Genomic DNA, 118,486 nt, shown 5'->3' on the forward strand with positions numbered 1-118,486 from the left:
AAAATCATTATCACTGCGGGAAAAGAGATAGGAAAGTGCAAAATCATAGGATGTATATTTTAAAAATGAACCATTAATTACACAGTTGGAAGCGGTGGAGTCATGGTCAAGTCAGGTGAACAATTTTGTTTCGGGTTTCTTTAACGATTGTACGTGTCTTGAGCGTAATTTATTTTTCACTCTTCGTGGCGGTCAATGGGTATGTACTTTAGACATACTGGAGTAAAGGATAAGTTTTAAAGTACACGATATTGGAATTTTACAAGACGAGGTAAAATTGGGTTGCGTTACAGGCCTCGAACGCAAAGGGTTGTTTTTTTTGTAAAAATATGACAAATATACGGTCAATGGTCAATTGTGAATTCATGTTGCTGATCGATCCATTCTGCAACCGTGCTTAGAAACCTGCATGATCGATCATTCACTGTGTTTAGCTACTAAGAAACTGATAACAGATATTATTATAGTGATCGGCCCTGTAATGTGCAATGTATGGCTACCGAGGATGCGTTTTGTGTTAGAGATACATGTATCAATGTGAAGTGTGCGCTTATCTGTGTATATGCAACATATTACACAGGAAACGATGTAAGGGAAACAGTTTATAAGGTGCGGGACTGAGTGTGGTGGGTTATGATTTGAAACGCGATCAGAAAGGAATCTCACGTAGAAAATAGAGGAACAGAAGAAGGATGAAAAGGAAACCATGTATTTGATTCTGAGGGCCCGTTGTGGAAAAGCGTGCAAGGCGCGTAATTGCAGATACAAAACAAAACTGAAAAACGTAAAGCATTCTGCACCACTTTCCTTGTCTCATGCTACAGACTGAAACAAATTTACTCGTAGATTCTAGCACAGTAACAGTGGTCTAGCGGAAAGGCAGAATATTTAACGTGTGCACTATTTACACAATACAATTCGACGAGACAAAACAGCGAAATAATAGTACGGTAGGGGAAGTTTCATAAATAAAAACAAAAACCAAACGTAACACGCATACACGAAACACGAAAGATATCGAACAAAAAAGATAGAGGAAATATTTTTCGCTATTTTTATACAACCACTTTGGGCGAGGCGTCAGTTTATTATAGAACTATTTGCATTCAAAAATGAGTACATTGAATACTATATATACAAAAAACTTTACACATATATATACAATCACGTGTCCAAAGTCTAGAGAGCGATACTTATTGTCCTGTTTGCCGCGTAGCAGATAGCGAAGTCCTAAAACCGGAAAAAGGGAAATAATTTGTATGTAATCAGAATTGTCAAAATTTTGATAAACTTTTAACCTCTTGAAAACGGGCTGATAGAAATTGAACAATGAACAAAAATCAAGTAACAAAAACATATTGCGTGCCTTTGAAGAAAAAGAAAACAAAACAAACAAACAAACAAACAAACATACAAACTACCTACACTGACGACAAACAGAGCTACTGAAACCGACATGAAAATAATATGTATCAATCGATTAAGAAACAAAAAGCTGCATTCAGTCCTTTGAACTAACGAATTGACCAATGTAACCGATCGAAACAAAACTGAAGCTGATGAAGACAACCGAGAGTTAAATCAAAGTACAAGAGAACCTAATACTTTTTGGTTTTGTTTCCACAAAATACGCATGCAGGCACACACCATATGTCATTAAGAGTTGGTTAATGAATGAATAGAATCGATCATGATGGGAAGTGAACATTTCAACTAATTTCATCAATTTGCAAGTAGTTTCGAAAGCAAATAGAGCTTTTACTAGAGCCATCCGTTCTTCATCAGTACTTGGTAGTGTTTTAGCATTCTTTATTTTGATTTATTTTCTCTCTCTCTAAATATTACAAAGCACCCTTATGTCAGACACTTGTTTTATCGTTGTTATTATTGTATTTGACATGATTTTGCTTTGCCATTTATTAAACGTTGTACAACTTCAGTTTGCTCTAAAGATAATCATATGGGTGACTTACCTAGTTGATTATGTTTAGACCAAGTTGAAGAGTACAGCGCTCGTTCTAGCTAATTTCGGAAAAAAACTGATCAAAAGGATTTTACCACGTTTTGGAGACTCGACTAGCAAATACATTCAACTAGAGTCAAAGTTACAAATTTACTTTCAGTGTGTCAAAACGATTGTATTGTTGATTTGATTTACGCTGAGACTAAATTTGAGCGGAAAGGTGAATAAGGTCGAACATCATTTAACCTTTTTATGAGCAAATAGAAATAAAGAGAAGAATATATGATCATTAGTGAGGTGGTATGCATCGAAATCAAAATGCGAATGAAAATTGATGGCAGTTGTTTTGAAATATGGAACCTAACTTCCATTAGTCGATCCTCTTCATTCATTAACATTAGAAGGCAGATAATGATAAACGTAAGAACCATTGCCATTGCGAATGGAAATGCTGGTGCCAAAGGTTGGACATATGGAAAGAGATTAGATGAAACTAGTACGTCCGGTAGCACGGGGTGATCTCAACGTCGTTAACATTCTTACACACGGTTTTACGAACGAGATCGCGGTCTCACACTAGCGTGAACTCGTTTGCATGTGAATTTATCAGCGACAACTAGCGAAGATATTGATTAGGAGAGAGGTAGCACTACGTACGGCTGTTGGCAGCAAACACACCAGCAAAAGGTTTCGGAAAAAGAAAATTATAGATTTCATCTTCACTCAGTCAGCTATATAGATTTAATTAAGACTCATCGAGAAAAAAAAACTACGGGATTTTTTTTAACTAAACGCGAATGTTTAAAAATATCGTTTCACGTCACATCAGATGCTATGGGACACACTTTGGAAAACATCAAGCACAGGACACCAGCAGCACATTCCAATAGAATTGTTTTCCAAAATGTTGTCATCATACAAAAGGACCATCATTTTTCGAATGAAGAAGCGTGGAAATGAGAGGGAAGGCAAACAATAGACACGTTTGGAATAATTTTCGTGGCATGTAAGTGTGCTTCTTTTTGTCGCTTTTAAGGATCTCCCATCCCTTGAAACTTTCTCTCAGCTATGTGTGCATAGATGTACCACGCTTATACTCGGGTTTGAAATAATTGGTCAGCATTAGCAACAGCAGTATGAGCGGTAAATATTGAACAAAGTGGCGCTTAACGCATCGTGTGGTCAGCAAACGACAAACAGCAATTATTTAACGATGTAAGAACAGCTGGTAGCAAGTTTCGGTTTTGCTTTGAACACGGTTGAGCAGACTGAGCATTTGTTAATTTATCTTATTTATTTAGACATTAATCTATATAGACTGCATACGAATCAAATACAAACGAAAAGTATATGCCCAACAAGAAAAACAAGTACTGCAAAATTAAAACCACAAAAAGATAGTGCAAACAAAGTGGAAAAAAAAGAAAGTAAACAAAAATGAGGAAAAAAAACAGAAAAATGCAAATTGGCATATTTGCTTAGTTCTTCGATCACGACAAAAACAAAAACCGACCGACCCCAGGTCAAGCTCGGCAAATGGTTTCATAAATGGTTTTATTCGTTGGCAGTATGTTGTTTGTATCGTGGGCTTTTTTAGTGTAGACTATTAAGTCGGTGTGTGAGACCGACGCGAAACTGCTGAAAAGTGGCCTGCGCCAGTGTGGTGCAAAAGCAAAGCTTAAACTTTGGTGTAAGAAAAACAAGTAAAACAAACTGAAACACGAAGAACGTATGTAGAATGTATAAACAAACGATGAAACAAAACAAAAAAAAACAGCTGGAACATGGAAAAAGGGTAAGAAACAAAAAAAACATATTTAACGACACTGCGTCAGAAGCGGTGTGAACTGGTGAAAGATGGTAATTAAGTGGTTTAGAAGCAAGGCGAAAACACAGTGAGCAGAACGTGAGCAACAAAACAAACCAACAAAACATGAAAACTGAAGGATTTCCTTTTTTTGTATAAATTTATACTTATGACATGGCTAGGTATTAAGTAACACACTATACAGATTTGGTAGTAGATTGTCATATATTATTACTATTTCTATATGAGTATACATATTATTGCTAATATATTCTTTAATTTGATGGATAAGAATGCATGTAAATGTATGTATCCGTATGAAATAAGTGACAGAACATAAAAGACGCAACAAATGAAGGGTGAATGTAAGCAGTAGAATAATGCGTTCAGAGCCGGAACGAAATTTCATCAACATTCACGGTAACTTTCGATTATGAGCGAGTGTATTCGAACGTTGAGTTCATTGGAAATTCACTGTATAACATCGCTTCACTTAACCAACAAAATCATGGACGCCAACAACAAAAAACAAAACGTATTCTTCCGCAACTTGAACAAAACGACATAAGCTAACTGCAAGAACACATTTGAAGTAGTTTTCGTAAAAGAACTGTAGCATAATGTTATTGGTTTTTCGCTTGCTCTGGAGCAATGCTTGAACCGATTATTTGTACGTTCCATTCCACGCAATTGCGGATTGCGGAAATAGATATTCAGTTCCTGATCATTTTTTTCCTGCTTTGTTTTCTATTCTTCAAGATCCGGGCTTTTTTTTCTTAGACCACATTTTGTTACAGTACAACATTTGAAGCGTTGCAAAGTAATATGTTGCCGTGAGCCATATGAGTTTCATGTGGATGGATTTTAGCTACACTTATGTACCCTTGCGTACAGCGTGGAAGCGTAACATGTAAATTCAATTGATTGACCCTGAACGGAAACTGTAAGATTTCATTAGGATTTTGTTTGATTGATATTTCGGTAGGAGTTTGCTCTTCGCTCTTAAGTTATTTGACGCCTAAATTAGGAGGTAAGATCACGTCCTGGGAGAATTCCTTCCAATTGTTCTTGGGGTGTCATGGGTCCTCCTCCTAATGTCTTCGGGATTTCGTTGTTCGTTCACCCTGGGCGATCACAGGCATACTACTCAGCACAACTACACAGAAGCAGGAAAGGACAGTGAAACCATACCGGGTGTATATGAGTTTCGGTGAAACAGGAGAATTAATCCTTACGGTGAGCAGCACGTCGTGTTTGGAAACGGAAACGAACAGTTTTGTTTCTTTAGACAAAGCAGCAGTAGTTGTACAGTATTTCATTTTTCCTCACATTTTACATAGTATCGATATAAGTGAGCTACAATTATTATTATCAAGCGATTATAAATAAAAACAGAAAAGCATACAAAATAAAAAAGTGAAATGAAAAGCATGACGGGTGTTTGTGATTAATCGTAAAATGGGTTTATGGGATGGTATCCAATAAAATTCGAAAGAACCTTGGTTCACAAAAACTTGTTTGTAAACCAAAACTAAATATATTTTTTTTTATAAGCCAACAATCTGATATTTTGGAGAAGGGGGTTACCTCAAGTGTCCGAAGGCTCCAGCAGGACAGTGCACCAGCCTTACGTTAATTTAGTCCAAACCCTGGTAAACAATCTAACCGACGCCTTGGACAATACTTTGTGAATTCTTAGCTTTCCGAATTTGAATTTCAACATTTTGTCTGGTTCTATATAATGTCGATCATCAATGAATGTGAGATCATCACTACAAACCAATTTAAGATGGCGGTTCTTAAAATCACGGCAAACGATTACGAAAACATTCGCAGCACATTAAATCTATCTATGGATCGTAGTTGATCGCGTTCCAGAAACCTTTATCGACTTGAGGCAAAACCAATCGTATTCTATTGCTCTATTCTAGGAGCATTACTGCATTTTTGGTATTTTCATATGTACAACCGTATATGGCGTACTAAGAAGTTTTGAGGTAATAATTCCTGTCGCTATTTGGCAAGACACCATTGCAAGTGATAAGATTATTAATATCATCTCCGATCGTTCCCGAGCCGGTTAACGAAGGACTGAGAGATTCTTATCAACTAATTAAGAGTGATTTGGAACACCGCACCAGTCGAATTTAAACAGTACCGAATTTATATTTACCGGAGACTAAATTTAGTATGTGGTTCTCGACGTCTATCTCTAGGAGATAAAGTCCTGTTGGATACACTTAGAAGTTTGTGTACAGCCCATAGTTCTGTTGCGTAACCATATAACCGAACCGAAATAGCTGAAATAGACCAATAAAATACAGGCTCATTTGAAACCAACAGAGTACGTTTCCTATATTTAATTAACCTAAAAAGTACTGTTAACTTAATGTAAAGTATTGTAGAATATTTTCTGGATTAGGTTTTCCACAACACAACTGAAGAGAAATTACGAAGTGTGCGTCGATAGTAAATTCAAAATATGTGCGTCATTTTCTATGAATCGAATGTCGATGTTCGAAAGTGTCGGAACAAAACTGACGGCATCGATTCTGTTGCTTGGGGAGCGGCGAACAGTCGTGTTCGAAAACGTCATGTCAAAGCAAATTTTGCTGGTTGGGCCAGTTTCACCTTACCCGTGAATCAAAATGGCGGAGCTTGGAAAAAGCGAACGACGCGTCCTGCCGTGCGTGCTGCAGAAAAACAATTAAAAAAAGTACGCGGGGTTTCGCTGGACAAGTGCTGTGCGGTGGAATATACTGTGGGCCGACTGGTTGGCGTTGGTGATCAGCAACCGGGTCCAGTTGCGTTGAGTGGTGGAGCCGTGCGTGCGTGAACAAATTCATGCCCGGTATTTTTCCTGCCCTGAGGTAGCACTTCCATCATACCGTTGTTCCGTGGTTCATTCCTGTAGATTTTTGTTTAAGTTGTGACTTTTTCCCGATCGAAAAAATGACGTTGCTTGCGTGCGAATCAACCGGCTACGTTGATATCGGTGCCACAGTGTGTGTGCGTGTGTGTGTTTACCGGAAGTGTGTCCGGAATTCGAGAATACCATCGTTTCGTTCGATTGGTTGTTAGGAGGAAGAATTGCAGAAGGGTGCAGGACGGAACGGTGGACGCTTTCGCCACGGTTGAAATGGATTCGTATTATCATAAAGAACGGTAATGTGTGGTGGGTGGCGGAGGCTTGTTCTACCTACCTAGCTGGGCTTCGTGTTCGTAGCATGTGAATTCGACAAAGAAATAACGCGTTAAGGAACCGTGTGAATTCCGATGACAATTGTGGTACCTTTCCTCGAATCGAATAAAATAGTATCAATCGTTCATCCCTCGGTCGATGGTCGCTCGATGTGCATAGTGTTTGCGTGTGTGTGTGTGTGTGCGCCAATTGCGATAGCGCATTAATGGGTTGAATCGAAAAGCCAAAAGCGACGGATTTTCTTAGTAGCATAATCAATGCTCATAAATTCACAGTACGCTTACAAGCCAATACGGAAGGGAACACATGGAGAAATATGTCCCGCGCAAGTGTGAAGGGTTTGGTGTAGGCAGGGAAGGGGAAGGGGAGAGTTGAGTAACCGGATGCGAAGAGGAAAGTCGAAGGTTCTATGTTCGCGTTTCGGTTGGCTGATTCTCGACACATTCGGCGGCGGGACCGTCGATTAATTCAGTGCGATTTTTTGTGTAGCTCTCAGTAGCCATAGCCATCAACAACGAAGGGGCAATGAGAAGACGACGAATTGCTCTGAAAAAGAGAGCATCGCGACATAGCAAGCAAGTGCGTGCGTACGCGTTGTTTCAAGTGTAGCCATGGCGTTTTTTTTTTAGTGAGTTCCCTCCCTCCTCCGGTGTCGGTACGGCAAAGGCGTAAAGCGCGAGAAAGCGAAGCAGAGTGAGAAGGCAGATCGGTGAAAGCAGGAAGCGAGGAAGCGGATGATTAGCAGATGCGAAGACTAGACAAGGGCAGCGAAAGGAGCAGCAAAACGTAACCTTAAAAATCCCTTATCGCGCAACTGTCGAGGCCGGTCTTCTTCGGATGAGGTGGGGTGTTGCTGGCATACATGATGTATGCCTTTTTTTTGTTGTTTGGTGTGCTTTCCTGAAACAGCGCGCTAGGGCTCCATTTCGAGCACACGTTGTGCACAGGCACAGACACACACGCGCACACACGGTAGTTATGCACGCATGAAGAGCAAGGTTCAATAATAGTGCACAGTGTCGCTCTTCGTGTGTGCGAAAATGTCGCGAGAAATTGATCGGTGGATATACACACATGCATGCACAGAGGGCGAAAGAGCGCAGGGGTGTGAAAGCAGCCAGTGAAGCAGCATATGCAGAATAAGTAGAAGAAGCGAGTTGATAAGCAAAACTTCATGCACCGAAGGGGACGATGCTGTGGGGCAAAATGTGCAAAATTGTTTCAGCTGCTGCTGCTCCCCGCGATGTAACGGAAGAATGTGCGTTTGTGAGCATGTGTGCATGCTGAAGAACTTGGAACTCTGTGGTAAAATGTCACCATTGAAGACAATTCCAGTTATCACCGTTATCCGGCGTTTCATTTTGTTTCGTTTGCTTTCGAAACGCACCTTTAGCGTTGCGTAGCGTGTATGGGTCGTGTGCGTGTGTGCAACACGCACGGTCTGTCACTTCATGCGCGTCCATCGGGTCGCGCGATTCGCTCCTTGTGCGAGATGGATGCGCTGGAGGCAGAGAGAAAAGAGGAGGAAGAAAACGTGCCGCTACTGAGATGGAAGTTTGTTTTTTTTTCTCGATGCGGTGTCCGACCGGGGTTTGAAGAGAGGTGTGATAGCATCCTGGATACACGGCCACAGGGGGCGAAGTAGCAAGGAAGAGTAGTACTGAGTAAGAGTACGGAATGCGAAAGACGGCAACGGAGAAGAGTTAAGATAGCCTTACATTCACCATCGTCGTTCCGCGGGTTGGTGGTCGTCGTCGCGCGTGGAGTGAAGGGATATGGATATTGATGATGAAGAGTTGTCGCCGGGTGTGATGTAACGGAGCGTGGCACATTGCTTCCATCAATTAGATCAACATCGAGATGCTGTTTGGAAATGTAAAAATGAATTGAGAAGGAATTATTTTAATTCAAGCCCCATGCTAGTCTGAGACTTGGACTTACAACGGTCATTTTGCTACCAAGACGACTAGGTAGTGCTGTTCAGTCATACATTGCGCACTGATACAGGTAATCCTCTCATAAAGAATTTTGAAGAGATGCTGTGAATTAATCGTTGCGCTGTTGGATTCTTATAAAGCAATTGGAAACTGCAATGGACGGAATCATACCCTAAGCCAGTTTTTTTTGTATGCGTTTTGACGTTTCCAATCTTATCCTCCTTCAGTTATCCATACAAATGGCAAGTCAAATTCAACCTAGAAAGAAAGGATTAAATTGTTTTCCTGGCCATTTAAATTTCTGAACTTCAATCCATTTTTCCCAAATTGTGGTTCCGGAAAAATGATCCCTATTCCCAAAATCGGGAATTCAGGGATCAGGATTGGTGATGTCAAACCAATCCTCAAACTTCTTCAGGCATTCAGGTTGCAAGCCTAGGCTGTTGTTATCAAACATTCTGAAGATACGGCGATTCTGCGAATGAATGAATGTTTATTCATCAATATTAGATTACCTACATTAATTAATTGATCATTAGGCCATGTCGAACATAATTTTATTGCAACGATCAAGACTCAATGTAGAGAGTATCTGATGAAACGAAGAACAAATTATATGCACTTAAGCATCGTTTCTTTGTAGAGCGGTTTACTTATCTTTGCATAGAAATTTTATGGACTTGAACCACCCGCATATCGAGCGAATTGAAATGAACTAAACTCGTTATGAGCGTTTTGCCCTGTATTTGACGACCTGTACAGTCTGCAAAAGTCCTACGGAGGAACAACCGGTCCTGGTGAGATTCGATATAAGATCTTTGGTGTACTGAATCTCACCCTTCTTGTGGTGGTGGTGTTCATTAACCTTTTTTCTGCTCACATCTTGTAGCGTGGGTTCTGAAACTGATTGGCATAGCTAGTTCGCTTTACCTTCGCTCGTCTCCACTGCTTTCTTTCGTCTCTTATGTTCTTCTTGATCTTAAGCCTTCTTGGCTTAGTGCTTAATTTGTTCTACTCTTATTTCCCCGGGGTTGCGATCATTTAGTCCTATCACCGATCGACAGGGGTGTCGCAACGCCAGGGACGATGAACGCTTCGTCGCAACACCTTTAATGAACTTTGCTCGGTCGGACTTGATCTGCTTATGCCTGACGGTTCGGCATCTATAACTTGAAGTATCCAAACTCCAAATAGTCTCTGCCCTGCTATAGGGTGGTTCTGAGCATTCGATATATAATCAGCTATGTTGTAGATTATCGACTGTACTGTCTTAATGGATTGGATAATTAGTTTAGCTAGTGAGGTGTTTATGCAGAATTTAGTATTAAGAATTTTTGTTAATGGAAAGTATACCACCGTTTAGTAATTAAATTTTGTAGAGTATGGAGGTAGAACCCAAGATGGAGGTTTTTTCTAAAATAATTTCTATTTAGAAAATACATTTGAGATATTTGTAACGTGTTTTGTTCCTCATTGCAGAAGCAGTGCACGCAAAGGACAACGGGACGGAAACGTATATGTGTGTGATAGTGTGTGCCGTTTGGGATAACTCTGTTGAGGAGCATTGTTCGTCGGAAAACTGTTCCCAAGACCACCAACCGGTCACAATACCATTGATGCCCAGTAGTGTACAGTCAATGCCAGCGGATCAAATTATTTTAGCTTCTTGCACATGCCTGTGCTAATGCGTGAGTGTGTGTGTAGGAAGAGGAATAACTGATCACACTATCGATGTTATCTGAAGAAACGTCACAGTGGCCAAAAACAGCAGCAGCAAGAAGAGAGCGAACACGTGAAGAGTAAACAACTGCGACGGACGCGGCGGAAGCAGTGAGAGTGCGTGCGTGTGTTTGACTGGTGCTACGATACGTGCGCGTGCGTGTGTATGTGTGAATTTCTTATTTGAATACCCCGGCGTATCGTTTGCGCGTGGTTCTGCGGTCTCAATTGTTTCTTATGCCGCCGAAGAAAGAAGGGATCGCCAGGCGGCGCCAGTTTATTTTGGATCACTAGAAATTAAGCGTAAATTAAGTACACAGCCGGTCATAGCAGCAAAAGATCTAGTACACACCTTTCGCGTAGGGTGTCTCGTGTGCGCGGGAGTGTGTCGGCACCAGCGTGTATGCGCTCGTGCTTGTTTACGCGTGAGTGAGAGTGTGTATGTGCGTTTGCCGCTGTCAGCAGTGCGTTGTGTGGAAGCAGCAAAGTAAAAGGTGCATTGTTTATGTTCACGGGATAAAGAGAGAGTGTGAGAGAGAGAGAGATAGAGAGGGAGAGCAAGTGAGCAAGAGGGTAATGATGTGAAAAAGCTGCACGATTTTTGTCGTTTGAGTCACCTTTCTCGTTAGCGGCGTTGTGTGAATGTGTGAAAGAATTTCCCATTCCTGTAAAGGTGTACATAGAAGGACGCATAACCCGCAAAAGTACGGCAGTCGGCAAAAAAGCAGAGGTGATATCAGGGTTTAAGGGACGTGATATGGTATATGGTGTATGCAGCTATGCAGTAAGAAGAGCATAAATTGTACCGAAGAAAGTACCCAAGGAAGCTGCCGCAGCTCTGTTGTGCGGAAAAAGTGATAACGTCAAAAGAACTAATCTCATTCGACAGGAAGACTTAGCATCGCGGTGTTCGTGTAGGATCTTCCTTGACAAGCGCCTTTTTTTAAGGCGCCAGTGTGCGTGTGTGAGTGTGGTTTTGCAAAAAGGTATCGCTAAACAACCATCAGCAACTATGACAACCAACATGTATCGTGTCGGAGGTAAGCAAATTCAAATGCTTTAAATTGGGTACCGATTTGACGATTGTTTTTGTTTGCAGTATAAAGTATTTAGTGAACTTGATTTTTTTTGTATTGCATACCGTTTATCTGAAGTATTTTCTGCCTCACTTATTATCCTGATTCACTGATCGCTTTAGAGATCAATCACTGCTGCCAATTACAGACAGACAAGAACGGAAAGGGAGTATAAATAGAAGCAATTTCGTATGCTGTCTGATGCATATATGTGTCTTGTTTCACGCAATGTGCAATCGCTTCAGCGATTTGTCTCAAAATCTCGATACAATTTCATCTTTTTTTTTTGGTCCGTTCAATGCCCCGTCTAAGAGCAATCGCAAACACGGGTAAGTGGACTTGGAGAAACTAGAGCCCCGGTGCACGATTGTGTTATAAAATTAGAGTACTCGATCGTTTAAATGTCGGAGTGGAAGAGATGCTAAACTCTGGCTTCACACGGTTATTAATGAAAAGTGATTATTTTAGCCAACAATATTATAACCTTCTCATCGTAAAGGGATTCGTTTTTCAACGGTAACATTTTAAGCTAAATAATGATTTTTCGATGCCAATTGTCGGACAAAAAAGGGTTCCATTTTCATTTTGCGACCCAACCTTTGCTTAGCAGTAGCTGTAGAGAACTGTCTGAATGGGATTTGATAGATAGTTCTATCGAGAGAAGAATAGGAACTACGTAAAACTATTCGGTGGTACCTCGACATATTAGTGTCCATAGATGTCAAAATTAGTAGATGCGAATCGCAGAACGAGCTACATTTTGCCTTAAGATACGACCAAAATGAGGTATCAAATGAGGTGCTTGAGGTACAAGCAGTCGATTACGTATGACTGCCACCTAAAAGCTTTTCCCACTTCAGTCTATACTTCAGTCTGTCTGCTTGCCATCCTTGTTTTGATACAACGGGACGGAATTAGGAATCTCCTTGCTTCAAAAATTTTAGAATGATCTCTTTTACATCTTGGTTTGCACACGAATTAGTGATATGACTCTGCGTGGAAGAAGGTGTGGACTGAATTTGCCTTTGAAAGGTCCTTCGAAAGACTGGAAATGGAATGCATCAAAGTTATAGGAGATAGCAGAGTCCCTCTCCGATAAATAATTACGTTGGTTTTCACACGACAGAACCGATTCAAAATCCCATCTGGACCAATTCCCTTGGACGTAACACTCACTATCCTGCTAGAGGTAAAACATGTCAAGCAAGCCACAAATGGCAGAACAAGAGCTCAGGAGGTTGTTGTGCCTGTGGAGTAAGAGAAAAAGGTGGAATAGAGGAATGTGAACAAACTCACCGAGGAACAGCCAATAGAGTTGACAACTGAAAAGTTAAGCGATTTATTTTCCGATCTATTAAACAATTGAACGTTTGACAGGAAACTAAGAGAGCATATTTGCGTAACTTGGGCATTGTATCAGGTTCATGAAACATTTCCCTCGTAGCAAGGACTTTTCGGGGCTACTAGCGATCGACCGTACAGATCGTTTGTGGCACTACTATTGTTACATACGAAATTTACAAATTAGTTGAACTTCACATTCTGCCCGCCAAATTTAAATTTCTTATCTGGGAATTGGTGGTTGTCCACTTAATCTCTCTGATCATCGAATGGGCGATGAGGAAGATTGCTCGCTTCCCAATTGGTGGGAGCTCTAATTTGTAATATTTCCTATAAACTGGTTGGAGTGTGTGTGTGTACCATTGTAATTGATTCAAGTTTTTTCAAAATGATTCCGTAATCCATCTAAATAATTCCTTAAAATGGTTTATACAAAAGCCCTTATTGTCTTTCTTTAAATTCTACCCTATACAAGGTTCATTGTATAACTTCAGAACTGATCATATCAGAGGATATCAGAACTGGATTATTACGTTGTATTGTTTCTTTAGTCAGTGTCGTTTCCTTTCTGGGTTTCATTGAATTCGTGATAGTGGTAGGTACATAATTAAATATTCGCGAGACTGGAGAGAACTTTAGCTACAGTACATGGTGTATTTCTATAAAACTATTAATTTTGTTTGTTAATGGTAGATGTGTTACATTCTAATCAATCATGATTTTTTCATAACTTCCTTTGCTGTTCTGGAAGCTCTCTCACGCAAAACCGACTAATCATTCTCCTCTTTGAGGTGATACGGAGGGGTTTTTGATACCTTCATTCCTCTCACTTTTGAAAGCGGTTCAAAAACTTCGGAAATAAATGGTAGGCCATTGTCTGTCACGATCTCCTGAGGCGCAATCCAAAATAAGAAAAAAACAGTTTTCCTGGTCTAAAATAATTACATCTGAAGCCCTCTGAAGAATATATCTGAAATTTTAGTAATTTTATGCCTATATATGTTGAGAAAGCATTTGCAGCTAGTCCAAAACAAGTTTTGCGTTAAACGAATGGTTCTAAACTAGGGTCCGATACTTTAGACCATTTCCCTTTTACTCTTTCATACACTCAACTAACCGAGCGGTGCTCTTCCTGCTTTTGTTAACGTAAATTTCCTTCTTTTGGTAATCTATTTTCTAGAACCATCTTTAACCCTGGATATCTTTTACATTAGGTGCCTCCAACAACGGCAACCTTGACATGGGGTTTTTATTGCTCATCACGATCCCCTTGGTGGTTTGCCTGATTATGCCTGCTGAATAATACAATCGTTATTTGACAATGTCAAGGCCCAACGTTGCAAACCGTTATTGGCTGTAATCGTGCTCTAAATCTGTTTTTTTTTTATTAAAATAGATTGAATTTAAAGTAAAATCTGTAAACTTTAATCGATTTTTCTCAAGTTGTGGTTTCGGAAAAATGATCCCTTATGTCATTCGTTATGGCAAACTGCTATGTCCTTGGCGAATCTGTACACAATGGTACAGTCCGGCACCTGAATAATTTGACAGATACTGACTGAAAACTAAAGCTAGCAACCAAATAAGAATAAGGAGCTTTTCAACTCTGCCCCCTATGACCTGCCCCGTTATCGATAAAATTGTTAAGCGAAGGAGTCGATCTTAAATCGAAGATCATTTCCATTTGGAATCTAAAAGTATTAAGGATACAGCTCATCAGAAGATATGGTGAGAACTCATCGATGTTGTCTGGTTGTAATAGTAGTCGATCGATGTTAGTTTTTTTTAATGATCTTCAAACCCATTTAATGATCTTCAAAAGGAGAGTGCTATACAGCAAAGAGTGAACCTAATAGTACCTTCTTCGCGTTACGTGATATATCTACGCTCGAATGCTCGCACACCTGAAATAGGCAGAGTTTATCCACATTATCGTATCTTTGCTTTGCTCTCTGTCTGTCATGACCGCTCGGTCAATGGTAATGCTCAAGAATGGCCACGGTGGTGTTGCACGGGTACGGCAAAGGGCTCCGGCTTAGAGATGCCGTAACCACCACCGATGGCCGCCTGAAAGTAGGAAAAAGCAGGCCGTTTTATTCCGTCGCGTTTGCCTTTCCATCTTCGTTTGGGGTTTGGTTGTTTTTTTTTTTTGCACTTCGTTGCCTGTTTCGATTTTTTGGAACTACCGCATGTTCTTTTCCTGCGTGACTTGCTTACTGTGCTTCCCATTCGGTTCAGGGTCAACAACTTTCCTGCAACAGGGGTTTCTCTGATATGGGCAAAAGGAAGGAAGGAACATCGGTAAAGCAAGATAGCGAGACATACAACAGCACGAAGAGACGAATCGGTAAAGAAGACTGCAGGAAGAAAGCAACGATTTGAGACCGAATGGGATGTAGGAGTTGGGAAAATGCTAATATTGCAGTCATTTCGAAACACACAGCATACTTCCAATTCCGCTTAATATATATATATCGTTCACATCGTTACTTTTGGGGCCAACTTTTGTGTTTGGAAATTTTTCCGATAAATTGTCTCCTTTATGCATTTAGTTTCTAGTTTACCGTCGAAGATTCCTTCCTCTCCGTACTTACAATGATGAAGCTCATTATGGTGGGTAGAAGATCATTCTTGCTGGAGATGGTGCGTAATTTACGGCGGCATTCACACGGCTAGTATACAAATAATGTACATCTATCTATCTTTCATAGTGTAAAGATTTGAGCTGCTTTGCCGTAATCATCACGGCCGGATGGCCGGACGCGGCGAACAGAGAGCGGCTTAGTCAAACAGACGAATCCCGCAGATAAGATAGATAGAATGTAATTCCGAATGGTTGAAGGATGATCATTAGCGTAGAGCACAGTTCGGCTGAGTTCATCGTCCCGGCTGGGAAATTGGGTTCGTTTTCACGTTTGTTTTATCGTCTTCTTGGCGCGCATCCCCGCGATTGAATTCCCAAATCTTGCCAACATACCAGCAGCCCCACTGCCGGTGTGGAAGAAAGTCGTTGGAAAACTAGCAGAAGGTTTCGTTTTCCTCTTTCCTGTTGTGACCCCCCACCCTGGTGGACGCCCAAAATGTGTGTTCCGCGTGTGACGAATAGAAGTTCGCACACAACACAACGTGTGAAATGATCGCGAACGAAGAAGAAATTGAACCGTTTTTGCATTGATTTTAATTTTCTAAGTGTGCTTTACTGTCCGTTCGGGGTAACATTTTAATAATGGAAAAATATTGTTTGAATCTTTTTATGTTTTAGTGCGTTTAAATTGTATTTTTTCGATTCGCAGCATGATTTTTGTTAGCCCCCATTAAGGCTTTTTAATATTTTTTATGGTCTTTGGTCGCTATAATTTGGGTGCTGGAAGAGCGCGCGGGGTAGTAGTCAATGTGTGGTGCGTGCTGAGGGATTGTTTGTTTCTGTGTTCGTTGGCCAGGTTGGCCAGGTGGGGGAACAACGTAACACTCGCACGGTACAGTTACGGCAGTTACAAAATAAAGTGACCGTGTATATCGTAGGTCTAATAGAGGAACCCAACCAAAAGAGACAAGTGTGGTTGGGTTGCGGCGTTGATGGTTGGTTATTACGCAAGCACATTCTCGTACACGTTGCGGCTTTTTTCGTTGTTTGACTTTCGCGAATAAAAACAAAAGAAAAAAACCCCAACAAAATCATACCTTGATTTGCACTTTCTAACGTGCGCCATCGGTCGTGTATTGGTTGATTTTTAGGCTTGTGCGCCATCAGCTTAAAAGCGAATGCGAATGGGCAAGGAAAGGGAGAGTGTCCCGGGTCGGACAAATGCTGCATGGATGGAAATGGTGGAAAGCCACCAGGCATGTTGTGATAGGCGGTGGCTGTTTAATGGTTGCTCCAGTTCTGTTCGATGGAGTTCGATGTTCTATTTTCTGCTTGTCGCGGCACCAGTCAGTTATGCTGTCTGTGCAGAAAGTTTCATATTGTACTAACGTTTGCCGCTTTTGGCAGTTGATTCTTTAATGCTACCGCTACGCTGTTCCAAGCGCGCCCAAACGCGTGAACAATATCAGCACCTTTTGGGTGAGATGTTTTAGCATTATTATTGTGCGCACACAACGTGAGCATTCGGTTTCAGTATGAGTAATGAGTTTTATCAAATTCACAACCTTGTGAAAAGATCCTGCAAACAGTTTTTCATCGGTTTTTTTTCCCCCCGACTCTAGAATGGTTATTTATTGTTCTGTAATGGCAGAAATATGCAAAAATGGAATCAACCTTGGTTCTTTGTCTATATGTGAGGCGAAAACGGCGTGAATTATCATAATTTAACAATTATAAGAACGTTACCCCTGTGGTCGCAATATGCAAGAATTTGTTTCACATTTCTATTATTACGTGAATGCATCGTGATCGTGATGTAAATGTAACATTATTGTCGTCGACCCTTTTTTAAAGTTATATAAAAAAGCACAAATAGAAAAATGTGCAATTTGTAGTACTATTCGAATATTATAATAAATAAATTCATTGACGTCAGAATATCATCTAAACTATGAGAACCTCAAAAAAGGAAAAAAATCAATACAATGTATCTTTAAACCGATTAGTGTTGTTTAGAAAATAGTGATGATGATTTCAGGCTATTTTAAGGAGACGGCAAGTTTCACCTTGTACTAGAAGTTAAGGAATTAGTATTTCGAATTTAGTATTGGATGCGCTTCACTCGAAAAGAGGATAAATTTGGAGCTGTGTTCATTATCATAAGCTCTCTAGCAGCGGCCCTTTTATAAAGCTAATATATCTGAATAATATTGGTTCAATACTTTCCACCATGTAAAGACTCTTTGTTTGTTTAGAGAAGCTATTTGGGGTCTGTGCTATTTCTGTGTAAATTTACTAAAGACTATCAAACAAGAACTCGCTAAGGTCGGTTATAGCTTGGGTCGTGAATTTGGTCGGCGGTGGTACTGTACAATCGAAAATAAGCATTATCGTGAGATTGTCACATTAAAAGCACCCAGTTTTGTCGCCATGTTTATGAATAATTATGATACACCAACAACGGTGCTAGCATCATCCATGTGGGGGTAGGCGTAGATTTGTTGGATGGTGATGAATAAATAAACAACGCCATTTTACCTGCGCTAGCTCGTTCTGCGTAACAGTTGGACAATAAGTTTAATTATAACTCTTATTTAATTGCGAGGGTAAATTTTGTCTAAGAACCTCGAGAATTGTGAATAAATAGGATAACAATATCATATCGATGTACAAAAATTGACATTTCTGAAGCTTGTTATGTAAATAATTTTAAAATAGAATTTTCTGATTAATGTAAGGTAGAAGCACAGGTAATGATTTATTCCCTACGTATTATTTTTGTCATTGAATATCTTTTAAAGATTCATTTAGATGATATCGCTAGGAAACAATTTGTGAGAGATTCTTTGAACTCAGAGCAAGAAAAAAGCAGATGAATAAATGTTAAGGTTCATGATTTGAACTCCAGAACTCGTTATGGGCGTACCTTTCGATTCTTTCTTCATTCTACCGAGAGGTTATTTGACAACGCAGATGAAAGGGTTTTCTATTACATTAATGCCAAAAGGATAACTAAATATTGACATAAACGAGCATACATCTGCTGCGTAGCGTTCTACGTTGTATGCGACCGAGAAATTTGACGCTTTGTATCGTTTGAAATGAAGTGAAATGTGTTTGTAATGTTGATCTTTTTCCCTTTCTATTATTGGCAGACTATGTCTACGTGGAGACATCATCTACGACACCGTTCCAGATTCGGCGCATCGATGAGTTGAACAAAACACCGAACGGCAACGTTGAAGCGAAAGTGATGTGCTTCTACAGGCGAAGGGATCTTCCGACACCGCTCGTGCAATTAGCCGATAAGCACCAGAGTAAGTAATAGTAGTTTTGTGTTTTCAATACCCACTTTGCCCTAAACAAAGTCAATTATTGATCTGGAAGAAGAATTAAGTAACTAGTTCAACGGGTTTGAATGAATGTTTGTGAAAAAATGTGAGTATCGACATCGTGAGCTTGGTCACGTTCCATGCTCTGTGATGCAAAACATCGTCAATCGATCGATGAAGCGGCTGGTGGCAAGTTTTTTGCGGCATCGGCAACAATATGTGGCATCGAATACAATTATTTAATATTTAATTTAATTAGCAAATGTCTTTTTCTTTGTGGTGCTAGGGTACGGAAATCTGAAATCGCTTAACGAATTGCGTGGATATCTTAATTTATATGGTCTTTCTTTAAGATAAATTCTTCAAAAAATAAAGTTTTTAAGCTTCGGCGCCCTGGGAAGTAGTGAACTTCTACTGAGCACTGCTGGGTGTACCGTTATGGGTTGATGTGAAATGAAACGAATGTGTAATTTGTTGATCTTTCTTGTACACTTCGACATCAAACATATAACATATATAAAAGCATTCCAGTTCCATAATATCGCTAGGGTAATATATACCGGAGACTCATTATGATGATGTTCGTTTATCGGTTATATCGGTTAAAATGTTGTTATAAAAGGTAAACCTACAGTACAGGAAATCTGATTTGAACATTAATTTCTAATATCAGCATTGCATATGTCAGCATAATCGAGAGTTCAGAACGCCGGAAAAGAAACCGTAATAATCTGCACATAATGAGCCTTTTACTGTACGGTCTCATGTTCGGTATTATAACCTGCATTGCGACAACAACGTTGCACGTTGTTCTCAGTGCTTATTTGCTAACGATGATGATATCGATAGTATAAAGGGAAAGGATAGATAAATCCAATCAATTGAAAGATAAACAAAAATGAATAGCGAAATATTGATTGTTAGATTCGTTAATGAGCGCTACTTTTGATGAGTGAAAATTCCAAACGAAAATATCCATCATTCAACTTATTCATGTTCTTTGAATACGAATTACTTGTGAAACCAGCCGAAAAAAAAACTCGAAATATGTTGGTATGTCATGCTATTAAATATCATCATCTATCTCCTCCAAGAAATATTTTTAAAGGTTGTAATATAGATTTAATGAAAAAGTTCCAAAATATTTTACAAATTGTCATTATCGGGATTAACGTTATACTTGATCAGTTTTTTATCCATTTGACGCAATCTATTTATGTGGATCAATCCTATTAGTCTTTAATTCTATTACTAATAAAAGTTGCGACCCGCTGCACGACGAATGTCTATTTGTCAAAGTATTTTCCTGAATTGGGAGGCTCATATTTCGTATACTCTAGAACTGTTAACAAATTTCAATGGAAAAGGTTTGGTTCATTAATTTATGATCTCTTATTTCAAGTTAATTTAAAAATAATTGAGATTATACATGATATTTTCATTACAATTTCTCAAGAAATTCGGTTGATTTGCTCATTTGAAGTATGTACAGCATTTTCTCGAGTTACGCGACACTCGAGAGTGAAATTCAATTTTTCATTTGTCAAATTTGAAATTTTTTTTGTTACATTTTGGTATTATAAATACAGCATTTTGGTAAATATATACTCTAGTTGTGGAAATGAACGAAAAAATAACAATGATCAATGTGCTTCGTAGCGTAGAAAGAATTAATCGATCCTTGAATTTTAAATATAAACGATATTATAAAGGAAATTCAAGTTCGCGAATTTCGCTGGCACGGATTATTTGCGTAGCTCGGGAAAAGACTGCTCAATTATATTGCCACTGTACTGTACCGAATAGAACATGAGGCGGGTATAAAATCGTTACTGAAATTAACTTCTCCGAAATCTCTTAATCTCTGGTGTTTTGAAAAGTTTCATTCATTTTATAATGCGCCTTGGTTGGTTTACGATATGAACAGCATATGCAATATTAAGCATTAAACTTCTCCACAAACATTCCTTTTTGTGTATTGTGTATTATGCAACGGACTTAAGTCTAATTGAACATTTTAAACATACTATTTTTGTGATTAATACGCATATAACACAAAAGTGCATAACTAAACAATACTTATAATATTTCTAATATTAAACAAAGTAAATATTGTACTATAGACAGCGCGTCCTTAGCAAGACTGTATTAAGGTATAGTGCGTTTAGAGGAGTACATAGAGCAAATAAAAAGGTTCACAATGTCTCTCACTAAAACTGCTTCTTTAAAGTTCAAAGAATAGTGGTGAAACATGCGTAAAAATGGAACAAACATTGTGCAACACCGTAGAATAACATTTATAATTTGCTATGCAACTTTGTAACGAAATGTTATTGATGATTTGACTAACAGCACTTCTTCATCGTTCATCCACTGTTCGGATTTAAATTCGGATTTTATAAGTAGATTTTTAACAGCCTCGTTATAATTAGAGACGTTCAAAATTTATTACTCTTCTTTATGGATTGCAACAGAAAACGGGCCCGATCCTTGGAATGCAGCCCTTTTTATTGCCTTGCTGGTGGCGCCCTCTCCCGTCATTTGTTTCAAGCTCCGATCCTCCAGATGAGCAGGTTGTGTCAAAAACTTTGACATCCACTATACACAAAACTGCGCGCTTCCTCAATACCTTATCTACTCATTGAAGCTTCTCCATCCTGAAGGTCTCACTCCTCACTGTAATTGAAATTGTTCAAACCTCACGGTTGGCGTAGGTAATCACTAGAAACAAAAATGAAGTTTAGAGGTAAACGTGGAATTTTTCCTTCTTTCTCGTGCATTGGTTGGTGGCAATTGATTCCGTGCAAAGTTTTGTCCAATTGCAATGACTTTCTAGCAACGAGCAAACTTCTATCACACTTCATCTGAAAATATTCAATAAGGAAATTGCAAATTGTATCGAGAACAGTTAAGTGAATGTAATTACCATGCATGGGTTTAACTGCATGGCCGAACTCCATTTTGAGAGTCAACGCAGCGTTCGTTGCCTGCCTACCAACTGTGTTTGCTGTCGTTTTCGACTTTTTTTTCGACAAAATCTCGTCATACACTCTTGGGTTAGCTGTTGCTATGGTGATGATGGGTTGAAAAGCAGCTACACGTTAGCTGGGCCGTGTGCTCCTCCTGCCCGTTTCATAGTGCTAATGCGGATCGGACGACCAATGGTATGCTGTCTCCGTGCGCGTCCTGCACGCTACTCTTCCTGGCCAAAATGGCTGCACTTCCCGGTGGAGGATCCCAAGCACCCCCCATGTGGGGCATTGTTGTGGGCTGTGCTGCTGCTTCCGTTGGTTTGTTTTAATTAATTATTAGCCTTGTACCATGCTTCCGGTCCGCCACCGCCCGTGTTCCGTTCGCGTCCATTCGCACCGAGTGCTGGTTTGCCGAGCGTCGTTGTTACATGCTCCACATCCACTGCTGCATCATCATCCGATTTCGGATCTTTAATGATGCTGGAAGGATGCACCAACCGTACGCGTGGTGGATGGCACGATGCATCATCTCCTGGGCCAACGGTGGCAGTACAAAAACTGCACGCTGCTGCTTTCCGCTTAGTCAGAAATGCCTTTCTAGGTGAAGCGGCCACCATCGACCGACCCGAACCAGGTGTATCGTGCATTTGCTTAGGTTGATTTGCTGCCCGGGAAAACTACACCACGTGTATGTGTGTGTGTGTATGGGGTTGGTGATGGATGCAACATTCCGGATGCACGGTGCAGGTGCTTATTCGTCGATCCTCCAGCCCGATCTTCTTCTCCCCGCTTCCCCCCCAATGGGTGTCTTGTTCATGCGACAAGGACTTAATTTTCAGTATGGATCTAAGGATTTTATTCACAGGACGCGCATGAATGTATGTGTGTGTGTGTGTGTGGGTGGGAGAGAGAGAAAGAGTGGGAGCAAGAGTGGGACCCGAACCAGACGGGATATATAACTATAGCTGTAAACCCCGGTCCCCCGGATCGAATTTGCATCGAAAAGTGCGTGCGTTGCGGGCGAACTTGGTGGCCATTAGCAAAAGGGTTATGCGAGAACGTGTTTGTGTTTTGCCTAGATTTTGGAGCCTCTTCCTATCGGCCATTGCCTGAATGGACAAATACATGCACATGTGCACATTTGCATTCGTCCTATCGTTTCACCTTGCGGTTGTCAGCACCCCGCGCACAAAGTTTTGGGAGCAGCGTGAAAGGCAAGCTCCGCTCCGAACCGGCCGGTTCGGAACTAACCACGGCGAAGAATGAAAAAGAAGGGCGAGCTGGCGAACCGGAAGAAGCAAACGGACCCTGTGGGCACACGTTATATTATACGAGATTTAGTGCAAATATGTGTTTCAAATATTACTTCCTGCTTTTTCCTGCCTTTTCCCCCCGGTGTACCTCTGATGCCCTGCCGTTTGCCGTAGTTTACGTCTTTGGGTGGCATGCATGTCAAAGCCAGCCAACCAGCCAGCCGGGAAACCCTTTTGTGTGACTCCTTAACGGCTTCGATAACCGCAAACGGTCGAAAATTCTCGTTAACTCTCGTCTCCCGGTTTACACACGGGCACTGTGCGGAGTATTGGTGTTCCATCGTGCTTTGATCGATCGCGTCCCGGCCACAGGATTGCATTTTCGCGTTCACGTACTGGTCTCGTCGGTCGTCATACCGTTTGCAGAGCTGGTTGCCAGTGTTCATTCCGGTGTCATCAACGTGTATGGTACGCGAGACACTGCATTGAAGAGTTTTTAGAACTTTCGATAGTAATAGTATCATTTTTTGATTGCATTGTCATTTTTTGTAAGTCTCGTAGAGTTCGGTGAATCTGATTCAGATTTTGTATATTGAATTAATGAATAAATCTGTATCTGTATTTAAAAGATTGTTGAATGTTGGTAGACTGAATGTGAAGAGTGATGTCTTCTAAGATTCATGAGTCATTCAAGATTTATGGCTTCCCCCCCGCACCATCTAGGTCTTCAAAGGGCATAACCAGCAACTGCTCAAAGGATTCATGGATCTTTTGGGAGTCAAGTTCTGATTTGAATGACTCCTCACTAAAGCTTCATTTGAATGACTTTTTTCGAAAGAGTCATTTCAATGATACATCTCAAAAGATTCATTTGAATGACCCTTCTCAAAAGAATCATTTGTTCCATCTAAAAATATTCATTTGAATGATTTTTTCTCAAAAGATTATTTTGAATGAGTCATATCAAAAGATTCTTTTGATTGAATCATATCAAAAGATTCATTTGAATGACTCTTCTCAAAAGATTCATTCAAATGACTTCTCAAAAGGTTCATTTGAATTATTCCCCACTAAAGATTCATTTACATGACTTTTCTCAAAAGGTTCGTTTGAATGATTCTTCTAAAAAGATTAATCTGATTGCCTCTTCTAAAAAGATTAATCTGAATGACTCTTCTAAAAAGATTAATCTGAATGACTCTTCTAAAAAGATTAATCTAAATGACTCTTCTCAAAAGGTTCATTTGAATGATTCTTCTAAAAAGATTCATTTGAATGACCCTTCTCAAAATTTTCATTTGAACGACTCAATGAAAAAATCATTAAGTACAACACTAATGACATCATTTTGTCTAAATTAATTACGATATCTACAAGGTATTCGAGTTGGAGCTACAAAGCTATGTCCTACATTATGTGCAAAATTGCACATTAAAGTGGAACATTTAGAGACAGGTTCTATCTTTCATGATTTTGATTTTCCTCCTTTCTCGAGCTTATGTTTGAATTAGAAGCGAATCCATGTCAAGTTTTCTCAGTTCACACATTGTCAAAGCTAATCGTCTTTTTCTTTTCTCACATGGCGCGTGTGTCAATGAAAATGTTCTGCATTCTATAGACAAGGAGTCTCCAGATTTCGTCAGCATATCAATATATAACGCTCTAAATTAAAAATGGCAAGAATAGTGTTCAGCAAATTTCCGCTACAATTCGGTCTTTAAATATATTTTTAATCCGGCATTGGTTTATTCTCCACACGTACCAATCAATCCTTCAAGGTGAGGCGGCCCCCCAGTGAATTCGTTGTCCCCCGTTTTTTAGAGCAGAAGGATGCAACAAATTGAACTGTTCTGTTCTCTTTTGCTCGAGCACAGCCGCACAATGAATCGGTCGTTCGGTTGGTTGGTTGGTTGGTTCTGACGTTGGAGCACTCCAAAAGTAAAATATCCTTTCTTTTGCGCTGGTTGGTGCCACCGTCATCATCATCCGCGCGAACGTTGCGCGATTTTCATGTTGCTTCAATTGCATCCGTCCTTCCGTAGCATCCGGTGGCGGTGGGTGGGTTGGGTGAGATGTGCACCGGACGCCCTTCCATTGTACTCCCGTGTGTGGGGGGGGGGTACCGTCACACCGACAAACCGTTGTACCAAGTGCTGTGGAACCTTTCTCCGAGTTTTCCCGGGGCTCGCGTCGTCAACACGGCCTGGCTGGTGACTGGTGATACACCTCATGGTGAAATGGTAGTAGGACGCGGAACCTTAACATCCCGTTCCCGACAAAATGCGCCATCCACTGGGCGAGCTCCAGTGGGCTGCTGTACGTAACGCACGCGTGTGTGTGTGTGTGTGTGCGAGCGTTCTCGCGGGCGTCGTACGTCGTATGTGCATCGTTCTGGCATTCTCTGTACCGTCCTAGCTCAAGTTGCACCGCCGCATCGAACAGAACACCGACCGTTTGTACATATAATTCGGAAGTTTTCCACACAAAATATGTTTATATAAAAGCGCAATCTTCCGCCCGTCTGCTCTTCGGGTGGGATGAGTGTGTGTGTGTGTGGGTGGAGGCCTGTGAAACTAACTAAACTTTCCTCCGTGTGGGCCGATTGGACACACACCGGCCGGGGTTCGGTGTTTGTGGATGGAGGATGGAGTTCTTCTTTCCGCTGTGCCATGTGCATGTCCGCTGTGATGCTGCACCGAGCCTGCTGCACATCACCAATGGATGCACTGGTGTGCAATAAAGATACGCACGGCACGTGTACATATATGTATAGAAAATCGCTAAAAGTATGAGGATGAGGTGAGTGAGATTCGGTGCACATAAGCTCTTGCCCTTGTTACGCACCCCCCCCGGGTACGCACCGTGTGATGGTGGAAGCGTTGGGTGGGTCACTCATTCTCCTCCCGCAAACCGGAAGCTTGGGTTTGATTTAGAATTGATTTCGCGGAAGCGTACGGGCATCACCCTACGCTGATGCAGAGAAAGCTGCTGATGCATCTCGCAACTCAGAGAGCAGCTGGTTTTCAGTGCCGCCGAGTGTGTTGCTCGGACTCGGCCGAATGGAGGAGCGACTCGTTTTGGGAAATGCGGTGACCCGGGGAGAAGTTTAGACCCCATTGTGCGTGCGTATGAAATGCAATCCGCGTACACATACACACATGCTTATGCAGCATCGACATAGAAGTTGCACGTTAAAGCACTACATTCAATGCTATCTAGGCACGAACGGTGGTGGTGCATCGTTGCGAGAGCTTTTCTTTTGGAACGAGAAATCGCTTTGAGCCGGTGTATGTCTGTGTATGCGTGTTTGAGCTGGCTAGCGGTGCCCGGATGCATTTATTTCTCCAATACCATCCGAATTGCACTCTCCCCCCCTTGTGGTTGTTCTGTGAGGCAAATGAAACGAAGGTCCGGTCACCTGTGCGCCGCCCGCGCTTGCGGTAGAGGTCCTCTACCGTAGCGAAACGATCTTTGAACACGCACGGCGGGTACGCACCGTCGTCTGAATCGAATGGGGACGATTTTCGGTTAGTTTCGTTAAATGTAGCACCTTCCCTTTCGGTCCCTTTTTGGGCGCAAGCATCTATTTGATTCTAGTTTCTGTGCGTTGAGATTATTGATTTTGCAATAACGGAGTAGGAAAGTGGGCGCTAACTTTGGGGACAGGGACGGGTGCACGGGATTAAACTGCACCAATATGGGTTCCGCTATCTGCATCACGCGTTAAGTCGTAGTTGTCTCTATTTGAAATATTGTTTAAAATTTCGGACAAAGGTGTACGAATGATGGCCTAATATGCACAAACACACACACTACGGACTGTACTGTCAGTAAGTGCAGGTGCAGTATATCATTATGTGGGATAGTATAGCAGCAAAAGCTATTCGAATCTTAAAATTAAATGATAATACATTCATAATTGATCTTCAATATATTCAAAACAAATTATTTGACGATTGTACCTTACATAGTGCAAATTTCATCAATCCACTTGTGGTAATAGTATGAAAATTGAATAGAGGAAATAATTCTTACAATACATTACTATTTTTTAAAATTTCTGTCCTACATCCTTGTCACTCATGCGTCCATGAGACGATCCATGTCACACAGGTGTAAATGATTATTGCAATTATTGAAGTGCTGTAAAATAACATTATCGATCATATTTAGGAGAAGTTCTCCAGGAGTCCTCCAAACTGCTCAAGGTTGTGCGGCGTCGTCAGCCAATCGCCCTTACTCCATCCTAATTTAGGCGTCCTGCGACTCCTCTGCCCATTTGGAAGACCTAAAAGGACTATACGAGCTGGGTCGTCCGGTGTCATTCTCATGACGTGACCAACCCACCGGAGCCTAAAGAGTCTAATCCTAGCTCATATAGCTCGTCATTGTTGCGGCTCCTCCATTGTCCTTCCACATATACGGGGCCAAAAATCCTTTGGAGAATCTTCCCCCGCGAACGTGGCTAAGAGGGTGTCGTCAGTTTGGACAAAGTAAATGCCTCAGAGGGGTATGTAAGTACTGGAACTATATCAGTACTGTATAGACCTACCGCAGCTTCGTTCGTCGCGACAGGTGTTTTTAGTAGAGAAGTTTCCTCACGGCTGGCTGGTGTGTCTCATCACCAGTGTTGGTGTCGACACTAACTTTTAACCCAAGATAGGTGAAATTTTGGACGACTTCAAAAGCTCTCCTGTACGCCCATCCTGTAAAATGCGTAAATTATTAGCAGATTTGTTAGCAGGGCTGTTGATGGTGTCACCATCAACTTGGTTTTTGCCTTGTTTATCTTCAACCCGAGGGTTTACGCCACCTGCTCAATACTTTGGTAAGCATCCGTTACGTAGGCGAGTCGTTAAAGGCTAGTTTGTGATCATTAGCAGGTTTTGAATAGTCTGAATTTGAATAATTAAACCAAATAAAGAAGCTTCAACTGCGATTTGAATTCTGCTTGGGATATTTGTTGAGTAGTAAAGGGTGTCCCCGAAAGTATAAGCACGATTTCTAAATGACGTATCTAGTAAACGGATGGCGTAAAGCAGCTGATTCTTGATATGCTTGATTGTTTGCATTCAGAGCTACTAGCTAGTGCATTAAAACTATTTTTTCAATAGCGTCTGTTGAAATGTGAGGCATTTCCGTCGAAAAGCGCAAAAGCATTCTGCACAAATGGTGCTCGACTTCTAACATTTCGCTCAAGTCAATTAGCGAAATCGGAAGGTGTAAGTATCGGATCCGTACGAAACGCCATCTAAAAGTATCGGGAGGAGTCGAGCTTTGAGGATGCGCCGAAAAGTGGCCGAAATCCTGGGACATAGCAAAAGCGTTCAAGTAAAGAAAGGAAAACTCCATTCGCGATGTGGCTCAAAAACTGGGTACATCAAACAGTAACACCCAACGTGCCAAGGCAAGATTGAATTTAAAGACAGACCACATGCGTTAAATATCGGGCTCGGAAGCTGTAAGACAAGCTGCTGTGTCGCCAATCCTCATGCATCGTGATGGACGATGAGTCGTACGTAAATTTTGACTACAAAATTCCTCCGGGGTGTCGATATTACACTGTGCCTGAAAGCCAGGACGTCGAAGAAGCCGACAAATCTATATTTCCCGCAAAAATCGGAAAAAAGGCAATGTTGTGGCAAGCCATTTGCGAATGCGGTATGATGTACGAACCGTTTGTGACAACGGAGACGATGAGGACCGATCCCGACATCCGGAAGTGTTTGAATCGACGTTAATCGACCCATAATACATGTTTAGCCCAGTTTTGTGTTTTTTAATCCGAGTACAGTTTATTTGAGTAGTTTACAACTTGTGTGTTTATTGTTCTCCACGTGTTATCCAGAAACCAACGCTTGCTTCTTTTTTCACTGACGTTTCTCACTGACTGATGTCATTCCAAACGTCAGACGGTGGTGACGTCTGGATACTTTTAAGAAATTCGTTATGCCCTTTAAGAAGGCATAACGAACAATACAAACACATATTGGTCCAGTGTTGTTTTGGCCAGATTTGGCCTCTGTCCACTATGCCAAAGGCACGATCGCATGGTATGAAGAACATCAGGTACGGTACGTGCTGAAGGAAATGAATCCCCCGAACTGCCCTGAAGCCAGACCGATTGAGTTATTTTGGACACTACCCATGGCACACTTGAGAAAGCATTTTAAAGCTGCGGAGAACATCGAAAAGTTTTTAAAAAGACTGGAAGAAATTGTCGAAAATCGTTCGGGACAAGTCTGTGCTGAGCCTGATGGGAGGCGTCAGATCAAAAGTGATCATTGGCATACGATCGATTTTTTTCATTTTTTTTTTTTGGGAAATAGTACAGAACACTCCACAAATTCTATTTATCAAATAAACATTCAGTTTCTGGAACAGGTTTTATTTTTTGTTTCACTTTTAAATCGTGCTTACTTTCGGGGGCACCCTTTAGTGCATTACTGATTATGGCAGAAAAAGTAAGATATGGACTATAATCGAACATCCGCTAAGGTTATCGAAAGATCAATGTTGAACGGTATATCTGCAAAACAAGCTAGTAATTTCCGAGCAGTCAGGGTCATATCGGAGTATGTGACTTTGAAGTTCCACCTTCTGGTATGTCGTTCGAACCTAATAGAACCTGTTTTTTTTGTTAAATTGTGTAATTACAAACGATATTTTAATTAATTCCCCAATAATGATCCCAATTAATTTTACCATAATTAAGTCAAGTGCAATAATACAGATAAAATACATCATTGTTTGGAATCGTTTTCCTAAATCGTTTAATAATTAGTTATTTTCATGTTTGTTCTTGAATTAAATGATTCAAAGTTCAAATGGGAATAGGAGCTAATTTTGTCGAACTTCTTTAATAGATCATATGTTGAGGGTTTTGTTTTCGGACAAATGTTCGAAACCAACCTAATAGATCGATCTTTCATTTCACAGGTTTGCCTTTGTTTTTCAACGGTAAAACCTGTTCAAAATAAATGAATAAACTCATCGCAGCCCCCCACTATATTGGTTTGGTCGTATTGCTTGATGGACCTTTATGTTAGTTGTATAACTATTTTTACTGTTATTATTTATAATAAAGCGCCAAACATAATCTTTAAATAAGATGTTTGTTGTCGTTGTAAATTTTTTACAAACGCGCTAATCATATACAATATCACCCAATTCTCAAGAAAGCGAAAAAGAGTTACTAAAACGACATTGGAACCACGGTGGGTTATTTTCAATTAAACTTTTCCTATGTATATCCTCAAAATTCCATAAGCTAATAAATGCGTTGGGAGAGTAAAAAAATGTTGCAACTGCGAAATCGTAACGATGCACTAGTGTTATCTGCCGTTGGAAACTTTGAAGCACCCTGACGTAGATGGCGGAAAAGATGGCAACGGGAAAGAATGGTGAATGTGAATCTTCCCACGAAAAGGTTATGCAGTGCAGTACGGGTAAAAGTCTAGATAGAACTGTTAGGACGCGTTCCTTCATGCAAAGGCATGTGCCGGCGTGTTCGTAAAACGAACAAACGAACAAATCCTTCATCTCTCAGCGCTGTGTGTTCATGTTTCACTTTTTTTTCTTTCTTTCCTTTCCAGTGGCCACATCCGAGGACTCCCCGGCGGCAATGAAGCTGAAGAAGATGTGGCTCAAGACACCCGTCAGTGAAGAGCAGGCCGCCCAGGCGGTGCTAGATCCTGCCCTAGGTTAGTGTTCTCGTTTTTCCCATTTTTTTTTTCGCTTCCCCCTCCAACCCCCCCAATTTGATATCTTTGTTTTACGCCCTCGCGTTTCGTTGGAGTCAAGTATGGCATGCTAAATTTTCAATTTCGAATCTTAAACAAGGAACACACACACACCACCGAACTGAGCTGCTTTTTGCGCCAACTCCACCGGGTGCGGGCGCGCGGACTGGTTCTCCATTTTGAGCATCAAGATCAAGTGTAACGTAAAGATGCTAAGAAATGCGGCAGACGATGAGCCAGCCTGGTGGCCACTCGGTACGTGATAGCACCCTGTTTGTGTGTGTGTGTGCATGTTGGTACACGCGCACCAAGAGAGATATTGCTGCAGGATATTCAAAGTTTTTAGGATGCTTCGAAACACTCCTTATCGGTGGCGCACCTCCCACCCCCCCTCTAACCATCAGTGGGAAGAAGATAGTCTCGTTATTTTAAGGCTACTTGTGTTAACCAAGCGACGACGACGACGACGACGACGATGCCGATGGGTGTCTTCGGAACTGCAGCGGAATGGACCCTGCACGAGAAAAGTTTTCTGTTTGATTGAAGCCTTCCAGTAGTGGTCCGGTCATCGCCGTTACCAGAATACCGTTTCCCCCCCACCCATCGAAAATACCGTCGGCCGCAAGTTGTCCCTCAATCGAGAAGATAATTACAGTTAGTGGAGAAGGTAAGGGTCGCGAAACGGAACGTTTGGCGTATATCGAACCTCTGCTGCGTTTGCCTTTGCGTCTTCCGAGTGTTCCCACTGGCCCAACGCATTTCGCGCGGGGCTTCTATGATAGTCTACGGGGAACACACATTTTCGTTCGATGCTGTCGTAAGCGATGCCACTCGTTCGCGCCGCATTCGGTGGGAATGAATTCTGGTTTTTCAGTTTGGGCGTGGTTGGAATGTTCATTTCTGTGTGCGTTTGTGTGTGTTCCGTTTTTTTTTGTGCCTCTTGTTTAGTTAATTTGCATGCGAACAGCTCTCAAGTTCATCGCGAAGGTAGTAATTAGGGAATTATCGTGCCTTATTTTCTTTCCCTTCCCTGTATCGAGCTTACTATCTTGGGGATTGATTATCGTGATCAATGCGTAATTTGAGCAATAATATCTAGCGTTTAACAAACTAAACAAAATACCTGTTTCTGTTTCGTGCTTTCGGTGTCTGCCAGCTCTGCTCTCTCTCCGTATGATGCGAATGTAATAAGAGTTATATTGATTAAAACTGAAGTAGTACTTAGCTGCAGTAAGCTTTGTTTGATTCTTTTTCGCCACCGGCACAACAACCTCAAGACATACAGGGCCTGCCATTTCTGGATTGCTTTGACAAGCCTTAGTCAGCTTTGTGTATGGGAGTTTGGTTTGGATGGGATTTTGGACCGGTCCTGTCGTGTGAAAACCGGGGATCGCTTTGAAATACCCCACCGGAACGTAGCAATCAAAAGTTTGGGCAAAGTATAATCGAGCCCAGTTTTGATAACGACAGCGCTCTGTATTGCAACATGGATGGGAGCGAAAAGGAGCTGAAAAAAAGGTCGCGCGCAACAGGAATTGAATTTTAAAGCATGCGCCAGGGTTCGTGGAGAAATAAAAATTAAACAAACAAAAAAGAAATCCTTCCTTATCTGCACATTTCGTCCCGCACGCTTTCCCTCAAAGGGGAACGGAGTGAAAAACTTAGGAGACGAAATGATGCGAAAACTCCGGCGTCGGAGAAAAGTGTTGCGGAGTTTTATCAGCATCAGGATATGATGTTCTCTGGTGGTAAATGAAAACAGGGCGGCAAAGGGTAATCTCCACTTGTGACCATCCCTTAGATTCCTTGGGAGAAACATGTTTTTGCAGGTATACGTGTAATGAGGAAGAGATTCTGCCTCCACAGTCCAAGCGCACCAGGGCATTTTTTTTTTTGGTACAAGCTTTTAAAAATGTAACTGAGACTTCGTTTTAGAATTTTAGTTAGTTGCATTTTTTCTTTTGTTGTATAATTATGTATGCAAGTTGTTTGCCATACACATTTTATAACTTTTTTTTTGTTTCGTTAGAACGGCCTGGCCGTATCGACTTATTATTGTAACCACGTAGCCGTAGAGTCAGCCCTACGCTACGGAGGTTTGGTCCGGATGGGATTTTGGTCCGGTCCGTTCGTGTCAAGATCGGCTCCGCTACGATCATGGCATCGGGCCGCCCCGTATTTTATGACTTATAAACATTCCAAAGGTATTAATTACTTAAGTATTTAAGTTTTATAACTTATAAAAATTCCAAAAGTATGGGCTTATGATGCTGATTACGGCGATGGTACGATGATTGCAGCGGGGGTTTGTTTTTTTTTCTCTTGGCAGAGTAGAGCCAAAAGTATTCCAAACTCAAGTTTATTTCTTTATGTTTTATATCTGCTTTTCCTTAAGCGATGTAAAAAATGCATCTCGAAAATATCCTCATTATTGCATACCTCAGAATCTTTCTTCTCCATTTTCTCGTCCTGCAATTTTTTTGGTTGTATCTTCGCTTTGAAGGTAGAATAAACTTTAAAATTATAGTAAATAGAGAACTCTTGGACGATTAGATTACAATATTTATTTATTTTTTTTTTTTTTTTTTTTTCGTTAGAACGGCCTGGCCGTATCGACTTATTTTACCACGTAGCCGGATAGTCAGTCCTTGCTACGGGGGATTGGTCCGGATGGGATTTTGGTCCGGGCCGTTCGTGTGAAGACCGGCTCCGCTACCATCATGCCACCGGGCCGCCCCACAATATTTATTTAAATAATTAAGAAATATTTATTTAAATAATTAAGAAATTTAATTAATAGAAAACAATGGCTAACAATACATTAATTCCCATCTCCAGGGTGGTATAAATCGCTAGTTTACACTCATATTTCAAGATTGAACCTTACATTAAGCTTCACAACTTCACTGATGCTTACTGTGCATGGAAGCTTTCGAGTTCGACTGTCAAAGTGGAGGGCTGTTTTTAATTCTGTTTTTTTGGCACTTTAAACATTTTATTCAAAGGGATTCATTGATTTTCCACAATGCTTTGTCGCATTCGATGTACGAAAAACTGCATTCACATCCACTGCTCGAATGATTGAGATTATGCTAATGTTCGTGGATTCGTATTTGATGTATGCAGTGCCGCCAAGTGACCAATGTTCTAATGATATCCTCCCACCGGGTCGTGCTCTTGTGAACCGGAATACATGTTTGTATATATATATGTATACCATATATACATAATCAATCTGCGGTACTGTTAATAGAAAGTGCTGGCAGCAGAGACGCGCGGACGCTGGTTCCTTTCATCTGAGCTCGAAATTAAAGGTACACACATGCGCACCCACCCTCTGCGGCTGGGTGGTGGCGCAAATTTGTTAGCGCAAAAGCGGCTATATTGCCCACATTCATTCATCTCGGCTTTTTCCCCTGTCCCCCTTCCCCATGAACGCCCATGTGCACCGGTGGTGGAGCAGAAAGTGTTGGGAAAGCCGCCCTTTTGCTGAAGGGTGGACGGGCGACTGTTTCGTTCGAATGTTTGCATTTGGTGGCAACAGGATAAGGAGAAAGGAAATATGCAAACAAGTGATATCGTGGGATAGCCGTTGTAGGCTAGCAAGAAAGTTTTTCTGACTGCCAAACTAATCGTATCCAGGTGGTACTCCGTCTGTTTTTATATTCCTTAATTTCAATACGCGTTGGATTCGATCGGCTTAATTCTGTGGTCGTTCGTTAGTGACGAGTGCAGTTCCGGAAATCGTGAAGTATTTCTACCGTGTGCGAATGTCCCTCCACACCTCACATCTCTTGACTCGGTGTGATGCTGTCAATGTTGACGCAAAACCAGTTTCGGCTTACAATCACAATCATTGAAACAAGGTTCACGATCTCTTACCTAGGGCCAAAGGGACATGCGACGCTCTTTACGTCTGGTTTTTGTGTGGAGCTGGCTCAACGAGTACGAACTACTGCACAAATACCAACGGACCAACATCATCACCATCATCATCGTTCTCCAAAAAGGACGACGGTGGTTTCGAAACTTTCGTTTCATTTCGTCCTTCGTTTAGCCGCGTGCAATTGTGGTAGCTGAACTGATAAGTTCATGGAGCAAGCAAGTCGTCAACTGTCACAACGTATTTTTTTTGTTGGCCAACTAAATTGATTGTATCCAGTGATGTACCAATAAGTAAGGTATTATCAAATTTGGGGAAAATTCCCAACGAAAAAAAAAAATAGAAAACACGAGTTTTTCCCGGGCTCATGAATCTATCGAAGCATAAAAATCCTAATTAATCCTAACAGAAACTAAATCGCTAAACGCTAAATGTTAAAGCGTTTTTTCGAACATTCAATGCAAAGAACAATTATATAATGTTATATAATTGCAATACAAGAATGAACATAAAGTCTACTTGTTATATACTATCAATAACTTAAAACTTACCAAACGAATCGCATATAGTTCGATCGTGAAAACTTGAGCAGTCCATCAAACTTAGTGCCTTAGTGACTTAGTGACTTAGTGATTTGATTAAGTCAACAAAGTCTTGTTTTGCTAAATCTTTTTGAGCCTCTTTCATCCTTTATTTCCAAGCGAATAATTAAGTGATTAGAAATTATTTTTTTTTTTAAATTTCAGTGCTATTTTTTCCCCTGGTAAAAGCGAAATTCTTTAAAGTCAAAAAATAATTACCGGATTAATAGGTATGGTACCCAATAGTACACCACTGATTGTATCTAATAGGCACTCGTACGTCATGTGGACCCTTATATAGCCTTCCCTGTTCTCAAAAACTTTAACAGTCAACTAACGAAGAATCTCTACTGCTGTTTCGACTTTTAGAAACCTTAAATTGAAGATCATGGATTCAACTTCATCTGAGTTGACCCCTCGTTGCGTTATCTATCCTGGATTAGTTGTATCGTAATTCCGTGGTCAAAATACCTATAACAAATTATTATTTTCCCGGAAATGGGCTAAGAAGCAGCCATGAAACAATGAGGATGTCCTTTTAGCTTACTGACTTAGTAGGCCTCAGCTACTATCTCCTAAGTATAAGCCGTTTGAACGTGTCATGATCGTTTGCCATTCCATTCTCAATTATTCTGCTTCAATTTGGTCCTACCTCGACTGTGTTCGGTCGGTCGTCCGGTGTCATTCTAATCACCACCGTCCACCGCAGTTACACCGGAGTCTAATTAGCTCAGTGCTGCCTATTGCAATTAGTAGTATCCATCGGTTGTGCTGACGCAAAACTTTTCAATCCGGCCAAGTTGTCGCACGCGTAGTGTGTATATGTTTTGCACAGGTTAACGCACCGATCGCGCACCGGGCACACATACATACACCCGGCCACAGCATCGATTCGCATCGTCGTCGTCGTCGGTTGATGGGTTGGTGCTTCAAACATTGACCCCCCCCATCCTTCCTTTCCGCGTCAACCCCTCCCCCCCCAAAACCAACATCGTGGTCGTCGTGTCATCCCTTCCCCCCTTCAACACAAACCCCCCCCCCCCCCTCCCCCACGAGCCCATCCTTACAGTTTGTGTCTATGTGTGAGCGAGCATGTCCCGGAAAGAGAACAGGAAGGAGAAAATGCGACGAAATATATATTGCCGGCGATGGCTTTTCCTGATGGTCTACTACAGTCCCCGCTCCTCCCCTATCCGCGTCTGCCTCGGTCCGTTCGGTCCGTTTGGATCTGTCCGCATCCTTCGTGTATTCTTCTTTTGCGCGATCGAATCCTGGCCGTCGCCGATGGTTGCTTAGCGTTTTCTCACCGGAACTATCGTTGTTGTTCTTGAAGCATTCAGTTTTACGTTGTGTCCTCTTGCACACATACAGCTCTCACAGACACTCACTCTTACAACGCACGCAAACATACACGTTCATCAGGTGCAGTGCAATAGAGTTAACCGGTACTCGCAGCAGCAGCAGCAGCTCCAGCTCCAGCTCGCCATGTTGTGTTCCTTTGCATCGCGCGCCCGATTCTTCCCACGCCACCATCAGCGCCAGCTAGTGTTTCTTCTGGGTGCACAGCTTCTGCTGCTCCCTGGCCGCCCTATCATCATCAGCATCGCAATACAAATTTTACCAATTTCTCGATTCCTTTTATGGGTCCGGTCAAGGGAGGAGGCTCCAACGGGATGGATAAGCCTGGAAACCCAGAATGAGGTGTGGGTAGTTCCGTTTTCCAAGACCTCTCGTGTATTTTCCGCCTGCTTCATCTTACGGCTGGACTATGGGGAATGGTGGGGAGGGGGGGGGGGGGGGGGGGATCGGGAGACTGCCATTGAGCCCCTTTGGGTTTTGTGTTCGATGTATGCGGAAAATAATGTAAACCTGAACTCGCTCTCTCGCTCTCTCTCTCGCTCTCATTCACTACTCATTCTTTCTCTTTCGCGCATTTCGCGTACACTTGCCGCTTGCTACCAGTCCCACTTGTAGTCGTTCTGTCGTCCCCTAGTATCCCATTTGTGTTTCTTCCGAACCGCCCTCTCCCATCGACCGGCTCCCCCATATTGGCTCATTGGTGGTGGGTTTTTGGCTTTAACAATTTCACTTTTGCGGCAACGCGCGCGCCCCCATTTCTCTCAATGTACTTTCCACTTCCTCCGTTCATCCATCCGACACTCCGTTCTCGCCACAGCCTCCATTCTCTAGATCCCTTTTTCGACGCTCCCTTCAGAACGATTCCTTCTTCCTGCCTGCTGCTCACTCTCGTCGTGGCCTTACGAAAGGATCGGCAATGAATTTTCCGCACTGTATTCACCTACTTTACCTACCGCTTGGTCCAACCACCGTTGGTCCACCGTGCACCGTCCAAAAACTCCATCAGCAAACTTTATTCAGCGCTCTCCTCCGGATGGTTGCAAAACTTGGCCCAATACATTCGAGAACCAACGGGGCGAAGTGTGGTGTGTGTCGTGTGCCAAGGGATCGAAGGGTGGTGGGGGTTGTAGTACCACCACCCGGACGGAACCTTCCCTTACACCACTGTTCATCCAATAATTCTTTCCTTCGTTCCTCACCAACCACCGAAAGCTTCAATGCGCTTTCTCTGCCTCCACGCACGCCGGGTATAGTTGTATTTTCGTCGGTGGCTTTCGTTAGCGGAAATGCTTCCGTATCGCGTCTTTTTTTTTTTTTTGTTGGTACGTTCCATTTCGAGGGCAGGGGTGAGAAGAAAAGCAAGGGGGATGGACAGGGATATGTATACGTGTTTGTGTGAGTACGGGCGGTACGGTTGTGTAAAGGAGAAAGGGCTTGTGATTTGTGGGGCGTCGTTCACAAAATGAAAAACTTCCGAGCAACAGCAACGACAAGAAAATGAACAAACACAGACAAATATGAATATAAAAAAGAAGTGAACAAAAAAAAAAATACGCCAAGCATTGATAAAAAAAAACAAGCAAAAAGGAAAATGAAATTACGCACTCAGTTCGTTTTTGTTCTTTGCTCCTTATCATACAGACTTTTTTGTTTGCACTAAAATGTGGTGATGATGTAGAAACATCAAGAAACATTAAGAAACAAGTTAGAGGTGTATTGAGATAACAATTTACATGTTCACACGCACCTTTTATAAATTGGGCAAGGAAAACAAAAGCTTAATAACATTGCAAAACTTGTTAATCTTTATGTACTTCATTTCAATACTCGTAAATTGTTTTTTTTTTAATTGAAAAAACGCAGAATGGAAAATTGTAAAACATGTTAATCTTTATGTATTTCATTTCAAAACTCGTAAATTGTTTGTTTTAAGTTGAAAAACACAGAATGAACACATGATGATGAAACATGATGAATGTGTGTTAAAACTTTAATTAAATCCGTGTTAATATAATTTAAAAATTAGCCTGAGCTGAATTATCGTTTTCTGTCCCATTTGTTGTTCTTATTCATTTCAAATTTTCACTTCCAGCGCGATTATATTTACATGGAGAATATTTATTTTTTAAATTGTGTATAAGAGTCATGTATTTTGGATTTATTCTCCAATATGATCCAATTATGATTACTTGTCTTTTTACCAATTTTTTTCGCTACTTTCCTCATTGAAAAACATTGAAATATCTGTGGATAAAAGCTTGAAAGTAAATAAAGGTTTTAAAGTGCGCTAGTTCTCAAAATAAGGAATCAGCTGCTGTAATATGTTTGGTTACAATCGAAGCCTCACCGAAGCAGGGGGACATAAACCAATTCCAAATAGCCACTTTTTAAAGAGTTCCACAACGGACGTATCGATCGATTCGCACTTCAGACATGACCAAACCACACACACGCTGTGGGTGAGCTTCAGGGGAAATATATCCGTCATTTGATCGGTTATTAAAAATCACCCAAAAGCACACATTAAAGTGAGGAAAATTTGTGGCAATAATAATGCAGATAGGCACGGGAAAACTCGCATGCATGGTGCGGCTGCTGCTGTGGTGTCACTGACATTGGAAATCAGATGCTGCATTTTACGACGAGCAATCTGTCCCCCCCGCCGGGTGTCAATTCCGTGTTTTCAATGTTGCACCTGAATGCGAATGAAACGAGATTCGATTGAAACACAAGAGAACGCGCGATGATGAATAAATCACACTATCCAGGTGTGTGTGTGTGAAGAGACTGGAGAGGCCCCAGTGCGGCGTGTAGTGATGGTTGGAAATGGAGCATAATAATTATGTTTTGGAGCACACCGGGATGATGGTATTATGGTGCCACCGGGATGATGTTTTTATTTCATCTTTTTAATATCGCTTTTATCATCATCACTTGTTGAACCGGCGAATTGTCCGGTTCCACGCCAGTGTGGAAATTGCGGTTTTGTGGTTGACCATCATCATCGGGCGGTTAGTTTTCTTTTTCGCCAGAAGTATTTGGTTCACCGTCGTGTGTGTTGCTGAGGTATGCTGTGCAACGCTGGTGCGAATGGATGTGATTATTGATATTGAACTTTAACGATGCTGCTTTAAAATGCTACACGACACAACCATTGCCACCCATTGCCCGTCGATGGGGGGGGGGTTAAATGTGGGTCATTCATTTATTTATTTGAATGGTTCAGGATTTTCTATCCAGGTGTCTGTGCCTTATCGGACGTGTTTAACCCCCCGTAGCTGTCAAATATGGGTTGCATATTGAATTCGGACAAATGATCCGAACAGGATTAAAATCCAGCTTCGGATCTCGTCGAAGACATCTGCAACTACCACTGAGGAGCCGTAAGATAGTTTCATGCATTTTTTTCATGTTTTGTTAAATGATCTAATATTTACAATCGGATTCGAAGATGGGTATTCTTTGCAATAGAACGTCAAAGTTTTTAATCCCATTGCTACACATGTATATTATTCTCTTATTCTTTTAAAGCAGATTTCTCACCTAAGCTTATTTCATTGCCAATTTATTTGTTCATTGTGACTTTACTGAAATTGTACTATTTTATTGTAAAAATGATATAAAATTAGGCATATTTTCTTAAAAATTTATTGTTTTCTTGAGAAGATCTGACCGTAACGATCTTTCTAGGTCATGTCTGCCATTTCTGGATTTCTAAACTTGTATTACCTCGTAGCCGGATAGTCACTCTTTGTTACGGGAGATTGGTACGGATGGGATTTTGAATCGGTTCTGTCATGTGAAGACCGGCACCGCTACCAATACACTAACGGTCGCTCTACTAATTAGTTCCATATTTAAGATTACTCTATTTTGCAAAAAAAAAATCACATGTATTTCGATACATGTCCTTCTCCGAGCTGTAAAACAGTTCATCGATTCCCGGGTGTGCTTGGGTTAATTTTAGCAAAACCTAATGTAATAATAATAAAAATTATTTTAGCCTTTTTTTCAGGTATGAATTTTAGTTAATTTACATGTCTGTCATTCGTACTAGAGATGTGCGCGCTGAGTAAGAGTGAGTGAGTGAGTTGAAACCTTCGAGACAGTGAATGAGTATGAATCATCACGAAGAGTTTTTTTATGACTCCTTTAACCACTCTTTTGCATTTTTACTCCCTCACTCACGATTGATTAAAACTGTTGTATCACTCTTTAGATAATAATCACTCTGTAAGAGTGAGTAGAAGAGTATTATCACTCTTTTGAGATTGTAAACACTGATGATGAGTAAGCGAACTTTCACTCTCTTTGTCACTCTCTTCAGATGTTACTGCCCATCAGAGGATTTAGGGTTAGTAAAAGTGAGTAAAATGTGTTGTTTCTCTTTTTGAATTGTATACAGAGTGAGTAAAAGTGTTTTATCACCTCTCTTGGATTCAAATAATTCTGTAAGAGTGATTATATATGAAAAATTTATAAAGAATATTTAATCGCACGTACAAAAATTATTTCAATCCTAAAGGAGTCATAAAACAGTTTTACTCAGTGTTATAGAGTGATTATAATCTAATGAGTGATAAAACAGTTGAGCTCACTCTTGAGTGAGTTTCTAGTCGGTACAGAGAGTGAGAGTGAGTATAAACGCAAAAGAGTGATTAAAAACATTGATGCAGTGTAATACTTTTTAATGAATCTCAAAAGAGTGAGTAAAGGTTTCAAATCTTTAAACCCACTCTTTGACTCTGATTCAAATCATTGAAAAGAGTGATTATTCTCATCTCTAATTCGTACATTGGATAATATGAAAATTAATTTACTTGTTGAAACACTGTTGGAAAATTTTAAAATTTAAAAAAAAATCAAAATTTAAATACACGATAGTTCGATGATACAATGTTGAAAACATATGTAAGTAGCCGTGTCCAAACTATCCGTTCAATATTTCAAAATCAATATCCTTCTGGTTCGACTTCTTCTGGTTTGGTTTGATCATTAATTGTACATTAATATCTTCAGCTGCAATAAAAACATGTTTAGATTTGTAAAACATTGTGGTCAACATAACCTGGCTAAATCTAGCTAAAAAATGTCATTTGGCAAGGAGCTAATCGAAAATTTTATTTCGAACATACTCCATTCAAATTTTAATTGAATTCAATGCTATAACCAATACATTACGGAACGTTTTGTTAATAAATTAGTTAATTGTTAACTATTGTAGTCAAATTTTGTGTTCGTTCCAAGACTAGTTAACAACTATTACCACCCTACTATTGCCGATGCAACGGTAGAACAAATTTCACATTCCAAGTAAAAAGTTAAGCAATAAGCATGTAACCGTGCAACAACACATTTAAGGTTAGCTTTGAGCATTGGAAGGACGTGATTTGTGGACTGTGCCATATCATTTCACCGAACACACATTCGCACCATTCTCGAGAGAGAGATTGCAAAGCGCCATCTATAACCGTTTCACGGTACTGCTTCCCTTTCTCCGACTGGACGCTTGATCGGTTGCGTTTGCCGCTTATGCTTCGGTTGCTTGGATGGATACCTCACCACAAGTCATCTCGCTTGGTTTGTTGGTGTACACATGTGTGTGGGATGTATCGCGTGTTGCTGTGTGCGTTTGTGCGGGTATGTAAATCCTCCAAACCAAAAAGGGCGACCGACCGGATACAGCCACAACCGAAAGCAGAACAGCAGCAGCAGCAGCAGCAGGCAGGGCCCGGATCCTTTTTTCATCTCCACTCGCGAAAATGTTTTCCCGCTACCCGCCCATCCCATCCCCATCACCTGCCATGTACTCTTCCCCCCAATCACAACTTCAGTGCTCGGTATTCCGGAATCGGTTGTGTTTTTGATGCTTTTTTTTCTTGTTGGTGAAGAAAGGGCACCCCAGTCACAAAAGGGGGTGGTGTTTGGGGGTGGAATTGAAGGGGGAAGATTATACGAAAATTTTCGATACACAAAAACCCTCCTTCACGGTTCGTTCTCCTCATCCACGTACCTTTCCCGACCGCCGTGCACTGTTGGCTTTCCATTCTAGTAGCAGCTTGTGATATAGATGAGGTTTTCCCGGGGCCCGGTCTCTACTAGTGGTCGGGTAATAGTAGAAGAGTCCGTCATCGGGCACAGGATGGTTTGTTCTCCTGTGCAATTAGAAAAGTGGGAGAAATTTCATTAAATATTGAGCACCCATTTTCTCGCACCGTCGGTACCATCACCCTTCCACCACCACCGGTGAAAGTTTCACCGTGCCTCCGGCCCTTGCTCCTCTAAATTTGGTACCCCGCTTTCCCGCTTACCATTTCCCTTGCTTTATTCGCCACCGTCGATGTCAAGCACCGCCACCGCCATCGAGCTGGTACTTGCGAAAACGCAAACGCAACTGTAGAAAACATCCTCCACCTCACGGCGGTGCGGTACACCTCGGCATTATCCTTTCCCGTTCGTGTGCGGTCCGTGCAGTACAGATGCAAAAAAAGGAAGAAAAAAAATAGACTTATCTCCAGGGACGGATGAAAAAGGTGGTTTGCTGTCGTCGATACGCGATGGCAGCGACACTTCGACCCGAAATGAAAGATGAAAGTGTGCGTCCATGTTGTGTTGTGGCTTGCATGCAGGTTTGAAAAGCGCCGAAAAGACGCCCATGGAATGCGCTGACGTGTGGAGTTTTGCTACGGTCTGTCAAATCGTCCCGCGTTACCATGGGGAAGAAGCTATGAATACTTTCATGTGCTTATTAAATTCTTTTCTACCTTTTCATAATAAAATGTGGTGATGTGATGTTTTATAGCCACAAAATAAGCATTACATTTTCATGTTTCACTTTTTTTTTTGTTTACTCGCGTTTATCATACTGGTAGCACTAATGCGAACGGTTATAATTGGTCTCTGTTTGCTTGGATTTGATTGAACTATTTTACATACCAACGTGTCGTCATGATGCTAGTCACGCTGGAGTGTAGTACACAAACAACAACGATGCATATTCAATTTCAATTTCCAATAGGGGGACTTCAAATGCACCTTTCGTTCGATATTAGAACACCGCTTCGGATACGGTTCTGTTGCGATCTTGCGCGATTAACGCACCGCGCGTTGCCCCACTGCAGCGCAGTGCTCGTCGCCATGTTACCATGGAAGTCTGTCAAACTTTTCCACGCTTCGACGGTTTCACCGGTTCATGGACAGAAGGGGGAAGGCAATTGATGTAAAGAGAGAAAGAGAGAGGAAGAATGGAGAAGGACGACGAGCGACGGTGAACCGAAAATCGAATTTCGCCAAAAACTGAAGTGGGCACTAGCGCACTCCAATACAATACTCCCGACCTGCTCCGTGTGACTGACGCAAAGGGATGTTAGCTAAAAAAAGCCTCATCAATTCTAACCTCAACACACAACACCACCACCTGCGGAACCTCCGTGCATTGCTTTTGCGTTACCAACAAATAAAAAAAATAACGTCGAAAAACCAGACCCAGATACACGTACGGACGCGCTCGAATACGAATATACCCGCGTATATTAAATTTCTGCTTGAAAGTCCTTTACACCGAGACAGGACAGAGAAGAGAGAGAGAAAGTGTGTGGTGTGTGAGTGTATATGTGTGTGTGTGCGCGGCCGGAACAACATCCCTTTCCAATCCCTTTCGCTCTTGTCTAGCAGCAGACATGTAGCACACAGGCTTGGAGAAAATGCGGCAAAGGTTTTCCATGCCGTCCACGCGTTTCCTTGCTCCTCCTTCCCTCTCCCCCCGCATCACCGTACTATGGAACTGTACGTATGTTTGTATGTATGCGAGCAAGCAGCATGGGCCTATTTGTTTGCGTACATTGCGCCCTGCTTGCGCTTAAATTGCACACGGGGAAAATAGGAGTAAAAGCTAACCAGTTTGAACCACCCCGCAGCAGGGAAGGGATCGGAACCCCCCAAAGAATCGTTTTCGAAGGGACGCGCGGGATTGTTGTTGGTGCAGGTGAAGAGAAGATGATGGTGATGATGGTGTGCCGGAAGAGCAGAATAGGACACCGTTGATTTGTGTTGTTGTGTTGTGGAATCCTGAAATCGGGCAAACAGAAAACGGACTTGCATGCGTAATGGTGTGCGTAAACAAAGCGCAAATACAACGTCATTATGTGCGTGATGTGCGGTAGGGTGGGACCCTACATTATACTACCAGCCGTCGCTGAACATTCCATAGGAGAGAAGCGTTGTGGGAAAATTGAACGTTTGCTTATATCGAACGCCACTAATGGGAGGGGGGGCGATGAAGGGGGAGAATCAGGGAGAAGGGTATTTGATGGAAAATCCTTCACAGTGCGCCGTGCTGCAAATTCGGCCAGTATATTTCCGGTCACAATGCCATTTACCGGGAGGTTTTTTGGAAAAATAAATGCATCAAAGAACTGAAAGCTTAGTTGTCCGTTGTATATAAAATTGTATTTCAAACAAGTATTACCAATTTAACGTCCGTTGACGTCATTAAATTAAATACAAGTTTTAAAAAGGAATACACAGGTACTAATGAAAAATATGAAGCTGTTTCTACATGGCATAGCTGTTTTCCATAGCAGCGCCGGGAATATAAGGTTTTATACAGTTTGGGATACATGGCTACATCTTTGCCGGTTGCAATGACACGCGCTTAGATTGGTGCATTGAATGCACGTAGACGATGCATCTCATATCAACCAAACGCTAAAACGACGATGACGCGGACATGCATGAAATTGATTGCATGCATGCTTAATTAATACGGTCGCCTTCCGGTTGTTGTTTCGCACGATGTGTTGATGGTCACTAACGAAAGAGTCGAGTGAGGAGCACTGATGAAGGCGCGCGGGTGAGATGCTACAGTGTTTCCTCCTTACTGCTCGGACCGGGATTGTGTCCCTGGAGTCTGCACCTATACATGATCTGCGTTGGTCTTCCTGTCTACGCTATAGAAGCACGCAACTGCGCGTGATGTTGTGGATTGATTTATGAAAAGTCTCACCGACGGACGGAACAAATGATAACGGCGATTGAAAATATGTTTTAGAGAATAAAGCGATAGACCTCAGCAAACCAGTATTATGAAACGTTTCGTTTTGTGGGAACAACAATGAGCGCCGATATCGACAATGCAGTAGGTTAAATACGGTTAAAAGTATTCGAGTTTTTATAAAGTCAACTTTTTATTCCCCTCTCTCTGAAAATGATGTTCACTTTTACTGATTATTTCATCTTTTTTCTGTTACTATCTTACAGTTGCTTTGGAGGAGGAGCGTAACAACAGTCCCAACAGTGGTACAGGCGGGGGCGAACGTGGGGAGCATCTGAACCCGAAGCAACGGCACCAGATGAAGCAGCGGGAACTGTTCCTGTCGCGCCAAGTCGAAACACTTCCTGCCACTCAGATACGGGGCAAATGCTCCGTAACGCTGCTAAACGAAGAGGAATCATTGCTCAGTTACTTGAACAAAGACGTGAGTAGTAGTAAAGGATCGATTTCCAAATCGGCGACATTGAATCCGGTTACCGTCTTTACAGTCCGTGCTCGTACTGTGTTAATTAATCCAAATCCAACCCACCCATATTCGCTCGTTCCGCGGCACCAATGAACACGCCAATGGCTTTTCTCTTTGCAGGATACCTTTTTTTACTGTCTCGTGTTCGACCCAACGCAGAAAACGTTGCTCGCGGACAAGGGCGAGATTCGTGTCGGTGCACGCTATCAGACGGATCTGCAGCAAATGCTGAAACCGGGCGAAAAGGACGATCGCAACATAGAGGAGCTTGAGACGCTTGTGTGGACGCCGCAACATTCGCTTACGGACAAGAAGATCGATCAGTTTTTGGTAGTGTCCCGATCGGTTGGCACCTTTGCGAGGGCACTAGACTGTACTAGCTCTGTCAAGCAACCGTCCCTACATATGTCTGCAGCAGCTGCAAGCCGTGATATTACCTTAGTAAGTAATATATTGCCCAACTGTGGACTGTACCGGATTCACGTTAAACCCGCAATCGTTTCTTTGACATATTTTTCCACAGTTTCATGCAATGGACACGCTCCATAAACACAACTATTCGATAGAGACTGCAATGTGTTCGCTGGTTCCATCGAGCGGGCCAGTTCTTTGCCGGGACGAGATGGAGGAATGGAGCGCCTCGGAAGCGAATCTGTTTGAAGATGCGCTCGATAAGTACGGCAAGGACTTTAACGACATTAGAAACGACTTTGTGAGTAAACGGCAGTAAAGTACCTTTCGAGGATTTTTTATCTCTCTCTCTCACACTTCATTTGTCTCTCGGAGCCGGGGGGAAAGCGGCAGGCAGTTTAGTCTTTGTTCTGTATGTTGTTGGTTACCGAGGAAAGGGAGCCGAAGGAAAATTAGTTTCAGCTTTAAATGCAGTACTGTTGGGAAATTTCATGACCGTTTGCACTTGTCTTTTCAGCTTCCGTGGAAAACTCTGAAAAGCATAGTTGAATACTACTATATGTGGAAAACGACGGATCGCTACGTGCAGCAGAAGCGTGTAAAAGCGGTCGAGGCGGAATCCAAGTTGAAACAGGTCTACATTCCGAACTACACCAAACCGAGCCCGGCATTGATAACAAACAACAACAAGGGTATATTGAACGGAAATTCAAACGGCGGCAGCGTGGACATGCTGATGTATAGCAGCACCAAGGCATGTGAATCTTGTGCTACTATGGCTTCGCAGCAGGTACGATAAACTAGTGATATGTGTTAGGCGTTTGCTTTAATTACGACGATTCGGATTTGATATCCTTCTTCTATTCCTAGTGGTACTCTTGGGGTCCAGCGCACCTTAACAATCGGCTGTGTCAGAACTGTTGGAACTATTGGAAGCGTTACGGAGGCCTTAAAGTTGCATCTAGGCTAGCGGACAACGGGGAGGTCGATCCGGTGGCCACGATCAACACCAGTAGCAGCAACGCGTCACCGGTTTCGCTGAAGAAGCGAAACCCCGGCAGCGATATCGATGATGATCTTACAATTGTGGCTAGTACCGGGCCAATCGGAGGTCTCAGTGGGGTAACTCCCGCTGCTGCGTCTCCTGGTGGTTTAAGTAATCACCGACCTCACAGGTATGCAGGCTCTGCGTATGCCATTGGAAGTAGATTAATCTCTGTTGTCCTTCGTACTATTTTAGCCCTTCGTTTAAATGTTCCATTGTGAACTGCGGTAAGGAATTCAAGCTGAAGGCTCACCTGGCAAGGCACTACGCACAAGCCCATGGCATACAGATACGATCCGGTTCGCCTCGACCCATTATGAAGACGCGAACGGCATTCTATCTACACACGACCCTTACGACCCGACTGTCCCGCCGGTTATGTCGACACATCATACGATCGAAAAAGGCCGCTCGTCAACCCTCTTACGCGATTAACATTGCCAGTGTTAAGCAAGAGTGTAAGTGTGCGCATCATGTGTGTTAGAGCAAAACGTTCAACATTTGTTAAATATATATTTTTGCGTTTATCTTGTTCGCAGTTGCAAACGCGGAATCTGGAAAAAGTATAACAGAGATCCGACGGTTGCTTACGTTCCGGAAGAAAGATCGTGGCAGCGTTACACAAATCGCAAATCGGCTCGGCAATCCGGGTGTCAGTGTTAACGAATGGTTGATACTAACGCCGAAGGAGAACATGCCGAAACCGGACGTGGTAGCGTTTCCAAAACCACCGAAAGCCCCCGACGGTACGCTGTTATACGATCGGATACCAAATAAAGGTGAAGAGGCAGGTAAACCGCCAAATGCGGTCACCACGTCGGCGCCAGGGGTGCTTGGTGGAGCAGCGACGCTTCCTGGAACGGTCGGTGGGGCTCTCAGTGGTAAATTAGCACCGTTGGTCGGTTCTGGCGGTTTGGCTGTAACACCGATTGTCGTGGGAGGCAGCAACAACACTTCTGCATCAGCATCAGCCTGTTCTGCATCAGTCGGTGGTGGAAGTACCGGCAGTTCCGGTTCTACGTCTGGTGGTGTTGCCGGCAGTGGTATGCCAGCGATCAATCTACATGCGAGTGCTTTGACATCTAATAGTTCACCGAGTGGCGCGGGTGTTTCCGCTGGTAGCAGCTTAGGATCCTCTGGGGCGACGTCATTGAAGCGTCGAACGTACGAAGATGCGAATGGAATCGACGGTAAGAGGATAGGCAAACCTTATTTCTTATATTTAACCTTATCCCATTCCTGGCACTAAATATGTATTCGCGATGTTTACTTACTACTTTACTTGTTACTTACTCTTTACAGCCACCATAGCACCACCGGCCAAGCGACCGAATAAGGATCCAAGGCCATCGCATCGGCCTACTCCAGAGCAATATGCGGCAATGATTGCAGCCGCGCAATCTGCTGGACAGCCTCTTCCCCGACACCATGTAAGCGAAAATGAATTGTGTAACAATCGATAAGGGGCTTAAACTATTGAAGTATATTTAAACATTCCAGATGAATGGAAAACCAAAAATTGCCCAAATGGCTCGAACTGGTTCCGGACGAAAACAGGTGATCAGCTGGAACGATGCGCCGGATGATGTCTTTTACCGTTCCACCAAAGCTGGCCGGTAAGTTAGCAAACGATCACACATAAGGGGAATATAAACCGATAATGTTTATTCCTATTCATTAGCAAATTGCGGCGGGAAATTCCAATAGTAGAGTTGCGTCGAGCTGCGCGGAAACCTTGGCGAAATCTGCATCCTAAGTACTCGGCGATCGTGGCTGCCCTCTTGCCAGTGGCATCTACGGCACCTAGTCTACCAGCACAGCTTACAGCCCAGTTGGGACATGCAGCGCAACTAGCGGCGGCCAATGCGGGGCAACATCCCAATTCGGCTAACCTAAACCTAAATCTCAATTCAGCGGCCGTTGCTGCTGCGGCGGCGGCCCTGGCTGGTGTTCATCCACTATCAGCGGCTTCAACGCTTGCCCTGAGCGGAACGTTAGGAGGTGCAGGAGGTTCTGTTATATCGCCAGTCGGAGGGGTACCTTCGTTGTCTGGAGGATCCACCGGAGCATCGTTAATGTCTTCCGGGGCAGCTGGTTTGACGAACAGCAGCAGTACTAACAACAGTGGCAGTAGCAGCAGCGTCGTCAGCAACAGCAGCAGTAGCGGTGGTGGTGGTGGTGGTGTGGTCGCTACCGATAGCAATAAAAGTGATCTACAGGTTGTAATCCTAGACTGACCCGAACCGCCGAAGAACATGCACTTTTCCCAACAACAGCACCACCATCAACAACATCATCAGCAGCAACAGCACCACCGCCAGCAACAATCCAATATGACGAATTCCCATAGACATCAGCATCAGCAATACCATTCCCATCTCCATTTATCCCATCACCACACCACTCAGCAAGGTATTCACCATCAGCAACAGCAGCAGCAGCAGCAGCAGCAACAGCAGCAACAACATAACTTGCGTCACTACAACAATTCACAATTGCAGCAACATCAGCTACATCAACAACAACAACAGCAGCAGCAGCAACAACATTTGTTGCTTCAGCAACAATACCAGCAGCATCACCCTACGCAACTGGCGCCACCATTAACACACCACAACAGCTATCACCAACACAGTCACCATCTGCATCGCCAACATAACCAATCTCAGCAACAACCACCACATCCCTACACCATGGAAGCACTGCTCAATTAATATGCTAATAAAACACATGCAAAAATAAGCTAACAAACAAATAGCACGATGGCAATGAATGCTGTTAACAGGGAAGCAAATTTAGCTCGTTTGGATCCTTAGAATCCTTTCGCATGTGATCCAAAGTTTGTGGAGCTAGCAGATAATCGTTCTGCAGCTCCGTAAGTTTTGAAAGATTCAGTTGTATTGTACAAACAGAAAATAATCACCCACTGGTTGGATAATATAGTGACTGATCGTCGATTTTCTTTCCATAGCACCGAGACTAAAGCCGCATCTTTGAGAAGTAGGTATAGTTTTTAAAACCTAAAAAGATTAAGGATACGGACAGCTACAAATTAGCGACTTCAAACAAGCAAACACACACACACACACATACATACAAAAACAAACGTAATGGAAGGGATCATACAAGTAAGCGTAGTAGCAAAGCGAATAGAAGCCACGACAGAAGCGTATGCATTAGTTAGAACAAAAAAAAATGATGGCGCTAAAAGAATCCCCCGGTCACGACGGAATGAATGAATGGATTGTGAAAGTGAAGATGTGCGAAGCGAGGGCATTACGGCGATGCTCTGAATTTTAGTTGATAACGTAATGATCTAAATTAGATGGACGATCTTAGCAGTAAATAAAATGGTTAAAAGGCGTAAGAAAGAATTGCAAAAGTGAGAGAGCGAGAGAGAAGCAGGAAGTGTGCGTGTGAGATAAAGAAAGAAAGAGAGAGAGAGAGAGAGAGAGAGAGAGAGAGAGAGACAGAGAAAGAGATAAATGAATTAAAATGGACCATGGAACACGAGTCCTCATACTACCAGGAGATCCATTTACATTTTCTAGTAGATGTGTGTAGATCAAGTAGTTTGGAAAGAAGGACTGAAGACAAATGAAAAATATGGAACGAGGTGTGGTCTAGAATTGTAATAGCATACTCATGCGCATGGATGATAGAAGAGACAAAGCGGTAACAAAATATGAAACACAATATTATTACAACTAGTGACGAACATGAACATAACGCAAATTGAAAAGTACGTAACATACAATTGGGTTAATGTCTCGAAATACACACACACACACACACAACACACCATTGCACAGTAGTACACTATCTTACGGTGGCGAAATAATGGTCAATGTATGAACGAAAGAAACGCTATAGAGAGAGCTGAGCTATATAGATATATATATATATATGACCTATCCCCTTCGTTAAGAGGCGAATGTGTATATGGAAGATTGATGGAGATATAAGTGAGTGAGAGAAGACACCGCATATTGTCGAAAAGATAGATTGATAAGGTAAACAATGGGATATAGAGTGTAAAGAAAACAAATAAACGCTGCGTTCGCAGATTGCGTAACTAAACGTGTAAGTTGACCTACCACTTTCGATAGAGCAAGCAGTGCACCATTATCGGTGGTGAAGATCGTCATCATTAAACCTTTTTTGACGTTCTTTGGCTTTGAAACACCAAAAAAGTTGCAACTCGCAACATGGAATGTTGATGCAGCTAGGAAGGAATGTTGATTTTGTAGTACATCCTTGCACAACTTCGATGAGCTACTCAGAATGAACAAACAGCTTCTGGTCCTGTGAATCTTCCCGCTATCACTCACCATCCGGTGGTCAGAATAAGGACGCATTACAACGTTTAATGTACACTTTCTATACTTAAATTAACCTTTACATCAATAACGCGAGAAACTATCATATAATGTTTGTTCCTGTCATTTTCTGAATGAGGATGAATGGTTCGCAATAATAGACGGATCGCAGCGTCCTAGAACTATACTACAGGCAGGAAACTCATCAACTTTTACAGCTGTGCATGAGATTGTTAGCAACCTGATCGTGGTATGTGCTGTCACGATCATTCACAACCTGGTGGTGTTTTAAAAGAAGTGCTCGCCTTTAGTTAAGCGAATGTGGTTCATATTTTTGTCCTGTTTTTATTTCCAGTACTCGAATAACCATGCCGAACAAAGACTGAGTAGCAAAACGAGAAGACAAAAGAATAAAAGTAGAGAGAAGCGTGTAAGAAGCATGTGTGAACCGGAGGAAGATGTGTTCAATAGTTTCGTTTGATGGTTTTGTGGCTGTTTCTATTCGATCCGTGTGCTAATCTTGCGCCGTTGGTTAATCTATGCTTTAGAACCAATCTTAGTAACTAATTTGATTGTTGTCCGTGTATAGGTAGCATAACGAAACAACATCCAACTGTGGAGCATTTCTTTCTCTTCATGCGCTCAATCGCCTCCAAAATGCAATGCAATAAAGCGACCCAGCAAAATCAGGCAAAAGGATTACAAGAACCTTTTGAAAGATTAATATAGCTCAATGAACTTGAATTTCGTCTGATGACTTGTATCAGGCCATGGTGTCAACTTGTTCGATTTTTACTTTTATGGCGTTTTACTACACAACATTTGTAAGCAAGCACTTTCAAAGCGATTTCCCTAGTTATAGCGTTGTAAAGGCAAAAGAGTAAATGAAACGGAAAATTAATAGCAACCAGCATGGGAAAGCGCATTGAATGCGTTCAGGAAAATAATTTAATAAACCCCCAGTACCATAGAAGAGTTTTGTTTTTATTTGTACAAAAGTGAAATAACACTCGCAACTGAGCAGAAGCATAACCGATCCAACCGGGTTTAGCGTGAAATGATGAGTAAGTCTTGTGGAAAGATGAAACACAAAATTGGTATAGGTTTTAGAGCAAATGCGAATCGCACTAAGAGCAGAAGGATATGCGCAAACGTGATGGTTTGTTCCTACCGTGGCGAACAGAATGTAAAGAAAGATAAACACTAATGAAGATAAAATTGGAGGACGGTTTAAGTCACGGACTCTGTAGTAGAAGGTAATGTATAAAAGAAAGCATACTTTGGGCAAAGGGCAACAAACACGAAGGATCCGCAATTCTTTCTGGCATCTGTTGTAATGCTCGGGATAAACTGTCGATCGTCGAATTGTTCAAAGGTGCAAACTCTTTTTCCCTACACGATAAAAAGAAAATATAACATGCAATTATTTCCTTGTACCTTTTTTGGCTGAGGACACTATTGAGAAAATTACATTAGCGTAAAGTAGAATGGTTATACACTGGAAGTAGTAATATACTGAAAATAGAAGGCATATACACCCAGACGGTTGGGCAGGCATGGCATGAAAAGAAGGACAATGGACTACACGCGGAACAAGCTGTTGGGCAGACCTTTCTTACTGACGATAACCAATGGGATTTCCAGGGAGTTGGTCGTGCCCCACGGGGAAGGCATTCGTCAACACTCAACTGTTGAGGTACGTAGCGAACGCTGAAAGTGCAGAGATATTGGATGCTTATGAGCACAAGTAGCACAACTTGAACTGCTCCGAATGCAGAAGGATGGTAATCAAAATTCGACATTCAAAAAACGGTTGCAGCAACCTTGGTATTGTCGGAGCATTAAGTATTGAGTTTTGAACGAAACACTATAGATAGATTCGGTGACAGTGAATCATACAAAACAAATCGCATATTGGTACCAGCAGGAGAACAAAATATTCGGAATATGTTAGCATTATTTGCGAGCTGTGGACCGCATTTACTGCTAGCACGATATTAGTAGAAAGGCGGAAGGATTCGCTGTAAAATTGGCCCTCGCACACGAAGCAGATTCAGCTATAGCTGATGTTTACGTTTTCCTTATCAAGCAACCACCGTTCGTTTGTCATTTGTAGCTGACGTTCAGAAACGAAATTCTAGGTGAATAACAACAACGCGTTTGGGTGCGTGGCTCTATTTGGAAGATTTCTACGGTACGTGAAACGACCTTGCCTTTCGTGTAACAACGCATAACAATACGTGGTTACGTGGTGCTTGTGCCTGTGTTGGCCTCTGTGATACCCTGAAAAGGACGAAATGTCTTCTCCGATCAGTTCGTCTTCGGAATACAACAGCGCGCTGGATCAAACATTCAATTCCTCGCTCGGTTCGGATAGGATGAACAATTCCGATTTGAGCAACAGTGGTAAGTAGGTCGAATGCTGCTTTGTTGCGACCCGACATATCCTTTCCGTTTGTGAACCGTTCGCAGATATTGAAAACGTTAACCTTGCTGGCGATTGGAATGAAACGCTTCGTGCAAAGCAGAAGAAAAATGCAAAGGATTCCACTCAGCAGCTTCTGGATAGTTTGCGGAACAACAACTTCGACCAGACAGGTGATACGATAGGAGATGCGAGCGCACTTAACAGCACGGCCAGCACGCTCAGCTTGGATCTGAGCGCTGCCGGTGAGTTGTCCGATACGATCAACAATGTGACACTTTCGTTCGTGAGTTCATCGGAGGAGGACGGCGAGGTGCTGACTGCCAGCACGCCTCGCGCTCCGGATGTAAGTGTTAATATGTCGCAGTCCGACACGTCCACCACCACCACCCAGGGTGAGAAGGATTCGCATGACACCACGGCTAATGTGTCTCAGCTGCCAGCCGAAAGTGGTAGTGATTCGGCCATCCCGCTCTATGCAACACTCGAAGAGTTTGATCGAAATCTACCGGAGACGGTGACGCTGCTAACAAAGCCGGACGGTACGAAGGTGTATTTGGTCGGTACGGCTCACTTCAGTGAGAGTTCCCAGCGGGACGTATCGCTTGTGATGAGAAACGTGCGCCCGCAGGTAGTCATGCTGGAACTGTGCACATCGCGTGTGCATATACTAAAGTACGACGAAAAAACGCTGCTAGAGGAAGCGAAAGAGATGAACCTGGCCAAAATGCGTGCCATCATACGGACAAATGGATCGATCAATGGGCTGTTCTACATACTGCTGCTAAGTATGAATGCAAAGTTCACGAAGAAGCTCGGCATGGCACCGGGCGGTGAGTTTCGGTGCGCGGTCAAGGAGGCGCAACAGATTCCAAACTGCGTGATACATCTCGGCGATCGGCAGATCAAGGTAACGCTTCACCGTGCCCTGCGTGGACTTTCTCTGTGGCAAACGATCAAGTTGATACCGAAGCTGCTGTTCATCGACGATGATATCAGCATCGAGGAGGTGGAACAGTGCAAGCGGAAGGATTTGCTGGAAGAAATAATGCTTGAAATGGCCGACGAGTTTCCAGCTTTCGGGCGTGTGTTTATCGACGAGCGGGATCTCTACCTGTGCCATTCGTTGCAGATGGCGGCGTTGCCACAGATGAACCCCGTCGATGGTCGTCCCGAACCGGTCCGAGTAGTGGGCGTGGTAGGAATTGGGCATGCGTCCGGTATCGCTAAGCACTGGGGGAAGGTCGATAAGAGCCAAATCGAATCGATCATTACGATTCCACCGGCCAGCTTTGGTCATCGTATGGTGAAGTACACCTTTAAGTATGGTTTGCTTGGGCTCGCTGCTTACGGTGTGTTCCGATTCGCCCGGCCACGATTGGGGCGAATTTTCCTCTGATTCTGCATCGCACAGAAGGCATAAAATCGTCCGCTATTGCGCGTTTAGAACGTTGCTAAATGCATGAGACTAATCGTGATCGTTATCGTGAGTTGCCTACCGATCGAGCGTACTAGAAATGGCCGTCGTAGAGAATCAAAACATATACATACATATTAATCAAAGCAAGCGTTGGCACGAATGTGGTGTGGGAAATGGATGAAAGCGTGAATGTTTGTTCTAGCTAAAATGCACCAAATTGTACGGTACTGTTTTTGCCAGCATTCCAGGGAAAGTAACCAGAACGAAGCACAATCTAACACGGGTGTCCGTGACGTCTGTATCGGGAAATAAAACTAAAATTCTCCGCGTAAGTTGCGAAAATCCAGCTTGATTTTTTCGGAATCATATACTGTGATCAGTTCAGTAAAGAAAGAGCGCATCTTTGTGATAACGGTTTGGATTACATGTATTGAAAGCTAAATTTTAAGCAGCCAGGAAATATCATCCTCCATCCCCACTTCTTTTTTCTCATCTGCTGTTTGTACTTCATCATCATTTTTACGCTTTTTTCTCTTCGCTGACACTGGTTCCTGCTTAACTGTTACCGCAACGCCCTCATCGGAAGGCTGTTTCCGTTTTTTCGTTTTAGTTGGAGTGGATATGTCTTCCGTAGTTGCATTTGACTTCTGATTTGACACTGCCATACTTTTGCCAGCATTTTGATACATAAATGCAGCATTCTGCTGGGCAAACGATAGCCGCTTCCGCACACGCTTTGGTAATGTCATATGCTCGTTAAAATCGTACCCGAGCAGAGGATGGCGTTCGCGTATTTCGTCCGGATAGGGTACAGTGACGTGATTTGAACTGTCCGTGTTTGATGGTACCGGTACGGCCAGTGAAGGTAGCGCTTGATTAATGCGCACAAATCCGGCCGGAACGAAGGATTTTACGCGTGATCCAGAAAGCAACCCAACAACACGCTCCTCGCTATTGATCTTCACGTGAGCTTCGAGCGGTACGGAACAATGCTTGATCGTTGAATGTCCAGCAGCTAGGTTAATTTTCTTCCCCTTCAATTCGGCTTTGACATCAATGGTGGAGGGACATTGGATAATCCAAGTTTCTTCCTCCGAATCGGCAAGATCTATATCGACGGTGTCCGATTCGATTGTTGGCAAGGGTTGGATGCGCGGATGTTGCTGAAAGTACTCTTGAAGTCGCAGTTCCAAAACACTGGGAATGGCTCGTTGTTTGCACAGGTTCGCTACAATGTCTTTCGTTTGGGTAGATGACTCTCGCCCAACATTATGCTCCGTCTCATCCTCTTCATCGTCGTTTACGGTTGGTGGAACGATAACATCAGGTTCCCAGTTTTCATCTGAAATTAAACGATGGACAATCATACGCTGTCGAGCAAGTGTGCGATTTTCAGAGGAGCTCCTTGTCGTGTAAATTACCTATCGTCACTGAATTATTCGCATTTTTGCTTTTCTTCTCGGACGCAGAAACCATTGTGTGATGCGATCACGCCAAACTTGCAGCACGTTTTCGTGAATAGCAGCACGACATTGTGTACGTCAAAGTTTGTGTTGTTGGTGCGTTCGCTAGTTTGACATTTGCGGGGCAGTGTTGCCATCACGTTCCAAGCAAGAGTGTTTTTAGCGCGAATTTAGCACGATGCACTTGGAAATGGGTTCGGCTCGTTGCACTCCTAAACTTATGCATTGTTATTTATTTCAATGCAAATAAATCCAGGAACTCCCATGTGGTCTTGCTTTGCTGATCTATAGTGATTGGTTATCTGTAGTTAATCGTTCTTCTACCGACTTCCGGGTTTTCCAATGATGAAATCGTATTGTTTTCTTTTTGAAAAACGCTACACAACACAAACACGTATTAATTGAAACAAGAACTTTCATTGAAAAAGTATTGGTAAAAGTTCAATTTGATAATACCACTTGCACTTTCTTTACCAAACACAATTCCGGGCCGTTCGCATCGGAATGAAAAATGTAGCTCTTTTTTCGTCGTTCTAATGATATGTTAAACTTTCTCCATCCAATGTGCTGAACTGCTGCAAAACCTAGAAGGCAAACGTTTACTTACGAAAATGTGATTAGAAAAGCACATTTCGGACAGAATGATAAGTAAATAACCAACGTCCGAAAACATTGCGTCACGAAGCATGAAATAAGGGCTGGTTCAGCAAACCGCGGCGCAGAACGTAAACTACCGGTTGATGGTTCCCGTTGGTTGTGTGTTTTTTTAATCCTGCAAAGCTCGTGTGTATGCGCGAGTGAGAGTTTTTTTTTGTGGTTGGTACACTGCCCGGCAGTCGTCATTTGTCGCGCGAAACCGGTGTGATCGCGCTGGATCGTTCATTCGTCGTTTAACCGACAAACCGGACAGAAGTGATCGTCCGATCGTCGCAGCTGCTCGCGGAAGAGAAGCGTTTGTTCCTGTAGGGAGGAAACGGTAGTGATCTGGCGTGTGTAGTGTGCAGAATTCCACAGCTGCCCATCCCTTTCCGTGAGTGTCAGTGATCAGTGACTCGCGTTTCGGTTCGATTATTGTTGTTTTAGTAACAGCAGCAATCTCGTCTATCGCTTGTTTAGTATGGTGCATCAATAATACGACGTCACATAATTCTTCTCAACAGCATCCGCTTTTGGCGAACAAGTCGGTAGAATTCCGTAATCCTATCCGCTTCGACAGTCGCTGAAGGTGAAGTCAATAGGGTAAGTTTGTCTAGCCACTGGCGCGGATAATTGTATAGATATGGGGTGTGGGCCAAGCGGGAAGTAGTTTAATCGTACATCATACACCGCTTGTGGTCACAGTTCTTGAACTTCCCAGAAAGCTGTACCAATGGCGCCGCAGAGGGCTAGAGGTGCTGCTTAATGATAATAACCATTATCCAAACACGTCTTGTAGTTTGCCTCTACCTCGTCAAGGATAGATGGTGTTTCTATGAATCCGATGCCATAGATGATTTATGGCTAAGGTCTTTGTTATTTCCAAAGAGGTGTTATTTTTGTTAATATTGTAAAATATTGTTCAAAAACACATAATTTAATGCATTGAAGCAGCATTTTCTCCAGCACTATTTCAGAATTTCCATAACAGTTGCACTTTGTTTGCCAAATAGAGCTTGCCAATTTCAGTATTGATGATTTGGGGTGAAAAGAAGAACAATAAACAAAAAGAAATTTTTTCTCAATACTATATTGTTAGCTTATTCTTGAATAATGACATAAGGGGAAAATCAATTGCGAGCATATTATAATGTTCTGAGCAATTATTTACTGCTTGAGGTGTTTTTTTTTTGTCCTGTGAGCAACCCTTAAACACTTATTGATGGATGATTACCCAGGAAAAAGCTTCCTTCGTGAGCAATTAAGTTTTTTTTGTGCTGTTTTTCTACATAAACCTGACCGAACACCGCACCGTGCATGATGCCGAAGAGAACAACAAGAAATATAAGATCGTTTTTTTTTTTCTGCGCCATCAACCGAACGGCAGTATGAACACTTGCGGTTATGATACAAAGGCCGGTAATAGACCAGCATCCCTACCCACTCGCGGTGCGCTGAAAGACTTCTCGCGCTATCACTATTAGAGATTAGAGCTGAACCTCGCTTTGTTTCTCCCACACGTATCAGGCACGGTGCACACTCCAAGGACTGGTTTCTCTTGGCCCGGAACACATTTCATTCTAATGCATGTCGGGTGGCGTTGATTACAGCCTGCGCAAGGGTAATTCCTAACCTGTTGGCCGTACGCAGGGATGATGATGATGATGAGGGCTGGTTCAAGGGGGACTGGTGGTGTGCTGCGTTCGTAAATGCAGGCCAAGCAATACTTGCGCTTTCATATGCTTGGCGTGCAACGGGAAGGTGCGGCGAAGGGATTGCGCAAGCTGCACGTATCAACAACGGTTATTTGCCCTTTGGACATGCTCTGGACAGGAGCAGCAGTAACCTTGAAACGAGCGCAAAAGTGCGAATCCTCGAATGGCTGCAATGGGGAAAGAAGGTGAAAGAGGCACACAAAGAGTGCAGCGTTGCATCGGATAGGTCAGGTTTTGTTTTTTTTTTTTTAAAGGAAGGTTGCGGGACGATGAATGCCGCACGGTGCGCATTATTGAGCAATGTTGCTTCACGGGGAAGATGGTGGCAATGTGTTACCAGTCAAACCACTACAAGCGCATACATTGATGCATCCGGCTGGATGGCGTTGCTTATTTGCCAAACCGTCTGGGGCTTGATTGTAATGTGCATTCGCACCCGCGCTGCATCGGATTGCCTTTAAGGGTCACCACAGCAGTCTCACCATGTCACTTACGATGACGCATCGCGAAGTAAGATCGTCCACCAAGCAGCATTTTCTGCATTTTCTGCTCGTTTAAGGAAAAAGCCCCCCCAATTGACATCAGTTGGATCATATTTCTGCAAGCAAAAGCTGCTTAACGCACTTGCATGCGCTATCAGGAGAAAGCAATTTTTGTGCATATTCGGTTGGAAAGCACGGGAAGCCAAACCGTTACAGCCATTTACAGCCAATCCCCTATTTTGTTGAAGATTTTTTAACAGCTTGAAATAAAATATTCATTATTATTAATAACGATTATTAATAAATTGAGCATCCGGAACATTCCTTCAATTCGTTTGCTTCCTGACAAAGCATCGTCTTAGAACCGGTTCATGGAACATTGGTACCACAACGGAGTGGTTTTGGGAAGATATGAATGTGAACAGTATAAGTAGTTGCAGCTACAACGAGTATGATGTTCACCGAAATACATCAAACACCGCGTGAAATCTGGCAGTGATCCTTGGGCTGCGGGGCCTCACGTGTTTTTAGTTATGCAAATTAGAGGCGACACATTTCATTCACCCCGGAAGTGGGGGATTGCGTTCTCGAATCTGTACTGCTTGATAGGTTTTACTTTATCTATTTTACAACGGTAAACTTGTTTCGATAAAGCCGTAATCGTCATATCGGTTGCCATCGCAGAATGGTAAAGCGTGAGCGGCGGGTTCGTTTCCTACCATTGAAGTCTTTCGTTTTTCCTAAGCGAAGAATACCACGCGCACTGTTCTAAATCGCTTTCTTATCGCTAGGATGATGGCCTCAAGAGCGGACAGTATCTATTACACATAGTCAAGGATTGGGTAAGCCAAGCAGCTACAGAACCGAATAAGAAGAACAAAATGATCCTCGCCTTATGTGACACAATTGTTATTTTTTAGTTGCAAAACTCCGTTTCTAAATTCTGTTCATTATTGAAGTTATTGAAAGTTGGTAGACACTTCTCGCACAGGTTGGAATGCTCCCTGGGAAGTAGGGCCTGTGGTTTCGTTGGCCGGACCGCAGTGCAGCCACCACTAAACCGTGATTAAATCTGCCAGGCTCAGTTGTGCAATTCCAAGGGGAGCTTTTGTTTGTGTACGGTTGTTGAGCAACAAGGTGCACTCCATGCAAGAAGTGGTCACCGAGAAGAGTTCTTCTGGCGCTCATAAACCTGCCGGACGGATCAGCCGGCATTGCAAAAGTGCATCAAATGGGCTAGCCACACCAATGTATTGCTACAAAACCACCACGGTGCCGCAAGTTTTGTATGCAAGTGTTTGACAAATAGGAAAAGAAACAATAAGTGGTGTATCGAATCGAATCCTACGCCGATCGCCGAAGCGAACCGACTTGCCACAGATTGATTCGTGCTACTCAAAACACACACGCTGGCGGAGTTACGCAATCGACCATTCGCGTCAATCAGTGTGATTGTGGGAGAGAATAATGTCCGGGCGGGCATTGCCAATCTTGACAAACGATCAGCAGCACTGAGGCCGAGTGACCTAAATGCAGTGCACCGAGCATGACAGAAGGATACGAACCCCCCGAGGTGATGATCGTGACCGTGTACCGTACGAATTCTGCTGTTGGCATCCGTTTTTTGATCTTCTCCGGTGGAACGACGACGTGTGGCAGCAGTGGTTCGCATCGCCAGGTTTAAACCCGTTTTAAGCTCAAGTCCTTTATCAGCCAGACACGTGTCATCGTCCCGCTTCGTCTTTGCTTCGCACATTCGCTTTCGTTCGGCGAGCGGGAACATCGCGCTCGACAAAAGCGGGAGGGCTCCAGGTTGTATAAGTTTGTTCGAGCGCTGGTAGGGGTTAGGCCAAACGAAGCTAGTCTCCCGGTGACATTGAACCGGTGCGCACATTGGCGAACGTGCGATGAAATCTGGAGGTGGGATTCGTCTGGCTGATCAAACACCAGCATGATCGTTTAGATCAGTCGGTTAGCTTCGGTCGGTTGAGATGGACTGGGTCGAAATGTGCGTAAATAGCGTTGTCGTTTTATAAATAGATCTATTTTAATAAATTTAAAACTTAAGAAATGTGAAAAATCAGATAGTTCTGCATTAACCACGGGTACATGAAGGAACAGTTATCCGTTTGTATAATAAATCATCCACAGAAAAAGCATTTAGTGAGCTTAGAAAAAAAACAGAAAGGAAAGTTTGTGGTAAAGGTACCTAGCACTAGCTTTGATTGAGGTTGGCAGTTCCAAGCATCGGCTCGAAGACACAATGAACCGATTATACAACGGTGTCGGCCAATACGCTGGCTAATAGCTCGCCCACAGAGGGAAAAAAACGAAACTAGATCTCGTTTTCTATCGTCCAAAAGCGTCGAGCTTAAGTTGGCCTACTGTTCGGTGCCAATTCCTTATTGTTTCTACCGTATTGACCCCGAAGTGATTTCATAATCCAAGCGCGGCGCATTTACGAACGTTACATTAGTGTTTGAGTGGTAAAATAATTTACAGCGGCTGCAAACTTTTACAAATATCGGTTCAAATTTCGCTTACAGTACATTGCTTGTGATGTGTAATTGAAATCCATTGTCGTTCGCCTTACAGCACACACAGAATGAAGAACACGAAAGCCATCACGAAGGCGGACGAGTATCGGTTCAAGCTATCGGACGAGCTGCTACTGATCGCCAAGGAGGAACTCCGCGAAACGCAAGCGGCACGGGACCATGCGTTGCAGATGTTGCGCGAATGGGCTGAAAAGAATCCTCGCATCGTTAAGATCCGGATGGGTAGGTTGTAGTGTGGCGCTTAATAAATCCTTGGAGAAGCGAGGAATCGACTCTCAAAAGATTCAAGAACCCTCGGAGCAGTGAAATGGACGATGGGTTCATTAGTTAAATCTGTGAGGATTCATGAAACTTTGGAATAGAGATCCAGACTCATTCAGTTCCAAGATTCACTCAGATTCATCGCACACTCTCAATCTTGGAGGTTGATGTGGCGTCCACTTTCAAGTTCCACGCTCAGCAGCAGTGCGCTAACTTCGATGCTTCTCTTTTTTTATTCCAACAGACGCAAACTTTTTCCTAAAGTTTCTGCGCGCCAAAAAGTTTCAGATTCCGGTGGTACAGGAAAACATCGAGCGGTACGTGCTGCTGAAGAATGCGTTCGAGGGTGCGTTTAAAAAGCTTGACTGCCGGCTGCCCAAAATGGCCAAGTTAATCGATGACGGGTACGTATGCCAGAGAGCACATCAGGGTTTCGTATAGAAAGGCGTATGGCGAATGAATGTCTCTTGCTTTGCATCTTACCAGGTACATGTTTGCACTACCGGAACGTGACCGTGAAGGTCGGCGTGTGATTTTCTACCGTCCGGGTGTGTTCGATCTGCGCGAGTACACCAACGCGGACATGCTGAAGATTCACGGCATCTGTTACGAAACACTGATGGCTGATGAGGAGAATCAGATCCGGGGGTTCATACATGCGGGCGTTGGTACCGGTATCGGATTGCCGTACCTAACGCTGTTCACAATCAAGGAAGCGGTAAGGATCGCTAAAAATGGCGAAAAGATCCTGCCGATGCGGCACCGTGAGATGTACGGGTGCAACATCAGCCCGGCGATGAAGATGGCGGTCGACTTCGGGATGTCGTTGATATCGCAGAAGCTGCGCGACCGCATTCGGCTGTACACGGACATCAAGGACATCGAGCTGGAGAAGCGGCTGCTGCCGAAGGAGTACGGCGGTGAGATGCCGATGGCGGAGATGATCCGGCTGTGGAAGCTGGAACTCGAAGCGTACCGTACCCGGCTGCTGGCGGATGATGAGATGTCGGTAAACCTGAGCATGTACTCGGACGCGGCAAAGGAAGGTTCGGTCGGTGCGCTAAAGCAGCCACTGAACGGGTGCACGGGAGCAAGCGACAACTCGACGTACGGGTTGGCCGGTAGTTTCCGAAAGCTGGAAGTGGATTGAGCGAAGGATATATAACGCATACAAACCAAGGTGTTTACGGGAGATCAGACAGGCAGGAGGATTTAGCGTGTAGTGTTATAATTAAGGCGCAACTCTACGGAGAGGAACCGTGATTGCTTTCTTTGTATAGGATTTCTTCTTTCTACTGTTTTGTCTTAAACTCTCTCACAACAAAGCTACGTTAGTTTTATACTGCTGTTGTGTTGACTTTGTTTTAAAAAATCATGCTGACATGCCGACATGAACGATAATTGTACTGTCGCTGGTGGTCTTGACTGGCTGACCTAGTCATTGTGGATCAATTCCATGGCTCTACCAAAAATGTACAAGTCTTCTTCCTCTTTTTGGCCCAATCACAGTCGATTAGATTGTGTCAGGTTATCAATCTGCTTCCAGAAAACTTGGTCCAACGTTGTTGTCTAACACATTTAGTAAATTAGGTGCTGTACTCGACCTTCAACAAGTTGAGCGTTAGCAGATCTAGCCAAAGTGCTCGTTGCGCCCTGCTATTCGCTCTGCCTTGGGATGAACTATTCGCTGGCAATATGTGACTACTGGGGGACGACAAGTAATCCTGGTCATCGGCCAATCCCGGTCTAAACTGGGACGGATATTGTATGAAGAAAATATAAAGTGCCGATAGGCATCCTTAATCCGGAGTATGTAAGGAGCCTCAGCAGTTAATCGGTAAACATAACGAGGAAAAATGTTACGAACATAATATACATAAAGTGTGTGTTTTTTTTATTATTTTCGCTTACAACATACGTGAATTGATTTACTTCAATTATTCCCGATGACCTCGTAACTTGGAGTTGAGTGGAGTATAAAGATTCAAAAAATTCTTGTGCACAAAGTCTTGTAGATCAGTTCAAGGTTGCGTCGCAAGTGTGGTTCGCAATGTAATTATGAGCAAATTGGTTCTCAATCAGGTAAAAGGCCGACGGTGGGGAATCTCTACAACATTCAGCCGCTTGCTGTTTTGCGGACGAAATGTGAGTATGGGATCATCATCATCGTACGAGTTATCGGTCGCCGTAACGTCCGCGTCATTTTCCTCCTCGGATGATTCGCTCGGATAGAAGCAAACGGTGGAGTTTGGGTGGATGCGACAGGCAAACTCGCGAAACTTGTCCAAATGGCGCTGCTTCGTGACGCCCGTCAGGGTGAGGTCTTCCATACGCAGAACAATCCGGTCGGTGGTGGGCACATCGGGGTGAATCATTTTCGGCTGATAGATTACCAACCCTTGCTCATGGTAGCAACCGTCCCAATGTATGTTGACCCGTTTCTTCGCCGGTTCCGATAGACAGGGCGCTGCAGCAACCGGACCTGCTGGTTGTGCACGCTGTCGTTTGGAAACGCTAAGCGTGATCGACTCTAACGGTTCCACAAGCTCGCGTTCTGTTGGAGACGTTTTGCTAGGAGTAAGATTTTTTTCCGGTGGTGTCACAGCCATTGGCTGCTCTGTGCTGATGCCATTGGCTGTTTGAGCAATAGGTTTGACGCGCGAACTGATCGGTGGTCGTTCGCGGGCTGGCACAAAGAATACTTCATCAGTGTCACTTTCTGAGCTGCATGAGGAGGATGAAGAGTTTTTCATCCGGTTGGCGAATCGTTTCGACACCTTCCGTTGGGAGATTGGTTTGGTTTTCTTCATCCGTGCGCACTGCTCTAACGCTTTTGCGTACACTTGTTCCGGATCGTACCGGTGCTGCTTTGCCGTGGTTGGACTAGAGCCAAGTGGACGGTCCGTCGACGTTATCTGTTTCTTACGGGGATTAGTTTTCTTAAACACCTTTCGTCTGTTGCGACGGTCCGTTGTTGGTTCGCAGGACGGCGCAATCGCTCGACGGTGGTGTTTATCAGCAGCGATCGTTTGCCTTGGAGCATAGTCATACAGCGGTAAAGCCTTCTTAAGATCGCACGCACTGTCCGATTTGGTAAGGGCTCGGGGCAGTGGAAGTGATAAACGTGTGGTTTCCTCATTGGCGTTTTGCGCATCATGTATGTGGTTTAGGCTGGTATAACGACGCACGGAACTCGTTACCGAGTACTGTTTGATCATGGTTGTCACTTTGAGCTTATTGCTAATCTGTTTGTTCGAACGTATATATTGGGCAGTGTCAACGGAATAGAGTGAATCTGCGTCAGCATCCATTTGCGTTTCCGTTACCGTTGTAACCTGCTCTGTTTGGTAGTGAACGTTATAGTGGCCGGTGATGCTGTGCATATGATTTCGCAACCAGTTCTCTACCTTCTCATGGCTTAGCATACGGAATTCGTTATCGTCCAGAATTTCTTTCAATCCGTTCGCTTCCCACCCTTGCTTGCGCAATGGAATCGTCGCCTTGAGCTGCCGCTTAATCTCTTCTGGGTTCTCCTCCGTGCTTTGCTCCTCGGACGAAGCCTCAACAACATCGCTGACCGAGCTTTCATCACTCATTTCCTGATCGAGCATGACCATGGCCGTTTCGATGTCCATGCTGTGATCTGATTGGCTTTGAGTAGTATCTTCAAATTTCTACGAAAGAGAACAATTGCACAATTAATCGAAAATTCGTCACGGTACATTGTTTCGCCTAACGTACATGTACTAGCTCTCTCCAACGGCAGTTACGCCGCCCCAACTCTTCATCGTTCGGAAGAACTTCTCCGACGTTGGTCGTCTTTACACCGGTAAACATTTTACAGATAGGACACAGTATGCGATTATCATTTCTAAAGCCACACAAAGCGTATTAGAACCTTTACTTTCCAATAAACCAGTTAACTAACGACGCCACAAAACAAAAAGAACGATCCTTCTACTTCGTTTGTCGAGGTTTTACAAGATACGACACTAGAATGCAGTGCCCGCCTTCCTGCTTTTTTGTCACTTTGCTTCCACGAAACCTCTAAATATGTGGACCGACAACTATGGCCATAACTGCGACCCAAACGGAACGATCCAACATTTTGTTGATACGATCGCTTGACGTTTGACAGTTCCCAATGACAGTTTACGCAGAACAGGTTATTGTTATGGTGTCACATACGAAAACAATAGGTAGTTAGCAAGAAAGCACATTTGTTGCACTTGTTACAGAGCCGGAAAGGAGAATTTCAATATATTATAAGTGAATAGTTGTTGTATCTTCGTTCGATGGATCCGCTCAACATAAAGCTGGAAGTGCCGGATTTGCCACTTCCTCTCGGGGACGATGCATTGATGATGTCGAGCGCCGATTTCCTGCCGACCGAAAATGACCTGTTTCTGGGCGATGATGACGACGACGTGATTGTGGTCCATATGGATTTGCGTGAAAATCTGTCCACCTTACGCGGGCTGGTCGAACGGCGGATCGGAATTTCGCTGAGGCACTATGAGTTCTGGCTTCAGGGATCCACGATGCTTGAATCACACAAGAACCTGGTCGACCAGTGTGTGCAGGGCGAAGGGTTGGTGCAGATCAACGTGCAGGTGCAACCAAACAAGCGACGCATCAACATTGCGGATGTGTTGAAACCAACGGATGAGGTACTCGAATCATACCAGCGAGAAATCGAACAAGCGGCCAAGGAAGCGGAAGCTGCTGCGGCTGCCAAGCGAGCGGCGGAAGAGGAAGCGGCAGCAGCAGAAGCAATTGCCGCGGCAGAGGCCGAAGCGGAACGAGCCAAGCACACTGCTGCAGACACTTCCAACCAGACCGATGCATCCTCCAAGACGAACCAGGCAAACGAATCCCACGAAACGGCAATTGCCGTTGCAGCCATCATTGACTCGGTTAGTGCGGAGGAGCGCGAAAAAGAACGCGAAAAAGAGCGCCAGAACGAAAGGGAGCGCCAAGCAAGCGAAATAGTTAGGAAGCTCATACCTGCAATAAAGGAAGAAGTTCATGGTTTCGCGGATAATTCATTGGATGATTGTGACGAATCCGACGGCGAGATTGGCTACGAGCCGTTGGCCGCCCTACCATGGGTTCACGACAGTGCGTTTAAGCGCGACCAACAGCGTTTAAACATTCCGGATGATCCGTTGGAATGGACAGTGGCCCAGGTGAAGCACTGGATACAATGGGCGGTCCGGACGTTTAACCTGAACGGCATAAAGCTGCAGGACTGGAGTATCAGTGGTAAAGAGCTGTGCGAGTTGGATTCCGACGAGTTTAAGTTTAAAGCACCAAACGATCCGGGTGGTTTGTTTTGGATGCATTTAGAGTTGCTGAGGCGGCACAAGATTGTTGCCACGCTACAAAAACCGGCCGAAGGCGAACAGCTTGTTGAAATGACCATTCGCAGAAAAATACCTAAAGTTAACATAGGCAGCAAAAACGGTATTAAAGCATTGGTACTTTTGCATAGGTGCATTGAATTGGACTAACAGGAAACTCTTACCTCCCGTTCGCAGATGAATTTAGCTACTGTGGCAATCGAACGGGGAACAATGGACAGATTCAGCTGTGGCAATTTCTGCTGGAAATTCTAACCGACCGCGAACATCGCTCGATTATTCAGTGGATGGGTAGGTGTATACCATTTTAAAGCAAACAAGTCAAACGTGTTGCTCGTGAAGTCTTCAACTACGACCCGCAAAGGAATTACGAGAACTTCACATGATATGTGAATGAAGTAGAATTCACTGTGACTTCACTGTTTTAAAGACTTGTGCATGGTTGTTTAAAGACTGCCTTTTATTTTCACATAGGTACCGATGGAGAATTCAAGCTTTGCAATCCGGAATTAGTGGCACAGCTGTGGGGCGAGCGTAAAAACAAACCGACGATGAACTACGAGAAGCTATCGCGTGCTTTACGTTACTACTACGACGGCGATATGATTTCAAAGGTGCACGGCAAGAGGTTTGTGTACAAATTCGTGTGCGATTTGCGCGAGCTGCTCGGGTATGATGCGTCCGAACTTGCGGCTCTTGTCAACGAAGGGTCTCCTATTAGTACTGATACCCAGTACGAGAACCATAATTATGATGTTGATTTCGATTGATTTATTCAGCAGACGTTTACGGCTTGTTTGGTGCGTCCATTTTTCGGTATACATTGTTTGTTGATTAAGTTTTAGGACCAGGAAGACAGTATGGCGTGTAACCGTAGAATTGTAAGTTGTAGTCATTGAATTAGGGATGGGGTTTCTAACAATTACTTTATTTTTGCATTTTTTTATCTAACATGTACGCATTACGATTAAATTTGTATAAAGATTGAAAAAATAGTTTACGTGTTTGCTATGGTTCCCAACTGCATTTCATCGTTTTCTTTCAAATTTGAACTTGAACTGTGGAGCCTGATGAGGCGTGCCCTTAGCGACCAATTTAGGCTTTAGAGCACGCTTCTGCTTCAATATACGCCTGATTTCGAGCGTTTTCTGTACCACGGTTAGTTCCTTTTCACGGTCAATGCGTCGCATTAGCTCTCCGTACGATACCCCACGTTCATGATTGATCCTTTCGATTTTTTCCGCACTGACGCTGGCCAGTTTCAGTTTTTCTAAATCCTTCAAACGAGGTCGGTTTGAGCGACGCCCGATTAAATCCGGGTGTGTATCGAGCCGTTTAGCTAGATCAAATTCGTTCACTTCCCGTTCGTCCTCCACAAAGAAAATATGCTTGTTGGGCGTTTCGTTTACCACGTCGGTCATGTGCAGTTGCCCTTGCAAGCGATGAATTTTGTTCGCCTCCATCGTGCGCTTCATTGTGACGTACTTTAGGTCCTGCGTTTGCATCAGCTTGATCTGGTCTTTCGTAAATTCGTCGCCCTTTTCTATCTCATGATGTTCGCCTTGCTCTATCTTCGAGTTGATCATATGGTGATAGAACTCATCGGGGTTTTTGTTCAGTGCACGCTTCCGCAACAATTTCAGTGTGGCTTCCTTCTCATTGCGATCCCTCGCGCGCTGCTTGTAATCTTTCTTTTTCTCCAGCAGCCCTAGATGCTGGCGAGCAGAGGGCTGGGCACGTTCCCGGTGCACTTTCTGGTTCGACTTTGCAGCTTTCTTCCAGCTGGACATGATGATAATAGGTTTAAACGATCAGCCAAAGGGACATCAAAAATGCGTCCGATAGTTTTGCCGCGAGGAAACGTAAACAATGAAAGCATGAGTTGGTGCTGGGCTTTTTGACGTTTTGACGAAATGTCAAATCGCGTTTTTTTCGCATGACAGTTGCGAACATTCCAAACAAAAACGGAACGGTTTTTGAACGAACGGGAACACTTATTTTTGGGTTTGTGCAAAAATGAATCATTTCGGTATCCAACAAAACAAATGTGCAAGTAGTATAGGAGCAAGTGTGTCTAGCATTCTCGTTTTGATACCTTTCTGTTGATTTGAATTGCCTAACCCATCGAACTAGTAATATTTTTTTTTCGCAAAGTAGTGATCGTGTTGATTGAGGATTCATACAACAGTTGAGGCACATCATCGACAAGCTTGATGCTGAAACAATCAAACATAAGAAACGAACAAGTGTTGAATTTGAAGAGAATGTTTAGTGATTTCGCCTCGTGCCTAGATAACATATGGCTGGAATCGATGGAAACAGTTTGAGGCCAAAGAGTGCATGACTTACAAAATTAGCGAGGCGAGACTTGTTTCTCTAAATGTTGATGTGAGTTGATCATTGATATCGTTTCACAACCATAAATTCAGAAGTGAGGTAGATATTCCTTGCGTCGTCTAATTAAAACACAATCGCTGTGATATCGCTAAACAACCGCTGGCATATGGTGGAGTTTAGTTATCAGTTATCCTGAAGATGTGTGCAGACGCGCATTAAAAAAAAGTAAGAGTAAGAAAGAGAGTCCGCCGGAACCATCATCATCTTCGAATACGATATCAGAACCCGCTGCTATATCACCACTAACACCAGTTGCCACTGTATCTGTACTTTTGTAAATGGAGCTACAATCACAGTCAGTTACTTCTTCGATCTTAACTTAACAAAACACTCAAGCACCAGTAGTGCTAACTGGTGGTGGACTAAAATCGATATTGTCTATCCTGGATCGGGTATTTATCACACGCAATCCATTTACACCGATGTTCAGTAATACGTATGAACACTTGTCCTCCTTTCACGTATACCAGGTATTGACCAGTACCGGAAGAACGCACCAACTGCAGGTGAGGTGGGTCATGTGTGTTTGAGACGATATCGCCGGTAACACGGAATATACCTGGGAGATTGTGCTGCAACATCGTGCTACAGGATCCTTTAGGCCAGGTTGTATGAGACCAATCAGAAGCCTCCTACCGGGGCAATTCACCCAAGGTACAATTTCCAATTGATTTACTTCTTCGGTAACAATCAGCGAAATTTCATAGAAACCTGTTTCGCTCATGTTGATATTTTAAGCGATGAACAAAAAAACGGTTGATTTCTGTGGTGAGCTATTAATTACTGAACTTTTTCTACAATTGCCCATGTTTTAAAGCATTCTTCGATCCATTAGGTGCAGGGCCACGAGAGTTGAAAAAATGCCGACAAATTTGTCATGTGACAACATCAGCTTGTCAACTGCGAAAAACCACTATACCGTTGCCGCGCAAACAATTGTTTTCAGATTTCCAATACCAGGAGAGCATGTTTTAAAGAGGTGACACCTGCAGCGTGGAATAAATTTGCCCATCACTATTGCATTGCATACTATCAAACCCATGAGAGCGATCGCCAGTTCAAGTGAGATGGATGAAATGGGAAGCATCCTTCATCTCTCGCTCAAACTTTCCGTCGGCTGGTACCATACTCCATACAACCAGCTGTTTTCAGATTTCCGATACCAGGAGAGCATGTTTTTCAAGAGGTAACACCTGGTACCAGCCGAGCAAGCACAAATCACGCGCTTTCCGGTAGTTGCAATCCCAAGTTGTTGCATGTAAGATGTTGCACGCAAGATGTTGCGCGACATATGTTGCACGATATATGTTGCGCGACATATGTTGCATGTCAGATGGTGTGCAACATATGTTGCGCAACATGTGTTGTGCACCATGTGTTGTGCAACATCCTGTTACTAGGTGTTACCTCTTGAAAAACATCCTCTCCTGGTAACGGAAATTTGAAAACAGCTGGTTTGTATGAAAAGTTAGTGTTTAAACATTGCATACCTTTAGGCGGGCAAAATTACCAGGAGCTACCTCTTCCGTGGATGTTCTCCTGGTACTATACATTCGAAAACTGGTAGTTTTATAAGAAATTTTTCACGAAAAACGGGAAAGTTAGTGTTTGAAAATTGCATACTTTTCGGCGGTTTCCGAGCAAAATTGCTGTACTAGGTGCTACCTCTTCCGTGGATGCTCTCCTGGTACTATACATTCGTACTATCATAAAGTGTTTGGACAGTTTCTCGTGGATTTGAACGTAGTTCTTTCCAGTTTTCCGAAGATATTAGGTCCATAAGCTGGATCCACAATCCAGCTTCGTATAAGAAATAATCAACAAAGACAGAAATGGTATTCCAAGAACCATAAAGTTGTAATATCAAACGGAAAAGAGAGTTCGAATGATTGCAATATGATTTGATTCATATTCTATGACAATGCTAGCTGTGTCGTAGTACACTGACAGATTGTGTCGGCTATAACATCATTACCGACTTGCAAACTTGCAAAAATTGTGACAATCGAAATACTAAACACAATACTCCATCTGGACTTATCCGTTTCACTCTCTCTGGCTACGCGGGGAAAAAATCAAATAGGCCAGAAATGGCAGGCGCATCATGGCCTAGTAGGTCGTTATGCTAAGAACAAGGTTATTTACTGTATGATATCGACATGTGCCTCTGCATGCCTGGCTTCAAAGGTAGAAAATATCAACAACTGAACTTTACGATAGTTATGAGTCTTGGGATAAATGCCGTTAATCCTTGATAAGTAACTGTAGCATCATAATGTTTGTTTCTGAATTTTTCTACTTCCATACTATGCTGAATATCTTTACCAGATTAGTGCAACTACTTACTGTGGATGTTCCTTACAGTTGTGTTGCTTGCTGCTTCTTCGGACACGTGTTCGAAAGTTTTATGTGACTGGTTTTGTTTGTGAGCTCTAAACTGAAATCATAAAGTAGCGAAAAGACCATCGTTTACACAATCGCTTTATTTATTTTTTTGTCTCTTTTTTGATATTTCGATTTGACAACTTTTACTTAAACCTTATTTAGACTGTGATCGTCGTTTCCACAAGGAAGTAGGCTTTAGGGTACAAATGAAAATGTAATACGTATAAAAACAAAATATAAGAACGTAACTGTAATAAATAGAAATGAAAAGTGCCGAACATTGGCAGAATCCAAAAACTGCGCTATCGCGTAGGAATAATAAAAAAAATGGACACAAACATAAACACTTAACATGGAGATGGGGTATTGTGCCATCGTTTTCGTGCGATTTGTTGCTTGAAAAATGGCGCCACTGAAAAGCAAGTAACTTAAAAGTATGCGCAACTACTAGAGATGGAAGTATAAGGAAAACCAACAAGTGAAACATACACTGCACGACAATCGGGATGGAAGAGAATCACAAACCGGATAATAATAATTAAAATGAACGATAAAATAACGATTGGCTTCACCTTACGAACGAGGCGCGCATGCGTGTCTTAATACCGACTTTCCTAACCGAATGATGCAGTATAACAGGATTTTGGGTAGTATTAGAACCTTTTGCAGCTGTGTGACAAAACGATAACATGGTGGATTAAAAGGGGTCAATTTTAAAACTTAAACACACATTGTAAAAAGCATGCGTTCTAATAAGGGCTACATCGGACATCGGGGGATTTTTTTTTTCGACAGCTACAAAGTTATCCTATGAAACGCGTGTGTGTTGGTGCCGTTTTGTTTTTAGAGACTACAGCAGAACTTGAATCGAAGGCATTGAGATGAATGTGCGTGCAGGAAAATGTTCAGAGGACACGTAGTGTTTTACGGGAAGAACAAACCGTTGGATTTGAGCGTGCTTTCGAGTGTCGCTTGGCAGGGGGTGGTTATGGCGTCTGTGAGGTACGGGCTGTACGGTCTTTAAACTTCAACCTTAAACGGTGAGCCGGGGATATGGTCATCGCCCCATTTGACAAGCAGAATGTAGTCACCGCGCTCACGAACCAGGTAGTTGACCGTGTACTGGTTGCGTCCTGTGTGCTTTATGAAGACCTCATCGCACGGTCCCTTCGGTCCGTAAATGCCAACGAAAAGGATGTTGTTGCCTATGCGTGGATGTAGGAAAAGATAGTTGTTGTACTCGAATGGCTAGCCCAAAAGTAGATATGATTCGTTTCTACTTACCCGCATCGCCGGCATTGACCGTGAACTGGTTCTGCTTGCCCATGTACGCCTTCTTGAGACCCATTCCCTTCGATTGAATTTTGCTGGCGTCCGATTTGAAGATTGGCAAAATTACGCCGGTTCGGTTGCCGCCCTTCGACACCTTTGCCACGGTTTCCACAATGACCGAAGATGTTTCCTGTCCGCCTGCTTCGGCGAGACTTTCGCCGGTGCAGTTGATCTTGAACGGTGAGCCAACGATGTGCATCTGATTGTACTTGATCGTCATGTAGTAGTGGCCCGGTAGCAGTGGCGTGTAGCGCACCTTGTATCCCTCTTCCACCTCTGTGCAGTCCATCGCCACCTTGGCCGGTCCGTCAACGGTGACCGCGAGTGTACCGGCGCCGGCATTGCACGTGTCTATGATCAGATCGGTCTTTTCGCCCGTCTTGACATCTCCGAGACCCTTGCCCGAGGCATGTACGGCCGCCGGATCTACATCGTCTTTGCCTACCTTAATGCGGTACGGTGAGCCGGGTATGTGCACACCGTTGAACTTGACGTGGATCGCATGGATACCGTTCTCGCGTGGGTAGAACCGCACCGAATACTGGTCCTGATCGATCAACTGGATGAAACAATCATCCTCGTTGTTCGACGGTGCGACGACCTAGGAAGTGGAAGGAAGTGAAGTGTAAATACAATGGTTCCTTCCACCATCTGGCAGATCTCCCGGATACCAACCTTCGCGTCCAGTTCACCCTTGGCACCGTTCTTGCGCACCATAAACTGGGCGGGTTTGTCTGCTTGCACACAGCCGGTCGGGAACTGAGCGACTTCCAGCTTGTGCGCTTCGCCCATAGCCGGCGAGACATACACCTTGAACGGAGAGTCCGGAATATGGCGGTCGTTGAACTTCAAGCCGATGCGGTAGTCGCCTAATGGAGGAACGAGAAGCTCGTCAAACGATTGCGATTAAACCATATAGCTGTTTGATATCTGTACCTGGTTCGCTGACGACGTACGAAACATCGCAGGAGCCATCCTTGCGATCCTTGAACTCGATCTCCGCCTTGCTGGGGCCTTCGACGGAGATAGCGAGAGTACCACCGCCAGCTTCGCGGGTCCACACGTTAAACTCAGACGGTACACCCTGTTCGCCGTGTTCCAAACCCGGACCGCCCGCCTTCACCAGATGTGCTCCAGTATCCTTAAGCGGTCCGACAGTGAACTGGAATGGCGATCCTGTGCGGGGAAACAAAGCGAAACGCATCTAAATAGCAGCGCAGCTCATCGGGACGAGAGCGAAATAAGCACAACATACCAGGAATATGGATCTGCTTGTACTTGACGGAAACCGTGTGCACGCCCAGTTCCTTCGGGATGAAGTGCACTGCGTACAGACCATCTTCGATCTCTTGGATCTCGGCATCCTCACTGACGCCGCCGGGCGACGTGACGGTGGCGGACAGATCGAACGACGTAATGCCAGGCATCTTGAACGTCAGCTTGCACTGGCTGCCAACCTCGGTGATTGGCACGGCTTCGCGCTGGCGCTGGATCTTCTCACGCTGCCGGTTCGTACCCTCGCCCGAAACCTTCACTGTGAACGGTGACCCGTTCACGTGATGGTCAGCAAACTTGAGGTTCACGATGTAGTAGCCCGGCTCCGTCGGTTTGTAGGCAATGTTGAGCGTGCCATCGTCCTTGTCCGTGCACTGGATCTCCGCCTTGCTGGGTCCCTCGATCGAGAGCGACAAACCACCGTAACCGGCGTTGCGCGTGTCGATCGAGAACACGTTGTCCTGGTGCGTTTTGCCCTCCTTTAGCGCATTGCCCGTGACCAGCACCTTCTTGGCGTCACCTACCTCGCGCTCGCATACATTCACCTTGAAGGGCGAGTTAGCGATGTGCTTGCCCAGCCGCTTCACCGACACCGTATGCTCGCCGATTTCACGCGGCGTAAACGAGATGCCAATGTTGCCGGTGGGCATGCGCTTCAAGAAGCAGGGCTCTTCCAGCCCGGACGGTGCCTGAATTGAGGCGTTCAGCGAACGCAGATCGTTATCGCTGATGACACCGGGTAGCGTCACCTCGGAGCAGGAACCGACCGAAATCTGATTACGCTTGCGACCTTCACCCGTGATTTTCGCGAAGTATGGCGAACCCTTGATGTGCTTGTCCCCAAAGCGGACAGAGATTTTATACTCGCCGGGAGCGGTCGGCAGGTACGATACGGACACCGTACCATCCTTGTTGTCGTGGTACGTAATCTGTGGATGTAATAAGTGTCGGAAGTGAAAACGCACGTTCATCGAATAGGACAAAAAAGGATGAAATGTGTCACTTACATCCGCTTTGCTGGGACCTTCGACGGCCATTTGCAGCCCTCCCGCACCGGCACCCTTGGTGGAGATGATGAATTGGGCCGGTTCACCGGTGACTCCATGCACTAGACCTGGTCCGTACGCCGTCACGTAACCGGACGAGATCGAATCGACGTGGAATTTGAACGGCGAACCCTGCACATGCTCACCGTTGTACTTGACCGCCAGCTCGTGGATACCTTCCTCTTTCGGTTCGTACCGGATGGAAACCGTGCCATCGTGATTGTCATCGATGAACGGCTTGTCTACTTCTCCGCTGGGCATCTTGACTTCGGCTGTGAATAAAATACAAGCGATAACCACGGTCAGTGCGCAGTACAGTGCAAGAACGATTATTTGAATTCTTTAAACAAAAAAAAACTCGACCCCATTATTGGAAAAGGGATACTTTTGTTTCATAACGACAATTCATGTATTTTAAACTATAGACCTAGTTTTACACGTGTATTTGGCATTAGACGAAAACGATCAAGAATGCTCTCAGTTGTTGATCTTAAATAACAAGTATGTGAAAATTAAAAAAGCATTTTTCCTTGTCTTTATCAAGGTGATGAACATTAGATCCTAAAAATGTGACCAAATTCCATCAATCGCTTACGTGACGATTTGGGATTCATTGATTCAGAAAAGTAGATAAACAGATTTTATTTTATACAGCAGATATTGTTCACCTAGTTGTGATGAATGGATTTTTAAAGATCTTATTTTTTTAAGATAATTGAAGAAAACTTACAACATGCTAGTTACGGTTTCTAATTTCGACCATACATCTTCCACAGGAATAACTATTTGGTTAAGGAACTGTCAGCATACAACTGTCGGCAAACTTTTCGCAACAAAACAATGATATTGAACCAATATTTCCCCCGAAATTTATTCCCTCGGGTATCGGGTATCGAGTCTACTGGTTCCTTGCATGCAATGATTTTTTTTCAAATTTTACTCTGAAACCTGTCATATGGTAATTATGGTAACGCTGACATTATGTGTATGGAAGAACGATTTAATTTGTGCATTAACAAATTGTCAAACAAAAAGATTCTGATCTGCTGCATAGGTTTCAAGCATTGTCGGGTAACATCTTTAGTATACTTAATACAGATCAGATCAGTCAGATTAATACTTATATGGTTAGGAGGAAACAACAGATAAATTTTAAAGGCATAGTTGGTGTCGACGTTGATACACAGGAAATACATTTCTTGTGCAATAGTGACGGAATGAAAAATTGCAGAATTTTATCAAAACACAACAACAAAGTGGCACAAAACGAACAAACATAAGTGGAATGTTTTGATGATCTTAGGATAAGTGTACCAATAGTGGTGCAATTTTTAACATGCAGACTACTTGAAATATGTTTTAAATGCATAGAACAAACATATTATGATAGAACATATGTTGCAAACACCGATATCCACCATTAAACATGACAAAATTAATGAAAACAATCGGTGATTTGTAAATGTTCTAATGTTACTGCCTATTATGGTGGTCACGTGTGCTAATAGTGTATTTACATTTTCTATCACTTTAACACTATCACTTTTCTAATACCCATGAGATATTGAACCAGTTACGCTTTGCATCTTCCGTAAGACCGGTGTACAATGCTTTCCGTATGCTGGAGTTCAAATTATCGCTCAGACGACAAGGTAAGGTTGACTTCTAATTCCCTCAGTAAACCTTATCCCGTTCAGCGCATTGTTTTATTGTGTTCAATCCAAGTAGCCTGCTGCTGTCTTAATGTTTTCAATGATAATGCTGATATTACCATTTTAGGAGTCTTGCAGGTTTTGGGCCTGCTATAGGGCACTTATGGACTTATATGGGTATGGACTAATTTTAGCCAATAGCTGGGTAATCATTCCTAGCTTTGGCAGAACGATCCGGATGGGATTTTGTCTCGGGTCTGTTGTGTGAAAGCCGTCATCGCTACTAATACATCACCGGACAGGGCTATGAAATTTCACATAAAGGTGGTTTATTTACATAAATAAACTATTTTTTTTATAGATATACGGCCTTGCTGTTCTAACGATAATAAAAAAAAACCATTTTTTTATCCAAATCACGAAGATTTCCATCAATTTTCCTGTCAGAGCCTTAAAAAGAGGACTCTTCTAATGGAAGATAAGGAAAATCAGCTTAATGTTGCAGGAAAAAGATGGATATTTAAGCCGTTTTACCAAAAAAACGAGGCGAGATTCGTATCTTCATATGGGGAAAAAACATGTTCCAAAATGATGATAAGCTTCTGAAGTAATAATGTTTATGGTCTTTTTCCACATTGCTAACATAGCGCGCGAAACAATTGTCACAAAAGAAATATTTGAATTTGAATTGACTGAGTTACTCATCGTAAGGCGTGATGCGGCTTGGTTTCATCAGAATATTCTGCGCCAGCTGAAGCAGTAGTGTGGAAAAGCGATGGGGATCCAAAAATATGCACCAGAGATATTAGGTAAAAGGACGGAAACTAAAGGAATGTTAATTCTATTTTTTTTTCTTGAAGAACGGTCCGTCCGTATGGCTTGAATTCCAATTAAAAGAAAAACATATGCACGAAAGAAAGACACATCTTTCACCGTATTCCTCGAGACGGATCGCAGAATGGCGTCCGATCGTACGGTGGTTGACAGAAAAACCGTGACGATTACCGCTGCCGGAACATTTATCATCCTACGCGTATCAAAAGGATGTCGCCACAATCACCACCGTTAGTAGCGAGGGCTTAGGAAACAACAACAAGTTACACAACCGTGTGTTCCCCGGTGGGGAGTTTTTTTTTTCTCAAGGCGATCATCATCCTCATCATCATCTCGATCATCATCTTCAACGCCAGCCATCACATCTCATAATGGACGTTCAAAAGTGTGATCCATTCCAGGGGTATTTTTATAAAAATTCCTTCGCGCTTAGTCGCGGATCCGACGACGTCATCTATAGCCGGTTCGTTCGTACGTGCAGCAACCGGGATCGGGTGCTTTCTCGTTCGTTCTTAGACTTTCTTTTCGCCCCACACCCCATAAGTGGGGGTGGTTCCGTACCGAACATTGGAGATACATATTGGGTACACCTGTTGTTTTTTTGGCACAATTTATTTGGATGGGTCTATGAAACGTTGTGGACCCTCCCTGGTAGAATCATCTGGGCAGGTTGTGCGTGCACACCAATACAGCGTCGGGGCTAAACGACAAAATTGGCCTGGCCTTCGTACGTTTTGCACCACCCATGGTCCGTCCTCCAGAGGACCACCGATGGATGACTAATGGAAAGAGAGGGAGAGAGGGAGAGAGAGAGTGGGAGAGGGAGAAAGGGAGAGGGAGGAAGAAAAAAACTCACATCTACAGGCACACATCACTGCGTAGCAAGTTGGTGATCACCTCGATCATAGTTTATTTTTGTGTTTTTTTTTTCCTTCTTTAATTCCATCTTGCACCGAACAGAACAGAAGGATTTTGGCTCGAACAATTTTCCCAATCGCTCATTTGACTTTTATTCGATTTTCCCATCGATCTATCCATCCGGTGTTGGTTGAATTGCATTAGCGTAAAATCAACGGTTATCCGTTTGGAATCATGGAGGACGCAAAGCAATCCAGCGTGAACGCGTGTGCACACTCCCGTGCGCCGGCAGTACACACTTGCAGTATTGTTTTGCCTGCCTGGGGGTGTTTGTTTATTTGTAGAAGATCGTTTGCTCAACGTCGCTGGTTGCCAGTGACGCATCAGGGCCGCGTAGAATGTTTCGCGTTTTGTCCCATCTTCCCGCCCGGAAACGGTTTCCATCATTGTAGGCCGTGTCGTTGTTGTTCGATGTCGGAAACAATCGGAAGAAATGTTGTTACCGACACGGATAATCCGTGTTCCGTGAAGATTTATGAAGCAGTGGACAGCAAACAAAAGAAAAAAAAGGTTTTCGAAAAAATTGTATGCAGCTTGAGTTGATGGCGCGCGCATTAACTACGATCTGCTGGTACAACCAATGTGACAGCATAACTTTTTGTGCGGTCGTATGAAATCAAGCGGAATGTTTATTCACTTCAGCTATACCCCTCGGATGGAGGGACGGATTTTAGCGCGTTTATGTACATTCTACTTAAATGCAGCGCATTCCACCTGCCGTTACACTGCCCCGGGTGCTCCGTCGCCGGCAATCATAAACCGATTGTATAAAGATGAAGCGAACCGAGTAAACACGCCAGTTGTTTACGCTAGTTGGCGCACCCGATGGGATTTTATTGGCTTGTTTAATTTCGATCGCATAAATGTTCGATCGGATGTACAATTTATTCCCGGCTGAAGAATATGGCGGCGTACTTAAGACATTTAAACTCACGCGAAACTACGATTGGGACAGGGACAGGGTGAGAACAGTTATTACTGATCCATTGTTGAACACGGTAACAATTAGTTAGATTCCAAATTAGTGTAAATAAAGGCATGAAAATAGCAAACTAATTTAAGGGTGTTGCAATATACAAAGTACCAGGCGTCCGCTTTAAAATGTCGATTATTCCATAACATAGCAGCATATGAAATTTCTTACACAAAAATACTCTTTTTAAAAAGGTACTTATTTCATTTTTATCAAACTAAAATGCACAGCTGGGTTTTGATGGCATTAGATGCCTTAAGCGCTAGAAACACTTAGTGAATTAATTTTGGCCATTTATGTATATAACTTAGAAAAAACTCGCATTTTAATAAATTCATTAGAATTTTGGAGCAAAACTCAAAGAAAAATACCAAACTGAATAAATTTTGTATGGAAAAATGTTATGCTTGCTCTTCTACCGAATTATGATGAAAATGAAAATAATTCCTAAATATTATTCCTGGAGGGAATACAAAGTGCAATGGTTTTGGGAGTTGAAGAATTCGTACCGCTGAATATATTGCGCGAACTATTAGATGCATGTAAAACACTCTATTGGTATCCAGATTCCTTGGTAGCTATTAGCTAAAATAAGGTGGAAATCCCCTGATTTTATTCTAGAAGAACATTTCGAACGAAATCGCGATGCGTGATGGAGAGTAAAATTTATTATTTCAACTGTTGGAAAGGTCACACGGTTCACCAAAAGCGAGGTCTTCCGTCATCTGTGCGCGTTTGTTGGTCGGTTCGTTGGTCGGAATGCAGACCGGAAAGTGTGAAGCGCCACGTCATCATAGCTACGATCTGGTGCAGCCTGTGGTTAGAGGGAGGTGAATAGTTGCTGCTGTGTAAAAGCTTCCCATAAATTATGATTCCACACTGAGCAGCGTTGCGAAACAACGAAGTTTGAAAAATCTGCTTGACGAAAACGTGTGAAGATGAGATTCTGAACGTTCCACGATGGGAGGAAATATTAAACATGCTTCCTCAAGGATTTCGTGCGGCATAAATTAGTATGCATAGTATCGCACTTGTTTAGTCAGATTTTTAAAGTTGCTTCGTTAAAATGTAGCATAATAATTTAAAACACACTTTTACACTTATCTACAACAGAGTCCAACAGGCGGGGGAAATTCATTCATGATCGCCAGTTTCCATTGGAATGTCTGGTGTGTTTGTAACGCATTTCTACATTCTTTACGCTATCGAGCGTGCTCATCAAAGATCTTCAAGCCCTCAAAACATTAAACACCGTAAAAGTGTTGTTTATTTTAGTACCTAATGCGTGAGTGTGTGACTCTCACACACGCGTCTTATCTGTGCGTCCTCAGTTCTCTCGTCCGGCTGGGAGAAGATCGAAAGTCTGGCGCTTGTAAGCGGCCCAAAGGCTTAAGTGCAGAGCAAATTGTTGAAAACGTTAAACAGGCGCTCACGGTTCTGAGTGCCGGCACATTATGAGGGATTACTTTCAAGTGTTCTCAGTTGGAACATCAACAAGTCGCTTAATATCCCCCCCTCTGCCTGAACGGATCGAAAGTGTTGACATGTGCTGCTTCAAGCACGAAATGGACGTGGTTGGTTGTTTTGGGAGGCGCGTGCCACACACAACAAATTGTTGCAAACGGCTTTGGCACACATCAACTACGACCGGCAGTGGTTGGCGGTTCGCGTGCACCATCGACATCGAATGAGTCGTGGCAGCGAATGTGTTTTATTGCTCAAATGAAACTTAATCGTCGATCGAAAGGAATGGACCCTTCGGGCGTACTGCAATCATAATAAATTTCCCGTGCTTAGTCCGGGTGTCGGTGTGTGGAAGCAGAACATGTTCGAATGATCGTTTCTGCTTCGAGCTCAATGCCAACGATTTATGGCAGATTTGTTTGATCGTATTTGTAAATGGTACTGTTGTGAATTTAATCGTACGAGAGTTTGTTCGGGGTTGTTAGCATTAATGTATAAAAAAATGTACTCGGAACCCACAGTCCTTGCCCTTGAGCCTTCGTTAGCCTTCTTCGTATTATACGTGTGCGCTTGCGTGTGTTTGTGTGCGACCCCAGGGGAAAAATTAATTAAATACGTGACGCGTTAATGGTTCCATGCTATCCGAAACGCCTGCACCGCCATCTGCATTACCTTTATGCGTTTGGAGAAAGAATCCGCTCAGCATGTTGGTTGGGACGAAGTCGATGTCCGGTGATTCCAACACCGGCACGTCCTGCTCGATGAAGAACACCCGCACCGTTTCGCGCCGATCGTGCTCGGACACGGACATGAAGCGCGAAAAGCTTCGATAGAACTGACTGTGCTCTTCCCATGTCGCCTCAACCGGTTCGGAACCCTGCTCCTCCTCGTCACTCCACATGATTGCGCGCGGTTTCTAGCGGGGTCTGTGCGATTTTGCGATCTTTTTGTTGCGTGTCGGGAAGGACAGCCGGGTGGGGCCGGGGGTGGTGGGGTGAGACAAAACCAAACAAAACGATCGCGCGCGGAAAAGGACACGTGTCCCGTTCGGCCTGTCGGCTGTGTAGTGGAAGGATGCACTGGCAATGCTTGAGATCGCGCGGCGAGCCGTTGGTAACCGATCCAGGCTTTAACGTTCACTGGGCTAGTAAAAAGGATACGTTCATTTTCCACTTGCCACTACCATTGAAATTACAGGCGAAAAGGTAAAAATGGAAACAGACAAAACCAAACAAACTCGCTGACGATTGTTTTAAACGAGTGCCACCATTAAAACCGCCAGCATGCGTCCAGGATGCCGTGACCTTTTGTGTTGAGAACGCATCGCATCCCCAAGTTGGTGTCCAATCTGTACTCACGTACATGTATGTGTGCGTGCGTGTGTATGTATGCGTGGTCGTGGCGGGTGTTGTGTAGTGGGGGGTAAAGGGTGGAGCGATCTCATGTGGAGTGCGGAGCAGCTGTCGAATTTATTACGACTCAGAATCATCGATACCCGAACCGAATTGAATGCGATTTTTTAAAATGGAAAAAACAAAAAAAAACAAAAGGATATGCACAACGTTCTTAAAATATTTTTGGGTTTTTTTTTCGCAAGATACAACAGACAAAGCATGTGCAATGGGAATCGTGTTTTTTCCACTTCGTAGTTTAAGGCTTGAACGAATTGGAAATGCTTTATTAGCTAATGCGCTATTATTTTTTGGACGTGGGCTCTCCACCACTGGAGCTGTCTCTGCTTTTTTGAATGCTTGAATGACAAAACCCCACAAGCGGAATTGTTTCGATCCATTTTACGGTCAGTTATGTAACTGTGACAGTGCAGCGTAATTAAAGCGAACAGCTGCAACCACACAACGGGGACGACACAGTATCCTGGCAGCATGATCGGGCAAAGGGTGGCAACAAATAGTGGTGAAGAGGAGAGGAGAGGGGTGGAGGTGGATAAGAAAAGGGTAAATGCACTTGATTTGCACGGCGAATGCGATACTGGGTCACTTTTGGGCTCCAACTCTAAAAAAAAAGCACAAATCACACCGCACAGATTGCAACAGTTTTCGTACAGCCATTTGCAATCCCCGGGCAGGCAAACGATCACTGTTATCTCCTGCCACAATGTCCCAGGAGAGGAGCTTTTTTATTTTTGTGGAGACACAACAAACAGACACAGATTCGATCGAATACTCCGTGATCGTAGTTTGCAAAATCGGGGACAAATTGTTGCTGCAACACTTCCGGTTTTTTTTTTGCTCATTCATACGCAAATTTTTCACTCGCCCATACAGAGAGCGGCCACAAAATGCCCCTTCTTCCTTTGGAATGGCACACACAAAACGATCACACGAGTTGAATTTTATCCTTTTGCTTGTGACCTTCGCGCGATCAAGGATGGCACGCACCTTGCTCTTAATCACAAGCACACACACACATACACACACACACACACACACACACACACACACACACACACACACACACACTTACACACACACTCACACACGGGCGACAACAAGCGCGGGGTGGTATGGGTAGAGATGGGGTGGCACGGGGTTGTGGGGACGGGTTTTCGGACACGCACTCACTCAAGCTCGAATGCTGGTGGCTGGTGCGCGTGACGGTTACTAAATACGGTTCGATCGACGCTCGGTTCGGGAGTGTGTAGCATTCGCCAAATACACCAGTAACAACAGCAACAACAACAACAAAAAAAACCGCAACCTGAGCCTTCACCGCCCCAAAAAAGCGTGCGCCTGAGCTGAATACTGAACGTCAACTGATAAACGGGTGGCCGGACACGAGATTCTGAAGCATTTTGCAGCATATATCCCGTGCGCGCGGTTCTTCAGCTTCCAGCGGAGCGCGCACCGAACCGATGCCGAAAACATTCGCCCCAGCAAACCCCGCAATCCCTCTTCATCCTCCCCTCCCCAGCAGGCCAGTATGATGATCGTGCGAGCGGATTCGGTATTTTTGAGCGCAATCGGCTATGATGTGCTCTTTTTTCCAAATCCCCCCTTTCTTCCCCTTCCCGGTTCCTTCCCTCCCCTTCTCTCCCCTCACTGCACTGTGGTCGGCCAATCGATGGAAAAGTGTGGGCCAGCGTTGGTGTGCGGTGGAAAAGAACAGTGCGTAAATTTTCTCCTACACGCTCGGCGACGCGATCGAACAGAACGGGAGGAAAAACAATTTTTGGAGGTAATATAAAATGAGACGACCAGAGAACATAGCATAAGCAGGAAATCGAAGGAAAGGCGCAAAAGAGAGAGCGCAACCGAGCGGGACAGCGATAGATAGATACGATCATCGCTTGAAGGGTTCGCAGGATCTGACGGGGATCGACGGTGGCAGGATCGGTTGGGCGGTGGTGGCAAAAAAAAAAACGATGGAACTAACACAAAACATTGACTTCGCCATCCTGTCGTTAACGGTCGGCCAGCAAACACTCACAAACGCTCCAAATGTTACAATGTTCGCAAATGCTAAATAGCTGCTCTTAGGTTTTTTTTAAAAATGAGCCTTTTTTTTTTGGTCGTGGTCCTCGACGAAGGAACGCGAACAAAAAAAAAGCGAAAGAAATAATGTCCGATCGTGCAAAATGTTGTCACCGAAGGGTCGTGCTAGAAACCTCATTCACGAAAATCACGACATGCAGAAGCAGAATTACGGACATGAGGACATTAGGGTTCGCGAGTTTCGTACAACGGGGGTTTTAAGTGTACGTGACAACGGCCCTGCCGCTGGGTATCTATTTCAACACCGGAATAGGGCAAAAAGGAGACCCATTCACTCACGCCACTCAATGACGCCATCGATCGGAAAGCAAGCGGAAACGAATGAATTTGGACGGCAGCAAGCAGTGAGCGTGATGGAACGGTGTACTGTGTTGCAATTTTATGGAAGGCAGCGTGCACCGTGTGCGATACGATTTAGTAATGGGAAAAATGATTCACAGCGCACCGTTTTTTCTTGTACGGATGGAAAACTCTAAACCGCTCACACACCACGTGTCCAGCGGCGGCACGTGTACCAAATTTGTCAAATCGCCTTCGGCATCGGCCGTACCGAATCCCGAATGGTGTGTGCTTTTTTTCCGCTGGTGAAGTCGATCTTTTTCCCGTTTGCCCTTTCTTTACCGTGCTGCAGAGTGTTGGATGGCGCCTGTTGCGTTGTCAGTCCTTTTGACACTCAACTCCACCGCACCCTAGCGGATACATCGACATTCTTCCAAATGGTGTGCGCTGCGTTCCCTGTCTCTGGCTCGGGACGGGGATGGGGGGAGAGCAAACTTATGGTAGAGCAGTTTTTATTTCACCACTTACATTTTGCCGCGATCGGGACAGATTTGCTCCCAGTGACTGCTCGTGAACTGGTGGATCATAAATTTATGCATTTTTATAACAAGACGGGTGCGTGCGCTCGCCCCATGAGCGTTCGGGTGTGTAACGCGCTACACAGTGTAGCAACCACACTCGATGGCTTATATTGACCCCCGGCGGCTGGTGGGGAGCAGCGGTGGAGCGGTGTATGGTAGGAACGACAGTTCCGACGGTTGGCCACGATCGTGCCATCACCGCGCGCGCACCAGTGGTTGACGGTGTATTTTTGGAGCCGATGAAACGGGTGACAACTGCGCAATCCATGCCGCGTGCCATGCCGTGCTCCGGGACACACCGCTCGATCGTTTAACTGTTCCCGCCCTATGCTGCTCAACCGCAACCGGCCCCGGAGGCTGCCCCGTGCAAGGGTGGAGTGAGTGAGCGAGAACTTCCGAAAGAATGCGACCGGAGAACGGTAAAGGTGAAAATGAAAAATGTGCCACAAATACAGCTATGGGTACTGTATGCATGCTGAAATCAGGGACATGTTACCAACCCGAAACGAATGGGAAAAGCCGAATCTTGCAACCCATGCGCTCAGCTACAATAACGGGAGTGAACCTCAGTTGAAGTTGCTGAAAATGTTATCACGTTTTACCCTGTTTACGTTGTCACATTCGAAGCGATGCCACAAAAAAACATGCTCGTTTTAGTACACGGTATGGTGTTAAACTACTGTTGTGACTAAAGAATCTTGAAAGTCAATTTACACGCTCATACCATTGGCAAAACACGCTTAAATTTAACTCAAGCCAAGCTCCAGCTCAACCCAAATATCGGCCTGAGACAGATAAAGCACAAGCCAAACAGTTTGCACAAAACTACGTTTAAACTAATGAACATGAGCGTGTAAACTCGCCTTTAGAAAAGAGTCATTCATATGAGTCTTTGGTGAGGAGTCGTTCAAATCAGAAGTTGACTCTCTAAACATTTATCAATCCTCATAGACTCAAGAATCTCGTCGGACACATGATTTTAGTCCTATTATAGTGTCTTATTTATTATTATAGTGTCCGCCCCAAGGCTACACAAAATAGCTTAAAAGCTATATTACAATTTTCGTAAAGTTTCTAAAGAGCAGGGCAACACTGGACACCAAACTAGGGTAGATCCCATAAGGTTGACATGTATTTGATTCACCACAAAAATCCAGAAAGTAATAATATGGATCAAGTAAAAGTATAGAGAGAAAAGACGATTGAGATGAAGTTAATATATTATTATATAATATATTTGTCTATAATATTCTTACTTCTCAAATAAGAATATTTATACATATGTATAAGCACTGCTAGCATTCGGTTGCGTAGACCGATTGAGCGGATTGTTTTGCTAGTAACTGTACAAAGCATAAAAATAGGCTTAAAATCATATTTCCGAAGAGATTATTCAAACTCTGGGGAATAATGAAGCTTTACAAAATAGAGATTCAACTTTATTCTTCTTCTTCTTTATCGGCACAACAACCTCAAGAGATCGAGGGCGTGCCATTTCTGGCTTACTAAACCTATTTTACCACGTAGCTGGATAGTCAAGTCCTGCGTACGGGAGATAGGTCCGGAAGGGATTTTGATCCGGTCCGGTCGTGTTAAGAGCGGCGTCGCTACCATCATGCCACCGAGCCGCTCTTATTCAGATTCATTAATTCCATTCGAAGATTCTTTCTGATTCATGAACCTAAATCAGATTCACCCAACATTGGTTGGAATCATACTATAAGTCAGTTTTTTTGTATGCATTTTGACGTTTCAAGGCTTATCCGCTTTCAGTTCCCTATACGAATGGTAAGCCATGTTAAGCCTGGCAAAAATGAATTAGATTGCTTTCCTAATGAAAGCTTCGGTCAACTGCTCGACAAATGTGAAAAAAAAAGAATTCTGTTAGCTGATCTGTACAAGGCAAGGCCATGTTTCCCATGTGCTGAAAATGTAAACAATTTTTTTTTATATGAATACAACAAAATCAAGATTATTTTAATATCCAGATTCTTCAATTAATTTTAATTGATTGAATTTTACGTTCATTTTTTAAACTTGAAGTATTTTTTTCTCAAATTGCGGTACCTCAAAAATGATCCCTTATGTCAGCATGTTATGTCCTTTACGAATCGGTACAAAACTACACAGCCCGGCCCGGCATTATATGACAGATACAGGCTGCAAGCTTAAGCTTTCTAATTTATCGTATGATCTACCTCATTAAAAGGACTTAGAAATAATAACGAATTTTTGCACCTCCGATGTATTTGCATTCGGCATGACTTGTATTGTAGAACGTAGAATGAATCAAGTTTCAAATATTTCAAACTCCAATTATTTTCCTCGTATACGAAAAAATAAATAATCATATTACATTCGTACTAAACATCGTACAGTGCACGATACCATCGCTCATTCATCTTTCCCACAGTCGTATGCATGTCGTATTTTGTTTCGGCACCGGGTCGGCATAAATAAATGCAAACGACGATGGCGACAGCCGGTGCCACTCCAGCGGAGAGCATGAAGCGCAAAATAAAAGCGAGAAGAAAAGGATGCACCGGGTCCGTTCGCAGGTCGGTCGGGCGCAAATTAGTAGGTTTAATTAAAATACTATTTGCTGGTGATTTAATTAACATTTTCCGTTTGCCCGTGCGTGGCGATCGGTGGCAACCCACCCCAACGACCACCAGCGAACGGCGTCATTCGTTCCTTTTTGGCGTTTGGTGGTGGCCGGCAGCACCATTCCGAACCGTTGCGATAATAAATGCGATGGCGTTAATGGTATCTGCCGGGCAGGTAGGGCAAGCAGGCACTTCCACAGGATAGTGATCTGCGGATGAAGTGGACTATCTGGACCGCCGGGCAGATGGCATGCTTTAGGGAGTGAGCACTAATTCGTTAAAGTAACGTCTTTATCAACATTGCATCGGGTTGCAATGAATGATTTTGTGCAATTTTGTTGACGTAAGCTCAGCTAAAATTGGACTGGTAGTGAATCGTTAGTTTGCTAAGTGCAGCTTTTCAAAAACGAGCTAGGATGTAATGGATTAAATCAATGCTCGTCGTAGATTGACTAGCTTTTCTTTGTTTTGTTTGGAAAAACAAAGAATGTTACACTGGGTTGACGCCACCCATCACACGGTTGACGATTATAACACTGTCATTTAACTGTTGTATTACTAGCATTGAAAACATGTTAGGATGATGTGAAGATAGGCAAGAATGAAATATATTTCCTGTGTTATTTCGGCCAACGGACAGATGCATCTCATTAATAGACTGCAAACAAATAGGAGCATGTACTAAACATCGATAGAACAAATGGGAAAGTAGAAAGCAACAAGACAGTCTACTCTTGATTGATTAATAACAGTTTCGTCGAACAAAGTATAAGATAAGACTAAGACGACTCTATGCTAGGTAGGTTTTATGTATTCTAGAAGTAAATTTGTCCCAATTAAAATTTAGTTTTTAGTATAAATATTACCACAGGTACTTCATATCAATATTGTAATGTATTTTTGAAAAACATTATGCTCCGATAATAATCGGGAGATATAGAGAAATTTTGCAACGGAACATTTAACTCTGGTTGCTGGCAATATTTTGATGCAAAAACAATGTACCGATTGCTTAAATTAAATTTAATGTACAAAATCATTCGCGACACTTCGTTCGTGTTGGCGTGCAGTAGCAGCAGCTACGATGATTTATTACCGAAGCAATGACCTTCACAGCTGTCTCGATACATCACGGTATCCATCGTTGGTGACAGACCAAGCGAAAGATACGAACGTAATAATCAACAGCTTTGACAGTAGCCAGGCGTCTCCATTAACGTTACCTGTTGCGTACGGGAGTCGCCGTCGCCGGGACATCATGGGCTAACAATCTGAGTTGGACGCGCGAATGGCCGCCTGATGAATGGCCAGTCCGAATGTTTCAAGGTCACTTTTGTGACACATTCACACTTTATTCCTCCTGCGCTGGTTCACTGCAGCTGGCTTAACCGCTTCGTACTTTTACTTTCCCTGACTTACGTAAGGGTGTTTATCCCTTACGCTTTATACCCATTACGGGCGTTATTTATCACACAAATGCCATACCGGTTGGATTATCCCAAAGTGTTATATGAAGTGAAAATGGAATGCTACGACGGTTGATGTTCATACAGCTGTTATACTCGGCGTTCGCGATGATTAATAATAAAATGTGTTGATATAGTAGGTTTTTTGTTGCAATCGACAAGATGTGCGCTTATCTCGGGCGTTATTTATAACGTACGTGTCCTTTCAGGAGATATGAAATACAAAGGGGACGATTTAATACACGACAAATTTTGCTCGTTGGTGATGAATGAGGCATTTTTTGTGCTGCTGCTGGTCGTTGTTTGAGCTACTCTTGATAAATTAAACATTAGCACAAGTTTGTTTAAAATCATTTCAACCATTATTAAACGTTCAAGGCGAGAACTCTTCTACATGATCGTTGTAGTGTTGAACAAACAGTTCTGTTAATATACAATATCGCGGCGATCCTGCTCAGCAGTAAGAAATTGTATCAGAGCACGATCGAGGATGACGGGTAAAACATGCCGTTTCCACATATATTTCACCTCATCCATGGCAACATCTACGATCTTCCATCATCTACCATCAGTGCGTGTCATAATTTCTGCGATTCGAGAAATGTCCGGCGCAACATCGGCATTCTACATCTCTTGGGACCCCGGGGTGTATTGTGCCCGAGCGGGCGAATGAAGATGCCCGTTGATATGCTGACCGTTTGTGGGTTTCGCATTTGCCGCTGAAAAAAAAGACACACACACACACACACACGCAGTGCTAACTCTTTTCGTGGCAGCTGCAGACGAACTTTTATAGTCCCAGGCAACTGAAAACGGCCAACCGAACACTGCTGGACTGTATCCGGAGCGGATATTTATATCTCCGCCGGCGTCGGTGCGATCTCGACCGTTCCGAACGACGGTGTCCCCAACTCGTGATAAATCCCCGGCCATGCCGTCCGTTTGTGCCCCTCCGTACCGCGCTTCCCCCGTGACGGTTGAGCCTTTGCTACGGCGCTTGGCCTCGCGCTCGGAAGCTGTGAAGTGCGAGACGGTGCCAAAGGGTGTCGATTGAAAAGGTACTTTCTATCGTTTGCGTGATTACTCTTCTACGTCCACTTATCCGTGCGGTTTTTGTTTTTTTTTTCCCGTTTGTTCAACGGAGAGGAACCGTACATCACGGATGTGTCATGGTATCCTTAGGGTAGCGTTTTAAGCGTACCACCGTCCGGACATGCCGCAGGTCGATCGTGGGGTAAACGTTCTTCGAGCACACCTGTTGGCGATGGCACGATCTTGGCCAGATCTTGCGCTACTCAAACAACCTTCCAAGTACGTATGCGCAGAGAGTTTCATTTCAACCTCTCGGCGAATCATGATGGGAAAGTTTCGTTAAAATTCAATGATGAATCAAGCATGGTATCGATTTTCTGTATGAACAATAGTTAGTGAGATCGTGTGGACAACTTTAGCAATGTTACTGTGAAGATTCGTTGGAGAGACACCGAACCAGTAATACGACACCAACACGTTTAAAATAGCTTTTCCGTCCTGTTGGTCGGATTGGAAGGGTGGTTTGGTGTTTACCTTACAGCACCAGGGCAACTCCTTCGCGTGCAGTATCTGATTTTCTTTTTGCAATGATTTGGAAAGCAAATAAGCAAGCATCCTGCTGTCTGTCGATAGCGCTTACAAGCGTCACTTTGATTAAAGTATAAAAATTAAACGGAAACGATGATCCAACTGGTACGATTAAAGCATCGCGTCGAACACATTGGAGCTGTCTGTGGTATTATCTTCCGAATCGGGGTGTTTTTTTTTGCTGTTGTTTTTTTTTCTTCGTTTCGTTCTAGATGGAAATGTTTGATGTGTAACCGGACGACCGGAACGTGATGCCAGTTGGCCGTTAGATAAATAATCTGGGAAATGAAAAAGGCAGCCCCGTAACGCTGGAGCGGATGTGACCGGGAGGCCAAACCAAGCTTTATCGGCTATATCATTACGGGTCCGAAACCGTGTTAAATATCTGATCAGACGCGGCATCTGTATCCGTCGGTCTAGCAAAAGTTTTTGCATAGCCCGGTGCAAACAGAGCAGAACAAGCAGTCGTATTTTGTGTGTTCTTCCGCTTCGCCACGATCGCGCGTAGGGATCTCGTTCGCCTGCAAACGATATGCGATGCAGCGTGGTGTTACGTAAGCGTTCCAACAAACAGCAGATGTGTCGTTGCTTCAATCGACCGGTCCCCCCGTTCGCGTGGAAAAAACGTGGAAAATGAAGTATAAATTGTACTCCCAGCGCTTGTTTGCCACGGATGCGATGATCCTCGCCGCCGCAACGACGACTAGCGTCGGGCGAATGATGATGACTGGTCTCTGTTTCCTGCTTGTGTCGGCTTATAATCCACCTACTCCGACCTAACGAGTGTTTCAAACGACAGCGCAGAGCTAACGCTGCCCCAACGACAAATGGCGACAGTTATGCGAATTGATGTTCCTGCCCGGGTGCTGTTTACTTAAAGGAACGAACAATCATAAAGATACCGGGTGCCCGTGGGTGTAAAATGTAACGTCCGCCACACCGTGGAATCGTTTCGTTCGGCGTAATGGAATGTGACATGTTTGTTTCCGGAGCGGTTTGGACCGGAACGGCCAAACGTTTGCCTGCTGGCGCAGCGACATATTTGCCTCCGCATGGATTTTGATGAGCGTTCCCATTAATATGTTGGCATGCTCCGTTGTTCGTTGGATCGCGTTGTTTTTACTTTGTTCTATCATAAATACTGTTCGTAGGCAGAAGATATCTGCGGTTCCATCATCGGTACGTGAGCCGTGAAAGTTTGTTGAAAACGATCAACAAAGTCGTCGTGTTTGAGTTTTTTTGTTGTTGCGATTTTTCAATTAAAAATTCACCGCTTAATGCTGTCCACAGATAAAAATTTTCCAACTATGCTGTAGTGATTTGTAGTGGTTGAAGTGTTAGGAAATGGTAGGCGAATCTTCATGAATTAACATCACCTTTTCCTTGCTAGCCGTCAATCACAGAGTGCATAAATCTTTCGCTAGCACATCAGAACCGAGGGGAAATGTATATCAAGCTGCAGTCACCGTGTGACTCCTGTTGGAAACGAAGGAAACCATTTAAATTCCTCACAGTCCGATCGTTATTCAATGTGTGCAAGATGGTCACCTTCCGTCCGGTGGATCGGAACGCGCAGCAACCTCCCAGCAGCCAACCGGGCACGTGCTCGCGATCGGCACCAGCTGTGTCGCTTGATCGTTCGTTACCGCAAAGCAGGGGGGCTAGACATGTTGCTCCTACACCCCTTTCGAACCGGATGCCACCCTCGGTATCTCGGTGCTGCCGGGTTTAGATGAATGATCGACAGGATCGGTATATAGCACGGTGCCAAGCGTACCCGAGCGTCATTAAGTGGCCGGTTTACAATGTGTCATCCGACCGTGTGTCCGCGTGCGCATGGACATACCCGCCACCATTGAAACGAAACCGATGTGTCATGGTTTGATTGACGTGGCGTTAAGTCGTCGCATATCGTATATTGACGGGATTGTAAATAAATACCGCTGATAGACGGACATGAACGACATCGTAAATACACGACAAATGATGTGGTCTAGCAGGCCACACTTTACAGCAGCTCTAGTGATACGAGTGATGAGTTGCTCCATTATCATTCACCTACCTGTTACTGGTCCACCGGTCTGTGGGATATTCAGACGATCGAGCTTGAAGACGTGGAAGCGGTTGGCCGATAGAGCTGTTCCGTTCAGGTGGTTATCGTGTTCGGTTGTTCCGTTGCCGTTGGTTGCACTGCTGCTGGTAGTGGTGGTGGACAATTGCTGCACACTGTTGAGCGTTGAAACGCTGTCGTGCTTGCCGTTCACTAATCGCTCCCGAACCTGGCGAAAAGACAAAAGTCCGTTCAATGGGCAATCTCAAGCTGACATTCTTTCGACAGACTTACAAGGAACTCTTCACTCGCGGTCTGTTGAATGTATTGCTTGGACTTGGAAACGGATGATGAGACCTGCTCGATGTAGGACTCCTGATGCTGGTAGCTGTGGTTTTCGGAAGTTGCCGAGGAAGTAGTTTTGCTGCTGGAGCTGGTAGCACTTTTCGTAACCTGCTCCTCGACGTTGTCGACGGCCTGTGAATGGAGAGCGGATTGAGTTTAGAAAAAAAAAAGGCAAGACGGAAGCCGTGATATGTACAAGCATACAAGTAAATGGGGTCATTCCTTCGAATGCAACCGTCGCATTCTCTCGCTACATTGACACAGTCCACCCTACGAAATGGGGATACGGTCCAGGGGGAGTGCTTAGCATCTGTCGTTCTATATTTTAGTACGCCAGTACCGCAGCGAACCACACCGAGCCGATGGACCGGTGTTAGACGTGTGCAGACACGCGAGCCTGGCATACGTACGGCGTACCGCTTTGGCACGTCGCCCACATCGGCTCCTCCATTTCCGTTTGTGGCGGCCGTATAGGTGGAATCGCTAGATATCTGTCACCCCAAACCCGGCCCGGTTCGGATGGATTAGCTTTGAAATAACGCGCTGTTGAACAGCACGATTAACAACGAAAACCGATTTCAAAGGCAGCCAGTGCCTGCCGGCTGTGTCGTCTGTTTTGCGTGCAGATACGTACGGCCTGCCGGGCGCATACTCGGCACATATTAATAAGACGTATCGGAGACAGGTGTCACACCGGGGTCAGCCGGATCGCGGGCCACATTCTCCACTCCACGGGTGGAGTGTGCGATGGAGAAAAGTGCCCGACGCTGGTCGCGCTATGCTCGTACGTTACCCGCCTTTCGCACATCGGTGCCCTGATGTCCCCGATCCGGCCGTACACTGGCCCCGGCCAACTGGGCTAATTTAAGAACCCTTAGAAACGGTGAATAACGGGCAACGAATTTTCTTCATCAAAAAATAAAATTTCGAAGCTCGCCTACGCTGCTTCGCCATCGTGATTGCTAGTTGAAGCAAATACAGGCACACACACACACACACACGCACACACACATACACACTTACAAATACACCAAAGAGGGAAGATACCAACGGTGCGTCGATCGAGCCAGAAGCTCGTGGCAGCATTTTAAGAAAACCGCCTGAAGGTAGGCAAGCTGCAGTGATTTTGGGGAAAACGCTACACCTTGCAATGCACAGTAAATTGTGCGTCACTAATTGTATGTAGCGGTACCTCGGGGTTACGGGAGCTACATGAACAATGCAATTAATTTAATTGGCTCCATTTTCATGGGTGGCAATTCGTACATTGGCGCTTCACGATCGACGCCACACCTGTTCGCGTCGTCCTCCATAGAACTAGGTCAAGGTCACAGACGAACACTTATGGTGGTGAATTTCCGTGATAAGCGTCCAGCTTCGTTTTCCCAGTTCATTCATAGGGATATCAAGTGATAATAAAATTCAAATTTTAGTAAATAGGTTGTGAAATGAACGATGAAATATGTATGAATTGTGATAACAGATGTGTAGACCTGTATGTACTCGCAAACAGCAGAACAATAGATCACCGAACAATAAATCACGTTTAGCTCTTAATTCTTGATTTCTAACCGTGATTGTTGCCACCGACTCATTCCTTAAAGCTGTATCACCTATTTACATCAATCAGCAAGTTGATGAACACATTGCGCTCCTGCCACATATACGTTTGTCAAGCAAACCGCTTCGGCGGTGTCGAAATGGCTATTATATTCATTCTTATGATGCGAAAATGGAACGCATTATATCCGTTATATTTAGAACAAAAATTTTATTTTTCTCCGGCAAAACAAGTTTGTCGCCGGGATCGTGTGGCGTCGCGTCAAGACTGGGATTCTAAATCTTTCACGCATGACCCCATGCCCGGTGTGCCCGGGACTAACGAACTGGCGCAATACTTGCGTTACTTGTGAATCTGTGGCATAAAATTAATGTGATTTGGTTGGCCCATTCGATCCAAACGCCGCCTCCACACGAAACAAACGTTGTGGTGCTGTTGGACGAAGCAGCGTCCTTATGGACGGGCAGAATCAGTTCGTACTTGTGTGTGTGCGTGTGTCTCGGTAAATGTGCGATGCGTAATTGGTACGAGTTGTTGATGACATTTTTACCTTCATTCATTAGAGTTTAGATGTGCGCGCCCTGCTAGATGGCAGCCAGGGTAGTCGTTTTTAAATTTTCCGACGAAGGTAAGATCTATCCTAATTTTAATACGTGATTTTGTTCCAAACATTCACATTTCCACCGACATGGGGATTGATGTTAGTCCACCAAATTGTTTAGAATTGGGTTGGATTTGATGAAAACAAAACCCCATCTAAGCAATGTCCAAGTGCATCCTATCAGCTAGCAGTCGATTATCATTCCGTAAACATCGCAACCCTATGCTACACCCAACCGCTCGTCCAACAGGGCAAACAATTTACAAGGACATGTGGTCCGAATGCCAGAATTTTCTTCGCTCATTGAAACCCTGGCAAAATGCGCAAAATTTGCTGGCCCCAAATGTGACCACCTGTGCGCACGCGAGGGCAAGATGAACAACAGTCGCGATCCGATCACGTTCCCGGTACATACCCAGCTAGCTAGCAGCTAAGAACGGGAGCCGTCAGCGGCCGTACCTTCCGTTCATCAACCTGTATGTTTTTTTCTTCTTCAAACGGCAACAGCAACAGAGTGAAACAAAATGGCACCGTTGGGTGATAGCTCATTTAGTCCGTTCAACGGATGAAAGGCCAAGAATGGGACAATCGGAAAACGCGGGCATTAGCATGGCAGGCGGACAGAGAGCAAAACAAGCAATTAAGCAAGCATACCGTGCCGACTTGCGATTAATTATTCATAGAGCCGGATTGGACGTGGTGTGCAATCTTTCGTCAGACCGGTCGATTTGAAGATATTGCTGAACAGGACAGATGAGTATTATGGGGAATACGGCGAAGAACAAATTGTCGACAAATATTTCACCCATTTATTACAGTGTATTTATATGGGATCGGACTTGTTTAGATATTTGTTTCCATGAAACAAATTTCGAATAAAGTTTTTCCTTCCAAATTTAATGATGGCATGGCTCTTGGTGTAGTTGCTAAGGGGCACTGTATTCGATAAGTTTCATTAGTTTTCAACTAAACAATAACAGCACCTCGGTCGAGCCTTCCTGTTTACGATATCGCCGCTCCGCAAAGCTGATTCGTTAAGCTTCTTTTAGTTAAAATAATGTTGTATGATAAACTTTACAGTAGCTGGCGATCAACTTCGGACATTTATTTTCTGTAAGGTTTTCACATTTCGCCCATGTTTCATCGCTTCTCAAAAACCACTATAAAAATCTTTTACGGGTGTTTTTCCTACCTTTTGGAAAGAACACTACTATGAAATCGAGTGTCTGTGAATGAACGACAGCTACTGTGCATAAATTGGAGCATTTCTTGAAGCAAATTCACCCATTCATAACTATTCATATGAATTGTTTATAATACCTAATTCGGTATACTAAAATGTGTAGTAGTCAAAATGCAGAAAAAAAACTATTTATCCAAAGTCCCAATTTTAAAATTATTCGTATATAACTTTGGGAATTATAAATAGAACAAATCTGTTATAGCATTCGCGGTAATGACTAGCACACAAACAAACTGCAAAAGCAAAGCCATTTTCAGTGGAGTGTCTTGCATTTTTTTTTAATTGCAAATTATGCAAGTTATGAGAAGCGAAACTTCGTTTACGACGCCATGGATTTGCTTTTACGATTCCTGCTTGACGACCGACGTGTAAGGAATGTTTTGAAATGATTAAATTTCATCCAAAATCAAACCACCCGTTTCCTTACGCGCCACCACCACATGCTGCTGCCCGTCACGGCACACGTAAGCATTTCGCAGGAACGGCGGGGTTTCACGGTCTCGGAAAATTCTTCATTTCCCTTCGGTTCGTTTGAGCGGAAAAGAAATGTCCATTCGTAACGGTTCGTTTTTCATCGCGTCTAAAACCGGAGGACCCCAAACGTTGACCGACGGCTAAATTGGACCATGTTCGCATTTCACTCACTTGCTGGAGGAATCGGCCACGCTTAGGTAGCACAAATGAACCACCAAAAACAGCCGAAGCAGCCGCCGCTGTAGATCTTTTCCCTTGCGAAGCTGTTGGATACAGGCAGAAAATGGTGGACACGACACGGAGTTGTTGTACAAGTATCAACACGATTTATAACGCTGCGTAGTATGATGAAATTATATTTAATTAACAGAAATTTACTTTTGGTTAGATTTCTAATGGGAACTAGTGTAAACTATTACCGGACTAGATCGTGGACAATAGAAACAAATAATATAATAATAAAAGCACCATAAAACTGTTAGACATTTATAGAATTGTAATGTTTGAAAAAGTATTAAAGAATGTTTTTTCTTTATTGCACTGACTCAAATATAGCAATAATCCATTTACCAAATTGTTGCGTATCCTTGAAGCACACGATCACACGTATTGGGGCAAATATTGTACAAACTGTTTTCAGCAGTGGCTGGAATAGTTTGACACCTTCTGCGGGTACCAAGAGCACAGGCGAATCAATTGCAGTCAATTGCACACATGCACGCTCACAAACACGTTATTCATACACGATAAGAACTGACACGCTACTAGCTTGACCACAAGGCAGAAAAACACCCGTGCGTACCGGTTTCTGGCTGTGTGACTTTTCCTCCGAAGCGTCCAAACAGAAGTGTGGTCGATGGTTTTGCTCCGATCAAGAGCGGCGTATCGCGGCAACAACAACACGCTGCTGCTGCTGCTGGACGGTGCTCTGATCGCTATTGTTTGGCAGGGGTGGGATGCGGCGAAAACAGAAGACCCGCAGTGTTCGGGTTGCTGCTCGCGGGGGAAATTTACATGCGGTCGAAATAGTTGCCCCGACCGGTCGACGATCGTGACCATTCGTAGGGTGGAAAAATAAACGTACCGTTCATCGCACGACACACACATACATACGTTCGCTGCGCTCGTTCGTTCGTTTGGTGTTAGTTTGGCCACTTCGGGTATGTTCGGGTGCCGGCTGAAGAGGACACCATTTCCACGCCAGCGCTTACTCTTTGCGGCCACCGTACGAATACCCTTCGAACGGTCAAAACATATCCACCGGAGAGCGCGCGTGCCCGGTAGCGATCAAGCTATTGGCGATCGCCAATGGGATGTGTGGACATGAGCACATCAAAGCCACCCTCGTATGTAAAAGTGTAGGAGTCCGTTCCACAGTGACACGGAGCTCCATTGCATGGAAGACGGGCAGGCATGTTGTCGGTAAACGAAGGTACACGGTGGGAAAAGTGTATTAGTCCACGCGGATTATTAGTCGACGCGTTTGCTTTAAGCAACCGATCGTTGTGCGAGGATTTTCGCCAACATTACTAGGTCATTCAATTAAAAGGAAGCTCAAAAAAGTAAAGTTTTGCAAAACGATCTTGCTGGTATGCGAAACCTTGAACCGAATATTCAAGGGAAGTTTGCCGAGAGCCGTTAGCATGTGAAATAATAAACTTTGTAACCTCTCAGACCAAACAACGACTTGCGTTCAGGTTCATTTGGTTGTTGTTGGACCAGTGTTGCAGGGCTATGTAGAACTGTCTAGATGCACTAAGTTTGGGATTAGTTTAAGGAAGGAAGTATAAAAATATGTTCAATATATAACTTGACTTGAAAATACGGCATTGCCGTCATAATGGAATTTAAATAAAAAAAATATAACTTGACTCACATTTATGATATGAAAATATCTTTCATTGCAAAAAAAAATATATTTATTTAATTTAAATTATGACGGCAATGCCGTATTTTCCAAAAAAAATTATATTTAGGGAATATTCTGACTGAAGTGAGAAGAGGTTCTGAGCGGTTACAATGTAAGGGGTTGTGAAGTAAAATTATTCACATTTCTATTGCTTGTGGAACACAAACCCACGATCGTGCTTTATGTTGAGCGTGCAAAAAGAAAAAAAAAACATAGCAAAATATGCACCTCAAATTCCATATTGTTTTGCCAGGCTTTGTGTGTTTTGCAGTTAAATCAATAAACGACTTTTCTAGCGACGTTCGTTGATGGAGGCGCATGGTGTTTGAACACCATGGGGGAAAACATTCGCACAGATGAGATTGTAACGTTAGTTGTTGATGAAAAATATTTGTTATAAGAAGTTGGAAAAAATGCAGGTGTTTCTATTGTGTTATTACGTAAAGTCACAAAGAGCGGGTCTTGATCTGCTACGGGTTGTAGTAGGTGAAAAGATTAAGCGCTACGTAATAATGCAATGCCTGCAGTTGCTTTGCTAGATGCAGGCGTTAACACCATAGAAGAATTGGTTACAGATATGTGAAAAAAGATTACCACAGGTAATTTACCACGAATCTGAAGCTGACAGGGTTGAAAGTTTGTACTAATTGTTCAGCTGTACGCGCTTGTCTAAAGCCAAGCCGCAGTATGATTAACAGTATCTTCGAATCTCAGGCATGACGTAGTCGGACTAGCGCTAACAAATTCGAGGATTAGGTTCGGTTAACACGTTGCCAACGTTTAACACCGTTGCCCCGAAGTGGATGCGTGCAGTTTAAACGCTGTCCTGTCTGCGGTCAACTCGCAACGGGTGCGTTAGCGCTGTTCTTTTTGACACACCGACAGCCTAACTGCAATTCGGCGTTTCTTCTATTCGGCCGGCCGAGCTCGTTTTTTGAGGAAGTCCACGCCCAGCAGTACATTAATTACGAGAGGCGAAGCATAGTTGGCGCATTTTCGTTCCCGTCTGGTGGCAGCACGCCCGAAAGAAACAGGCACTCTGCACTAATTGTCGCAACGTATGCGCGATGTATGTGCGATGTCGTTACGATCGCGTTCCGTGCAGCCCCATTCGCTGTCCCATCTGGTGGGAAGAATTAACTTGTACGCGTAAATTATGTTGTTCAACCCGTGGCAAGCGTGGAAGGTACGTCGGCTATTAAGAATCACCTCACCGGTGGAGCAGATCGTTAAAATTCGGCTCGTCAGTTTAAATTGTTCACTTTAAGACCGCAACAACGTTGATGCGGTACGTACTTCCGTCGCATTCAAAAGCCCAAGAGCCATAAAGATTTATGTTCTTCATGCAGACAGGTCTCACGTCAATTTTTCAGCTCATTGCTTATTTAAATGTTGGGTAAAGTATAACATACTAATCTTTCTGTTTCATTTTACTCCTAAAAATACCCATAACCACAATTATTATGAACCTATTCGAGATCAACTCAATAGAAATATTACAGTGACAGCCAAGAATTTTCTCAACCATAATCGTAGAACACCTACCTGCTCGTGCCTACTTGCCGACTTGCTATACTGCAGACTTGCAAGGGTAGAGATAGTAGCTGAGATCGAAGCAATTGAATGCCATTGATCATTTTCTTTCGAGAATAGCTGCGCTGTGTGCATGTGCCGTGTAGCTAAAATGCCGAGATTAGCGTGCAGCATTCGTTTATGATTAGCCAAACATATTCTCTATACACCTTACAAATCTAGCAGCATATAGGGCAGCAACATAGTGGCAAATGCGGCCGAGCAGCAGGGGAACAAGTTCACAATCTTTTATGAAACAGAGAAGCGTTCGTGCAAAGGTGCGTGCAGTCGTGTGTAAACTAACCTACGCAAACGGATGATGATGATCGTTGATCGTCCTATGACTGACGATCAACATGATGGGGGGGAGGGGGTACATTGTGATGGAGTGGCGTCACATCACTAACGGACGAGTAGATCATTCAGATGAGTTTTTGCGTGGATTTTGGTTTCCGACGGACAAGCAAAATGAATTGCGACCGTCACATGGATTGGACAGAAATGCAAATAAACAAACAAACAAAACACATCACGTTTCCTTATTGAGTGAAACAAGGGGAAGATAGATGATTAGGTAGCTCGTTTTTTTTTTGCTTGTATGGCTATGCACAAGACTGGACTCATATTTTTCATGCTAATTGAGTGCCGAATTAGTTTACGAACACGGAGTAACTACAATAGACAAACTATAACTTGTTAAATTAGCAAAGCATTCAAAATTGTGGTTCCAAATATTACAGTGGCTAGGCTGGGCTGTTCTAGGATCGGTGCAACTAAAGCAGCAGCGGGAAATGGTGGAAACATGTTGCGCGAAACATCGTTTCATCCTCAAGCGGATGCAACATCAATGAAAAGAGACACTTGCCACTTGTCGGCCGTCTGATACGACAAGCTGGCGGTTTACAGGTTGCAAGATGCGGGCATTTCCACGCGAAAGAAATGCTATTTTTGACACTACGGTCAATGAGGGAGGGAGTGGGTGGTCCCTGTCCACAGTGGATGGGCATGCAAATTTGTAGAAGAATGGCACACCAACTGGTGCCATCATCAGCCGTCCCGAAATGGGGGTGGCGAGCGGGTGGCGCATGTTATTGGAGGGATATATGTAAAAAAAAAAAATTATACATTTCATGATTTATTTTCATTCAGAAGATATTTCTTCTTGACGCACGCGAATCACGACGCGCGAGCCGGGCCTAGTAGTGGCCAAATTGTTAGCGTTGCGACGCAAATGGTACAAGCGCAAAGTATGGGCAGTGTGTTTGCTTGACGAAGGCGAGTGTCACATGGCGTTGGGAATCGTAGTCACCGCTTTGTGCTGGGCGAAAGTGAAATTCCAATGGAAGGGATGATTTGGTCGCGTATGCTTTACGCGCCGGCTCGGCTCATTCATGTGATGAGCGAACGTTTTCAACAAAATGTTTGTTCAGGTGGATAATTTTTACATGTTACAAGCATAAAGTCAAACACATTAACTGTTGCATGTTATGTTTGGAGGGTGTTTGCTTAGCGGTATCAAATTGCATGCAATTGTCAAACAGTGGCAGCGATTAGCATTGGCTGGCAAAGCAAAGCGTTACGCTGCAATGAAATGTTTCTTTCCAGTTCAGTGTTTTCCACGTGTAAACAACAGCGTGACCAAACCTTGGTATTCCACCAGAGAAACAATAAGGAATAGTGTACGTGTGTTTGCGTGTTGCGTCATTTAATGTTTTGTTTTGAATTTTAATTTATTTAAATCCACCGTCTACATCAAGGAGTACAACAAACAGTTGCAAGAGTTTTCGTATCTTTGCATGTGCATGTATGGGATATAAATTCCATCGAAAAGGGTTGTTTTCCGTGGGTTCATTCAACACACAAAAGTACTACACACTTCATGAGACGCAAAAAAACAAAGCTCAAACTGAAGCTGGCCCATGAACGTAACATGTAAAATGATTTTTTTTGGTATGGTTTTGTTGTACTTTTGCACTTTGCACACTTTTCTGTTTCATAAAACGATGTATAACCACACGTAGATAAGCGTCGCAAGAAAAACGATAACTTTGCAATAGGAAATATACTGTTGAAAAAACCTTTCCAAACCCCAGAAAATAAACACGGATCGACAAATATGGATAACCGCAAGGCTGAAACGCACACAAACATATTGTAAAACCCCTAAACCCCACCAAGCAGATAGTAACAGTTCAATAAATATGACTGGTAATCATTTGTAGCGTTGTTGTGACTACGGCAGATGCCTTGAATAAAGAGATAGCGGTCGGTAATAAAAGGTAATGGAAATAAGGGGGATGGCTCAATCTACCTTGATTGTGAACGTTCCGTTCGGGATGTGTTGACCGCCAAATTTAATGTCCAGATCGTAGTCTCCCGGATCCTTCAGCACGTAGAAAATGTCGAAGAACCCATCCTTCTCGATGATATCGATATCTACGTCACTGTTATGGGAAGGAAAGGAAGTTTACTTAGCAAAGGTGCAGTTGACGTGGAACGTTTGTTTAATTTGAAATAGCAAAGCGCAACTCACCTCGCTTCCGAGTGTGATACAATTTTACACGTTACTGCGCCTGTTCCTGCCTCCCTGGCATCGACGGCAAAGTGATTCTTTTTGCCGTACTCTTGGTTGACTGGAACGGCTTGTACCATTTTGCACTTATCAGCCTGTGGGATGAAAAGCAGATTGTTTAATAAACCTTTCCACAGAGTACGACAAGCCTTCCAAACTCACCTCTCCCGTAGGTATGGCTTGCAGTAAGAAGGGCGAACCTAGTACGTCCTTTCCACCGCACTTAATACTGACATTGTACGGGCCACATTCATCCGGTACGAACGAAACGGCATAGGTTCCATCGGGTTCCTGTTCCATTTTCGGTACCAGCGGTTTCCCATCCGGTCCCTTGATACTGACGTTGATGTCCTCCTTCGCTTTGGTCTTGGGAGCATCGATCTGGAACTTGGCCGGCAATGAGGCGGGCAACGATTTCTTTGTCGTCGCATCACCATACACCTTGACGGGAACATCATTCGGTGCCGGTGAAACGGTCATCACGAACGGGCTGCAGCTCACATCCTGGTCCGCGAAACGTACGTTCGCCGTAATAACCGAACCTTCCTTTGGCGGCACGTACGTCACGCCGTACACACCGTCACCCTTATCCTGCACCTGTGCTGTGATTGGTTTGCCCTCGGATGAGCTAAGCTTTACCGCGATTTTTCCCGGACCCGCGTCACCGCAATCGATGAAAAACTGTGCCGGTACTCCATCGCACACCTGTCCATGCTCGATACCGGGACCGTACACCTTCACCTTCTCCGGGCGGGTCGATTCGTTTACCACGACCCTGAACGGTGATCCGGGGATGTGCTTGTCCGCAAAGCGAATGGTGATGTCGTACTCGCCCGGTTCCGTCGGCAAATATTCAACATCGCACGAACCATCGCGATTATCGGTGCAGCTCATTTTGGCTTCGGACGGGCCCTCGATCGCCAGCGACAGTCCACCGGCACCGGCACCGCGTGTTTCCACCGTAAACGTGGCCATTTTGTCGGTTAGTGCACCTTCCAGCCCTGGTCCGTATGCACGACAACGGCTCGGATCACAACCGGACTTAACATTCACCACGAACGGCGATCCTGGTACGGGAACGTTATCATACAGCAGCTCAATCGTGTGCCGACCTGCCTCGAATGGTGTGTACATGATGCGGAACACATCGTCGGCTGAGTCACTAGGTACCAGCTTGCTGGGTATTTCGTTGCCCCTCGGGTCAAAGATATTGCATGACAGCTTGGATCGGTCTACATCATCGCCTACTTTGCTCATATCCACCAGGAAATCCGTAGGAGCGTTCATCACCACACCTAAAAGTATACAATGTGGGCTATATTTTAGTACAGTTGCACATGCAACATGGTAACACACATCACACGAACACTTTAACAAACGAGAAAAAAAATACAAAGCGTCATATAAGTAAGTACAGTGGTAGAAAAACACATACAGCATATACCAAACATGCAATCAAACAGCAACAAACAGTACATTGGAAACGCAGCTTCTTCATGCGCCTGCGTATTGAACAGCATATTCGATCCGGTGTAGACCAAACAAGGTTAATCGAACAACGATCAGCGAAAGCCAGCAAACTGAGTGCATGCGCACAATACCGTGTGGCTGAATGCCCATCCCGGAGACGCGTATCTTGTTTAGATTCGGTTCCGGCACAATGATGGCCTGGTATGGCGAACCGGCGATATGGTCATCGTTGAACGTGATGTTTATCGTATAGTCACCGATCTCCGTCGGTAGGTAGGCCACATTGCACGTACCGTCGCCGTTATCGCGGCAGTTGATTGCCGCCTCACAGGGACCCTCGACCGTTACGCCCAGCCCACCCTGACCAGCGCCGCGCGTATCGATCATAAACTCGGCCGGTCGATTAATGATTCCGCGCACCAGTCCCGGTCCGCTGGCCTGCACCTTTCGCGAATCCGACCCAACCAGACACTGCAAACGAAAGGGCTGCGGTGTAATGGGTGTGCCACCGAAACTCACGCTTAGCAAGTATTCGCCCAGCTGGGTTGGTGTAAAGTTCACCAGAAAACCTTCGGCTGTCGGTATCACGTGTGCCTTTACGCGATTCCCCGAGGGACTAGTGATGGTAACGGCCAGGTCCGCCTTCCCGATGCCATTCGTGATGACGCGGAACTGTTGCAGGCTGTTCAACGGTGCAGCTAACAATTGTTTTTAATCAATTTGGGAATGCTTGTTTCATCATGAGCTTTGCTAGATCATCTGCCCAGATCGTTCATGCGAATATACTTACTCGGCTCTAGTCCGTCCACCTTTATCTTTGACACATCTACTGGTGGCGAAACGGTGACTTTCGGTGACAGCGGCACTTTCAGTCCACCGTACAGTAAATTGGTGGAGTACGTGCCCGCTAGTGGTGGAATCACTTCCACAGCGTACGTGTTATCGTTGTTGTCGATGATGCGTACCGGTATCTTCTGTTTCGATTCTTCGTGCACTAGGTTCACCTCCAGCAGTCCATTGCCGGCAGCCCTTTATGGCATACCACCAGAAAAACGAGAGCAAAAGATCATTAATTATGGGACGCTTAAATAACAATGTGTGTTACTTCCGTTACCTGGCATCCACGTTGAAATGGGTGGCCGCATTCGGCTTCACACCTGGCTCCAACCACGGTCCGAAGAACTGCACCTTCGATGCGTCCAGTGGAGTGGAAACGTTCACACGGAATGGTGACTGCGGCACAGCAACGCCACCGTAGTTCACCTCTACCGTGACCCGCTCAGCTGTGGGGGCGGTGTACGAGATCTTCTTCGTCCCGCTCTCCGTTTGTGTGATCTTGTGCGTAATGGTGTTGGAGAAAACGTCGTTAATTTTCACCTCCAGCGGTGCCGAACCGGCTCGAGTCGCGTCCACGGTGAATTCAGTTGGTTTACCCACGGTCACACCTCCATTCTTTTCCACGCCCGGTCCGGTCACCTTTACCAGCTCCGGGTGGAAGTCGTCCGCTTTTGGGAGCACTTGGGCGATGTGCGGGCTCTTCGGGATGTCCTCGTTGCGGCACAATATATGCACGGCGTACTCGCCCGGTGCGGTCGGATGATACTTGACTAGCGCGGAACCGTCCCCATTATCGTGACATTCAATTTCGGCCTGCGAGGGCCCAGCGATGCTGAATCCAAGATTTCCAGTTTCACCGTTCGTCTCAACGACAAAACAGGCCGGTTGGCCAACCATGCCCGATTTCAGCCCAGGCCCATATGCCACAATCGAGGTGTGTTTCTGTGGGCCAACCGTTACCTCGAACGGAGACTTCGGGATCTCCTGACCGCCGTACAGTACCAGGATCTTGTAGCGGCCCTCCTTCAGTGGAATGTATTGTGCCTCATACGTGGTGGCATCGAGTTTACGGATGCTGTGCTCCGGTACGACTCCTCCCGGGCCAAATATCTTCACCTCTGGGATGCCTTCTCCGGCACCTTCGGTAAAGATGCGGAACGTGACATCGTCGTCGTTTACGCGAACACCGACCGGCTGCAGACCACGTCCGCTAGCTCGAACCTTCCGCGAATCACATACCGGAGCGACGCGCACTCCGTACGGGCTTCCGCGAATCTGCTGCCCGCAGAAGAACACGTTGACTGAATGCAGTCCGACCTGCTTTGCCGTGTACTCGCATCGCCACTGGTCCGTGCCGAGCTGGCGGAGCTTTGCCGCAACCGAGGTTTTGTGGTTTGCGGGATCGAGAATGATCACCTCGGGAGTACCCTTGCCGGCATCTTTCGTCGTGATGTCGAAGTACGTTTGCTTGCCAACCACAACACCGTCGGGCAGCAGACCGGGCCCACTCGCTGTCACCTTGGACGCATCGCCAGCTTGACTTTCCACTTGCACTTCGTAAGGACTCTTCGGGATGTCACGGCCGTTGAACTTCACGTACACCTTGTGCTGTCCCTCCAGCTTCGGGATGTACGATACCGAGTACGTCAGGTTCTTGTCGTTGTTGAAGCGGCAGTCCACCTTTTCCGGATTGCCGTTGGGATTGTGTACGGCCACATCAACGTTGCCCTTGCCAGCGGAGAACGTTTCGACGGTAAAGTTAGCGGGAGCTCCCACCGTTGGGCCAGTGGGTTCGATTCCTGGACCGTATGCGCGCACCCTGTAAGAAAGGGATGATAAGGTGGGACCCAAAAAAACAAGGGAGTTTTATTAGTGAGGAGTTGTGATTTGCGAAACGCTTGAAGTTAAAAATTACTTTATGTTTGTTTGTCGCACAAGTTTCCATATGTATTTACAAGAAAATCACACCGACACACACACAAACGAACACGCGTCAATAGAGGAAACAAAGAAGACGACTGCGCAAGGAAAGCTGTTTGGTGTAAGACATTTTTTGTGCCTAAAAGAAATTTAGTAAATGTTCCGATATGATGCTTTGTAATTCAAATCCAGCAATCTTCAACGTTCCTCGTCAAGCATAGTATAAACAAAGAAACGGAAGAAGCGATTTAACACTAGCAAACTGCGTAAGCGTGTATCATTCATTTGCTTACACGAATAACATATGGAATTGCAAAAGGTACGTTTTTAGTAACGCAATGAACCGAAAGAGTCATAATGAAAATTTTTGTGTTGCGCAGGGCGTTTGAAAGTGGCACATAAAGCTAGTATACAAACAGGCGCCTGGTGACTAGTGTGCACCCGAAGGATTGTTGAATAAGTGTGTTTGCTTTTTTCCTCACATCCAAATGTTACTTTTGACCAAAAAATTTAGATTCCGAAAGATGTAACGTGGCAGAACATACAAGTACTTAGCATCATGGACAACGAGCAGCGGTACAGATAGATGGTAACATCAACTAAAGTCAACAAAGTATCACTAGTCCTAGCTCTATATTCCTTTGCAGCAGCAACTTACCGCGGCGGTGGAACACTGCAATTGTAAAAGGTAAGTGTGCATAATACATCGGAATTGTATAGTCGAGTAAAGAAGAAGGGTAAAAAGAAAAAGAAGAAAAAGAGAAAACATAAAGAAAGATAGATACAACACGATTGTAGACGTAGAACCGCAACCAATCGAAATTGTTGGACTACGCGTGTAGCTAGCGTGTGTCTGATGGATGTCGATAGACTTGACTGAAAAATGAATGTTGAAAATGTCTACGCGGCTGATCGGATACGCGACAAAGGAAACAAGGGATAGGAGTGATGGAAAACAAAGGAAAGTCAGCAACAAGAGACACAAAACCTAGTTATCAGTGTACTACTAGTTACGTCCAAATGCATTCCATTCCAAATGAATAAAGGATTTTGATCGCAACGAGCGTAAGAGCAACTACGAAACTCTCTACACGAAAATTCTTTAGATAACTTTCGTGATTTTAACAAGTAGAATCATTCTGAAAGAGAATAACATTCCCGACGTTCCATTGCTGCCGTACCACAACCTACCTGCTGTGGTTAGTGCGGGGTCTAAGTGGAGCTCCTGGCTTCAGCTTCGCGTTCGGGTATTGGGACAGATAGGTCATCATAGACTGTTCGTCGATGTTGGGATTCACCATTTCCTCCGGTCGAATTAGTTGACGCACGTTCAGCCAGTCATCCGCCAGGCCCATCGCTTCGGCGGCATTCTGAACCGCGTCCTTCGGGTCCCACATCGGCCAATCTGGACAGAGGCCAGGAGCGACAGCGTCTACCAGGGCTCCGACAGCTTTACCATTGGTCCAGTCCGAAGTGAAATTGTTGATGGGTAGGTCCGGTACCAGCCGGTGTATCCAGTTCATTAGCCGTTGCTTCGGCGAGGCCCCATTTCCGTTGGCCAAGTTGTCTCCATTTTCGTCCCCTTCCCACATTGGTAGCGAGATGGAGTAATGCAGAATCAATGTCCAAATCAGGCCCATAATCAGCTTTAGCTTACAGTCCACAATGTCCGAAGAATCTGAAAGGTGATCGAGTTGAGAGAGTTGTTAGCAGACAATATAGACACTCAAACTATGGTCTATAGTTGAATTAGGGATAACTTGTCCTCAAAAAGGAATCTTCTTTCTGGGACCATGCTAAACAGAGCTTTTCTCACTAAGAAATCCTAGATTATTTAGTATTCAGCAGGTCATCCTTTACGATTTACTACTTGTAAAAATGGTTTAAATTAAATTTCTGTAAATATTTCTTATTGTAAACCGACCGGAATGCATTATTCTGTCTGATGGCAAGTTTAAACTTCTGTGGAGTCGCTAACTGTTGGCCATTTTTATAGACCTCTAGACAACTGCTGAGTAATGAACCGCTTGCTCTGTCTAAGACAGAGGACAGAGGTGTGAAGACCGCTACCAATACACCACTGAACCGTCGAATTCGGATAACAATATATCAAGAACAATGTCAGTGTGAATGGTCTGCAGGATACTGAGTAATTGGCCTCCAGCTCCAGGTTGTTTCAACCAATGCGACCTGCGAGCTGATAAGTTTGAAACCTCCGATCTAAGATGTCGGTGTATATGATATAATTTATGCGTGTTAAAATAGTCATAAAATATACTATTTTTAAGCAGTGTACTTAGTATGATTAGATGGGTACTTCATAGGGTACTTTTTTTCTAGCAGAGAATTTTGGTTCATCAAATTGACTTCGCTCTGTCCGTTTAATACTCAAGCGCCAAATAATTGAAGTTCAATGGTCCAAGAAGCTTGAGAAAAGTTGTACACTGAGATTAATAGCAATTTGGAATCGATACTGAGGTTAAATGAGTAAGCTAAACACGAGGCCAGTATATGTCAAACAATCGAGCATTGATCTGAAACCTTGAAGAATTTCAATTTTAATATCATACTTAAATATTTTATATTAATCAGTAACCAAATAAACCACTCGAGCAACGGCTTGAAGCAGCTAAGCTGGTGTACACTAGCCAACCATATGTGCTAAAAAAGTACATTGCAACAATTTTAAAAACCGCACGTACATAGTTTGTTTGATATACGAAGCAAGACGGCTAGCGAGAGGAAATAAACTTTTTGTTTTTAACAAAGGCGGTGCTAAATAGGCAGATAAAATGTTAAATTTTATTCTAAAAAATGCTAAAGCCGTTTCTGCACGATAAAGGTTTTAATTTTCAGTTAAGCTTGAACTCACTGAACTGATTATGTTACTTTTTTTTAGTAAAATAATGAGTAAGAATTTTTTATACGTTCAATTCCTGAACAAAAAACCATCATCAAACCACCGCCGATAGTGGACGCACAGGAAAGGACGTAAAAAAAAGTTTAAAACAATCGCAAAAGGCGCTTCAAGGCACCGTCCCATTGAAGTCAATGCTAACCACAACGAGTGGTGGCATTCGTCAACTGTCAAAAAAGGGGCTCAGCATAAAACGCACACATTATTATATCGGCAGCTGCGAGACCCATCGCGAATTTCGCCCATCGGTTAGCAGGCCTGAGGTTTTGGCTTGCGCTCTTTCGCTGGTTTTGCTGGTGCATTAATGGATGTGTAGCAGTTTGCGAGAGGCTCTCCACGAAAAAGCCCAACTCGTTACGGATGTCCGCCAGGGGAAAAAGGTAGCGGAAGGAATTACAGCCACCAGAAGGGTAGGGTGGGGGAAGTTGGCACGTGATGTGGAAGCACTGTGCACACGCATACACTGACCAGACAGTCAGAACCGCGCAGAAAAGGCAGTAATTTTCCTTGGAAGCCTGTTTTGCCTATATTTAGCATTTGAGTCATCAAGTCAGGGTTGCCTCTTGGGCCAGCTTTGGTCACCGAGCAGCGGCTGGACGGTTGTCGGCTGGCAGGAATGCTTACGGATAAAAAACTAACCACCAATCGTTTCGCGCACCACCACGCCGGTGTTATTATGCGTATGCTCGATCCGGCAGCACATGATGCATGGGCACGAGTCCGCCTTGCGCTGTGCCCAACTGGGGGGAAGTATAGGCACATAAACAATCGCAATCGTACCGAAAGCATCCCAACACATCGTTGGCGTCGTGGTTGGTGCGATCGAAAGGGAAAGCGATCGAGACTAGTCTGTGCGAGTGTGGCGGAACGTGCTTCTATATGCGTGCCTTGAGCAGCATTAACCCGTATATGTTTTGGTTTTATGGCTGTGGTTTGGTTCCAGTGTACTTGTTATTGCAAAATTTTAATTAGATATGAAATATATCGGTGACAATGGTGTGGTGGGATTATTCTATACTTTTACGCTTGTTATCCACGCGTCAGTCAGTCAGTGTATTAACAAAAAATGATTTGATAAGACGTTCCCACCCACAAAATGTTCAGTTAGTGCTACCAGAGTTAACGAATGGGTAAACCATTAGCAAAGGGGGAACCACGAAAGCATCGCAGCGAATGTTCCACAGTACCCTCGAACCACGGGTGTTGAACGTGTTTGGGATGTACATTTACGGTCTGCTGCACTGGCGGCGGTGCAAGAGATTTGCCGTTCTCACATTGTAGCCGCAACACTCTTATGGCCAGTGCACGGTCTCGCTCAGCAACCATGATGGTGCTGACGGACATGCACACTTTATATCATCTTCAATGTAGCAAAAAGGATGCAAATGTGCCGTGCCAGTTTCCTGTGTGAATCACTTTGCACACTCTGATTTCTGCCGTCAGATTTCTGACACGTTGTTCGTACGTGATCAGAACAAGCGAGGAACCTTTCCTTCGATTACGTCACCGGGCGCCGGCAAACGGTTCAAGATCAAGTGTAGCATAGCGCGCGCGTGTGGAGCGAAGTACATCCACAATGCCACGAGCCCCAGTCGAAGAAGCGAAGCAATGCCGCTAATCGCCAGGCCGGCATTTACACCGACCCCTTCCGCCGGGTCCAAAAAACCTGTTTGAGCGCATCGTTTGCGCTTCGATTGGACGCCGATTGGGCATGGGAGGGCTGCATCCAAATATGAACGATATATATATCCCATTCCCCTGCGAGCTGCCGATGACTAGACCATAAGCGGCAAGGCCAGCACAAACGATGGTCGCTGCCGATTCAGTTGTCGGACGCCCGGGTCGAGAATCCCGAAAAGGTAGAGAAGCTTTATTTTATTGGGTTAAGCTTACCGCGTTTTTGTGTGCGCCCCTGCGTCTGTCATTTCCGATTCAAAGTGTCTTCCCTTGTCCCATTCCGTTTTCACTCTCACCCTCACTCCCGTCACACCGTTTGATGGCGAGATCAATTCAATGGAAATTAGTGCAAGGTGGCTGGGACCATCCGGGGGGGGGTGTGTAGTGTCGTGAGGAATGTTGCGCATAAATTTCACGCGTATGCTCACAGACGCGACGAGGTGCCGCCAGCTTCATGACAGTTTTTGAGCCAAATCGGGACAAGCCGACCGGTTGACGTTATTTTTTTCGACGTTGCTCTGGAATGGTTTTACAACGCGGTTGTAGTGGACCAACACACCGATAAAGGTTTTCTTTTTGTGTGTGTGCATCGGTACAAACGTTGGGGAGAAAATATAGCACAACCACAACATTGTATGGGAGGGCACCCCCAGGGTGGGGTATTTTTACTTTCCTCCCGTTTCGATCGATTAATCAATCGATCAAATTCAAACTTTCGGGTGCGGGTTTTTTGTGAACGAATGCAATGGTGACTGCTTAATTTTACGCTCCACGCTGATAATGATTGACTGTCAATCATAATCGTCGTGCGCCGAACTCACACTGGTTGGGCTCGAGACCAGCAGTTGATTGTGCAGAATATTTATATTGCTTGTTTTGTGCCACCGCGACCAAGAAGAACCACACAACAAAAAATCACACCGTATCGCATCATGCAGCTGCTAATGGAGATGCTCGATGGCGTCAGCGGCAGCGCATTCGATTAATCGTCAACATGACGCCATCAACCAAATCCGTTCTGATGAGCCACCAGCGCGTCAAAGTTCGCAAAGTGACCTAATGTCTGCCGTCGTCCGAGCGCATCGCGACACCGCACTTTATCGCACACACCGACTTCGTTGTTGTCGCGCTGTGACCGACTCGGCAAGCACGAGTTTGACAATCTCAAACGAAAGGCGAAATCTGACGCTTTCTGGCAAACAGCTCGATCGATACGTGTCTCTCCACGCCCAGCAAAAAAAAAGCACTTGCACTTGTGGCGCTGAAGGACAAGAAAAGGTGCATTTAGTGGAATGCATCGGTTGCGCCGCACCCGTTAAGAGCGAAACGAGCAATTTATTCAAACAGCCCAGAGTCTTTGTGATGGTTGACGGCGTGCTAAAAGGTAAAGATTCATGCATGGTTTGACGTTATGTGCTGAGTTGCAGTAAGCACAGCGTTGGTCGATGACTGATAAGGTGCTGTGCTGATGTCACTGAAAGCGGAATGCTCTGAAAGCAATAGCTTGCAAAAAAGACTTTTATTAAAAATTTTACTACAATATATTTAAAATTGTATCACTTAGGTATGCAATGTATTATTCGCAATCCAAAAGCTTGATGTAGTTGTTTAGATGCTGATCAATTGAAGCAAAAGGTTGAAAAGAGGACAGTAATTAAAGGCAGTAACTTATTTGGCATATGAATGAACTGTACTCGACCATCCTCTAAGTGTGTTTACTGTGCTACAGCTTCGCAGACGGTTACAGTTTATGACCATGAGGTGCATTCCGACAAGTTTGTGGCATTCGGCCGACTTTTCTCTAATTGCATCGAAGCCATACCGAACACCGGCAGGCGCAGTGTCAATGAGCCGAACAACCGGTTACCAAAGGTGTGCGAATAATTCGTTTCGTCTTCGACAGTTTGATTATTTCTTGTTGCTTTGATTCATTCTGTACCGTCCGTCCGTTCATGGAGGCTTTCTCTAACGGACGAGCTGCAGTCGAACCTCGTTCGTGTGTTGGTAACCGGAGAGGACAAATTTACGACGCTCGGGTCCAAAATCGGCCGCAATCAACCCGTATATGTAAGTGTCCGCAAAGCGCTTAGTTTCGCTCGATTCACCACCTAGTGAAGCGATAAAACGCACAACTAATTAACCGAGTTATTTGTAAAACAGCTTGCCACCGTCACGCCATCTTCGCCACGAGCGCTGTTCGTTTCTTGCCGGCTGCATGCCGTGTGTGCATTTTGGGCTGACAATTCCCGTAAACGATCAAAACCGATGCGACACACTCGATCTGTCTCCTCGCTAGCGGTATCGCACCATAATGTTCCCGTCGGCGGGAAAGTGCAGCTGGATAGCAATCAGCACCGAACACTTTCATCGTTCGAAAACTGGCGAGTAAGAAAAATGTCGCCCGAGTTCGTTGTCACCGAGTCGTTGAAGTCTAACGTTTCGCGAATGCGGAATGTACGACACGCAGGGCCCGAATGTTTTTTCTTACCTTAAATGCAAGCAACACAGTGTGCGCACACATACAGACGGCATCAAACGGTTTGTCTGCAAAACCGCAAAAAGGCTGCTAAACGCCACCAAAACGCCGACAGAAAGAAAAGCTTGCAAAATGCTTCTCCAGTGCCCGAAAATGTGCCCGACTGTGTTTCATTCCCCTTTTTTTGTTTTGAGCGCTAAACTTCTCTAAAGGCATGGCCGCAGTAGGATTGCGTGCGAAGCTGTTGAATGTGAACGAAACAAACCAGCCTGTTTGTTATTATACACTTTGGTGGATCGTTTCGCTGCCACTGTTGTGGTGGTGTTGCCATGAAAAGCAGCACCACATTCTGGTACCTTCAGGATCACCACCCATTCCCACCTTCACCCCGTAGCCTTCGTTCTTACCATCACCATCATCATCATCATCCCACCGACGGCGGTGTAGAAGCAACAGTTTGCATAGCGCATTGTATGTGCGGCGGCATCTAGTAGTCCGTCGCATGGTTCGTTCGAAATGACTTCGTCCCCATATCATTTTGTTCGTATTCTTGGTCCATCCCATCTTCGCGTTCTCTCTGCGGAATCTTTACGGAAGAATCGTTTTACTCTCGCCCGGAAAGATGTACCACTCAATAATGAAATTTCAGCCAGGGGTTGGTGTGTACTTGCGAAGGCACGTGGAAGATGCGCCCAAACAGGTTAGACCGACGAAACAGTGCGGAGGGCACTGTTTGCAAACTCGAGCCTGGGGCTTCTTCACTGCGCGCATCCACCCAAGGTGCTTGGTGAGGGCTTCACACAACAACAACAAAAGAAAAAGAAACAAAATAAAACAACACCACAAAACGCACCCGAAAAAAGACGCGACGAGCATAACAATGTAAAAAAACGGAAGAGCGTTGCGTTGTTTTAAATTTTTACCACTGCCTCTCCACGTTCTCTGCAGCAACCCATGATGTGTGTGAGTGTGTAAGTGGCCTTTAGAACTTTGGCAATAAATTGGCCAAAATGTTGATCGCGGATTTCCCACCACTTTACACAGAGAAGAAGTATGCGCCTTTGCGTACGCGGCACCGCGGTGTACTCGTTTTGCGCACGATCGCTTCAGCAGATCAGCTTCAGAGATACGTACAGGGGGCGCGTTGTACGTGAAAAAAAAAAAACAATGTGCCTCGTAAAACTTATAACTACATTGGTAAACACTTACCGATGTTGACGATTTTGATACCCTCCACCTCGAGGAATTTGAGCGCGACGGACACATTCTCCAGCTTCTGGCTGCGGAAGGTGGGCCGCTTGTTGTGTTTGCTCATGCGCTTCTGTGACAGGACCTCGATTAGCGCGATCAGCCGCAAACCGTCGGACAGGTCGCTCTCGAGATTGGCAATTGTTTGGTTGATGATCTTCAGGTGCTCATTGGCCCAGCGCGTGAACGTGTTTTGCTGTATTCGCTTCCACTGCGCGTCTTCGGCCAGGTCCCGCTCCGCTTCCATCTCTGCCTCCTCGTCCGCGTCCGGATCGTCGTAGTCGCGCGGTTGCTGCTGCTGCTGCAGTTCCTGGTAGTACTGCGAGGTGCCCTAAACTCCCCCCATCAATTGCATGGTTGCAATCGAACCCAAATTTTATCGGGTGAACGTAAACAATAATAACAATAAACAGCAACATGGAACGGAAGACACAAAAAGAAAGGAAAGAAAAGAAATATAACTATTAGCGCATGTATTTTTTGTTTTGAAAAATCTTCTGGTCATATTCTGGAGCGAACAGAGGGAAAGAATTAGTGTTGCTCTGCGGGAAACATATCTGCACAAGCGGTGCAGGGAGAGAGCACAATGAAACGTGGCGTCGTTGCATGGCCGTTAGGATGCATGCATTGGCGGCATTTTTTGTATTATCCTGTGGATGGCGTCGGGTTATTGGGATATGCAGGAGGAGTTGATAATTTATAGCCTTTTGCTAGTATTAATCGACATTACGTTATGGCAGCAACGTTGCGGATTGTGTTAGCATTTTTAAAGATTTCGTGTTCACATGCTGGCGAAGTGGTTCGACTCTGGTGAACCTGTTTTTAATATAATTTTTAGTACGCTGCACAATTAAAAATCCACAGCAGGATTCTTTCGAGAAATGAAATGATGGAGAAAGTTGTTTGA

The 118,486-nt window shown here is 44.1% G+C and overlaps 9 protein-coding genes across 13 annotated transcripts; 5 read left to right on the forward strand and 4 right to left on the reverse strand.

Annotated features, from left to right (window-relative positions):
- Positions 1-6,428: 6,428 nt before the first annotated feature.
- Positions 6,429-49,962, forward strand: LOC128301981 (metastasis-associated protein MTA1). Its single transcript, XM_053038679.1, has 14 exons — positions 6,429-6,640; positions 10,389-11,668; positions 18,785-18,946; positions 30,782-30,889; positions 46,010-46,227; positions 46,390-46,710; positions 46,793-46,981; positions 47,198-47,470; positions 47,551-47,855; positions 47,921-48,183; positions 48,265-48,915; positions 49,028-49,155; positions 49,226-49,341; positions 49,407-49,962. The coding sequence occupies exons 2-14, from the start codon at positions 11,641-11,643 to the stop codon at positions 49,960-49,962; spliced, it is 3,318 nt and encodes a 1,105-aa protein (XP_052894639.1). The 5' UTR covers positions 6,429-6,640; positions 10,389-11,640.
- LOC128301991 (sex-determining region Y protein-like) lies at positions 49,841-50,965 on the forward strand. Its single transcript, XM_053038690.1, has one exon. It carries the CDS (start codon positions 49,981-49,983, stop codon positions 50,437-50,439), a length of 459 nt encoding a protein of 152 aa, XP_052894650.1. The 5' UTR covers positions 49,841-49,980; the 3' UTR covers positions 50,440-50,965.
- Positions 50,966-53,990: 3,025 nt separating this feature from the next.
- Positions 53,991-56,229, forward strand: LOC128310692 (traB domain-containing protein). The gene is made up of 2 exons (XM_053047393.1): positions 53,991-54,450; positions 54,517-56,229. Exons 1-2 carry the CDS (start codon positions 54,342-54,344, stop codon positions 55,866-55,868), a joined length of 1,461 nt encoding a protein of 486 aa, XP_052903353.1. The 5' UTR covers positions 53,991-54,341; the 3' UTR covers positions 55,869-56,229.
- A 78-nt stretch (positions 56,230-56,307) lies between these two features.
- On the reverse strand, positions 56,308-57,430 carry LOC128297956 (uncharacterized). The gene is made up of 2 exons (XM_053033676.1): positions 57,311-57,430; positions 56,308-57,231 (listed from the first exon to the last, which is right to left on the reverse strand). The coding sequence occupies exons 1-2, from the start codon at positions 57,363-57,365 to the stop codon at positions 56,327-56,329; spliced, it is 960 nt and encodes a 319-aa protein (XP_052889636.1). The 5' UTR covers positions 57,366-57,430; the 3' UTR covers positions 56,308-56,326.
- An 816-nt stretch (positions 57,431-58,246) lies between these two features.
- LOC128309697 (alpha-tocopherol transfer protein-like) lies at positions 58,247-64,179 on the forward strand. Its single transcript, XM_053046145.1, has 5 exons — positions 58,247-58,382; positions 58,513-58,591; positions 62,781-62,965; positions 63,249-63,408; positions 63,491-64,179. The coding sequence occupies exons 3-5, from the start codon at positions 62,791-62,793 to the stop codon at positions 64,152-64,154; spliced, it is 999 nt and encodes a 332-aa protein (XP_052902105.1). The 5' UTR covers positions 58,247-58,382; positions 58,513-58,591; positions 62,781-62,790; the 3' UTR covers positions 64,155-64,179.
- A 160-nt stretch (positions 64,180-64,339) lies between these two features.
- On the reverse strand, positions 64,340-67,083 carry LOC128309696 (uncharacterized). The gene is made up of 2 exons (XM_053046142.1): positions 66,746-67,083; positions 64,340-66,678 (listed from the first exon to the last, which is right to left on the reverse strand). The coding sequence occupies exons 1-2, from the start codon at positions 66,839-66,841 to the stop codon at positions 65,083-65,085; spliced, it is 1,692 nt and encodes a 563-aa protein (XP_052902102.1). The 5' UTR covers positions 66,842-67,083; the 3' UTR covers positions 64,340-65,082.
- A 175-nt stretch (positions 67,084-67,258) lies between these two features.
- Positions 67,259-69,178, forward strand: LOC128309789 (DNA-binding protein Ets97D). Its single transcript, XM_053046259.1, has 3 exons — positions 67,259-68,470; positions 68,545-68,658; positions 68,842-69,178. The coding sequence occupies exons 1-3, from the start codon at positions 67,300-67,302 to the stop codon at positions 69,135-69,137; spliced, it is 1,581 nt and encodes a 526-aa protein (XP_052902219.1). The 5' UTR covers positions 67,259-67,299; the 3' UTR covers positions 69,138-69,178.
- Positions 69,179-69,354: 176 nt separating this feature from the next.
- Positions 69,355-70,209, reverse strand: LOC128309790 (probable U3 small nucleolar RNA-associated protein 11). The gene has a single exon (XM_053046260.1). The coding sequence runs from the start codon at positions 70,155-70,157 to the stop codon at positions 69,396-69,398; it is 762 nt and encodes a 253-aa protein (XP_052902220.1). The 5' UTR covers positions 70,158-70,209; the 3' UTR covers positions 69,355-69,395.
- A 3,019-nt stretch (positions 70,210-73,228) lies between these two features.
- On the reverse strand, positions 73,229-117,860 carry LOC128299112 (filamin-A). 5 transcript variants are annotated; one of them, XM_053034978.1, is made up of 17 exons: positions 117,541-117,860; positions 110,453-110,939; positions 109,920-109,934; positions 107,619-109,160; positions 107,295-107,533; positions 106,636-107,202; positions 105,197-106,329; positions 104,996-105,129; positions 104,774-104,906; positions 95,052-95,234; positions 94,770-94,986; positions 76,764-77,074; positions 75,737-76,685; positions 75,418-75,657; positions 75,157-75,350; positions 74,434-75,082; positions 73,229-74,354 (listed from the first exon to the last, which is right to left on the reverse strand). In XM_053034978.1, exons 1-17 carry the CDS (start codon positions 117,824-117,826, stop codon positions 74,170-74,172), a joined length of 7,464 nt encoding a protein of 2,487 aa, XP_052890938.1. In that variant the 5' UTR covers positions 117,827-117,860; the 3' UTR covers positions 73,229-74,169. The 5 variants fall into 5 exon arrangements, with proteins under 5 accessions (XP_052890938.1, XP_052890937.1, XP_052890939.1 ...); XM_053034977.1 differs by lacking the exon at positions 109,920-109,934 and having other exon boundaries at positions 117,541-117,843; XM_053034979.1 differs by lacking the exons at positions 106,636-107,202; positions 109,920-109,934 and having other exon boundaries at positions 117,541-117,843.
- Between the last annotated feature and the right edge of the window lie 626 nt (positions 117,861-118,486).

Source organism: Anopheles moucheti, chromosome 2, assembly GCF_943734755.1.
Source record: "Anopheles moucheti chromosome 2, idAnoMoucSN_F20_07, whole genome shotgun sequence".
Classification (NCBI taxonomy): domain Eukaryota; kingdom Metazoa; phylum Arthropoda; class Insecta; order Diptera; family Culicidae; genus Anopheles; species Anopheles moucheti.

Coding starts and splice junctions, on each gene's coding strand:
- LOC128309696 (XM_053046142.1), bottom strand. CDS start 66,841: ATGTTTACCGGTGTAAAGACGACCAACGTCGGAGAAGTTCTTCCGAAC. Junction 66,679..66,745: donor GTTGGAGAGAGCTAGTACAT/GTACGTTAGGCG, acceptor TCTCTTTCGTAG/AAATTTGAAGATACTACTCA.
- LOC128301991 (XM_053038690.1), top strand. CDS start 49,981: ATGCACTTTTCCCAACAACAGCACCACCATCAACAACATCATCAGCAG.
- LOC128309789 (XM_053046259.1), top strand. CDS start 67,300: ATGGATCCGCTCAACATAAAGCTGGAAGTGCCGGATTTGCCACTTCCT. Junction 68,471..68,544: donor TAACATAGGCAGCAAAAACG/GTATTAAAGCAT, acceptor TCCCGTTCGCAG/ATGAATTTAGCTACTGTGGC. Junction 68,659..68,841: donor CTCGATTATTCAGTGGATGG/GTAGGTGTATAC, acceptor ATTTTCACATAG/GTACCGATGGAGAATTCAAG.
- LOC128309697 (XM_053046145.1), top strand. CDS start 62,791: ATGAAGAACACGAAAGCCATCACGAAGGCGGACGAGTATCGGTTCAAG. Junction 62,966..63,248: donor CATCGTTAAGATCCGGATGG/GTAGGTTGTAGT, acceptor TTATTCCAACAG/ACGCAAACTTTTTCCTAAAG. Junction 63,409..63,490: donor GCCAAGTTAATCGATGACGG/GTACGTATGCCA, acceptor GCATCTTACCAG/GTACATGTTTGCACTACCGG.
- LOC128309790 (XM_053046260.1), bottom strand. CDS start 70,157: ATGTCCAGCTGGAAGAAAGCTGCAAAGTCGAACCAGAAAGTGCACCGG.
- LOC128301981 (XM_053038679.1), top strand. CDS start 11,641: ATGACAACCAACATGTATCGTGTCGGAG. Junction 46,711..46,792: donor CAAGCCGTGATATTACCTTA/GTAAGTAATATA, acceptor ATTTTTCCACAG/TTTCATGCAATGGACACGCT. Junction 47,471..47,550: donor CTACTATGGCTTCGCAGCAG/GTACGATAAACT, acceptor TTCTATTCCTAG/TGGTACTCTTGGGGTCCAGC.
- LOC128310692 (XM_053047393.1), top strand. CDS start 54,342: ATGTCTTCTCCGATCAGTTCGTCTTCGGAATACAACAGCGCGCTGGAT. Junction 54,451..54,516: donor TTCCGATTTGAGCAACAGTG/GTAAGTAGGTCG, acceptor AACCGTTCGCAG/ATATTGAAAACGTTAACCTT.
- LOC128297956 (XM_053033676.1), bottom strand. CDS start 57,365: ATGGTTTCTGCGTCCGAGAAGAAAAGCAAAAATGCGAATAATTCAGTG. Junction 57,232..57,310: donor GAATAATTCAGTGACGATAG/GTAATTTACACG, acceptor GTTTAATTTCAG/ATGAAAACTGGGAACCTGAT.
- LOC128299112 (XM_053034978.1), bottom strand. CDS start 117,826: ATGGAAGCGGAGCGGGACCTGGCCGAAGACGCGCAGTGGAAGCGAATA. Junction 77,075..94,769: donor GACCGGTGGACCAGTAACAG/GTAGGTGAATGA, acceptor TTTTATTCACAG/CCGAAGTCAAGATGCCCAGC. Junction 75,658..75,736: donor CAAGCAGATCCATATTCCTG/GTATGTTGTGCT, acceptor TTCCCCGCACAG/GATCGCCATTCCAGTTCACT.